The sequence below is a fragment of the Thermobia domestica genome, chromosome 3 (assembly GCF_964235325.1).
Source record: "Thermobia domestica chromosome 3, izTheDome1.hap1.1, whole genome shotgun sequence".
Taxonomy (NCBI): Eukaryota; Metazoa; Arthropoda; class Insecta; order Zygentoma; family Lepismatidae; genus Thermobia; species Thermobia domestica.
The window spans coordinates 157,833,360-157,969,617 of NC_137456.1; the positions used below are offsets into that span (position 1 = coordinate 157,833,360).

General features: G+C 35.5%; 2 protein-coding genes across 2 annotated transcripts; one reads left to right on the plus strand and one right to left on the minus strand.

The window, feature by feature from the left end:
* Positions 1 to 13,895: 13,895 nt before the first annotated feature.
* ZnT49B (solute carrier family 30 member 9) lies at positions 13,896 to 78,401 on the minus strand. Its single transcript, XM_081751925.1, has 13 exons — positions 78,258 to 78,401; positions 62,018 to 62,165; positions 56,107 to 56,310; positions 49,899 to 50,103; positions 47,749 to 47,831; positions 43,373 to 43,496; positions 31,492 to 31,630; positions 30,215 to 30,370; positions 28,562 to 28,673; positions 24,507 to 24,717; positions 22,698 to 22,890; positions 19,377 to 19,490; positions 13,896 to 14,666 (listed from the first exon to the last, which is right to left on the minus strand). The coding sequence occupies exons 2-13, from the start codon at positions 62,115 to 62,117 to the stop codon at positions 14,622 to 14,624; spliced, it is 1,686 nt and encodes a 561-aa protein (XP_081608051.1). The 5' UTR covers positions 62,118 to 62,165; positions 78,258 to 78,401; the 3' UTR covers positions 13,896 to 14,621.
* Positions 78,402 to 117,132: 38,731 nt separating this feature from the next.
* On the plus strand, positions 117,133 to 118,170 carry LOC145682005 (uncharacterized). The gene has a single exon (XM_081753608.1). It carries the CDS (start codon positions 117,133 to 117,135, stop codon positions 118,168 to 118,170), a length of 1,038 nt encoding a protein of 345 aa, XP_081609734.1.
* Positions 118,171 to 136,258: the final 18,088 nt, after the last annotated feature.

Below are 136,258 nucleotides of genomic sequence, written 5' to 3' on the forward strand. Positions count from 1 at the left end.
ACCTATATACTTACATAATATGTATATCCATGTTTCGCAAGTAATTTTCAAGCAATATACGAGCTTAAAATTTCAGCGTAATGAACGCATGATTAGTTTTCTCGAATAAAGATCACATGCAGCGCTGAGAAAAATGAAATGAAATCTTTGAGTTTTACGTCCCACGGTTATGCCGGTTAGGCTAAGGAGACGGTGATGATGAGTAATGAATGAAGAAAGTGGGAGGAAACGGGAGAACCCCGAGGAAATCCACGCACACGGTGTTTGTCCACCACAAAGTTAACTTGGCATTGATTGGGATCGAACCCAGGAACCCAAGCACCAGAGGTGAACGCTCTACCACTGAGCCACCGCGGCACCATGCACCGCTGAGAACTCAGGGATAAGCTTAGTCTATGTTAAGGCACTGGATATATGTTTATATAATACATTACGACCTTATAAACTTGTATAAGAAACAGAACGTACTTAAAGTGAGACGCGAACTATACGAAACATAAGACTTTGAATCTAACTTGTTTGGTGATCCAACCCGAGACCACAGATAGCAAAGATGAGTGCCGTAGCTCCCACCATAAGGTTAAGGAAGTGCCTGTTTTAAAGTGTCAATTAAACACTGAGATGTGAAACGGTAATAAAGTAATTGATCAATTTGAAACAAAATATATGGTAGTAATAATTTACTCTATTTGTTAAGATAATGAACGTTATATTCTGTTTTTAAAATGACAATCAAAGCAGCGTGTTTTGGATAATAAGTGAGAAATTGTAAAATTTCAATTTCGGCACGATTAAATACATTCGTGCTGTTATGTGTTGCGTTATCCGTTAGGAGGTATTGAACAATTCTGATTCAAAGGAAGTAAATAAACTACTGTGCAGTACTGGAGTTAATTTAATAGACTTTAATTGTATAGGCAGTACTGAGGCTATTTGAGATAAAGTCTATTGCTGAAAGTGAAATATGTGTTACTATTAGGGTTTTATCCCAGGTATGTTATACCCACTGATGATTGAACCCGGAACACACTCATGGAAAGCATTAACGCTAGCAAATTAGCTACAAAGAAGTACATCATACCATAACTCTGTCAAGAATGAAGGAAAAAAGTAAAAACCGGAAACGACAGACTGTACGATAATAATACTTTCACAATTTTAATTTCATACTATTTATTTCGAGACTTTCGAGACGAGACCCGAGACGAGACCGAGACTTGGCCTCCGAGACCGAGATCGAGACAAGCATCTGTTGACCGAGACGAGACCGAGACCGAGACGGCGATTTTTGACTCGAGACGAGATCGATACCGAGACCGCTACTTATCAACCGAGACGAGATCGAGACTTTACAAAGTCTCGTCTCGTCTCGTCTCGATACCATCCCTAAAATTAACTGAACTATTTGCTGCCGCGTAGTGCTTTCAAACGAGTCAGATCAGGCTTTCATGGGTCAGGGGTCGAGTCAAGCCTGCTTGAGACACAGGTCGGGTCAGGTCACCTACGCTAGGATCAGGGCTGCTCTAGCCCGGGTCGGCTCGGGTCAACTTTCTTATGCGCCGTTTCGGCTAAATCCTTCTCGGGTCGAATATATTTTAGCCGAATGACCCAAATAGGTTTTAGCCGAAACGACGCATAAGAAAGTTGACCCGAGCCGACCCGTAGCTAGAGCAGCCCTGACCCGACCTGTGACCCAAGGAGGTTCGACTCGAGCTCTGACCTGATGAAGCCTGACCTGACGCGTTTGAGAGCACTAGCTGCCGGCACTGGGCTCAGTAAGCCTTGGTGTAACTTCTAAAAGTGCTGAACACTTATGCTGTCAGTCAAATCAGTGTGTATATCGTGTAAATGCTAACTTCCCTTTAGTTATTTAAAGTTAATTTAAAATAAAAGTGTAGTAAAATGTAAAAATTATTTGTGATGTGCAAAGTAGGTATTCATATGAAAAGAGAAGTTGGGGCCAGCCGAGGAATGGGCGGACTACACTAGACGATAGACGATATCTAATCTTTCTGCGACATGAAGATATGATATTATGACTTACTTATGTCAAGGAAAATCTTACGTTTCGAAATCTATCGCAAATTTACCTCAAATCGCATTCTTTGTGTTGCATTGAAGCCACAAAGTTACAGCTTTTTCAAGTTCCCAACACTGACGCAATGTCTGTTGTCTCGCCTAACACGCTTTGGGGGAGGGGGAGTTGTCTGCTAAGAGCGGAGCGTACTTTCTCGAGATCATACAGCAATATTTAGACGAGTTTGTGTATGTGGGTTACATTTTCTTCTCGCCAAAAAGACAGGTACAGAGAGAGATTGCGGCACATTCGCGAGCAGACTCCCGACTGAAGTAAGTGGTATTTTTTACGTATCAAGGGGGAGGGGAGCCCCAGATCAGCTATGACAAAATACGGATCTCCGTTAAGTAGGGTGGTTGCAGGTTTGGTTACTTAAAAAAAAGTTTCAGATATGTTATTTTACATGAAAACGCAATAAAAATTGCCTCAAAATTAATTAACGTTTCCTAAATGTCTATATCTCCTCTACTGCTTTTTTTTTTTTTTTTTTTTTTTTTTTTTTAATCTGATGGCATTTTCTGAAACACTAGTCTTTATTTTGGGATTTCCAGCAGACATGGGTAAAATCATGTCAAAATTAACTAGTTTATAATTTTTAAAAATCTGTTGTTCATTCTCCGCCGGCCCTGAATAGGCTACATGCCCTTATTCCATTGAAAAACTTTTTCCGTCATGTGTAAATGGGGCTGTGCAACGATGAATCATCGTATTCCTGAACATAAATTTTAAAAATACTTAAGTAGTGAAATACAATTATCAAATTTCAATAACAATATATAAAGAACACGTATTGCTTTATTATTATTATTATTATTATTATTATTATTATTATTATTATTATTATTATTATTATTATTATTATTATTATTATTATTATTATTATTATTGCCCTGGTAAGTGATGGTTGCCTCAGTCTCGTAGAATAATATTTTAAATTAGTAGTTTCCGTGGCAGTGAACTCTGTATATTGACCTTAATTACTTCATTCCAGGTGATGATGTCTGTAAAATCAGTGTTGAAGATATGGGTTCCTGTGAAACTGAAAGTATCCTTTAAAGTCTAAAAATGTATTACCTATCCAGTCTGAATTTTTTTTTTCACGCCAATAACACCACATTTCCTAAATTTTACGGGCTTATGAGGCTAGGAAATATCAAATTGTTGAGTACAAGGGCAGATTATGACACTAAAATACAGTTTCCTTGAAATATTATCAAAAAAACATTAGTAGGAGATAAAAAAACAATAGAATCATTAATTTCAAGAAGAGAAAAAAAGTACAGAAAGGAAGCACCTGAGATCAAACCTACGACCCCTAATATAACTATCTCACACGTTAGCACTACACCATCATTGCAACTGCGAAAGTTGGTATTAAAACCTAACTTTAGAGAAATAAACATCTGCTGGTAGATGGCAGCACAAGTAGGTATGTGGATTTTCGGGCGTGAAAAGAAATTATGCATCCAGTCCATATTGAATAGTGCTTTAGTCAGGTCTGTGCAGGCGCAACTGCCCAGGCCTCAGAATATATATACAGTGTCTAGAAAATAGCGTACAAAAAGTATACCACCATGTAGGAGACATCAAAACAAGGAAAAAAGTCCTCTTTAACTTTCGTCAAATCCTACTAGTTTCGGAGATATAAGGCGCCGAAGCCGTGGGAAAATTAACTTTGGACCCCCATAGCTCCGCCACTATGAGTGGTACAGTGGATGTTCTTTGTCTCTTGTAACAAGTTGAATAAGGTCTATTCGAATTGCTATATTTTATAATTGTGCACTGACGCATAACGGAGATCTTAATGGTGGCGGCATTTGCTCACAAAGGCCTTTGTGGTTATATGCCGCTTCCGTTCGTATCTCTGTTATGTGTCAGTGCACAATTATCCTAATATTCAGTAGGTGCATTGTCTCGCGCATGTTCTAAATTTGGTAATGATAAATGCAACAGAATGTTGTAAAGTCGCAAAAGACTTTCTTGGGTTACTTCAAATGACAGCTACTTTCATCTGCGATTCATATAAAAGAATACAAGTGTGGATTAAGGACAATGAAGAAAACTCAACTGGTAGACAGCTACTTCGCCGATTACAAAAAATAAATCTGACAAGGTGGTGGAGTAAAGATCGAGCTCTAAAGAGTATCATTGATGATTTTTCGACACCTTTGCAAGATCGGAAGAGGTGCATGATGCTGCTTCAATGTCAACTCACTATTGCAAGTATGCGTGATTTTCAAGCAGAAGTCACATTTAAAGCCAAGTGTTTGGTTCAGAACTGGTGTAAATTTGAAAACATTCTTCTGGCTTTTGTTTTCAGCCAACTTTTTCACCTATGTACACCTACTTCGCAGTATTTGCAAAAATCTGGTTTGCAAATACGGCTCCTATGGACAGGCACGTAGCCAGGGGGTCCGGGGGGCCCGGACCCTCACCCCCTTCGAGACCAGAAATGAAAAAAATTAAGGATGAAACAAAATGAAATGAGAAAAAGAAGGATCAGCGTTAAAAATAAACTAAAGGAAGCTTTTGGTTACTCTTTCTTATGAGGAAACTTGTATTACTTGCAATACAAGGTTGCGAGGTGAGCGATATATCCTGGAAGAGTCAGGGAATTTGAAATTTCTAGAAACGTTGCGGAATTCTCAGAATTTCTGCTACTAGTCAGGGAGATTTCAAGCTTCCGAAAGCATAGTGCCGTTGTGTAACAGCGTGGACATTTTTTTATCATAATTTTTCGACATCGCATCCTTGCAATATCAAACATGTTATTTCAAAAAACAACTTTCTACTGCTCCTTTAACATGTCATTTGAAACAGACAGTAGTTGACGGAATAATAAAAACAAAAATATATGTGGAAAGAAAGTTCTGTTAACATTTGATTCAACAGAAAAAGGAACGCAGATATTGCAAAATATTTACAAGACATTATTGAGTATGTAATTTTTATAATAGTGAATATGTACTTTTTATAATAGTTGAGGTCATAATAAAAGGAAAATTGTTATATTTGAATAAACAGAGGAAGGATGTAAATATTGTATAATCTTTCTCAATAAGTTTTTTTTATTATTATTTTATTTTATTTTACTCGAGATTTCTTCATAGTTTATTAAACTACTTACCAACATATCCTCACAAACCAATATATGTTGCTGGTAGAGTAGTTTAGATTGATCGAGCTCTTGGGCCTTCAGAATTTCATGTAATCCCCTCCCCCCTTCGTTACAAAATCCTGGATAAACGAACCATATATGTTCCAGTAGAATTATTTAGAATGATCGAGCCCCTGGTTTGATCACCACAGTATTTCATGTCACGGACCCCCCCCCCTCCCTTCACGAAGTCCTGGCTACGTGCCTGCTATGGATAATACGTAGTGAAAATATGCTACTACGTAGTATGTCATGTAGTACAACACCTAGTGATGAGTTTGCTAACATTATTTCCTAATATTAATGCCCTTTTGCGCGTGTACACTTGCCATTTTATGTTACTTTAGAATCGCACATTTAGTCTCCAAAAACGGAATTAGTTCTCTTCTCAAGTATGGTGATAATCCATAAACCAAAGTGTAGCTATTTTGTCACGTTAAACCTGCGTTTTTTTTTTTTTTTTTTTTTTTTCGGCAATCTCGCTGCCTGGGAACATGAATATATCATAACAATTCTGCTTTTATAATGCTATCTTATAGTAAGAATCTCTGTAAACTACTTTGTTTTGTTCCCGAACTCGTACTCACTTGAATCGTAAAATCCACATTCCAGCACGCAATATCACCAAAAGCCTCTAAGTTCTGTACAGATGGGGTACAAATAGGATAACGCTCAAAATCAGAAGGTACCGGCTTGTTTCCTTGATTCACAAAGGCATAAGTGTCCCTAATATTGAAATGGACGCGGCCATCTGCACATGCATTTACCATTCATGTGACTTGTTACCGCTTGCCGTCCCATGTTACTCAGTGAAAAGACGCTCCTGCCAGTGTTACAGCGAGCAGAAAATTTATCATCTGGTACATCCCAAATCCATGATTTAAAAAAAAAATCTAACACCCAGGAAGGATTGAACTTGACTTTGGAATACAGATGATCAGAAAAATGGAAACACCTGTAGTTAGCAACATGTCAGATGTATGGGTTGGCAGTGTTGTCGTGGCGCCCACAGCGCCGGACCGCTGGTGGTGGTGTGTTAGGTCGGTCTCCATACTACGTCAGGCGCAGTGGAACAGCAGTGTCCAGTGGCTGCAGCAGACGGAGGTAGTGTAAAATGGGAGACCTCTCTGACTTTCAAAGAGGGCAAATTGTTGGTGCGCGGTTATGTGGAGTGAGTGTGACGGCAGTGGCTACTGTGTTAGGTGTGTCGCGTGGGACAGTCGAAGGTGATGACGGCCTACACAACACACGGGAAAACCACATCGGGGAAGCGGAACAGTGGGCGGAAGAAAATCATGAGTGACAGGTCACGCCGGATATTAAAGCGCATTGTCACGCAGAACCGTCGTGCCACTGCGGAGCAAGTGACGGAGGAACTCAATCAGCACCTCCCCCACCCTGTTTCGACAATCACAGTCCGCCGCGAATTACATGACATGAACTTACGGGGTCGTGTTGCACGGGCCAAACCGCTCATTAGGGACCATAACGCTTTCGCACGCCGCAAATGGTGGCGCGACCACGCAACTTCGACCGTTGAGGACTGGAAACGTGTGATATGGTCGGATGAGTCACCCTTCACCCTATTTGCAACCACGGGCCGAGTTTATGTGTGGAGAACGCCCAAAGAAGCTTATGATCTGCAGTGTCTCCGCCCAACTGTGAAACATGGCGGCGGCTCGGTGATGCTGTGGGCCGCCATATCATGGTTTTCATTGGGTCCTGTGGTCACACTTACCGGACGAATCACTGCCAACGATTATGTCGCAATTTTAGGAGACCACTTGCATCCTGTGGTCCGGATGTTGTTCCCGGACAATGACGCCATCTTCCAGGATGATAATGCACCCATTCACACAGCTGGCGTTGTTGCAGCGTGGTTTGAGGAACATCGGGATGAAGTTCAACACTTCCCCTGGCCCGCCCAATCCCCAGATCTCAACATAATTGAACATCAGTGGTCCGTCTTGGAAGCACGACTCCGGCGACGATTTCCACCTCCATCCTCTCTCACAGAACTGGCCGATGCCCTGCACGAGAAATGGTGTAAAATTCCACTTGCTACCATTCACGACATCTATGCCTCCATCCCACGCCGCATCAAGGCTGTTCTGAAGGCGAAAGGTGACTCGACACCATATTAATCTGGTAAGTTGCAATTTCGTTTAGGTGTTTCCATTTTTCTGATCACCATCTGTAGTTGGAAACTGACATGGTTGTTATCTGCACAGGAGTACTGAACACGGAATTACAACGAACACCAACCACCACAACCATACCTCTTCACTTTCGATCCTACCTGATCCTACCTTTGCAACTTGAATTACCATGCTAAACCAGCAGAAAGCTGTTACTATATATTTCCCCTCCTCCCCTCCCCTTCGCTTTTCGACCACCTTTATATACGATATGCTGTCGTTAATAACTTGTTGACGATTATATAAAGTATTTCTCTTCTGCTGCGTACAACTGCATCAAACCAACTTGCATTTGCTATTTCTTTTCCTTTTTAGAACAGATCCAGTTTGAGTGTCTTTTTTTTTCTTTTTAGACGTTTAAGCATTCTTGTTTCCAAGATAAGAAATCAAAATGCTGAGCTAAAACGTGTAGACAAAGAAATACAATCGCACGCTTAATATACAATAATAAAACGTATACATTCGTTCTCATTTTGCTACTTATTCATATGGAATTTCTTGTAATAATATCTTTACTACTTTGTATTAATTATTAGATTAGCACATTTGGATAGTTACAAAATTCTATTTTCCACCTACGAATGCTATCGTGAAAACAAACTAAATTTCCACACCATAAAGCGAGCAGAGAACAGCTCATTCCTGAGAAAAATAAAATCGTATTTTATTATATACATTTACACGGGTGAAAGAAGTCAACCATTGCAATTCGTAGTTTCACAATTTCTAAAGACGCTTTACAGTTATTGACAGACGAAACTAATTGCTTAGCATTTATATTTCACATTAAATGATTACTTTAACGTCCCAAAAACGAAATATTAATTACTTTGTTAATGATGTACGAAATGAAAAGTTTCAGTTTTACGTCCGACGTTTATGCCATTTAGGCTCAAGAAAACGATGATTATGAGAAATAATTGAAATGGTGGAATGAAGAAAGTGGGAGAAAACAGGAGAACCCCAAGAAAACCCATGCATATTGCGTTTGTACACCACGAAGTAAATTTGGTGCAAGCTGGAATCCAAGTAGGGACCCCGTGCACCAAAGATGAACGCTCTACCACTGAGCCACCGAATTTGTGTTTAAGTTAGTGTCAATATGCACATTATCTCTAACCCATAATCAGAAATATGATCGATCGCTTGGATCAGTTTCCTTCAATCACGTAACACGTGATAATGAACTACCTGCACGAACGAACCTGTTTGCTTCCCAAATTCCAAAACCTAAGGATATCGGAGAAAATAAAATATAGAACAACAAAGAAACATGATGGAGAACCCATTAACAACATTTTAGCTACAGCAAAGATATGAAGATGAGAACATTAAAACAGGAACTGCACATAATGAAACTTCGTTCATTCCACAGTGTACTAGAAACTTTTTTTTTTTTTTTTTTTTTTTTACGATTTGAACCGCAAATTCTGACCGTTCCGCTCTTTTCTTTCATTTCATAGAATTGTTAAATAAAGAAATATGTATTTATGTCTCTGTTACGTATTTATGGAGAGGGGCTCTAGCAAGAATGTCCCCAGGGGCATATCATCCAACCCCCAGAATAGTTTCCGTTCCCCCTCTAAAAGCTGTATTCCAGTTACAAAACATTTTTTACACATTTTGTCTGAAAAAAAAATCTTGTTCTATAAAATTCTGAACATTCCGTATTGGCACAGAAAAAGCATACAAAAATTTGGCTCAAAGAATGACTATATATAGAGATGTTAAAAGTTCATTTCAACTCATGTACACGTCTGTTCATAAAAACTTAGAATCTCTTTCAGAGACTGTCCAAAAAAGTGAGCCTAGATCCATCGCAATTCTCACAGATCTGTAGAGAGAATTGCATTTTCCCTCCGTTCTGTATATAAACACTAGCTGCAAGAAGTACTTATGCCGACGGTAGCCGAGCGTGATATGGCAATGAGTCTTCGTAAAGAACTTGTAAAACTTGAAGGTTTACATGGTTTTGCCACAACCTAACTGCTGTGCTTGGACAATCCACTGTCCATATTCAGAACATCATTGACAATTGTATTCTAATCTAGGTAAAAGAGCACTGATCTTAAGATAGAGGTCTGCACGGACTCGGGCCTACAAGGCATATATCACTTCGGGCCCGGGCCGTAAACTTTAAATATAGAAACATATTTCTCGGGCCTAACTTTGTAAATATACTGTACAACGATATATATTGCACGGTTCTTACTTTTCAAGTACAACTGCAAAATTAAACTTCTAGTTGCTGTAAATAAAAATACAATTTTGTGTTAATTATTAAGCTTCTGTAATTCGGGCTTATTTCCGGTTCATCTGATTATCACACAAGTTCGGCCTAAATGCTAAAACATATTTCGGACTCGGGTCGGGCCTCACATTGTAAATGCAGGGGCCGAGCCAGGCCAAAAATTCCGGCCCGTGGAGACCTCTATCTCAAGAGTGTGTATGGTTGTTGTGAGTGACAGACTCGGTAGTGTAGTGATTAAAGCATCGGCACGGCAACCTGTGGGTGACAGACTCGGTAGTGTAGTGATTAAAGCATCGGCACGGCAACCTGTGGGTGACAGACTCGGTAGCGTAGTGATTAAAGCATCGGCACGGCAACCTGTGGGTGACAGACTCGGTAGTGTAGTGATTAAAGCATCGGCACGGCAACCTGTGGGTGACAGCCTCGGTAGCGTAGTGATTAAAGCATCGGCACGGCAACCTGAAGATTCCGGGTTCGAGTGCCGTTCCAATCATCGACTTTTTCATTTTTTGTATACAAAGTATGTTGATCGTTCCAATAATAATGACTGACTGTTTTGCTGCAACAGATTCTTTATATATTTATGTAAGTATATGAAAAAAAAAAAACTGCTGTTAATTATGAACTTGTACCTTCTTCTAACGACACACATACTCATAACTGTTATGAACCTACTTCTTGTGAATAATCTAAAAGTGTAATGAGTTGATCGAAGTTTCCTCATATCTGAAAGTCAGTTGGTGGGTGAAAAAAGCTTACATAATCGCCTAGTGTATTCATATAATCACAGTGGTAATAAACTACAAATAAATTACAAGTAATTTCAGAATCTTCAAATACAAATCACAGTCTTACATAAACCTTCATACTAAACTACCCAACTAGGCAATAAAGGCCGAACTATGAAAATATGAGAAAAATTCGTAGTTTTTACTTTTAGCACGATGCCAGTTTTTCCTCAGCTGAAGCTAGATAACTATTTTTTTCTTTTTTCACAGACTCCCGTTGAAGAACCAAAACAGTCATCGTTTTGTTCAAATAGCATGGTCAGAACCAGGGTTGGTTGGTTTCAACCAAAACTAACTGGTTTAAACCAAAAAACGAAAAATGTTCGTAAAAATGTAAGTGTTCGTAAAATCTTGATGAAAACACATTTGTGGGTTATCACGTTTCACTCCCAAAAAAGCAACTTTTGTTCTCCTTATTAGTTTATGAATGTTTCTTTATATATATATATATATATACATCTAGTTTATTATTGTTATGCAGTTGCAATCAAAGAAAAATTCTAAATATTGTTTCGTTTTAATAATGTTTACTGTTGATAAACTACATCGAAGTGCCGTATCCTCTTTTGGGGGGGAGGGTCATACAAACCCAACGAGAGGCATTTATTGAAATCAGAAGTATCTTTGGTATCTATTTATGTATAAATGGGTCAGAACCAAAGTGGACTGAAATAATTCGTATCTTTATTTACTTTTCTTACTGATATGCAAATTAAGTCGTCGTATTTCTTTAACTTGGACTGTAAAAATCGTAGTGAACTAACTTGGACTAAATTAGTTCTTCTGTGTTCTGCAGTATTTTGAAATTGTTCATATGTATTTCTGTATAATGGTTTCATTTGTGCAACTGTTTATTTTTTTGTCCTTCTGAAATGACTCTTCACAATTATATTAACAAATATGTAAAGATCAGTACAACGTATATTTATCAGGAGTCTTCGTGAGTGAGTCGGCAGATGTATCGCATTTGTGGCTAATTAGTTCGTTTCGAGTTCAAATGGAGGACAATTTCTCTCGGATGTAAGCCGAGAAGCGGTTTGGATTCCGCTTTAAGCTTATGTGATCCCTTCCAGCACAACCCGGTTGATGTATAACAACACCAAGGCGATACAAGCTTATTTCTGTCCATATGTGATATAAATACATCGAGCAAATTATTTAAACCAAAAAAAAACTGTTTTTCTTTTGTTTTGTTTTTTTCAATAAAAACCATATTTTTTGCCAACCCTGGTCAGAACCTTTTTCAGTGAAAACATACACAAAACAATAAGAAACAATTCAAACTGTTGACACACGGGGCTTAATATTTTAATGTATTATACGAGCACGCAGGGCGAAAATGGGTTAATAGATTTCCACTACAGAGATCTAATTACACAACTTACTATATCCAAATCTTGTTTTTTATTAACTTACTAGCATCAATTACCCGCTTCGCTGGGTTAAATTAAGAAAAAATAGTAATATGTTCCAATAGTCAATCACTTTTTGCTGTTCTCTGATATCAGTCATTTTCGATGATTTTTATCTCTCTCCCCATTCTCTCCCCTATGTAGCGGGTTGCGGGGCACGACATAGAAAGTGTAACTGTTCATCTCAGCGATCCCGAAAATTATGGATTCGGCACTAATATCGGTCATTTTCGGTGGTTTCATGTATCTCCCCCTCCCTATGTTGCGAGGCACGGCATCGGGTGTCACTATTCATCTCAGTGACTCCGAAAACCATGGATTTGACACTGACAATGCTAATTTTCGATCATTTTTATATATCTCCTTACTCTCTTAAGTTGCGGCGCTGAATTTGGATTTAAACGGGATCGGAAGTGTCACTGTACATCTTAGCGTCCCCAAAAACTATGGATTCTACACTAATATTGGTCATTTTCGACCATTTTTATATATCTGCCCCTCCCCTCCCCCAGGCTGGAGGGCTGATTTTGAATTTAAACAGCGTCGGTAATTCCACTGTTCATCTCAGCGACCACGAAAACTATAGATTCAACACTAATATTGGTCATTTCTAAATATCTCTCCCCCTCCCCTAAGTTGCACCATCAAAGTAATGTCTCCCCCTCTAAAGTTGCACTGTCAAAGTGATATGACAAAAACCATATTAAGTTTTATTTCTTTTTATATATCTCCTCCTCTCCTCCCCCTTCCCTAACTTTTACCATCAAAATGATACATTAAAAACTACTCCACGCCCAAACCACATCTATGTTGAAAATTTGATAGAGATTGGTTGCGTGGTTCAAGAGTTAAGTTATATATATATACTCCTCCCGTAGGTTCTACCGTCAAAGTGAAATTATAAAAAGCTTTCCAGTCCAGAACCTCGCCTATGTTGAAAATTTGATTGAAATCGGTTGAGTGGTTCAAGACTTAAGTTAAAACCTAGTCACTTTTATTTTTATTTATATTGATTTTTGTATATCTCCCCTCCTCCTCCACCCCTACGTTGTTCACTCAAAGTGGAATGATAAAAAAAATGAAATGAAATCTTTGAGTTTTACGTCCCACGGTTATGCCGGTTAGGCTAAAGGAGACGGTGATGATGAGTGATGAATGAAATGGTGGAATGAAGGAAGTGGGAGGAAACGGGAGAACCCCGAGAAAACCCACGCACACGGTGTTTGTCCACCACAAAGTTCACTTGGCGGGGGCTGGGATCGAACCCGGAACCCCAAGCACCAGATGGAATGATAAAATACATCCCAGGCTTGAACCTCATCTATGTTAATAATTTGATCGAGATTGGAAGTTTAGTTCAAGAGCTATTAAGTTTTATTTTATTTTTATATCTTCCCCTCCCCTAAGATTTACTGTCAATTTGAAATGATAAAAACATTTGCAGTTCCGAATCTCATCTATGTTGAAAATTTAATCCAGATCGATCGAGTGGTTCAACAGATTAAGAGTCACCAACATAGTTACTCTCAATTTTATAATATAGACTTTGGCTAGTTTTATAATATAGATTATGCCGGTCAACAGTCCAAAGTTTAGTGAAGTAAATCATCTCTGCAATAAGATTCTCATTTATTTTACAAATGCTGTTTTTGAGTGCCGAAGTAGACGGAATTCTACTATAATTTCCACGAATGTCAAATATTACAAATGTGGTAACATAGAAATTAGTTACAGTAGTTCATATCCTGAGTATCCCTTAACATCAATGTGATGAAATTCGAACCGGCAAAATAACTCTGAAATGATGCCTATTTGTAATTTGTTTAATATATCTATTCGTAAAAGCTTTCACTTTCACGTCCCACGGTTAAGTCGGCTAGGCTAGGCTGATGATGAGAAATGAATGCAATGCTGGAATGAATAAAGTGGGAGGAAACGGGAGGATCCGAAGAAAACCCACGCATACGTTTTTTAATATAGTATAAATGCACTACGAAAATAAAAGTCTATGATGTTTGTTTATTGTTTTATGTTTAACTGAGATCTCATAGTGATACACATATTAATACTTCCAACAACTGCAACATAAATCTTTGAATTTCTTATTGCAAACTATATGTACACTTCACAGGTTTAAATACAATTATATTTTGCTGCTACCAAAGAATATTTCCAACAATATAATCAACCAAAGATGTTACGCTCTAGGAATGAACAGACAGTTATGAACAAATGTGTACAATTAAAACATATATTATACGTGATTGCTTCATAAAAAATAAATACAATTAATTAAGACACTGTCAATATTGCAAACATAACATATAGCTCGACTCTCCTATAAAAATCATGTATTCCCGTAAAACAATTATCGTCAATCACAACAAAAATTATGCAAAATGATAAAAATGACATCACATACTCTTTAACATATTTGTCTCGCTTCGACTTCCCTTATAAATGCTTTCGCACTCAATGTTTTGGCACACATTACATACACTCGCACGCAATCGTCTGCAAATACATTCTTCTTTGTTTTACATGCTTACAAAACAATAGCAAATTCTTTGATTTTATCATGTCATATACATCACTTAAAACACACTTTTCGGTACAGATAATTCTCTGGACCAACACAAACTTTATGAAAGGCAAGTTTAAAAAATAAATATGTATTTTATATACAGATATTACAATCTATTTACAAGGCTTATACGACTAAACACAGTCTTAATTCTTCACAGAATTTCAAGATCACAGTGCCGGATTTCTGGGTGAAGTTCCTGTACAAGAAAAGAGAAACAGAGATTATAAAATGTCATAGAAATATTAACTCGCATGTAAAAACGAATTAAATATTTATGAGTTTTCATTTTCTACAATAATTTGCAATTACTACACGGTAAAAATACGGTAAACTATATGAACAGTTTACATTTTATTAATAAAGCATGAGCAAATTCATGAAACGATTGTCACGAAGAAAATTCTTATAAAGTTTATTTCTTTCTACATGTTTAACATTATTTAAATACAATACCGAGGCTATGCGATGTGAATTTACAGATTTACCATGGAATCGGAACCCCAAATGTTCCAACCAGGAAACGAATCTGTCTTTCTCGCATGAAAAACGAACGCGCTAAATATACAGTCATGAGGAAACTCAGTTATGTGTTTAACAGCGAAGCAGCAACCAAAACACATAGCACGTATATTCATGGAATAAACAGACTGCTTTGAACAATTCAACCATATTCCCAACAAAAATCATTGGCCAAACAAAAAGAACTCCGTACATACATTGTAAGAAAACATATAGAACAACATACGAAAACGTCTAACGAGAGCCTTCACGAATTTATCATAACGTATTCTGTTTGTTACAAGGTCGAGAAACAACAATTGTGATAGTGAAGGGGACCGTCACCTGTTCAATGAATATATGAAGACGCCATGGCGCTTCGACTGGAGAATTCCTCTAACAAATGAACAAACTACGATTACAGTTGTAACTGCAGAATATATCAGGGCGGTTGATATTCATCAATAAATAATTACCAAATATGGAGAAGATTGTGGTGTAGTGAAAACAGTTCACAAGAATGAGCGCAGTTCCAGATGGGTCAAGAAAGCTTATCCGATGTTACATAGTGAAATACCATACTTATTAATAATTGAGTCGTATACAGGTAAAGTGGCCATCTTGAAAGATCCGGAAAAATGAACTTGCTACTCAGGGCGTTAAAACAAGCTGTAGAAAATATTTCTCTTATAGAATGCACTTGATGGGAAATAATTCTTTGACTGGGTGTTACTAAATTCTATTTTGGGTTTCACCACTTTTGCAGGACTTCTTGAATTTTTGTCCGATTCTGTAGACCTTGCCCTTCCAATTCTGCACAAATATACTCAGAGTTACTTTATTTTTCACTAAATAGTTCATGACAGTGGATGACACACATGCTGCACAATGTAGTTTCATCTCCGGACTGGTCAAAGAGAGTGCGCGTTTGATTCTCTATCGTGGATAGAAGTAACAAAACAAAAGGAGGCTGACAACAACCATTGAGAGGTTCACGGTAATAGAATATAATTAAAATATGTTTCTTGAACAAAATTAAAAAGCACAGAAAAAACAAAGACTCAAAGACACATTGTTGCTCTTCTGTTACTGGCTTACGGCAATATTCTTCTTTTTGTACTTTCTCTTCATCCACGGAAGAAAATTAATCTACGCATATTAGCAATTCCTAATTTTCCTACGAATACAGAAGTTGGTTTTGAGAGTGTTGAATCAATATTGAACTATCCCCTATGATTTTAAATATTCCTTGAGCCTCCCATTCTTCAACTTGTTATGGTTTGAAAATGACTTGCCATGCAATTGTACCAATATTTTAAGGAACTATTTCAATTGGTTTTGTAACTCGAATCTATACTACATTATAGAGGAGAGTAAACAGTCAAAAATCAGTTTGTAAAAAATATGGATATAATCTTACGTGGCTATTACAATAAATATAAAAACCTAATCTTGTACCGTTGTTCTGTAATCCGTCTTCCTTAGTGACAACATAGTATAGTGGGAAACAGTCTATTCTACGCAAAGTAATCTTGCACGATGGTATGTAAATCTGCCAACTGTACCGGATTTAAGTCCCACGTTCTAGCCCACGTAAATATGCCTTGAATTACCTCGGGTCCTTCATAACCTTGACACTGCATAACGAAGTAAATGAAGTCAATTAATAAAAGAAAGACATGTATGGACTTATTTTATCAACCATATTATATTGCAAACTTTCTAGTACCCGTGAAAAACTAACAGGATTTCAGAAAGTTTGTTACGAGTCAGAATCCATATAGTTATGCTGAAAATGTATATAGACAGTTACACACTCTGTAAATAATAACTTTAAAACTGCTCACAATGTGGATTTCCAAACCTATTACGAAAGTATAGTGACCAATTGTACTCAGTTTAATATAGAAAAGGAAATACTGCATATTGATTGGCTGTTCCCGAGTATAGTAGAGTTCCCACGTTATGTGAAAAAGAGAACACCGTATTTAATTAGGTTAACGTACAAGAAGAAAGGAGAGATATTGATGGAAATAAAACTATGTAAGTTAAAAAGATAAATGTGTAATACTAACATATTTTCAATAATTGAGAGAAACACGAATAACAAGTTACACTAAAATGCATACGAGTACTGCAGGAAGACGGTTTTGATGATAAGAAAGGAAAGTTTAAAAAAATTTTAAAAAACTTGTGATAAAATCGATTGTCAATACTTGAGGCATTCCATATTGATTGAGACTAACCTGATTGCGGCCGTAAGAAATAAGGCAAATGCTCACACTTCCTCCACGTACTCTCCGTTTACTTAGAAACATAGTTGCCATCGTTGTGAAAGTTTTTTTGATTGCCTGATTGAACCACATTTTCGGAGATGTATGGCACCACTCGCGGGCAAAGGTATATAAAGCGTCTGAATTGGGAAAGGACTGTCACCGCAGAGGCTGTTTCATTTTGTTAAAAAGTGCGTCATTCGAAGGGAAAACTAGGTGAATATTGTGGACGCTGTGAATTCCAATTCTCACTGTGAGTCTCATCTATGCGGATGTGTATGGTCTTACGTTATCATGTAACAGAAGCACGTGTTTAGCCTATTTCCTTGCTCATTGTTACTGAATTACTCGACGCAGTCGGCGGATGAGTTCACAGTATGTGTCACTTTATTCTGGCACGAGGTGGAAGCCAGTCAACGAGCAGAATTTTATCCTCATTCCAAACCACAAAAGCCTGTTGCTTTCCACATGACAATGATATGTTTTCTTAAGGCGTTGATTTACCGCACGCTTCCACTGCATCGCGTTTGTGTATATTTGTATATAAGTGAAAACAGACTCATCCTGCGTCACTAAACGAGCAAACCAAAAAAGAAGAAAAAAGCTATTCTGGATATGCAGCATATAATGTCAATAAAATAAATCTTTGCAACATTGCATGCGGCATCCAATGCGCGCACATATTTTCTTCATCTTCAGATTCTGTGACGCAATGTAATGGACTGTTATCCTCCTCAAACCTTTTGCATTCTGTAGATCATCTACAATCGTATGCCTATCACTCATTATGGAGTCGCTCACTTTTTGAATCATCGTTGGAGTTTGCCATTCACGGATTCCTCACGATCTATTTCCTTTCTTAGCATTCGCTGTTCCAGCTGTGAAACCAGCTACGCAGCAGAATACAGTCGCATGACTTGGAGCTATTGCACCACATACTGGTAGCAGGGGCTGATAAAGTGAACACTGCAAACTTTCCTTCCACAAGAACCACGTGATCCACTTTTGACCATCATTGTCATTTTTCATTTGGTTTTTCACAATGTATTCGAAAACTGCCTCACTTATCAACGAACACATCAACACTGCGTCAGACAAATATGTGCCTAGTGCCCCACTTGTGAGCAAAAATGTTAAATACGGCCGGCATGTAGTTCATCTCTTGTCAGGCACAGGTTTAGTTTCGTTCCTTGCAACATAAATGTTCTATACGGGATACAGTCTCAATCAATATGGAACGACCTAAATAGCTGATACAATGTTTTAAAAATAAGTTGCAAAACACAGATCATCATATTCTATACAGAAAATTGTTTGATCCATTACCCAAAAAATGCTTTTCTCGTGTCGAGTACGTAAAGCGTTCACGAGACTGATAACTGCTGATGAGCAAGTTGGTTACTTAGAACGTCTACTGTAAAGAAATAAATCACAGCCCAATAATGGGTGTCAACTATACTATGTTTTACTTTCCAAGTTTCTGAACACCGATCTCTTTCTGTATATATCTGGATTGGACAGGAACGAGGAATGACTAAAGACTACAGTGAACCACCTTCTGTTTGATATCAGTTTATACTTTTTCCCGTTGTCAACATGGTATCGATAGAATTGCACTGCTCAAACGCCTATTATATTAGTCAATCCAACTAATCAATCGATCTTATTTTTCTTCTTCCTTTAGCGTTATGCTCCGAAGCTAAGGGGAACAGTGATAATGAGGTGGATGATAATGGTGGAATAAAGAAACTTGGAGGAAGTAGAAGAACCCACGGACACGGTGTTTGTCCATCACAAAGCTCAATTGCAGGAAGCCGGAATGAAACTAAGAACTACATAAACCAGAGGTGAGTGTTCTACCACCGATCATAATGTCAATTACTAGGATAAAGATAGAAGATTAAGCTATCCCCTGTATCAAGACATTTGGTCGAAGGCCTTCCAATGACGACATTAGAACTTAATTACTGAATACAATAATATGAAAAATGTAACTTCACTTTTTTCTACGTGAAAAAATAAGGTAAGATACTTCTTTTTCTTATTAGAGTACTTAATTTGCACATTTTCTCCAAGACAATTTGGTTCTTAAGTGAAATGACAGAAATACTTAAACGTTACTTTTCTGCACTTACCCGTAACTTCATCTCTATCCTATCCACTTCTGCACCTAGTAAATCAACAATATTTTCGCCATGCTTCAAAAGAAAAGCTTCTAGTTCATCAATCGTTTTAAAACTGGCCACTTCCTGTAAAATAATAACAACATTAATAATAATAATAATAATAATAATAATAATAATAATAATAATAATAATAATAATAATAATAATATGTTCTGTAGGTTAAAGGAGACGGATGATTAAGGCAAGTGAATGATGGAAGAATTGATGGATGAAAATATAGGAACAAACGAGAGTACCCTGAGAACACTCCCGGACACGATGCTATCCACTACAAACCTTACATGTCCGGGAATCGAACCAGGGACCCCATGCACAGGAGGTAATCGTTCTCCCACTCAGCCAAAGTGCTTCCCTAAAGCTGATGATGATTCGTAGGTTGAATTAGAGTTTAACGTTCCTTTCAGCATCGAGGCTATATGAGACGTGGGCCTACTCCTTAACGTGGGATCCGAATTACATGAGCTCTTACCGGCAATCGAGCCCGGCTCTACATCATGTTACGCGCACCATACAGGGAGAAAGGAGCTCAAAAAGCCTTTCTACAGTCTAAAAGCAAATCAATTTTCAGTAATTTCAAATATTACCAGTTAGCACATGTACAAAGGAAGGACATACATTATTAGAAAACTTTTTATGTCGAGACATGTGTTAGTCAATTTATTTTCTCAATTTATTTCATATTGTATAACAATTCATGTTTTCAGCATTTTACTCACGTTTAAATTCCTTTTGAACGTAATTGCTTTAGTTACGTATACAGCCAATCACCTGAAAAACTTTTTAATCAATCCTTAATTTACTTAAGACAGGCGTTCTTTTCCCAATGCCTTGTGTATATATAGTCTTCAAGAATACACAAAATTATTTGGCTTTTATTTTATATTAATTATTTTTACAGAAACCTAAATTATAGATTCAAAGACTATGTATCCTATTGTTAGTTTAATTTCATATCACATGTTTCTATACACTAACAGTAATTAGAAAGCCAACATGAGAAATCATATCTGGTACCACTTGTATTAAGAGTCAAGTTTTCCTTTTTAACTCTTTATGAATCAATTTTGTCCATATTCAATGGAACTTTCAGAAGCAAATGTTAACCAACGGCTTTCAATTATGAACAGTCTTATATGAAAAACATATCAATGTGTAAAATCTATTTGTGATGAATAAGTACGAGCTTTCCAAAATTTATAAATGGAAAAAATATACTTTGCTAAGTTAATAAAGAACTTATCTTCTTCAGTATTTATATGTAATCTACCTAGGTATATTATTATATAAAACTTTTAACGATACTATACGTATATTTGGCAGCTGACTGCTCCAAAAATTGCAGGACCAATTTTTTCAATGAAACTACATCATTTCATAATGGTGTACATTATATATGACATCTTCACTCTAGAAAACTGAACAATAAAAAGGTGGATCTATATGTTAAGTAAAAAAAAAAAAAAAAATTATAACGGAATTATTACAAGAATAATTTTACTATTATTACGTGTTTCTTAGAACTGTTATACATAAAATCATGAAATTTAACGTATGAGATATTGTTGCTTCCGAAAATACGATTATTCACTACTGAGTACAAGGCACGACATTTAATACATGGGGGCTTCTTGATGTACAGCAGAGAAACATCACAATCATTTGCACAACATTTCCAAATTCGTCCGAAAAAAAAAATATCAAAAGGGGGAACTTAAGTATGCATTTCTTCAGAATCAGTAATATTAAATCACGATACTTGGATATATGAGTTTTTTTCTTAAATAAAACAACATATCATTCATTTTGAAATTAATTTTGAAAATTTCCCCCGAACGAATGTGAAAGACTGTAATTATAAGAGTAACACTACATGTTTTTTTTTTTTTTTTTTTTTTATTTGGGGAGTATTATTGAAACGGTAATAATATGTTATTTAATTTACATTTCTTCACAATTTGGTATATGGCTCGCTGTTTCCATCAGGTAGAAAAGAACGGATCTCGGTAAAGCGTTCTGCACACTATTGTTCGTTAACATATATTATTGTGTGTTCCTTTTTTAGTGTAGGACAAACACGAATTTTGGTAAATAATGGCTTTTGCCAATGATACACATGATACGACATTTTGTTTTCTTGTATGATTAAAAAAAAACTAAAGGGTGAAGGCGGAAGGGAAAACTACGTTATTAGCGTACAGTTTCTTTTAAAATATCGGACATAAATTTACGAAACTTGTCTCACGGGGTTTTCATAAACTAAATTCGGAAGTATCGTTTACTCACATGAATTTAGGACATTCTACTCCAAAATGGTGTGCACAACGGGGTGTAGATTTCAATATGATGTATGCAGGAAGATACTTTGTGAGCCACTGGATTGAGAGGCGAGTTTAGGATGAATTTCCGTAAGAACGCATTTCCGCAAGTGAAGAACGTATTCTTAAGCTAGTTGAAAAATACAGTAGTTATTTTGAACCATTCAAAGCTGTAATTAAATAATTTACTGTAGAAGTTGTTAACATTATATAAGAATACTACTTTGAATGTAAACGTAACTGAATTTTTACTTATTGCAACCAGTTTAATGCCTGGTACACTCACAACCACAATCAAAACAAACACTACAATACATATACCTTCGTTCTCTACGTATTAATGAAGAGTAAAGAAGAGAAATATGTACTTCCACTTCTGGTTGAGTGACTTAGCTATTCTCACACCAAAAAAGTTAAATCCATATTTGGAAGACTTCTAAGCAGAGCTTGGGCAATAGTAATTTAACTAAGCTAATGGAAAGAAGTACATGATCAAAACAAAAAGAAATTTATATTGTATACATATGTATTGAAAAATCGGGGCGGAAAGAATAACTCTTTAAGCTTGAGTGCATGACGTAAAATCTTTCCATGCGACGGAATTCAAGGCGCGGTAACGAATATTGTCATCTGCTGCAATATGGTTTGCGCATTCTAAACTTCATAAATTCTCACAAGACGGAATGTTATATTTTAACGGATTTGCCTACTTCTGCTACAAGCTAGTGGAAGATATTCCATTTGCTTCTTTGTTTCGTATGACATCTCACGATCAAAACAGACTATTGGGAACCGAATTATCGCTAAGAATTGAACAAGGAATCATACAAATTAAAGACAACTTTGCTTACAACTCGCCTACTCCAAATTATTTTCAATGGAGATTTCGGGTAATCAAAGTTGAATAACAGGTCTAGGAATAAATCTACAAACGAATAAAATCAGAAAATAATACCTGTAACATGAATTCAAGATCCTGTTTATCAAGATAGCTTCGTGTTAACTCCCTGCCATCGAAATCCACTTCAGCTTTGTATCGAACTAAATTGTTTCCCATATCAATACCTTTCACATCATGGATGGCACGAACCATTATATCTGATTCTAAAGCTGCATTGATTTTGTCAAGATTCTCTGTAGTAATGGACCTATTAAACAAAATAATGATAAAATCATTGTATAGTCAAAATAAGAATATTTAAAAAAATTCATAATTACAAGCAGGAGTTTTGACGATAGCTTTTATTTGAAATAAATAATTAAATAATAATGAAAGTTAATATTTATTAACCAATAGGTAATATTTCTAAAATCGCAAAAACATGGTATATTTTGGACTTAGCATATACAACTGTTAAATGTATGTGTACGCACTGACAAAAGTTGGTCTAAAATGTTTCACTTTATCTTAAAAAGTACGTAGATTTCAGATTTAAAAAAATAGTAAAAAAAAAAAAAAAAGATTAGTAGATTTAAAAAGTGAAAAGAATGAAAATCTTTATAGCGGAAAACAGAAACAGTACATAATTTATACAACGAAGATAATCATACTCATGTAGAAAGGAACAACTGTTTTACAAATAATACAATACATTGCTCGCATATCATATAAGTTACTTAAGCAAAAATTAACGAGAAAGTTTGGATTAGAGCCCTTTGGATCCACACTGATCGCCAAAATTTAGCTGAATAGGGAACTGACTGGGTAATATATAAACATTATTTAAAATAAATAAATAAAAAAAAAAAAAAAAAGTTTATTCTCTGAAATTAATGTGACAGACAATTTAATATTAATAATCTTTCTACTTATAAAATGACGGTCACTTGATCTTTCATCCATTTCAGAAGTCATTTCAGTTGTTAGTTTCAAACACATTCAAAAGGTAAAATTTAAACAAAGAGTGAACATTGTATAATACGAAGAGTCCAGTGGTGTTTCATTCTAAGTTTTTCTAATAGTGTCTTGCATTCCCTACAGCCTGAAAGTTACTAACTTGAAATATACGAATGAATTATGTTACAACGTTAGTGGAATTGTTAAGTTAGAGGAAATATAAGCTGCACAGAGGAACTCTCGTATATTGAATGTTACCCCTCGCAAGTGTTATTACGCATCCAATCAGAAATACAAGGCTATAATTGCTGCATCGAAAACATTTCTTATAAATGTACTTATAGTATTCTTAACCATAAGTTATATGCAAAACGTATTCCTGAGATACTACCATCGCCACTCACAAACCAAATGATAAACTTTTCTCGAATAAATCAACTTTGAACTTATTTACACTGTCGCTTAAATTAGTCACATCACCAGACCTCCCAATACGCAAACCCTGTCCTGTTGATGATGAGTCTTCCTTAGTTATGCGGGAGCTGAAGAAGTGGAGGGGGAGATCGATTCTTTTCCTACTTGAACTTCCTACTGAAACCTGTCCTGTTGGTAATGAGTCACCCTTAGTTATGCGGGAACTGAATGCGAGGGGGAGAGACGTAACTCAAAGTATTGTCTAATTGAACTTTCTCACAAGTGGTGCGCCCTATATTCGAGATTTACTTTTTCTATAATCTCGTGTCAAAAGTAGATGCTCGCATGCGATCTATATTCGCGCAAATATGGTATTTTTTTGGGAAGTTCATCATTAAATTATTACAAGAAATTTAACTCCACCTTGTATACAGATACTAATGAGTTAATTCTCTGCTATCCAGTGAATTCCACAGTTCACGAGTAAGACTTACAGTCTAAAATATAACTTGCCTGCCAACCAATGCTGCGACGTTTGTATAAATAATAAAAGAAGCTACAACACCAAGAAGACCTCCGACTAAGAGGGAACCAACGGCATCGTACACTGGGTTATTATAAAATGCCGTCAACCCCATACATGCTCCAGCAATTCCAACACCCAAAACTGCTGCCATATCTTCTAACATTACTACATTTACACTTGGATCACTACCACGAGTAACTGAAAATTTCAAAACAGACTAAATTATTAAAAATTACTATGTAATAGAATATAGATGGAAAAAATGGAACATCTAATCACACCAACAATTCATAATACAATATAGTGAGTACATTCAAGGTTAGTTACATGTTGGTTTTAATTTGGTGCTTTTGTTATTAGCAACCTAATTCTCATTTTGGTAAACTTGATAACTTATCGTTTGCAATATGAATTTCTTTGTAACATATTTTGAATATTGTAAGTTACATTTCTGAATATTAATATTGTAATAAAGCAATATTTAATATTACGAGTGGCAATGTTAAATTATGTACTACCAAAAGAATTTTGATGTCGACATATACGAGGTGCCGCAAAGAGCACTTTGTGGAACTGAAAACGAGACCATATGTGACTTCTAGATATTTGTTTAATTTCATACTTGTTGTCAGATACAAAGAAAAACAAGTAGACTGACAGCTATATTCATACATACACATGCTTGGAAGAAAGAAAAGATTATATACATATTGCTGTTTCAGGGAAACTAATTCAATGATTTCAAATTGATTTTTCCAAGTACATATACAGCTAGTAGTCGACTTACGGCGAACTGTCCGGTGTAAGTCGGTCAGGTGGTAGTCAGAAAAAAATACTATTTTGATCAATCGTCGATCGATGATTTAAACTTAAGTTAACTGATCAGAATTTGTACAAAATTTGGTCGTACGAACTCTCATGGATTAAATTACAGTGAAACCTGTCAACTTGGCCACCTCTCTAAGTTGGCCACCTGCTTATCTTGGCCTAGTTCGTCTTGAACCTGCATTTTCCCATAAGACGTTCGTTATTTACTACTCTATAAGTTGGCCACCTGTCTATCTTGGAAGTTGGCCACACTGAAGCAATGTTTACCCTATGATGATAATGATAAATTTACCTGCGTATCTTGGCCACGAAAAATACAATTTTGTTATTTTTCTTAACTCTTTCTAATTCCTATATGAGAGGCAGATGTTCTGTATTTGTGACTGGACACAAAGAAGCACAGATTCGCACGATTTGTTCTTGGAGGTCAATGGCCAGAACACTACCCTCATAAAAGGGTGGTGAAGGAAGTTGTGAATAAGAAACAGCACGTACAGGAATTTAGGAAATGGTTGTACGTATTTGTTTACCCTGTCTGTTTTGGTAAAACCATTAGCTATATCGGTTCCTTTCATCAGTGGGAAACTTTAGTAATTCCGGAAAATTCTCAAAGTTAAAGCTCAATTGTCATTTATTGGCACCTGACTGCATGTCGAAAGGTAGCGGAGGTTTTGAGATATGAATTCCCTCAAGATTTTCTCAAAACATCTTTTGCTCCGAGGGAAACACTTCTAGCTCATTAACAAGAGGTAGTTAATGTGCATATTAGAATGTGCATATCTGCCAAAAAGAATAAAACAAATATGTCTAGAATGAACCACTATCCAGTAACAACTGAAAAGAAGTCATATAAATTGCATATGAATTTCTCAATTTATAACTTAGCTTTTCTTCTTTTCAATCTGAATAACTCAGTGTGCTATAATATCAATTTCAATAAACAGCGTACATACACTTCTATTTCATGGTTGTTTGTGTTATTGTGTTTTCAATCCGAATAATCCAATGTACCAGACTAGTTTTCAGGAAGAGAAAGGTATGCATATATATATTAAACATACTATCAAGAGCGCCGATCCTGGGGGGGGGGACCGAGGGGACCTGGGCTCCCCAAAGCTCATGTGGTCCCAATTTTATTTATGAGTATTCAATATTTTGTATAATTTGAGTTCAATTTGTCTTAAAATCTTTATATATATACCTTCTGCATCTGAATGACCCCCCCCCCCCAAAATTAACAGAGAAATCGGCGATCTTACATACTATAGTAATATTTTCTAGCACTGTATATTTTTATGATTACTGTATATACATTATTTATAAGTAGCTGTCGTGCCACTGCTTATTAAAATTTTACAATCAAGTAATACAATCAAGTAATCCTATTTTAAAAATACACAAATCACACTTATTTTCTGTAAGTTGGCCACCTGTCTAAGTTGGCCACTTTTCGATGGAACCGATGGTGGCCAACATAGACAGGTTTCACTGTAATTGATATTGAAACACTAACCTTGAACTCCACTTCAGCACCCATCTTCATTAATTTAATAGTATATTTTTCGATGACTCCTTATCATCATTATCGTTACATGACTTAAGAATTTTTTACATTGGTTCGTGATCTCATATAATGGTGAACTTTTCAGTTCTTAGGGAAAAACATATTATACTTCCTTAACAGCTGTTAAAATTTCATCAATACTGACGTACTGATGATGATAAAGAGTTATCGAAGCGCAGACGGTAAATTAATAAAACATGTTTATATGGAGTTCAAGGTTGGTATTTCATTATTAAATATGCACCTTATCAGTTCATATAGTGATTTCAAATTAAATTATATTTATAGACATGGTTGCATTACCTTTGCCCTACTCGAATAAATAAAAGTCTATGAACAACATTTATTTAATTCAAGCGCGTTAGTGACAGTTTGCACGACTAAATTTTGTACGATTCTGTTCCAATGTAACCGCTACCTTACATATCATTTTCACTGGTAAACAAATGAGGGAACGGCCTTCAAATGACACCATAGTTAGTAGTTTTTAAGTATATTTCATTTATTTCTAAAATCACAATGTAGATATAAATAATGTTTTCATACACAAAAACTATTTCTATAATTTTAATAACTGTGGCTTTCCTATATTACTGATTGTAGGCACAGTGGTTCGGTGCTAGAGCGCTTACTCCTGGTGCGTAGGGTCTTTGGTTAGATCCTCAGCCAAGTAAGTTCATGGTGGACAACACTATCCGTGGGTTTTCTCGAGTACTTCCGTTTCCTCCCGTATTGCCATTCCACAGATTCTTCTATAATCATTCACTTGCTTTAATCACCTAAGATTTCATTTTAGTTTTTCTATATTCCTGATATATCTGTTATCACTACTACAGTGTCTTATTGCTATTATTATTATTATTATACTAATTCAGAACCACCACTTAACCTTGCGTTCTGTAATCACCAAACCTAACCATTACAGTAGATTGTAAGTGCTAGTAGTGGTCAGTCGACGACTAGCAGAACTATTAATTGACAGTTCCCCAACTAGCGGTCTGAGGCTACATGAGAAGACGAAAGAGAACAAAGTCTAACCCCAGTCACCACTTGAGAGTGGTACGCGTTTTGGCTAAGATCACTGCCATCATTTCCTCTGATTTATTCTTCTAGTCTTTCATTTTCAAAGGACCTCTATGTACACAAGATATTAGAGTGCATCACATGGATGTCCGTACTTCTGGGCTGTTATTCTAATACTTTTCATTTATATTGATTATTTGTTTAGAAACGTAACGCACCATAAATAAATCAAGTAGTAAAAATAAAGATTTCCAGAATTTTATACAATTATTTAACATAACAATAATGTAACTCTTAGTTACTAAGTTTCTCCAACACTGCCTGACTTCTGAATGAAGAAGTAATATATTCTTTGTAGTCCATTTTCCTCTGTATGCTAATAAATATTATGGCAAATACAAATAGATAATGGAAGTATAGTGGAATTATAAATATAGAAGAAAACTATACCAATAACGCTCATCAACTCAATAATCCACCTAGGATCAAATATTATGCCAGTACGCCTTCTCCAACTCACATTTCACTTCTTCAATGAAATAAATATACACATAGTACTGATACACTGAATCATGAATATTTGCAAAATACCTAGAAAGAAAAAGAAAGATTTTATGGTGAACTTACCGTATTGCATAAAAGTCATGCCTTGAGCTAGAGCACCTTTCCGTATAGAATTAACAGCAACCAAAAGTGTAGCACCTTCCGAGACTAGTGAACCACCCAAAATGAAGAAAGCCTACGTAAGAATAATTACATTACAAATGGCGCTTAGAACGTCATTATGAAACAAAATATGTATATGCAACTGTAAAAAAAGAAATGAGAAATAAAATAACTGCAAGAATACGTGAATTTATTATTTACACATAAGGCTATTTTATTTATTATTTACACATAAGCCTATTTTATTTATTATTTACACATAAGCCTATTTTAAGTTTAATTTACACACCCTACACTTTTTGTATTTTTAGAACACTATGAATTTAGAAAACTTAAATATTGTCTGACAACTCAAAATACTATTAATGGAATCAATTTTCTCTACTCCTCTTTGAGCAGGCAATATAGTAATACATGGTCCATCGAAGTATATAGATGTTTCTCTGTTTTCCCCTTTACTCTGGAGTTTGAAGGAAGTTTCTCACAATTCTCCGTATATCCAGTGCTGCACTTTTTTGTACCTTCTTTATGTTTTCCTTTAAAATCCAGTTTCTTCCAAATGAAGAGTTTTTTTTTTTTTTCTTTTACTACACAAAACTTATATTTTGTCCAATATAGCTTTCCAAATATTATACAGTCAATATAATAATACTTGTGTAACAGCTTCGGCAATGTAACATCGCCTTCACCAGACGCGTTATGAAATACAAATCCAAGAATAACAGCTTAAAATATGCACAGAAAGAGAAAGAAGGACACACTTCCCAGAAACCAATCAAGTTTTCCCTTCACTTTTCACGTCCATCTGTACAAAACGTTAATTCTTACTTAGGTACTTATCACATATTTTCCCCAACAATTCCCACCGCTGCGCTGTTCTGAATTTGAACACCTGCTCATCTCATGGCTATGACCTTCATAAGTTACAGCATCAGGGAGTTTTTATTACATTTTCATAGAGAATCTAAAATTTCCTTGTGGCTATATATTTAGAAATACCTGTGTCCGCAACTGCCAAAAAACTTTATCTATTTAAACGCCAATAATAATTTATATTATATATATATATATATATATATATATAAAAGTAGAAGTCGTGAGTGAGTGACTGATCAATGTTCAGGCCAAACTGCTTAAGCCACAAACTTTAAATTTGGACAATACACAGGATTTGTGACGTAAGGTGCCATTAAGGAAGGATTTTGTGAAAATTCGGCGTAAAAATGGGGAAATAGGGTTGGCAATTAAATATTAAATTGCCCATATCTCAGAATTTATTAAGGTTAGAGACATGAAAACTGGTATTTGGAAAATAATTAAAGACGTGTTTCAGTATTTTCTGACATTTCCCCTTGAAGGGAAAAAAGTGAGAGATGCAATTGGGATGGTCATATCTCGAAATCCCTTGTGTTTAAACTTTTCATTTAAAAAATTAAAGACGAGTTTCAGTTTTTTTTTGTATTTTCCTTAGGTGGGACGGGAAAGATAGGAAGAAGGTGAAAGTTGCAGTTGTTATAATTAGATGGTTATATCTCGAAATTCCTTAGAGTCAGTGACAAGAAATTTGATATTTAGACTTTTCATTTCAAATTAAATAATATGAATCTTTCATACCCAATAAAATGGTTCCATTGGCTCTGGATTTAGAAGACCTGTTATACCATGGTATAATGATAATCCTGTTCCAACGCAGAATATTCCTACACCAGATACTAATGACGACACATACCTCATATTTGTATAGCCATACGGATGATCAGGATCAGCTCTCTGGGAGAAAAAATCAGAAAATAGTAAAAACAATTCACACACAACAAAAAAATTAAATTTACACTAAAAAAACATTTATATAGGTACTACACTGCTAAATGCTTTGTCAGACATGACAGACGGAATGAGAAGGGGGGAAATAGGAAAATACAAACGAAAATTCGCCAAGTGGGTTTTGTAGTGGACAAACACAGTGTGCCTGGGTTTCGACGTTTTTTCGTTTCCTCCAGCTTCTTCATTTACTATTTCACTCATTCATCATCATCACTGTCTTCTTTAGCCTCAGTGCATAATCGTGGAGCGTTAAAACAAAATTAAATAAGTAACAAAATAACAGCTGTGAAATGTCCAGGTGGATCCGCCTTCTCCTGGTTTTCACTTGTTCTTCATTTTGACACTTATAAGCTTTTTCCCCTAATTATATGAACTGAATAAAAAACATGAAACAAATTAATATCTTTTCAGAATGTCTTTAACATTACGAGAAGAATAAAGTGAATTGCTTTCTTTAAATATAACAGCAGTTAATGCAACATTTGTCACTTAATATGTAAAATTAAAAAAAAAATAAAAAAAAATTGAAAAACTCATAATGCTACACTTATCTACTTGTACGACGTACAATCGTAGCTCTCAATTCCCGTAAGATGAAATGAAAAATATGCTGGTTCAGTTTATAAGGTTATATGTTCTTGGCTTAGAGCTTAACTGGAACTTTACTTCCTATTGATTCTTAAATGCTTTTTTAAAAAATTGCTACAACGTGCTTTCATTTAAATAGTTCACAAAATTTAAAATAATATTACTTCAAGGATGATGCAAATCATACACTTCGAACGGACACAACCTACGTCATTCAAAAACTAGGTATAAAAACAAATACAGAATTCTACAATGCTTGCTACCAAGCCAATTTTTCTAGTACAGAAAAAAAATACTAGAGATTAATGGCTCCTTAGGTCGCTATCAATGTCTCCACAACTTACAAACTGGCGAACTTAGGGAGTAGTAGTAGTAGCAAATGACTGCATCTTCATGGTTTTACAAATATGCGGCCAGACTACGAAATGATCAACTCACCAATCGCAGTGTGTTACTTACTCAAAAGTAGAAATACTAACCTGAGTAGATTTGTGAATCCCATATGCCAGAATCAACTGATTTATCGTGTCTGCTAATGAATGTATACACTCAGAAAACATGCTATGTGATCCAGTATACAACCACGCAAACAATTTAAACAGGAAATTGCTGCCATTTCTGGAAAAACAAATTATAGATATGCAGTTCGGCTGTGGAAACAAACATGAAAACAGTAAAGAACATGATTCAAGGTCTAACTGGTATGGCTCTACAGAATCTGTCATTAAAACACTAAAATAATCTTAATTCTCCGCAATACAGTCTACGAATGGCTAGTCAACCAAAACAGCATATTTACCTGCTATTACTTTTGAGTTTGTGCCCCTCATTGTCCCACAATGTCCGGTAACCGAAACATTTGTGCATACACAGCACATAGAACTTGTGTGAATGCGTAATAGAAGTATGCGCTCTAAACATTCTCCTACATAAGAGCACATGACTAAACCAATGGCACACTGGAACACTCACTCCTCTCTTATTAGAGCGAGCATAAGGCAAAGCAACACGGTAGCTGGAATGTATAGCGCTCACCTCTGGTGCGAGGGATCCTAGCTTCGATCCTACAACACGAGGTTTTGGCGAACAACAACGTGTCCGTGGATTTTCTCGAGATTCTAACATTTTCCTCACACATCCTCCTGACATTAATTCTTACATCATTCACATTCATTAATTATCTGTTTCCTTTAACCTACAGGACACATCCGTGGGACGATAAATAAAAATTCCATTCTTTCATTACTGCAAATTCTATGAGTCTCATAATAAAGGACTTAACTCAATCCCTGTCCTTTTATATATATATTGCGGTTATGCTATGAGTTATCTATGATCTACATAGAACGGGACGTATACAAGAGGTGTCATAGCAATAACCAAAACTTTCTTAATAATCTAGACATCGATAAGTTTGTACACCAATAAATTCGTCATTAATCATTTCAGTTGAAATAAAAGAATAGGATCTCTGGGGAATGTTTTTAATGTGTGTAATTTTGATCAGTAGTGTCTATTTGAAACTTCCCAAGCACTGACTCATGACTAGGCATTGACAAATATGAAACAGGTACATACCTTTTCTTATTGATGTCGTTTAGATGAATAATATGATCCACGCTAGTAACAAGGTGTTCCTCCTGATAGGTCTTCAAAGCTACTACTGCCCTGACTTTGGAAAAGCCCAGTAGTTTTGTTACTCGACTCGAGACGAGGTTATGGAACTTCCTGTACTCGTGGTGAAATATGTAAAGACGTGAACCTCTCAAATTCACTTCTGTTATCATATTTGTCAATGCATGGATCTTACATGTTGAATTGTGAAAGCTAGCTGCCTTCAGTGCTTGGCAACGATTTCAAAGACGGAATTACATAGCAGATTAGGTTAGGTTAGGTTTTCCATGCTACACTATTTCCTGTAAAGGAGCAAGAATAGTCAACTGAATGTCACGCATCCTTCGCAAACTGTAGAACGAAAGAACTGAGTTTTTACAACACTCGCAAATCAGATATCCGACAGTTATACGAGGAACAATAAGAATAATAAAAGGGTAAAACGTCGAAGATTATTAACAAACTTAACAATATATAAAAACAAACGCACGATTAAACTTAAAATCTATTCTATCAGGCCTTGTTTCCATTTTGTACTAAAACACAACACATTGAGCAAGGCTATGTGATAATATGTAAAAAAAAAAAAAAAAAAAAAAAAAAAAAAAAAAAAAAAAAATTTCACGTAACTGTTTTAACACAATAACTGTGTCTTCATCAGACTTCCACTCCTTTTGAGAGTTCCACTCCTTCTCAACATAGTGTTTTAACTTAAAATCGAATCTAAGTCTTAGTTTTATCGTGATTAATCAATACTCCAGCGGCGGCTGGTGCTGTAGATTGAACGGTCGTACAATCACATTTTTTTTTTACCAGCAGAGAATGTTTTTAAGTATGAAAGCAGTGTTTTAGTAAAAATAAACCTTCGCTTTTCAGTGCACATTAGTACTGATGCGCCTAAAAAACTTTAAAAAAAAAAAAAAAAAAAAAAAACAAGAGAGAGAGAGAGAGAGACGTTTACATTTCCAGTTGCAAGTTGCAATAAGTGTTGCCACTGGATCCAGTAAAATTACGCTTACGGCAGGAGCTCCTATTTCGTAACATGGGAAAGTGAATTTATACCTGCGTTGGTCCTATCTTCTCGTATTGTCCACCTGCAGTTCCGCAACAGCCAGTTAGCTCCTGTAATAGTTTCGAATTTCTCCACTTGGCAGCGCCTGACTCAATCGGTATGGCGAGTGAGTCGCGGGAGCTTGGAAGAGGAGGAAGCTGATTCACAAAACACAAACTCGCAAGGAACAAATATGCGTATAGTGGTAGCTGTGCTTCTTCCAGGCATAATTTCAGGGTACTTTGCTCCCATGGAGCTACGAAAATTAAATTGCTATTGCCAATATACCAATATAGTATCCCATATCGATTTTTTTTTTTTTTTAAGAAAAGCCTATTTAGAAGTGAGAAAAAATGTATTAGAGCAATGACCTGACGTTAGGACTTGCACTGCAGACAGGCTCGTTACGGCTTGTGGGCACAGATTCCGTTTTTTTCTGCTTGAAAGAGGACAGATTATATATTAACTGTGGTTTTGTAGGATAGCCATCAGTATTATAGGTAAAAGTATACAATAATTTCGTATTTTAATTTTGTGCTCAAATCGATGCAGTTTTTAAGAATGTTCATTGTCTCAAAAGCTGTCCAATATTGGCTCTCATTCATGCAAGATATTTTCTTTCTTTTAGTATTTTCATAGTACCTATCGTGAAATCAGGAGATTCCAACATGAAAACATGAAGTATTTCTAATTAAAAAAAAACTGACGTGAGTGATTCCATTTCAAATCGTCCAGGGTGGTCCACACGACTGTCTCAGATTTAGCTTATTTTTTAAAATAAGAAACTACATACAAAATTATTAGACCCATATTTTTTCTTTTTGCTGAAAAAAAAATTTTCTTCGATATACAGCCTTCCAAAATGGCCGCCCTCATCTCGGATTGCTCGAAAAACTGAAAAACATGTCAAATTAAAAGTTCTGTTGTACAGAAACGAATGTACTTAGTAACATAATCGCAATAGCAGGAAGAGTATAAAGTTGTATGTTTCGTTGGAGGGCCAAAATTCGTCTATTGGTCCAATAGCAATCGCGCAATTCACTCGCAATGTTGCCAACTTTGGTGAAATTTTTGCTAACTTCAAACACTTTTTTCTCTGTCCTCACGAGCAATATCAACCATCTGATTCTAGCATCGAAATCTACTCCATAAGGTCTCTTGACGATGTAAAGGACTTACGTTTCTGATTATTACATCCCACGATATAGCATGATGAAAAGCTGAAAATTTCATTAAGACGCCATGTTTGGACGCCATTTTCTCAAAAACCCCACCTTTTAAAAATCTGAATTTTTTTTATGTATTGGAGAAGTACCTAAGGATTTAATATCCGTTAACCGTTCATGCGGCTGCAGCCCCTAACATTCGCAATTAATTATTGAAATTTCGATTTTTGTACTTGAAATGTAAATATTTCCTATGGGCATTTAGGTCCTATACACAAGGCGATTTGAAAGGGAGTATGAAAATTTTGAGAGATGAATCCTGACGTCAAATCCAATAGAAAAGTTCCTATAAACATGAGTCGAATTCCGCTTCGTTTTCGAGTTACAGAGTTTCCAACTCGGGTGCCAAAATCGGTTCGGGACAATAGAAAATAAAATATAAATTTCGCGTTAAATCAGAAACTATGTGCTAAAGTTATGATAAAGTTCAGAAAGTTGATTTGTATTAACATGATGATTTTTACGTGCGTTGCAATTCGGTTGGCAGTGTTGCCAACTTGGTACAACTTTTATTTGTTTCTAAATGACACTACGTGGATTTTATGTGATATTTGGTATTCATTAATGATTGCAAACATCACATGAAGCACAATTTTCCCTAGATCACCGCAGTTTTCGAGAACTTACATGTATTTCATTAAAAGGTTTTATCTCATGCGTTTTTGATTGATTGTGTGATTCAGTGTCGTGAACATCGTCCTAGTGTTCTCTGGAACCATGAAAATTGTTTACACTGGTAGCATGACATTGTAGTGCACTAGTTAGGTGTTTGTGTGAATAACAATGGGGAAGTCCTATTACAGTAAGGACCGTATTAAATGTGTTGATGACTCTAAAAGGCATAAGATAATGTGTTGATTATGCTAAAAGCCGTAAGAGGATTGTGCACAGAAAGAATTCTAGCCAAAAACAATTATCTTGCGGTAAAATATACAGATTGCGTGCAGCGTGTCAGCCCAAAGGTACTATTAGGGGAGGATGATTATTTGTGTCCTGTACACAAGGCGATTTGAAAGGCAGTATGAAAAATTTTGAGAAGTGAATCCTTCACCGTAGTCTATGTTTCACCGATAACGGCCGTTTTCATGAGGACACATTAATGTTTAGTATGTTAACTGTCTGGTTAATGGTTTCCAAATCTACATTCAGAGGAACAAATTCTTTATCTTGCTGGTGCATAATTTCATATTTACATCTTCTTTCGTGGTCACCAATATCTCACATACATTCACGTTGTTCGCGGTAAATATTCAAAGTACCCTTTACACAAATAATCATCCTCTCCTAATACTACGTTTTGGCAGACGCGCTGTACGCAATACATATTTTATTTTACTTTTAAAATGTTTGTCAAGAATTCTTTCTGTACACAATTATCTTATGCCTTTTAGAATCAACACATTTAATACGATCCTTACTGTAATAGGACTTCTCCATTGTTATTCACACAGACAATGTAACTAGTGCACTACAATGTCATGTTACCAGTGAAAACGATTTTCATGGTTCCAAAGAACACTAGGACGATGGTCACGACACCGAATCTCGTAAGAAACTGTTTCGTGGTTGCAGCAGAACTTCTTGAACCAAGTTCGTACTTGATGCGTGGAGTTATGAGAGATTTTGCAATAATAAAAATATTATTATTATTATTATTATTATTATTATTATTATTATTATTATTATTACAACTTACACAGACGTAGTTTTTATTCGACATTTTGGTTTTACTAATGATGGCAAACATCAAGTGAAATTCACACTTAATGTTGCAACTATCAATAACACACAAGATATACCTTTTAATGAAATACATGTGTTTTCGAAAACTGTGCTGACATGGGGAAAATTGTGCTTCATGTGATGTTTGCAATCATTAATGAATACCAAATATCACATAAAATCCACGTAGTGTCATTTGGAAACAAATAAAAGTTGTACCAAGTTGGCAACACTGCCAACCGAATTGCAACGCACGTAAAAATCATCATGTTGATACAAATCAACTTTCTGAACTTCATCATAACTTTAGCACATAGTTCGGATTTAACACGAAATTTATATTTTATTTTCCATTGTCGCGAGCTGATTTTGGGTCCCGAGTTGGAAACCCTGTAATTCGAAAACGAAGCGGAATTCGACTCATGTTTATAGGAACTTTTCTACTGGATTTTATGTCAGGATTCATCTCTCAAAATTTTCATACTCCCTTTCAAATCGCCTTGTGTATAGGACCAAAGTGCCCATAGGAAATATTTACATTTCAAGTACAAAAATCGAAATTTCAATAATTAATTGCGAATGTTAGGGGCTGCAGCCGCATGAACGGTTAACGGATATTAAATCCTTAGGTACTTCTCCAATACATGAAAAAAATTCAGATTTTTAAAAGGTGGGGTTTTTGAGAAAATGGCGTCCAAACATGGCGTCTTAATGAAATTTTCAGCTTTTCATCATGCTATATCGTGGGATGTAATAATCAGAAACGTAAGTCCTTTACATCGTCAAGAGACCTTATGGAGTAGATTTCGATGCTAGAATCAGATGGTTGATATTGCTCGTGAGGACAGAGAAAAAAGTGTTTGAAGTTAGCAAAAATTTCACCAAAGTTGGCAACATTGCGAGTGAATTGCGCGATTGCTATTGGACCAATAGACGAATTTTGGCCCTCCAACGAAACATACAACTTTATACTCTTCCTGCTATTGCGATTATGTTACTAAGTACATTCGTTTCTCTACAACAGAACTTTTAATTTGACATGTTTTTCAGTTTTTCGAGCAATCCGAGATGAGGGCGGCCATTTTGGAAGGCTGTATATCGAAGGAAAAATTTTTTTCAGCAAAAAGAAAAAATATGGGTCTAATAATATTGCATGTAGATCCCATATTAAAAAAATAAATGAAATCTGAGACTATGATGGGGACCAATTGTGGCTTGCTTGGACGATTTGAAATGGAATCGGTCACGTGTAATTACAGTTAACGATAGGCAAAACTGTAATACATATAACATTTAGGAAACTCCTTTCCATTCCACAAGTTTAGTAATTTAAAATTAATATCTCATCAATATTTTTCATCTTCCAAGTAACTATTATAACATGAAATCTTTAAGTTTCATATTCCATGGTTACGCCGTGTAGGCAAAAGAAGACTATGAGGATGAAAGTGAATGAAATGGTGGAATGAAGAAAGTGAGAAGCTGGTGAATCCTGAGGAAAACCAAGCACACGGTGTTTGTCCACTACAAAGTCCGCTTGGCACGAGGTGAGATCGAACCAGAATCCCAAATGACTTTTAATCTAGGAAATAACTTGTAACAGTGAAAGAATGATACTATGGATTTTAATAATAATATTACCGTGTACAGAAGTCTACATGCTAATTTATGTTTAATTCGTGCCTTAATTCTGTTTTTATCAAATTGCCCGATTTAGAACATCGTTGCACTTTACGAATTGAGGTAAGTAAGACTCAACAGGCAAACATATATGTACCAATATGGTCTACAGAATGCAGAAATACTTAATACTTGCAATCGCGGTACGTGTTTTCCTTCCCACCTGGGAATACACTTCTACCATTTACAAAAATGAAATTCCTATATTTAAAGTAATTTCAGCATAAAATTTATAGTTTTCCAATTCTCATTGATTTGAAACTATAGATCACTCTAAATATTAATTTTTATTACATGATGCCTCAAAGTGAAAAAAAAAAAAAAAAAAAAATCATACGTCTTTACAGTACAGTAGCACACAAAAATACATGTCAACTGAAAATTGAATTTCTGTCCCATATATTCATTTAAAAATGTTAACAAAATGCCGATCGTCGGAAGAGAGGTGTTTCTCCATCCTAAAGAAAATCGACTTCCTTTGGAACACCACAACAAAAGAAATACCATCTGCCGTGGCGATGCTCTCTATTTACAGAGATTTAGATTTTAATCACCAGGCAACAGAAAAATTTGCAGCTCGAGCTTGAAGGGACTTCTCTGTTCACAATTCCTAAATATTGCTTGGCTAAGACTCAAGAGTGAAGGGGGAGGGAACATTCGCGCGTACGCACATCCTTTGATATTGCAACCCTGCTTTTGTAGATCACGATGCACTAACTGCATTACACTTCTCTATTTCTCATATACAATATATAATTCAATCTCAGAAGTGTTCTATAATGCGAGTTATGGTAAAGTCAATGTGATCTAAATAGCTGAGCAACGACTTCAAGAGGCATAGAATATATGACCGTTCAGGGAATGTGCTGAGTAGCGTGGTGGTTAACTTGACAGCACAGTAAGCTGAAAGATAAGAGAGAGATTCTCGATCCAGTCGTGTATTTTGCCAATTTTCGTTTACTTCTGTAACTGAAGGTCACTATCAGCTCCCTCCACGCTTATTGTATTTATGAAAATACTGTAAAAATTAAAGAATAATTTTAATTTGCATGCACCTATATATAAAAAGATTAAGCCAAATTGTAATAACACAGAAAATAATGATGTTTAACTGTAAAGTGCATGTAAATAATTGAACATGTGTATACGACGTATAACTGACAAAATATCGCATACACATGTTTAGTTTATATGTATACAAAAAGTGTTGAATTTATATTCCTTAAACAGACAGAATTCCAATAAATTGGTTAATACTGTATCGAATCACTCTCCCTCCCCCCTCTGTTTGCATGAAGTTTGGAACGCCCAGTCTTAACACTTCCGTAGTGGCATTTCGTGATCACGTGTACCCGTGCTGGTTCGGAATATGGCTAGTTTTAAAGTGGAACAAAGGATTAACATCAGGTTTCTTTATGAAACTTAAAGTTCCCCAACTGAAACATTCCGAATGGTGACCACCCAGATGTGCGGTGATATTTGTATTACGAGAGTACAGTGGCATAAAAGTTTCTCTAAGGCAGCGTTTCCCAACCTTTTTCAACTTGCGGCACACTTCAGGGTAACTTGAATTCTAGCGGCACACATATTATTATTATTATTATTATTATTTGAAAATATAAAATACTGTAGCATTTTTTTCTGATTAGTGATACCCTTCTCACAGAGAAGAAAGCTCCATCACTGGTTTTACCCCGTCGTAAATCATTATGCTTATTTTTCATTTTAATTTAAAAATAGAAAACAATTGCAATCAGATATAGGGCTCAAGTTGTTAAAAATACACTTTCTTTTTCGAAAACTGTATCCAACCTTTCATTGAGGAGGATCACTAAATAACGAACGAACAAACAAATCTTTTTTACTTTTAAAACACAAATGTAGGTAATTGGTATGCATGTTTACTTTGCCGGAAGGATTGAATAATATTTTAAAGTTTCAAGTTACGAAATAGTCTGCAACAATAAAGAAGCAATAATGGCAATAACAATGATCAAAAATACTTTTTTTCAAAATTAGAAATGTACAGAAAAATGTTCTACAGAAAATTAAAAATGTTCTACCGAAAAGTAACACAGTATGAAACGTTAAATTTTAGATTCATAGTAGTAATGTGAAATACAAATATACCTTTTTCTCTATGTCCTGCAACTTGATTGCTATAGAATTAATAATTTTGTTTCGATTTCCTCGCGGCACACCAGCGACCCATTCGCGGCACACCGGTTGGGAAACGCTGCTCTAAGGGAAGTAAAGTGTTGAGGACAAGATCGTTCAGGTAGGCTGCAATCTTCAGTTACTGACAGAACCATCAACAGAGTACGTACAAGTGACCGAAGGCTGAGTGTACACAAGGCTAAAATAATGAACTTGGACAAGGTATCAGTTCGGCAGATTCTCCTCACAGAAGAATTAAAACTCAGAAATATTTGATAGATCGAAAATCAACCAGACTTGTTGGAGTCTGTAATCACCTTCAATGAAACATGCATTTTTACCCACGACCCGGAGACAAAACAGCAATTCCTGTTATGAAAGTGCCTAGGTTCCCTCAGACCAGAAAAAGAGAGAAGATCATGCTCAAAACTTAAGACAATGCTGTATGAGTCCTTTGACATTCATTGAATTGCAATGTTTGAGTGGGTTCCTACTGGAGATGAGGAGGGAGAGGCAGTTGATCAGATTTATACTACATTAAGGTTTAGACAAGACTTCGCGAAAAAGTGAGGAGAGAGGTTTCAACTGGGGATTCTGCACCAATATAACACACCGGCTCATAAAGCTCTGTGTGTCAGGCAATTTTTGTCATGTTAACACATTACTATCATGAAACATGCCATTGCTCCCCACGTGCCTTTTCTTTCTTTTCTTAGCACTTAAGTTTGACCTCAACGGAACATGTTTTGTCTCAGTTAAGAAGCCAAGTTGGAAACGGCAGATGTCCCACCTGAACTCCACAAAGACTTCCTGTATTGTTACCAACAGTAGTAGCACCAAAGGTAGAAATGTGTGAATATCAACGGGAATTATTGGTTACTTCGAAGGAAACGACCACATCAAGCAATAATGTGATCCTAATTTATGAATGTAGTATGGTTTCTTGTATGTCATACCTTGTATCGCACGTTAACAAACTATTTTCGAACAAGATATTCGCCATAGTGCATTATCTCCAATACCAGCTGACAGCTAGTTAATCGGAGAAGGGTTAGGAAATACAGTACAAAAGATACTGACCGTGTCATAAATAGCTAAGTTTGTAATTAATCCATTTAGAATGCAGAAAATCAGGATTTATGCCTGTTAGTCTAGAAGTACGCACACCCGATTCTAGTCCCTCCCGTAGAGATAGGGAATGTCATGGCGATAAACGGGTGTCAGGACGTTAGCCTGATAATATTCCGAATTCACCTTCGTATTTTTGGCTACACGATGTATAGTTTGCTTGCCCTGGTACGAGTATCCAGCAATGATCATGAAACTTGTCCCAAAACTTTCCTTGCCTTCAGTGAACCATCTTTGAAAGTCCCTCGTACCCGTCGATCGATAAAAAAATTGCACGTGGCTTGTGACAGTCATCTAGTTAAACATACGCCTCGTCCAGTGTTACAACAAACTTCCACTTTTCACCGGCCAGGTATCGCTCATACACCTTTCGACAGTTCGTGTGACGTTCCTGGATGTTTTGGCAAGAGCTTATGAACACGTCCCTTCCGTCGCTTTACCAACCTCAAATCGCGGTGAATGTTGGTGTGCACTGTTTTCAGTGATGTCTGTAGCAGGTTCGCGATACTCCTCTATGTGGGTGGATTCTCCGTGGTGACCAGAGATCCGACTTCCCGAATTCTAGCTCTTGTGCGGCTAGTGGCATGCCGGGGATTGGCCTGTTTCTGACCCACAGGAATCACCCCACGCCTGGCCTTACCTGTCCCTTTCAACAGCCGTAATATGTCATTTTTGGACACAGTGAATCAACGCTTCTTGCACAGTTTGATAATGACACTATAAGTGCAGTTCACGTCGGAAAAGGCAGTTAAGTAGCCCTTCCAATAAACACTTACCACACCTGTCACGCACGGTCAATGGTCCAAGGTACCCATACGACTGGCAGCTTCCTTCTCTTTCCGCTTAGTGGTGCTGCACAAGGTGTATAATTTGGTCACCATGGATCGGAAACAACCTCTGCAGCACCGATTCTACAAAATAAACTCCGAGATTTCCAACGTATTTCATACTACGACCCTCTCTTATTACATTCTCTTGCCAGCAACCTCATAAGTATTTTCCGGTTTATAATAAATTTTCAATTATTGCTGCTTAAAGCTTACAGTTGTTTATGTAAGCCTTACACACATATATAAAACTTTGCAAAGAATATCAAAAAATTCCCAAATGAAACCAATCCGTTTCCAATTGTCAATAAGAACATTTCTCCACTGTTGATTTTTCAACACAACACAACAGAGCTATGACGAATTGGTGCTTAAACTTTGTAATTCCCTTGGCACAACAGAGAAAATAATCAATTATTTTGCTCATCATAGCAGGTGAAGCCGTACATTGCCGAACTAATACAATTACATGAGGTACAGGTTTCACAGTTACCTTCATTTTGAATTATATTTTAATACGCAAATCTTGTTATACAGTATTTAGTTCTCTCTCTCTCTTTCTTTATTTCTTTCTTTCTTTCTTCAACAAGCAGTTTTTCATCAGTTTCATTTCCCTTTTATTTCAACTGTCTTTTTAAACGATTCCTTATTTGTTAATTTCGTTTAATATTCTATGTTGTATTTGGAATAAGCATGCAAATGAAAATGATGTCTATCAAAATAAGAATCTAAAAATAATTTTTAATAAATGTATTCTTCCACTACTCGATCGAGTTACTCTCACTTCGCAACCCCCATGTATTTTTCTCGCAACTCCAAGGTTGAGAAACACCACATTAACTCACCAGATACGAGGGACTCGAAAATTAGACAAAGAAAATGTAGTCTGAAGGAAAAATCTTAAGCAATTAGCTTTTAGTCTAAATAAATATGAAATTTAGTGAAGTGTACTTACATAACAACGGCCGTGAGGACAACCCGACCGGATGAACCAAAAAGCCCAGATTGTGTTGAATCTATGGGAATAGTCCTTTGTTCCCGCCTATAGTCTTTCAATATTTGCTTGGCAGCAAATACATCTGTAAGACAAAGGTAGTGGTCATGCCTCCTACAAAAAATTATTGAAACCGCTAATCAATACACTGCGAGCAATCGCTGATCAACATATGTAAGCTTAATTGTAGCTAAAAATTGTCAGTAACACTGTATAAAAAAAGAAGTCAATCATAATTAATTAAAATACCTTCGCTCAAGAATTTTTACTACGCAAGAGATTAAGATAATATTCTGATTTTCAAATACTAAATCATTACATTAACTGTGAGTGAATGTTAAATATTTCAAGATGTTATTATTATGCGTCTATTTATCAAATATACATTCTTTTAAAAAAGTAATTAAAATCATTGTCCTTGTATTTTCTCTTATCGTTAATAATTACTATTTTAATATGTTTCACAAAATGTTGCAAAACTGTAACTTACACATAGACCTCACCACACTTCACGGTGAGTTAGCAAAATAAAAAAAACTACTGACACGTAGTAGCGATGAATATAATAAATTGATACAAATTTTAGCTGGTAATGAGCACTAGAAATACGAGGAAAGTAAATGGAATCGAGGACGTAGGAAAGCGACATAGTGTGTGAAACAATACTTCCGAGATCCATTTACTCCGAATCAGGTATGGGTACAACAGTTCTGACGTCAACTATGTAAATCAGGTTACGAGACCTGAGTTCTGTTGCACTTCCGAATCACGACAGCAATCTTGAAATCCGCCATATTGGATCAACGTCAATTGTTTCAAATGCAAAGAGAATGGAAGTAGCAAACAACATACTATACCGAGAAATGTAATACACTAATTTGTTCATATCTGGAACGGTATACAATTTACTGTATTTGGAAAATTAATAAATTCGTTGTTTGTAGCAGATAACAGATGCTAACAATGACAATGAACACGACTTCATAGATAGCATTCATATAGAACAACCTTACATCAATGCAAGAAATAAGAGTCATCAGCATTCATAAAATGTCCCAAAACAGAATTCTCTAGTACACCATGAGCACCTAATACAAAATGAAGTGTTAGAAATGTTACAAGTGTGCTTCTTTGGCACCTCGAGCCAATTAATCTGATCATCAATGTATCTTGATTTACAAAATGCATATCGATGTATTCTGTGAAGCGAGAACACAGAAACAGATGAAGAATAACAATGGTATGCCTTGTCATGGAGTTTTAAATGGAAATTTTCGTCCTTTATTGCACAGTCACATATGGTACGCAAATGTTTTGTGTTGTCGCAAAAAGAATCCCATCCGGAGCTGTTGTGTGTCGAACCTCTTGATTATTAAATGTTGTCTAGCCATCCACGATAAGAAAATTGATGCTACGTGCATCAGGCCGATAGCGATCACATACCATTCTCGCAATTCAAGAAATTCCATTTTACCGGACATTCCCAAAGTTCATATGTGGATTCCCAAGTTTCTGTCTGCACCGTTACAGGCATTATTTCCTTCTTTTTCCTGAAGAACAATGAACAGTTTATCAACTAATTCTCTCTAAGACTACCAAGGTTGTCTAGGAATATGTCATAAGAGTTATGCTCAGAGCGTAGGAATATTTCATAAGAGTTATGCTCAGAGCAATAGCCTCAGTTTTCTGTTTGCGTTTTATATCCAAAGTTCTCAGGCAATGCAATTTAAATAGAAAGCCACTTTAGTCAGATTTACAGACGAATCTGAATAATGAAGTCAAAGTTACTTAACATTTGTTTGATGCTGAAAAATAATTTTCAGCAGTTTGTGCTACGTGTGGCTGATGCTCATAATGAAGTCTTGTTTTAGACGTCACCTTCCGTAGTTTCTGAGGCTTTAAATTGTTCGTACTCAGTATCAGAATAGCGGGGCATGCCATTCGTTGCACATCACTGTCTGACCGTTTGCAGAAGTATTTCACATGATAATCTTTGATTTCTTTTCTTCTTCTTAAGAACACATTCATAGGTCCATTCATTAATACGAAATCGGTTACATATATTTTTGCCGTGGTTTAGATGTTGTGTCACGTAGTCAACAATTGGATTCGTCTTGTCAATTGATAGTGAAATGACTTTCTTGAGTTTTACTGATGCGTACGATGAACCCTTCGGACTGCTGGTACTATGTTAACATTGTCAAAATTTCTTCTGCTTTCACGCTCGCTTCTTGTTAATTACTTCCAGAATATACAGTGTGTGTTTTACGTTGAATTCCAGTTCTTTATTAACTAGACACCCAATTATCTGCTCATTATCATTATCTGCGACTGCTTTTTCCTGTTTTCTAGTATTCACTGCTTTTTGCTTGAACCGTAATGTCTACAACTGTTGCAAGAGTTATGCGGCAATCTTTTTATTATTTAAGGCCATTCCGAGTCGTTTTTCGTCTGTCTTTGTTGCTTGCATAGTACTAACTCAAATACACACTGGCACCTTATGGAATTACGTACATTGATCACACACACATTTCTTATCAGAGATTGTGCACGACTTTGGACCTTCTTTTATGTATATGAATATAAAAAAATCTCTCTGGAATGGTATACGTGTCACATCAGGCTTCAAACTAGTACGTTGATGCTACGACCAGAAATACTATTGGCAGCCAACATTTCAGTCTTCGCATCGTAGTGCCCATTACTACAAATAGTGCAAACGCACTGGTGAAGTGGCGAAGTCAGGACCATTTTATGAATGATAGTGACTTGAACTTCTCGCATTGTTGTAATTTTGTTCGGTAAGAATGCCATCTATGGAGCTATGTTCATTGTCAGTGCCAGCATCTGTTATATGCTACAAACAACGAATTTGTTAACTTTAAGGCATGTAAATTGTAAACAGTTTCAGGTATGAACAAACTAATTAATGCATCACATTTAGCGGAAAATTATTTGCTGTTTGATATCCCACTTGATCCCTTTTGCATTTTAAAACTTGATATCCCACATGATTCCTTTTGCATTTGAAAACATTGACATCGATCCAATATGACGGATTTCAAGATGGCGGCCATGATCCGGAAATGCTTCAAAACATATATCTTGTAACCTGATTTACATAGCTAACGTCAAAACTATTGTACTTCGTCAACTTCCGAAAAAATGAGTCTTGGAACTATTGCATCACACTGAACCTCGCTTTTTTACATTTATGATTCCATTCGCTTCTCTTATATTTTTAGTGCTCATTAGCAGCTAAAATTTGCATTAATATATTATATTCATCCCTACTATATCAGTCGTTGTTTTTTGTTCACTAACGGTGAAATGATCAGATCTATTTGTTACCTTTGATACTTTGATACAGCTGTAATGTAGGGAAAGAAAAGTTTGTAATTAACCCGTATACTACTGTGCCATTGAAACAGTAATTGGTATCAGACGACGAGCATTTTATTATTATCGACAAAAGCATAATTTTAATCCATTCATCAGAGCGTAACTAAGTGCCGATAACACCTGCACAGGTGTGCAACTTATTTTAGATTACCGGCTATAATTGTTTCTGCTGGTAAAAATGTTAATTACATTTGATATGGCTAACCTTACAGTGCCAATATATTTTGAGCGAAAATATTTTCGAAGGTCACTTCAGCTTTCATACTCAGTCACTCCAAATATGAAAAACGATGAACACATTAAACTCACATGTGTGGACCCTTACTTAACATCTAATAAAAAGTAATTACGAAATGTTGTCCGTTTATAACCGTATAACCAGAAAGCGTATACTGATTTATCTACGTAGATTTGTTTACCTAGCACAACATACCCTAGAGGATACTGATACCATAAGAAAACATTGTTTGAAAATTGGAAACTACGAATATGCGTTTATGATACAACATCATCCAAATGAAGACAAGTATCATGCCTAAAATCTTATATGGATTATTCTGAACAATCCTATTAACCTACATTCAAATCAGCACAGCGATTAGTGAAATATTGCTACCAGGCCAATACTTCTAGACAGAATCTATTTTGATTCATACCGCTTGAAAAGTAACCGCAGTGGACACTAGACTATATTCACTGCCATCTTCGTAGAAAAAAAAAACTTATCTGTTCCCAACATATACAAACAAAACCACATTGTCAATAATAAATTTCGAAATGTCATATTCATGTTATATGCACCAATGAAATTATATTTGAAGTAAATTGAATGTTAAAACGTATAATATAATTATGAACCATCAAATTATACTAAAAAAATATATACAGAATGTACATTTTACATGCATATATGCAAAACTATTTAGAAACCTTACTTTGACGATAGCGCCTCCTTTCTACTTCACGTTTGGCTATTTCTCGCTGTAAAGCCTCCTTACTTCCCCAAACTTCAACAGCTCTGAAAAACAATATAACAGCATTAAGTTCTGAATTCGTATGTATTAAAAACTGTGAAAATGACAATGTTCATTTTAAAATTTTGACTGTCAGAACAAAAAATAATTTTTAAAAAAATGAGTGCATTGTCGTTATTCTACTTCCCTTCAAAATCAAATAGCTGAATTAGGTATTTATTTTCAAGATACTTTGTATAATAGGTAAATCCTTTAGCAAATTCGTTAACAGCATTATCAGTAAGTCTTGCGTACACAAAACAAACCCAAAGACTTTTATTTTCCTGAAAACAAATATTAATGAATGTTTCAAACGCAACTAAACAACAACCGCTAATTTCGAATAATTCATCTTGGAAGAAATCTTAAAAGGCGTTTAAATAGCCAACCAACCAACTAGGAAAATTTAGGAGGAAGACTCTACTTAGTTACTGGAAAGAGAGAGACAGGCACTGCTATGAGATCTGGTATACCTCAAATTCTGCTTATATGAATAAACTTGTTTTTTCTTTGAGAAGAGTAGTGTAGTTTTATTTTCTTGGAACATCATTAATTCCGTCTAATAGGAACTCTACTCAGTTCTCGTACAACCAACTGATAACTGTAGATCCCAAATGAAGTGCGTTTGTTGTGTACATCGTGCCAATGGATTTTCTCAAGTTTCTCCCGTTTCCTCTTACATTTCCATTCCACCAAAATCCTTCACTTTTGTTAATCCGTATCCTTTTATGGATGCTTCTGCAGGTGTTTCTCCTATTTCAAATGGTTCAATTTCCACTAGGATTTAAATGGGATCTTCACGAGCAAGATGAGAGTGCGGGCAATTTTGCTGAATCTCCTTCATGTAATTCATTATTTTTAACTTGGTAATTGTTTTAAAAGACTGAAGTACCAACAATGTCGTATGCATCCTCGAGTTATGAGCAAAAGAGTAACTTTAGTCATTCACAATACAAGACCATATGGTGGATGACGTACATGGGGACTTCGACAGTAGTGATATTTTACTGCGCGAGAAATATACATAAACCATCACCGAGACCGCTTAAGCTTGTCTCACGAATGCATTGTAAGATAAGAAAGGCTTCTTTGGACATAAAGTACCTTCGTTACGATGCTTTATTGGAATACTACACATACAACTCATTTGACCAAACTCCTTGGATAGTGACTCTGCTATAAATGTCTATCGCAGCAGTTCCTTTTTCAGTGTACTTGACGAAGTTAGTTGGGAACTTCATTGACAATATGCAATAATCACGGGTGGCTTTGAAATTAGTTTTGCAGTTAATACACGTAAAACCACGGTAGTGATCCTTGTTGATGTGAATGTTCTTTCGACTACCAATTTTAGGTCGTCGTTGCGAGTTTGACGGCGAGATACTCCAATCTTTCTACACCATTGTGCAGTAAGCTCTCCCACATGAATAGGAGCTGCGGTGGCTCAGTGGTAGAGCGTTCACTCCTGGTGTATGGGGTCCTTGGTTCTATCCCAGCTCGCACCGTGAGCTTTGTGGTGGACAAACACCGTGTGCATGGGTTTTCTCGGGATTCTCCCGTTTCCTCCCACTTTCTTCATTCCACCATTCATTCATTTATCATCATCACCGTCTCCTTTAGCTTAGCCGGCATAAACGTGGGACGTAAAACTTAAGATTCGTTTTACTAATAAATTGAGCAACTTTATAATTCAGTTACCTCCACTATAATTCACATTGTAGGCAGATATATATATACACATTACACACCAACAATGTACGTGTTGCTCTAATCTCTAGCAGAGGTTGGTACTAATAATCGCTCACTATGATGTTAAAAGTCGGAAAATGAAGACTCTCGAGGAAACTACTAATTATTTTGTCCTCTGAGCTTATGAACTTCCAGAATCAACTGTGGTGGTTGTTGATTTCGTGGACAGTTTGTTTCCTTTGTTACTGTCTTCCACGAAGATGCATTTCATCGTGATAGTAGACTGACCTTTAACTAACTAACTATAAAAACTTTTTATTCCGAATAGTAAGCTTTATGTTACATAATACTACAAATTAAAAATAATAAAACATCAAACTTACTTCTGTTCAACATCTTTTCTCCAATACACTGTAATTGGTGGTTCGTTTTCATACGGCGATCGTCGTTTGGTTTTCCGCAATCCTTCAAGGTCACTTGGCTTCAGAAGAAAATCGGACATCGCTCGCACAGGAGTTATAAAATTTCTTTCTAGACTTGTTTTGGCCTCAGTCTCGATAGTAACTCTTCTACGAGTAGCCTTCGAACCTGTAATTGCATTAATTAGTTAAACCTACGAGAAATTTTAAATGTTACATTTGGTACATCTGGATTGAAATTTCAAAAACTTATTACCAAAGTTCACATAATTAAAAACTGTAAAATATCATTACAGAAATTGTTAATTACATATACTACAACAGACATAGAAAAATAGGCAAAGCTTATCAAATTTCTGGTGATGTAACAACATTGAAAACGGATTGCTATAAATCGAGGACGCTGATTCCGAATCTGGTGACTGTTTGTCCATAGTTCTATTCATTCTCGACACACTGGGTGTTAGAGGGCAAAATGATAGTCAGATGGAAGTGAAAGTACAAACGGTTTATTTTCAAGCCGCTAAAAACACAAAGCAGAAAGAAGTGCGAGAGCACACTATTTTTATCAAAACACGAACTACGCAGCAAATTTTGTGAATTCTTACACCAATCAGTATATTTCATCAAACAGTCCCACGGAATTCCCTTCATGATTGGTATTATTATTAGGTATTCACTTATTTTGTCATATTCTTTTCTAATACTGAAGTTAAGAAAAGGTGGCAGCCATATTTTTTCACTTCGGTAGTTGGTCACGTCACAATGAATTCTATATGCTGGAGAAAGTTGAAAATGACAATTAAAAATTCTTTATTTAGCAGTATACACTTCGTTTATACCAGTGCACTGAAAGGATTTTAAATTTACTTCAAAAAGTTACGCACTTCTGCAAAAATATGCATATCATGTCTTGTTAACTTCGTATACATTTTGTCAGGCAGAAGCAGGAAGAAGAGTTGGTAGACAGAGAGAGGGAGAGAGAAAAAGCTGACGCGGAGGGAGGACTGAGTGCCCTTTTCCTTCCTTCTAGATGACTCAGATACTTAGCTTCCATCTTTTTCTTCATATACACCCTTACCAACTTAACGTTTCTAATCTTACATAAAGCGTCAAAGAACTGTCACATTTTATGGAGATAGCATACGCTGAAAACTAATAATACTGCACTTAAAGATCTTCAAAACTCGAAGAGAAAATTGTCTTTTCGCTATTACCGACACTTCAACTGCAATCGATATTTTAATTAACTGGAACTGAATATTCCTTTTCAGTATCGAGAATATATTAGGCATGATCTACTACTTAAAGCGAGATCCGAATGCGGGCCACTCGTGCTTGTATTCGAGACAGCTTTCGGATCCGCGAAAACGCATTTTAGTTAACTTGACCATGAAGAAACACGTTCCTATTTCCAATATTTTTACACGAAACAATCTCGTAGCCTATATAGTTAAAATAATTTAAAAATGAATAAAGTCAATATTATTATCGAACTATCATTATAATGTAATACCAAGGAACTTCGTTTAGTTTACTTTTTTAAACGCAACTCACAATATGCTCTTCTGATTGAATAATTAAGAGCTCGTAGAAGAGACTGTTTGGCAACTGATGTATGTACTTTTAGTAATTTTATTTCTATTCCTACTTATTTCTATGTAGCAATCAATATCTACTTACTTCAATGGTTTTCATTATCTGTAAGTTTGAAATTACACAACTCATGAAACTCAGCAGGTAAGATATGTAATTTTTTAGGCACTGATACGGAAGTTAAGAATCTCAAACAGCATTAGCGATATGTTAAGCTGAATAAATTAAGGTTAGGGCAGCGGTGGTTCACTGATGGAGCGCTTAACACTGGTGTGTAGAATTCATTCTTCGATCTCAGCTTCCTCAAAGTGGACTTTGTGTGGAGAAACATTGTGTGCGAGTGTTCTCCCGTTTCCTCGTCGAACGTTCAACTCAAAACAAAACTTAATATTGCAGATGAAACAACCATTGTCACTTTAAAAACCGATATGCTAGCCAATTCTGATTAATGCTAGAAGAGAATAAGAATGAACGAACAAAGGAAAGAAAGAAAGAAGAAGGGAAGAACAAATCAAATGAACAAACGAAAGAACATTTGTTTTTATCTTCTCCATTGAATTCATATCTGCCGGTATTTATAGGGTATTTTGTGATTTTATAGTCACAAATTGGTATGACGAAAAGAAATATTGGCAAAGAATCAAAATTTATGGAGTTAAAGAGTACCTCTTAGTATCTAGGTTACAGCAGTGGAACCTTCTGGAGGATACAGTTAGGGTATCAACTCTACGCGATCGTCAAAAAGATGTTGCAAAATATTTCTGCTGCACCGATGAGTTAGTATTTTGCAATGATGTTCCAGGTCTGATGCAGAAACTGAAGATTCCGTACAAAGTATAAGATCCGAGACTGTTTATAGATGCCTTCAAAACAAGCCTTAAGGCTGTGCTCCTGTACAACAGTAAGGGGATACCAGCATCAATCCCTGTTGCTTAGCACCCGTAGATAAAGAAAGTTATCCCATGTTGGAACGCGTTTTGGATCTTATAAAATATCGTGAACACAAGTGGTTAGTTTGTGGTAATTTTAAGGGGATCGCAATTTTGCTTGGTCTACAGGGTGGCTAAACAAAGTACAGTTGTTACATATGTGAGTGGGATAATCGTGCAAAGAATCTTCATTACACTCAAAAAGAATGGCCGCGACGAACAGCTTTGTTGCGAAAAAAAAAAAATCAAATGTCCCTCTCGTGAACTCACAAAGCATTGTGCTACCACCATTGCACATCAAACTTGGACTCATGAATGCATTTGTGAAGGCCATGAACAGGAATTAACGTGCATTGGAATACTTGTGTCAAAAATTTCCGCTTCTAAGTACAGAAAGGATTACGCAGGGAGTCTTTATTGGGCCGCAAATACGCAAGATATTGCAAGAAGGTGTTTGAATCTATTCTCAGTGCTGATGATGAACTTCATGCGTGGCAGTGCTTCCGCAATGTTTGTACCAGATTATTGGGCAACCACCGAGCCGAAAATTACAAAGAATTAGTAGAATTGCTATCTGCTTACGAGAAACTTGGAAATGAAATGAAATTAAATAGTACACTGCGTTTCTTTCCGCTCGAGGCCGAAAGTATGGCGCACAAACATAGGCAAGTAATATAGCATTTGAGCATTTAACTGCCAGCAAGTTTGGGTCCGTAAGCAGATGGATTGTACAACAAAGTGAATAGCTTTAAGTATTCCTGTTTCCATAATCTATTAACGTTTTTAGTTAATACGAAAATCGATTTAGCTATTTAGTACTACATTTTTAGTAATTTAGTTAGCTAGTCCTCGAAACTAGAATACATAAATAATTTTAATAATAATAATGTAATTAGGATTTCTTGTAATTAAAAGTGAATGAAAATCAAAGTTCTTATTTCCTTCATGCTGTCAACCGAGAGAGACGACCAGTCATTATCGATGCACGTAAAGCTTGAGTATGCGATAAAGGATATATTCGCACTCCCTGATCGAAGTACGCAGTAACAGAGTGAGATGCAATACGCTTGGGAATGATTCAAATGTTGTTGTGAGTCAAGTATTTCGAATGCAACTGCGATGCATTATCTCCTAATATGTCAGTGTAGGCATTGTACAATGTATAAATCAATTGCCAATACAATAGAAAAAGCTATACATTAAGGTGTATTAATTCATTAACTCTAATTTTAATTAAGAAAGGTATTTTATGTATGCTAGTTCTAATGTTATATTTTGCTAATTTCAACCAGGTTTCTTCCTCAGCCAACTCCTGCACCACTGGCTGATAAGGCGCAGGATTCCGGTCTCGAGCGGACAGAAACGCACAATATTAGAAAAAATAGAGCTCTACGGCTAATCAGTTGCAAAGAGTTTTGGTCTAGAAAACTGACCTCCCGAATCAGGAACCTTTGCACCATTGAGCACTGCACAACTAAAATGTTCAACATAAGATATTTGCATTTATTGAATCTGTTGTTCTTCCCTATTATAACTGTTAAATTCATTAACTGAAATGGTCTCGGAAGTTAATCCATACTTTAATTACTCTATATTTTAAGTACTTCATACAATAAAACCTAATAAGACAAGCACGCGCAAATAAACATAACGAAAAGAAAAATCACTTCGTGCACGAAAGCTACAGATGTACTCCTTCCACCTCAGCTGACAAAACAATTCTGAATATGTGTTACAAGGCGGCAATATTGTAATGTTACTGTCTCTTTCAACAGAACTCTCCACTTGTAACTATTACCATGACGTTTATGATAGCCCCTCTCTGTGATCTTAATAATTCCGCGACGTAGAATTCCCTACTCACCACAACATTTAATGTGAGTCTGAACTGCCAATTCGTTTCTACGTTTGGTATATGTATATTGTGGAACTTCGGTGAAAATTCTGTAGATGGCAAACAATCTATAAATGGTATTTCGATGTTACGGAAAACGGTTGCACCTCTAATATAACACCATACGGCTTTCAATTAGTAAGCGCTGAAACAGTGGAGCGGTGTCCGTGCAACTTTCACACGAAGTTCATAGAAATAAGTAGTCAGATTTAAGAAAGAAAGAATATCATCCCGCAGCTAGCGTGGAAGGTTCTGCGGAAACGTTGGCATTTTTATCCTTACCAATTGCAATTGCTATAAATTCTGTAATCTGCCGACAAAGCAAAGCGATTCTCTTTCTACAATAGGATGCAACTTCTAACGAAAACCGATCGTATCATGGACTCATTGCTGTTTAGTTGCGAAGCTATCTTTTAGGTAGATGAAAAGTAAGTAATCTCCTTGGAAGATTAACTTCGTGCAGAAGAACAATTAACCATCAACAAAGACAAATTAAATGCAGAGACTGAAACGGATCACAGCCAGAGTTGCCACGGACTTGCAAGGTTTCAGATTAGTGATGAAACTCGTTATGTCCTGTGGGCTAAGGTGACATGTAATAAATAAAAGTTAATGATACTGAATAAAATGAGATAAAAGAAAACGGGAGATTCACTAGGAACGTGGTTTGTCCATCATAACCTAATATGGCTTAAGATTTTACCAGGAACAATTCGAACTAGAGATAAGCATTATATCATTCATCCACCACCCTCAGATTTGATTGCTCGGTATTTAAAATGTCAAAAAAAAGAGCTTTTTATTAAGTTACAACAGCACTTAATAGTTTATAGTATATAGTTTAAGTATATAGTTATAGCACTTCATAGTATATCAGGGCTCATAGTGGTCTGGTCTCTTGTAAATAGTTCAAAAGTGACCAAAAGCAAACGAAAAAGTGACCAAAATCTCATCATGCCCCTTTTTCCTTTGTCAATTTCTCCACCACCTCTCTTTTTGTTTGTTGTTGTTTTGTTTCATTTTTCTTCTTTACTTCTTCTTTCTGAGCTTCCTCCTTTCTTAGGTTTTCTAAGTATGCTTTGTACTTGCGGTAAGCAGACTTAGCAGATGTAAGAAGCTTCTGAGTAAGTGGAACCAGTTCTGGCCTATTTCCGAATTTCTTTATCCCAGACATTATATTTAACTTAGCATTGAGAGTTATCAAAGCCATGAAATATTCAAATTCATCACCTACTCTTAAGAAGAACATACAAGCATAGCACAAGACGAACATGATGAACCACACAAATAACGTTGACCGGAGCGTTAACTATTACGAGAGAAAACTAAAAGACTATTATGATAGAAGAAAGAATAGACATAGAAGGGTTCTCAACCCCACCTTGAGAGCTTAAGCATCCACTGTACTTTAGAAAGAATAAAAGCTGAAGCGAGAATAAAACTGACTGTTTCACATGTGGCAGCAAGTACTGAAGCTTTCAGAAGAGTAATGAATAACAAGTTTCTGCCTTTCCCATTTATTTTTATATTTTTCTTACAAAACTGCCAATGCAAAACATAAATCACATGAGAAAGTCACTTTAACCCCCTATTTGTAACTTTTAGTAACAAATTTGAAAAAAAAAAAAAAAAAGTAACTTTTAGTGACCAACTTGAAAAAAAGTAACTTTTAGTTAAAAAGTGACTCGCTATGAGCCCTGGTGTATAGTTTAAGTTACCAGTTTACACTACAATGAAAAATAAAATTACGAACCCTCAACCTTTGATCCTTTTGGTGTTTGTTCAGTTGGTTCCTCCTTTTGCAACGGAGCACATCCCAGAATTTTCGACCAGGCAATAGATCTTTTAATTGCGAGAAATACAGCATTTTTCTTATATCCGAAATAGTTATTACTAAAAATTTCCACTCGTTTGCTTTCACTTATATGCTCTACCCTCAGTGATCGTTTTGAACAACCTGAAAAGAGAGCACATGTCTTTCAGAAAATAACACTTTCATGTAAACTATTTAGCAGAATAAATGTGGCGAATACTGACTTAACGACTTATATACTTCGCGCACGCGCACACACACACACACACACACACACATATATATATATATATATATATATATATATATATTAGGGATAGCCAAAATTTTCCGGAATCCGGATTCCGGAAATTTTGTTTTCCGGAATAGGAAAATTTACTTTCCGGAATTCAGAAAAAATCCGTAATTCGGAAAAAAACGGATTTTTTCCGATTTTACTTTCCGGATAGTAAAAATTCTGGAATTGGCCATCCCTAGCTAGTAGCTGTTAAAAGAAAAACACAATAATGAATATATATACTTGTATTAGTTTCTTGTAGTTGGATATGTCATTATCACTTACGTAGACAATTGCTACTGCAATTATTTACTGCTTTATGAGGAAGGTCTTATTTTCACACACAAAAAAGTCGCCGGCATGTCTCAAACATTATCGTGTTCCCACCTGCAGCTGCTCCAAAGCACTGCAAACTACTTTTTAACCAGACGAAAGGCAGTGAAGGAAAAGAAATCTCAACAAATATTCTAATAACATTCGCTTATTGTCAACATACCTATGTACAGTAAATACAAATTTATAATTTTTGACTTTACGAATTATACAATGTAACTGTTCAATAATTAACATAAGCAGGTATTCATTAATTTATATTAATATAATAATTAATAAATTAATAAGCGGGTGATTGATGACTCAGTGGTAGAGTTTTCATCTATGGTATTCTAACCCAGGACATGTGGGTTTTCGATGGCTAATTTTGTGTTCGAAAATTTTCCCGGTGGTATTCTTGGTTCCCTTTCTTGTATTTGTTCCATCATCACTCATTAACGAATTTAGTTTATCAAAACTCTATAGCCATATATTCATTCTGTCCGTCAGTGAAACAAACAGTCTCAAGAACTATCTGATGGATTATCATCAATTTTGGCCATGATGTACAGAGTCAATAGTTAAGAATCGAGTTCCTGATGAATATAATATTCAAACCGGAAGCGGTACAAATCAACCATTTCCGGTTTTAACGTTAATCATTATAAATATGGTAATAGATAGCGAGAAGCGGTTTCCAGTAATCGACATATATAACATTCATGTAGATAGAATGTTATCCAATTTGTGCATCTGCTGAAAATAATGAGCTTAGGTATTTAGAGAGCATTTTCCGCTTTAGAAAATATGTGCTTGGCAAAGAATGTAGAGAATTGGCTGAGTCAGGCACGTAGCTAGAATATGGTAATAGGAAGGGGGGGGGGGGGTCTGTCACGAAATACTGTTATTTACCAGGGGCTCAATCATTCTAAACTATTTTATTGGCAACATATATTGGTTCGTTTAGCCAAGATTTCTAATGGGGGGGATGATATGAAATACTGTGGTTAACACCAGGAGCTCGATCAATCTAAATATTTTACTGACAACATACCCATATTGATTGGTTAGGACAATAAAATGAGGATATGTTAGTAAGTATTTTAATAAGAAGCTATGAAGAAATCTCGAGTAAAAGAATATAAAAAAGTATTGAAAAAGATATAGTCTTCCGAGGTCATTCGAACGGTGTCGAGAATTTTGCGCCTGGGAAATTTTCGCCCTACCTCAAGAACAGGGAAAATTGCGCCTGCGATGTACCTCTACCGGGAAGTTTGTGCCCTGCGAAATAAAAGAACCTATTCGAGCTTACGCATTTGCTCGGAGGGGCTGACATTACAGCATAAACAATCCTCCCCCCACAGCCATGCCATTTATGATTTATTTTCATTGTGGCTATATAAGGGGAGAATAAACTTCAATATAAGCCAAAAGAACACAACGGATCAACGCAATCACTGCTTCTTCCAGAGATGATTTTGGGGGAACACTGGCCTCCCCAGAGCTCTCAGAGTGCCCCCTCGGAGGAGACCAAAATAATGCGTCTATAATATAATAATAAATAGAATAGTACCAGCAGTGCTCCCCCTCCGGAATACTAAGTGTGCCCCCCAGAACATTTTTTTCTGAAAGAACAACTGAACGCAATTGTGTGTTTGAAGTGTAATTCCAGCAAGTAAACACATTGTACATAGTTTTCTTGATAATATTACTGAACTGATTTTACATTCACTTTACATTTTCTTTTCTATATTTTGTGTCCTGAAAAGCCAAATAACTCGCACGGATTGTGAACAGAGATATCTGGGTAGAGCCAAACAGCCTTTTGTAGATTAAATTATACTCTTTGATTATATTAATAAATAATTATATATCAGTCATTTATACTTTTATTGTAAATTTTGTAGTATAATGAAAAAAATGTATTTGTATGGATTGCCCTTTAGTGAACTAAAATGGTATTTTTTTCATTTGTTCGGAATATTATAACGGATGGAGTAACTCACTGAGACGATGAGAGGCAAGCCTAGTTCAAGTGTGAGTGGAAGTTACTTTACACAATACAAAAATAAGTTGAATTGTAGGGCGCAAACACCCCAGTGCAAATATATAACCGGCGCATTTTTCCCTCTTTTTGGGGTAGGGCGCAAACATCCCAGTGCAAATATATTGCGGGCGCATTTGTCCCTAATTTTGTGGTTGGGCGTAAAATTCTCGCATTCAAGGAAAATATAATGTCCGTGAAGTTGACAAGCCACTTACGTCAGACCCCAATTTCGATTTTAAACGTCGTTAGTGCTACGTTAGTGTTCGATAGTGACGCAAATCGTTAGTACTCCACAGATAACGTGTGCTTTTTAAATGGATATAGGTCTTCTAACTGCAACCGTTAGAGCAAGTAAGTGCTCATCAGTGCCATTAATATTAACGTTAATGCCTCCATCGTACGGCCCTTGGAGTAATAATATGACTTTAACAACTTTATACATCAGGCTCACCTTATTAAAATTAGCGAAACGAACATTCTAACACCACGCTCTTTGCTAGAGTCTCAATGCGTCTCTATATTCTCGCGAACATAATGCGCAATATGGATGTCGCCTGACGTGCCCAAGTTAGTTACTTTTTTTTTATTTTTTTATTTATTTATTTATTTATATATATATTTTTTTGCACTATTGTTTATCTGTTATTTATTGCTAGTCTGCAGAGTAGTCCTTACATTAATATACCATTGTCCTTGATAATCATTGCGTATTTACAAGCAGTTTGTTATTACTGTTAGAAGATATCAAAAAACAACAGATAAAATCTACTACTTAACGGTTCATATTTTTCTTTCACAGTACATAAACGATTAATAATAATAATAATAATATTCCAGCATAAAAGTTATCAATTGCATCACATTGGCAACAAGAGAGGCATATTTTAACTTCATAAAAATTCGTTTCTCACGATTTTCTGGAAAACTACGTATGATAACATCTTCATTATGTCAAGTTGTTTATCTCAGTGTGATCTGTGTCTTACCTCTGGACAATATCACAGTAAAACAAAAATTAAATATAAGGAGTACATCGTACTTTTGGACTACATCTCATTACCCATGGAAAGATTGAGTAGTGTATACTTTAGGATGTAAGTTTCAGCTTAACTTGCATCATACATTCTTAGGATTACACAAAGGAAATTTGTTCGTTTGCATTTGAACAAAATTCTTAGGATTACAAAAAGAAAAAATAATTTTTCCGAATGCCGAATTTTTCCTGAATTCCAGAATTTTCCGAAATCCGGATTTTTTTCAAATTCCGGAATTTTCCGATTTTACTTTCCGGATTTCGGAAAGTACAAATTCCGGAATTGGATATCCCTAATATATATATATATATAAAATATTGTAAGACATATTTGAGAAAACAAAAAATATCTGAAACGAAACTTATTTTGTATTATTAGCTATACTTACACAAAAGCCTGAAATATTAAAATACTACAAATTATAAATACACTGATGTATTAATGATGGCTACTATCAAAAGGAAAATGTATATATTGTATATATTGCACCAAAATACATATCATGAATTTTCTTGCACCAAAAATTCCAGTAATGAGAGCTACACATGCTATTTCCGAATCTTTTTCCCCTCCTTTTTTTTTTTCAGGGGGAAGAATCTGGATTTCTTCATTTTTAAAAAAAAAATAAATAGTAAAAATCAAAATAAGAAACTTCTCATTTCCTCTCCATATTTACTTGTTTGAAAATGTTATTTTGGTCAATAGTTGTCGCAACGCTTCTCACAATCAAAAAGTCTTCAAACTCTTTAGATGCATTTGCTTAAGCAATAAATTACTCAACCATAAACATCGTTTTCAATTACGTTACTTCTGATTATACGATATTACTTTTATTGGACTCTCTACAACAATTAGGTCTGGAGCAATGACGCATTAAGATGTTTTCTCCAACTTTCGAGTCTCGCCTACGAAATACTAGTTTCGTAAAATTTGAGATAGTTGCGCCGAAAACTTCAGTTTTATTTTTAGACTTCACATGACATAGCTCACATGTACTATTAGAAACAAGACTCGTATGAAAAGTACATAAGGCTTTATATTACGCCATATAAAAATGTTCTAAAAATGCTAACTCTTGCACGGCTGGAACAAAGAAATCCAAGATGGGAATAAACTGAAATAAAATTTCATAGTAGTCTCAAAGTTTAATTTATACTTTTAACCGAAATGTACGTAAGATTTTACATTCCGCGAAATGATCAAGATTTACTAATTACTGAAACATGTAATTTGTAACAACTTACTTTTGAAACTATAGAATTTAAAATGGCGACGCTGTAACAATGGTATAATTTTGTGTATAAAACTGTTGATTAAGACCTTTACAAGATTTCAGTGCCCATGTAGACTTGGTATACCACAATCAACAGGAAAATATAAAAATTATAAGTGAACGAGAATATCACTTAAATAGCAACCTATATTAAAAAAGATGAAAGGGTGACAATATATATTTGGATCTAGGATGCATATTCCAAAAAAAACAAATTGTTATGCTGCACCTCGTCCTCCGTTCCTATCTATTTTCACGATATACTTCACTCTATTCTGCGACCATTACTATTCTACTGGTTAGTCAATCAAGCACTTATATTACTCATCGTGTATATTAGCTTATACCACAGAAGCTTGGAATGAATAAGGAAATACAAAATAAAAATGCTTCCTTAAAAAAAAAAAAAATTCTAAACATTTTTGTTACCTAATTCAAAATAAAAGTAGACTATTAGACTTAAATATTAGTTATAATTCTCCGAATTATTTGCTGATAATAATAATAATAATAATAATAATAATAATTATTATTATTATTATTATTATTATTATTATTATTATTATTATTATTATTATTATTGTATGAAATTTTCAGACAAAACGGATCTTTTTCGAGAAAACTCAGAAAAAAATCCATTATAACTACCTTCAGCAAATCTCACTTTCATATTTTAGCATTTTATCTTCTAACGACACTATTATAAGTCATCCTAAATTTTATTGAGAGTAAGACAAAATATTTGGACTTTTGCGAAAATGGAAATAAATGTTTTTACCACAATAAGATTTACACAAGCTAGCCGAATTAAACCCTAGTTTCATTATAGCTAAGCATTTAACGTTCGTATTTTTTAACTTCATTTACATGCTAAATTGCTTTGTAGTAACGTAAGACTGAATACTTACAACAACGTGGAAAGAAGACACTTTCCACAAGTGATTTCTGCTGCTGCCTTGCAGCATTCTGAACAAGCACTTTTACACAGAATAATGACCTAGGCAGCATTTTCCTTTAAGATGGTGGTCTTTTTAATACATATTCACATTACGAAATCTGAAAAGAGAAAGGAAAAAAAAAGTTAATCAAGCCGTTCAACACTTTTGTACTTTTCCATCTTGCTAGGGTTATTCAACTACCCTACAAAGTAACAACATAATTTCTAGCAAAGACTTATACTAAAGATAATGGGAACCAAATTCTCCTGTTGTATTTACAAAGTAACTTGTTCTCACTACTCTTGTCAAGAGGCAAACACATCTCTCATCAAGAACTCATCTATAATGTCCTACAAATTGGTAAAAAGCTACGAACAGTCTCATCGATCCACTGTATACTTCCTCAGTGGGACTGAAAATTCAAGTTTTGACCACACCTAGGTAGAATATGCGCCCAACATCTTTAAGCAATTTTTTAAAACATGTCTCCCCTTTTCTTCGCCACAGGGCGTGGTGAATGGAATAAGCTCAGTTCTGACAAGTAAGCATTCCGCTCCACGTTAGCCTTGGAGGATCGATTCTCGGTGGGAGATCATCGAATGCAGTAGTGGTTCGGATCCCATCTTAAATTGTAGGTTTCATCTCGGAGCTGATAAAGGTCGTAAACACAAATTAATTAAAAAAACATCAAAAGTCATAACTTTTAATTTTACAAGTTGGTGTTTGCTAATGTTTTGCGTTTCTTTCCAGCTACGATGCTATATTAGACATGGACCTACAGTGAAGGCGAAATCTGAATCAACGTAATTCGTACAACTTTTTTATACTCTCTTACTTGAAACTGAAAGGGAGTATTATGATGGCAGTAGAAAATAAGAATGGGAAGGTAGTCAGCGAGAGAAATGAGGTCATAGGAAGGTGGAAAGAATACGTTGAAGACTTATATGAGAGTAGGGATAGACCGTGTAGCCTAAATGTTGAAGTGGAAAATGAAGTAGGCGAGGATGATAAAGGATTTAGTTTTCTTCGGGATGAGTTTGAAAAGGCTATATCCGAGATTAGAAATGGAAAGGCAACAGGTATAGATAACATACCAATCGAATTCATTAAAAATATAGGAGACAAGGGAAAGAAAGAATTGTGGCGACTATGCAATGAAATATATGAAACAGGAGAATGGCCAAGAGACTTTCTGAAAACGATCATGATACCGATGGCTAAGAAATTGAACCCAAAGAGATGTGAGGATTATAGAACTATTAGTCTCATATCTCATGCAGCTAAAATTCTGCTCCGAATACTGAACAGAAGGTTATACGGAAGAACAAATAAAGACGTTGAGGAAGAGCAGTTCGGGTTCAGAAGAGGCAAGGACACAAGAGATGCTATTGGATTATTAAGGGTGATCGGTGAAAGATTTATAGAAAAAGGAAAAGAGGTGTATGTTGTTTTATTGATCTAGAAAAGGCTTTTGACCGCGTGAATTGGGAATTGTTGTTGGGAGTTCTAACAAAGATAGGGCTGGAATGGAAAGATAGAAGACTCATAAGAAACATACATGAACCAACAAGTAAGTGTTAGGATAGGGGAAGAACTGACGGAAGAGAATGCAATTGGAAGGGGAGTTCGACAAGGATGCTGCCTCTCGCCAACACTATTTAATGTCTATCTAGAAGAGATAGTGAAAAAGAGCCTACATGATGATGATGGCATTTCGGTAGGAGGTAGAATGATTAGATGCATAAGATTTGCAGACGATATGGCGCTTGTTGCAGAATCTGAAAAGAAAATCAATAAAATGTTAGAAAAAATGAGAAAGGGCTTTGAAGAATATGGGATGAAAATAAATGTTAGAAAGACAAAAGCAATGGTGATTGGAACGAAGGGGTCTGTGTCAAATATAAAAATAGGAGGTGAGAAAATAGAACGAGTGAATAGTTTTCGATACCTGGGTAGTATTCTTAGTAATGACATGAAATGCGAACGTGAAATAAAAGCAAGGATAGGAATGGCGAAAGAAGCCTTTAAAAGAAAGAAAAGTCTGTTTTGTGGGACCTTGAGCAAAGAGTTGAGAAAAAGACTCATAAAATGCTTCGTGTGGAGTGTTGTACTGTATGGGGCGGAAACGTGGACATTACGTAAAGGTGACGAAAATCGACTGGAAGCCTTCGAAATGTGGCTTCCTATTTCTGTGACCTATTCGAAATTCGGTATTCGAAATGTGGACCTATGATGATGACTTGAAACTGAAACCGGGACAATCGGTTTTTACTTCATATACATCACTTAACGAGAACCGGTCTGTGAGGAATTTTTCCAATGTCTTTTGGGGTTTGAAGCAAAGTTTTCGTGGTATTTTTTAAAGCAAGATTTAAAGAAACTTCAAGTTAGAGGAAGTTAGACGCAGAGAAACTCATTCTGAGTTTCCCCTTCTATTGTAAAGTTCTCTGACATAAAAATCTTTGGGGCACTTTTGAAGGGTGACCCAACTGTAACTATTGTTGTTTCAAGATTGGAAGATGAACTCATTTCCATTGTATAATTCATCCTGCGTAGAAACAAATTTGTACGTACTTAGAAACATGATGATCTAAATATTAACGTCATTGGATTATAATGTGTAGATTTTTTTTATTATTACATACATATATGTTGTTTGCAGTAAGTTTTTTTTTTTCAAATAGTAGAAGTAAGATCATTTTACCTACAAAAAGCAGTCCAAAAATTAATAACTTTTCCTGTTTGTGTGCACAACCACGACATTTAATTCAGAACTTCTCTCCTGTGCGAAGGAATTGCAGTTGCTCATGTATTGGAAGAAAATTAAAAGAAGAGAAAGAAAAGAAATTCACTTACAGTATGAATTTGTGAGACGTAATGGAAAACATGATGGAAATAAAACAGGAGAGGGAGGAAGCGATTGCAAGTGAATGGATGATGCTATTATACGATAAACAGGAAAGTGACTTTACTCTCACCGTGTGCTCTGTACTGGCGGATTTAATGAAATTCAAAGAGTAAGAATGTGCAACTACACTGAAAATTGAACAAGGCTTCTGGCTTCTACTATGCTATCCAGTCCGCTTCTCGATCATACATATTTTTACTGTTGACGACTGAAGTTTTACGCGTTGACAAATAATACAGTTCGAATTAAATAGTAAAGTCGTACACTTTAAAACGTACTGCTCATAAAATTTTAAAAAGCACTGCGTTAGAAAACAGGAGGAAAAGCTATAAGCAATATGGAAAGAAGATAACGCACAAAATTAATATGGATTGGGATAAAAGGGACGGTAATATTTCACTATACTGGTGTGTCTATTCTGGCATATGTAGAGACCCCGTTACCTTTGTGCTATATGTATCAATGGTAGGTATCTAATGAAAATAAAATTAACAGTGAACCTCTATCTATCGAGAAGTGACTACGAAGCGTGTATAGTGTTAACAAACGGACTGGGTCAAATACTGACATTTGAAGCGGAGAGAAAGAGTACAAGTAATTATCTGTCCGTGCCTAGTACTCTACATTCCATGAGTGTTAACATGGAACAAAGATGGAATAGCGGAAGAAGCATAGAGGGAAGAGCTTTGTAGGAGGTACTTGAACCAAGACTTAAGAAAAAGCCACGCAAATGATGCAATACACTGAATTAGATCATATGCAATATATTGTATTGGATGGAAACACACACACACAACAGCGAAAAAATTGTATAAAATGACTGAATAAATAATAATTAAAAAATATTTTTAAAAAATCTATTGAGGAATTATTTGCTAATGGACGATATAGGATACATATCAACTGCATAAATAAATAGTATGCACAAATCTTGTATTCAAAAATGATTATTTCTTCCATAAATAATATCAGCCCACTCTGGGGCCTTCCTAAATAACGTTACCTCTAATTACTCTTCTCTCTTTGCATAGTCATTCTCAAAAAGAGGATTTTCCTGAAATACTTGAAGAGCACAGGATTATTCAAATAGCCTTTAAATTTGAAATATCATTTCCACTTCCACACTTTCAGAAATCTGTCCTTGAATATTAAACTTTAAATTATGAACACCGTTCACAGTTTAGAAAACTATTACAAATGGTTGAAAAAAATATGTTTTTCAAGCCCAGCGACGTGTCGTGAGTCGTATTTACAAAATAAAAACATTTCTACACCTTTCTACCTTAACTTTTTCCATCAGTTGTAAATAGTGCTCATAATTTAAACATTTAATATTTAAGGACAGATTACTGTAAGTGGGGAAATGTGGGATCTAACAAGTGATACTATGAATTTAAGGTGTTCTTCAAAGATTTCAGGAAAACCCTCTTCGAGGATGAATATGCGAGAAAAGAGCAACTCGAGCTAACGCTGCTTAGGTAGGCCCCAGAAGGGGTCGAAGCTACATAAAAAAGAATTAATAATTTTTGTATACAAAGCAAAACTGAGGGTGTAATAACAGAAGAGGAACATTATTGGAAGTAACTAAAATAGAGGAAAGAAGACTTGTACAGACATTGTTAGAGACGGACCAATGTTCGAAGGATATGTGAACGAACATATAAACTCATGGTAAATTTGTCCATTTTTTACCACCCTGTACTCTGAAATTGCAGTGGGTACAGCGTTAAAATTTGGTGCATGATAATTTCTCATAGGGGCCTACATGTACACCAAGTTTCATCAAATTTTGAGGCGAGGTTTTTTTTCCCCTGAAAATCTGGTTGATTTCACATGGAATGATTCGTGTTAATATTTCTTCATACCACTTAGGTAGAGAGTTTTTCCGAAACGTTGACTCATTTGGAGGACTTAAGTTCGTATATTTGGTAAGAAAATTTCTGAGCTCGGGATTGTTTACCCTATACAGGGGCATGTTAGCAGAAACGAACGCTTTACATAAATCTTAATAGTATTGTGTATTTGAAAAAATGAAATGAAATCTTTGAGTTTTACGTCCCACGGTTATGCCAAAGGAGGCGGTGAGTATGAGAAATGAATGAAATGGTGGAATGAAGAAAGTGGGAGGAAACGGGAGAACCCCGAGAAAACCCAAGAGCACGATGTTTGTCCACCACCAAGTCCACACGGCGCGAGCTGGGATCGAACGAGGGACCCCAAGCACCGGAGGTGAACGCTCTACCACTGAGCCACCGCGCCCCCCAGTATTGTGTATTTGTTGTGAGGCTGGAAGATGAGAGTGCAGTACGTTCTCCGATGAGAGCTTGCTGCGATGAAACACGTCACGCACCAACGATATGTTTACTACCTGACAAGTGTTGCAGTACCTGGGAACATAGATCTGCACTAACACGTTTCGAACACGGTTGACAATATAAGATTTTACCGTAGGTGGTAAAAATGTTTTTAAATTCCTGTACGTAGTTTTCTAAACGTTCACGCACACTGGATTTCACTTTGGGCATCGTTAATCCACAGATCCAAAAATATGAACTTCATCACTGTACGACAATGATTCAATTAACAAGAGTTCCACAACTTGGTTCTGTATATAAGGTACTGGAGTCAAATGTCTAGACTGAAACGCGATGTTACGAAGGAAAGACACGTTTGGCACCAAAAAGCTTCTGGTAAATAAGCGACAATCAGGGTGGGATTCTCAAGCCGGACTGACAAATCACGTGGTGATAAAGATAATGACAACGCATTGTAACGAAACCCTTCTCCCTCTTTAATAAAATATAGTACTGTGCCTCCGATTATCCCCCCTTCAACTACGGTCACTCGTCCTCCCCTCAGGTTTGTCTTCAAAGTACAAAGCGCTTCTTTAGGAGCTCTTTGTTTGACACAGTTACTCCAGCGCTGATACGCAGAATTTATGACGACGCTGTTTCTGCAGATGGGAAATTGCTGATTTATGTAGCCTATTCTTTTCCCGATGTTAATTTCTTTCGAGAGAAAGAAAAAACAATTCGTGTGAAATTTAGAATAAAATAACGGAAAATTATTTAAAATATGCATTTATTACAAAGATGTCCAAAATATTTATTTACATAACTATTTTTTAGAAACTATGTATTTTTATGGGAAATAGAATCTGTAATTTACACTTGTAGACTCTTAATTGGGATAATAAACTTCGTTTTGGGTTTGTACGTGTTTGAAAAAAAAAATGTTTTTACACACAAATCCGGGCCTTAGTGATGCGTAAGTTTTGTATAATCCTATCCATTTCCCAGTAAATTTCGATATTTGTGTAAGCCACCTGCGGAACTTAACCCGGTACGACTGAAGAACAAATTACATATTTTAATTATATGCAATTATACAAGTGGTCGCAAAGTAGTTTAGACATTTGGAGATGGGTGAGCGAGGCCTTTTAATCCGCTAACATTCTTTCTGATATCGAGAAAGGGGCTCTGAGTGAAAACGTGACACAACTGATGTCGGTTAAATACGTTCACAACACTATGCCGAAGTATGCCTATTAAGAATACTAAAAGACCCGAAAATAATACTTAAGAATAGCAATTAAGAAATTATATAGGGGAGGCGGGGGTAATAAGAGACAAAAAAATATTCTTGCACTTGCATTGATTTCTTGAGGAACTAGAAAAAATATATGTGATTGTACTAGAAAAAATGAAACCTGCTGATGTAATAACACATTTTTCCAGTTGCTTTTTCACACACAAAGAAAAAAAAATCACGAAAAATTTTGTAAAAGTCAGTTTTCTTCATACCTCTAAGGCAGGGATGCAAATAAGCAACAAAATTTTAATCGCCCAAGAAAAAAAAACTACTAACCCACATCCCACAATAGAAATCATTTACTTACCTTCGGTACGAAATTTGAATTCTCGCTCGCACCAATGAACCACTCGCCCCGGGAGAGTGAGCGAGCGGTTGTTTGCATTCCTGCTCTAAGGGGTAATAAGAGACAGGTCTCTCAGTACTCATACACATAGAATAGAAAATGAGTAGTGGTTTAAGGAAAAATCTTCAGACAATTCTGAACAATTTACTTTTTTCAGATCTGAAATATATACATATGTTCCCGAAATATCAAGATTTAAAAAATTAAATTCAATAGTTCGTTCGGAAAATTGATTTGCCTGAGTATTAAATATCAAAAACTATCGAAACAAAGTATAGTTGCGTTTTACGGAATCCAGATACATCATGGATAAAACTCACACTACCAAATAAAAAAGAATACTGACAAGAGAATTTCTGAAGAATATTGAAAATGAACTTAAAAAGTGCCTAAATTCTCAAATGAAGAAAAAACACCGTATTTGAAAAATAGTTTTAGCTAACTTAAATGGATTGAAAGACCTATTAAATTGTAATCATACACGAAAAGAACATTGAAAAATGTAAATCTATTGTTGTCCAAATTTTATATAAAATGTAGCCTATGTAAAACTACATTTTCGAAAAATATGTAAGATAAATATTAATCCTTTTACGATGTACAGTCGAACTATCATATGAAAAATGTACAAAAGAGTTTGGAAATTTTATGCTAGCCTATGTAAACTGCAAGTTAACATTTAAAAATCTCATAAATCTAATTTAAACTTTAGTGTAATATAATTATAGTAGATAGGCCTTATTAATTATCTTAAGCTGGACCACTTAAACAAACAGAAATAAAGTATAGGTCAAAATGCACTGTTGACACAAATATTAAGAATAGTCCTACAAACACCTAGGCCTACCAAAAGAAGAGGAGTCATATTTAATCTTTCTGTTTTGGTTTCAAGCGTCCTCTTTCACTTTGCTAAAAACACAATGAATTCTTTTGGAACTATCCTCTGGAAATCTGGAATTTTCTAATTCTATCCAGTTTGATAGGTCCATAAAACACAAATTTGGATGTCACTGTTTGAATGTCATCATAGGCAGGCCAATTCAAACCACTTAGTTCTTTTTCCAAAAATTTAACCTTGCACGGTCCTTCAACCTGGGAAAGCAATAACCCTCCCAATATACTAGTCAAGATCGTAGTACATGGCGTAATACATTTCTAAGCAAGATTCTGCTCTGGTTGGATCAATTTCTCCTGACAAATTTTTACCAGTTGATGATGAAATTAGTTGATCCAAAGCATATTCTCCACTGTCACTATCTATGCACAGATTGATTTAAATGCCAGAGTAGGAATTTTCCTATTTACTTTCTATATACAAAAAATAGCAGGTTATACTCATCACATGCGCTAAATAAAGTTGAACTGGGGTAATAAGAGACAGCTGTCTCGTATTACTCCTTCAAAATTTCTAAAAGGGGTAATAAGAAACATGCCCTAAATTGACCTGAAATGCAAAGTTTCATCATTTTTCAAAATTTCACATCAATCTTCATAATCTTAGTCACAAAGTTACATAGCAGTCATTTCCACATTTGTAACTCACTTTTCACAATAAAATTTTATTCTAAAACAGTCACGAACTTCTATGGTAAGTTCAAAGTGAAAGTATTTTTTCATAGCGTGACAATATAAGAACTCATATTAGCTCATAAGTGCAAGTGGGGTAGGAAAGGAAAGGTATTGACGTTGCCATTACTTATTTTCTTCATAATTTTGATTTGATATTTACGGTATTTTTTTGGCCGTGTCTCTTATTACCCCAGCCTCCCCTATATTAACATAATCATAGTTACATAGGAATGTTACGTACGAAAACCGTGCTACGTCTAGTCAAGGGGGCCCAGAAATACGTAACAAAATATAAGATTTACAGGAGAAATGAGTTGAAGTAAGGGAATTGTAATTGATTTCTATGTCATTTAAGAATGAAATCGTACTGACACGCTGACAAGCCTGCTCCCTACGGACGCACCCCTCGTTGCCGCTCGGGGCCCCCCTGCTGCGCTCTTGGCCTGACTAGATTAGACAGCATTCGTGCTTTTTAGTGACTACCTTGTATAAGTTGGTTCGTGTTTTCTGCATTACAGTTTCCATGCCATACGTCCACACTGTATTTATAATCATAAGGATTAAGTTCCAAAGTTGGTTGTCCGTTTCTAACGAAGTTTTGAAAATTTACCGGGAAGAAATGAATAATTTGCTTGTTTGTGTGCTTGATAAGGTATAAGGAGAACGAAAGTTGTGTTTACTTTCTTGTACAGGATGGTAGGAAACTTCACTGACAAAATTCGGGAGGTGATTCCCGACACCGGAACAAAAAAAAAAGTCCTTTTGCACTTTTCTCTAGGACACACAGTTTCGGAGCTACATGATGCCGAAAACGGGGCAAAATACACTTTAGAGCGCTATATCTTCTCTATTTCGAATGATAGAGGCAAGGCGGAATGGTCACCTCAAAGGAACGAAACCTCCTCTATTCAAAGATGGGTATGTCGCAATCGTGAAATCAGTGCACAAGGGATTCTTCGAAGGAGTGTAGGGACTCTCGGATAAACTGTCAGGTAAAGATACGTCAAAATAGGCGTGAATGGATAGGTTTCCCACCTGGTAACCATAATTAGTTGTAACCATGTTGAGATCTCAAACAGAGAAGAATTGATGGACGCGTCATATTTGGTATGTGTGGTTGCATAACCACCAGGTACTGATGGTGACCAACAATGAAGTTGTGGATATGAAGTGTGGGTGAATATACTTCGGGATATGACTCCCCAACTGGAAACAAGGAAACAAGTCATGAACAGAAGTCGAAAGACGCGGCGTGTTCCAGCAGGAACCGAGCAAAAGATCGCCCACACACCGTGGGTAAAGTAGAATATCTCCCGAACGAATTGAGATAGTTCTTCGTTCTTCGGCATGCACAGTGCGTTCCTCACGTAGTCTTCCCATATCATACATGGCAGGGTGAAACGTTCCGGTCTCACACAAACGACGAAACAGCGTTGCAAATGTTGTATGATGCGGTTGGGTTCTATTGGGATATCGATCGTTGTATAATCGGGCTGCCTGTCTACCATTTCCATGTGCTTCTCCATTCACAAAAATCATCTCGGCCTGTTCCTGATTGGTGTAATGGGCAATTGTTACAACACACTACACTATGAACGTGATTCACAACACACAACGTAGTAGTTACCCACTTCAACTTCACGGATGACTTTGACAGACAAGGTGTCTGTTGGTTGTGCACTCAGTGTTTCTTCAGTGCAAACTCCTTGCGCATCGGAATGACCTGGACTGACAACTTGGGGGTCCTTTCGAGGCAAATCAACGAAGTACGTATGTAGTGTGGTTTAGCCGTATGGTAGCTATGGCCCTCTGTTTGTGACCGTGCAATGTTCCCGACAATAATCAATGTTTTGCTGTCAGCAGTGTTCAAATAAACGAGGGGGTGCATGGGAAATCACCCCATGTAAAAGCTTATCCCCGGCTTATATCATGAAAATAACATAGTACCCCTGGCAGGAATAATTGATATCACTGCATTGTTGGTTACCATCAGTATCTGGTGGTTATGGATCTTCACCACAGCGAAATGAAACTACAGCTAATTTTAAAGTTTTTTTTATATATATATATATCTTGAAAACAAATAACATTATTGGAAAAACAAAAACATAGTGCACTAGATAATATTCTGCATGTGATACAGTTATCACAACTCACCTACCTTCTTTGGGTGTACCGCTATTTACACAACCCGCAAAAAATGCTAAATCTTTCGGCAGTTGCAAATGGAAAGCAGATACGTGAGTTGTGATGACGGTATCACATGCAGAATCATAATATCTAGCGCACTATGTTTTTGCTTTCCCAATATTTGTATTTATTTTGAACATATTACTAAAAAACCATAAAATTAGCGGTAGTTTAATTTTCGCTGTGGTGAAAACCATTATGCAACCACACATAGCGAATTCAACATGTCCACCATTTCGTCTGTTTGAGATCTCGACATGGTACAACTAATTATGGTTACCAGGTGGGAAACCTATCCACTATTTTGACGTATCTTTACCTGACATTTTATCTGGGAGTCCCTACGCTCCTTTGGGGAATCCCTTGTGCACTGATTTCACGATTGCGACATACCCATCTTAGAATAGAGGAGGTTTCGTTTCTTTGAGGTGACCATGCCGTCTTGCCTCTATCTTTCGAAATAGAGAAGATATAGTGCCCTAAAGTGTATTTTGCCCAGTTTTCGGCATCAAGTAGCTCCGAAACAGTGTGTCCTAGAGAAAAGTGCAAAAGGACTTTTTTTCTTGTTTCGGTGTCGGGAATCACCTCCCGAATCTTGTCGGTGGAGTTTCCTACCACCCTGTATAATCGGGTGTAAACATGGAACCATTTGGCAAGCGGAGGGAACTACTTGGCGAAAGGTTACTACATGGTAGGATTGTGGAAATATAATAAGCATTTGTTTTGTAAACATGGCTGCAGTTATACAGACCCTCAGCCCTGGATATGAGGTAACATTATTACAGTTTGTAAAACAAGAAGGCGATAATCAGGAAAATCTATTAAAAGTAAGTAAAAATCAAGGCTTAATAAATCTAAAAATAATTGTAGAAAAAGTGCTAAGCAAAAAACTGTACAGAAACGTGGAGACAGTTATACTTTTCAATATTGCGGCAAGTAACTTAACCAACCTGGCGGCAAAGTTTGAGAACACAGGTTTCCCTTTCCATTTAACCATAACAAAGACAGAAAACAACGTGCACTGCGTGGCTTTAACACGCCTTCACCCGCTAACGCTCGCACGGAAATACTATGTGAATTAAATATTAAACTTTGATACAGAAAGGTACCAATTATTACGCTTTTAGCCAAAAACTAGGCGCACGACCAACTTCGGGATAAATGCCCAGCATAATTAAAAATAATGAACCGGGCCTTTGTATAGCGATGGGAGACCAGCTTAGGTGAGATAAGGTTAGGTTAGGTTAGACTTCTTCCTGTTAATCATCCTGTTTTTGGCTAGTTTTGGCGGTAATTGTTTAGTATTGGAGGCTGGGTTTGAAAAAACCCGGGTATTTTTGAAAAAACCCAACCCACCTGGGTCCATGTGGGTTTTTTCGGGTTTAATTGGGTTTTTTCGAAATATTTCAATGTCTTTGGGGTAAAAATGTTAAAATATGATTTACATTTCAAGATTGTCATTGTCACAACTTGCAACATTTTTCTATTCTCTGCTGTTTTGAAAAAATGGCCGCCATTTTGAAATTTTTTATTGGATAGCCGAAAAAATCCATACAGCAAATTTAGAATGTCTCGTGCTTCTACCCTCAAAATTTGAACTTAAAAAGTCCGAAAATTGTACCCTGTAGCATGGATACACGCTATTTTGAATAATGGCCACCATTTCGAAATTTTATGCCGCCAAAATATATACAGCTAATTTAGTCTCTCGTGCTTTTACTCTGAAAATTTCAACTTGAAAGACCGAAAACTGCCCTTTGTAGCGTGGATATCCGCTTCTTTTGTTAAAGAGCCATTTTGTAATTTTACGTTCGTATGCCGCCAAAATCTATGCAGAAAATTTAGTGTCTCCAGTTTGTATCCTGAAAATTTAAAAGACCGAAAGTTGAACACTGTGTAGTACAGGCAGACAAACGAACAAATGTAGACCGTCCCAGGTCCCAGGAGCCTGAGTGACGTTCGGCAAATATGAATACCAAATAGCTATATTAATTTGAAACAAAGACATAATTCATCAAAATGTCTTATATGAAATTAATATTTTTCAACGTAAAATAAATGATTTTATTGTTGAAGTTCACTTTCGATGCTTTGTGCGTTCAATTACGGGAATTTCCCGAGCACTTGTTACAAGACGGTTCTTTTCTAGTGTTTGCCAACTATGGAAAGTAGAAAAACCGCACCCCCGCAAAACTCCCTATGATATAGGTCAAAGTGTAACGTATCTCTGTTTGGACTCCCTCCCCCATGGGAAGGAAAATACTATCATAGTGAACAAAAGTACATTAGCACCTGTATTCTGCATATCCTTAGTACATTCAATAATAAGCTTAATGCTATAAATTAGGAATGGCTAAATTCCGGAAATTTCACTTTCCGGATTTCGGAAAATTCCAGAATTCAGAAATTTTTCCGAATTCCAGAATTTGCCATCCTTACTATAAATGAGAAACTGAAATCGGCATTGATCTTTTTTTATTATTATTATTATTATTATTATTTATCACCACTTCTTTAAAATTATCTAAACAAATTAATAAATTAATCTTTACTTGACAATTTTGGATTTGGAAAATGAAACTTACACTTCAACTACAAGAAATTGCTTTTAAGAAGTTTTAACTCTCAATAAATGTATAAAGTTCCTTACAAATAAATTTCAAATTTTCCGTGATACAGTCGCTGTCATCTCTTTAAAATTATGCAAGCAGATGGCAGATGAACAAAATATATTAATCGTTGATAGATGGTGAAAGGTGAGTTTCGGATTTACAGAATGAAAGTTACTTTTTAAATCTAACTTTGAACTAGATAAAAGTTTGAAAAAACCTTTCATAAATAGGCTGGTAAGAAGTTTGCACGGACCACCGGCTTTAATCAAAATAACAGCAATATTTCCGGCCAGGCAGGTGAAAAACCAACCCTATTCTTTTCCGAAAATTAATTTAAAACAATTAACAAAGATAGGCCTATAATTCATTATAAAGTAAATGTTTCAAAATGTAATAAATGAAATTAAATATCTTCCAGCGTAAAATAAATAGTTTTATTGTTGAAGTATTCACTTCCGATGCTTTGCGCATTCAATTGCGGGAATTTCCCGAACACTTCTTTCATGACAGGTTTTCTCTGAAAATGCAGCTTGCTTTACTGTACACCGAAACTTCAATTAATACTGAAGTTTGAATTCAGCACTTGAAATAATAAGCGTTACGTAGTCTTGGGAGCTCCGAGCATTAAGCTTGTTAATTTTGACAAGAATTTTTATGCTATTGCTGGTGTTGATTCTACAGAATGCTTATTTGAAGGGTAGCAACAAATTACTGTTGTTGGAAAACCAAATTGTTGTTGTTGAAAAACCAAATTTTACTGAATACTTTTGTTACTACCAAAGGTAAGAAATAATACTAATAGTTTTACTAATGTATTTACATATTTACTGTTAGTACCGGCACCTATGACCTTAAATCCGTCAACATATGAGGGATAACGTCTCTCGGCGGCGCCGAGTCAGGAAGCACACTATTGACGGAAAGTATTTTTCTAAAATATAGAATTGCTTATTTTACTTCAAATAGGCTATAAGGATAATCCACACATTAATTTGTTCTATAATTATCTCAAGCTAAGAAAAGTTTTTTTTTTTTTATTATTATTATTATTCATTCATTCAGTTTATTCAAAACTTTATAAAGGTCTTATGTTGAATATTGTTGTCTACCTTAAAGTGAAATCATCTAATTCGCCCAAAGAAAGTTCAAAATCTGATAAAAATTACTTTCAATGTGATAACCTTAGCTGTACCAAAAATATACTAACAAAAACCTCAAAAACCCAGGCGGGTCCAACCCGAAAAAACCCGCTGGGTTTTTTCGGGCTGGGCTCACTTGGGCAAACCCTGATTGGAGGGGGGGGGGGAAGTGGAAATATATGTATGATTTACAGGAGAAATGAGTTGATACTGATGTTCAAGTGGTCAAGAAAATATCGTACACATTTTTTCAAAGACAGTAGGGATCTGTACAAACCGTAAATGGAAGTGGAAGTGATTGCCCATTTTATATCGAGAGCAGAACCTAACGAACCCCTGCCGGGATTCTGACCCGTTCCTATTGCTACTACTCCTACTCCTACTTAGGCATTACTGCTGTATCGCCGGACCAATTTGAAAATCGAAAAAAGTACCAAAATGTACTGCATTCGGTTATATTTGGTTGGATTACATTACGTTACGTTAGATTACGTTACTAGGCGTGTAGTATTAATATACGGATCCATAATATAAGTAGTAGTAGTAGAACGGGTTAGAAGCCCGCAGGGTTAGTTGGGTTCTGAACCCGAAATTAAAGACTTACCCAAATTTTTCTTGCCCCTTTCACAATCTATGGATCCGCAGAGTAAAACAAGTGTACCTTTCCGCGAAATAGTCCATCCGCCTCCACATCCAGTGCCACTTGTAACATCAAAAACAACCATTTTCTTAACTTTTACTATTCCCCTTACGTGGCTTTCACTCATTCTTCCTCACTAACTGAAATAAATTCTCCAATTGACCCGGTAAATTTCCTAAAATTGGTCCGGCGATATAGCAGTTAATTCCCTACTTATACTATTGATTCTAACTTAATATATGAAACCAAAAAAACGACCGAATCGAAATAGAATATCGATAAAAAAAAAAAACTAAAATAAGGTAAAAAGCTGAGCCTCCAATGCTAAACAATAGCCGTTTTGGCTCCCGATCTTTAAACTATTACTACGAACTATGATCCCTAGTGGATATAGTATACATGAAGCTGCATCAGTTCCCGAAGGAGCAGGACGCTCATACTTTTAGGGATTATTCATTGAGTATGTACAAACTTACAAAGGGGGTAACAAAGCGACTTTTATTTACTTATCGACTGATACGAAAATAAAGAAGAACGTACCTGTACTTTATATCTGCATGTGTAGTGCCCTTGTACTTTATCTATAACTATGTCTGTGGGGAGGGGGGGATTTAACGCATATCGCATGTCTTCTGCGCATGGATACTTTTTAGTATTGCACTACGTAGAAAGTTTATGGTATTTCATGTAGAAGTAGTAATAGAACACAGAAGAAACGCATATCAGGGGGTTCTCATGTATACTATTACCCACTACTAAGTGAACTAGTCACTAACAAGTGATTTGGGGAAGAAACTAAATAATACTCCGGAATTTAACTATTTTTTCGAAAGTAAGGCTGGGCTCCTAGAACAAAACATAAGCCACATGATATTAATTTTCCAACTTTTCGCCCGCCATCTGCGGAACCTTCGACGGTATTTTAACTGTGACCCTCTGCCCAAAACATGCTGCATGTTCAATTGATAATTTAACGCTCAGATATTAGCATTTAAAAAAAAAAAAAATATTATTATTATTTCGAAGGCACGTCTATAATAAATACATCGACCTATGGTAAATCATGCATTCTGCCGAGATTTGTTGCTTAAAAAAAGTTTCATTTTCCATCTCAAAGAAAGGGAGCATTGAAACTTGTATCTATGACTTTTATTGTTATTGAAACCAATTACTATTATTAATCTAGTGATTGGTTATTTTCCTATAATCACTTACCTTCCTACTAAATGAATTACAAAGTCCTCACAGGACAACTTATTTCCCTATAAGTTAAATATCTCCTGCCACCACCATCACAAATGGAATTCTTCCATTACAATTTTTCTCTTTCTCTATTCTTCTTCATCTTCTATGAAATAAGTAATGAACATAATTAACGACCACTGTCTTAGATAACAGCAAACGAATATAATGTATTGATTTGATTAGTGGGAAAGAAGTAATAAGAATAGGGAAAAGTAATGGAAAATATACAAATTAATAATTACGATAAGGCAAAAGAACGTGAAGCGTAAATGCCACAATCGGTAAAAAACGTCAAAGTCGAGAAAGAAATTTAGACAATGAAAGGAGGCCTAACAGTCCATAGTACAGTCAATCCAAGTGGAAAAAAAAAACGCTAAACATCAAACTAATTGTAAAAGATATAAAGTAAAGTTTTCAGACTTCGAATAATATCCCCAACAAAGGGCGCTCATGTTGTGGTTTCCAAGGGAGGGCAAGTATAAGCAACATTTCAAATTTTGCTGTAACTAATGTAAAAATTCTATTGGGTATCCGATATTCCCAAGTATAATTTCCTCTTAGGAGGGCGAGTGCCCCACCTTGCCCCCCCTGAAGGGCGACCTTGTTCCCAACAACATTATTTTTTAAAAAGTCTTTAAAATCTAGATCAATCCAAGCATGGGAAAGGGGCTATATTAGCCGTCATCTTGGATTTACTATCCAAATCTATAAAATGCAATTATCATAACATGTAAATGCAAGACAGCTTGCAGTACTTCAAGGTGCTCATACAGAAAGCACGGTTTGAAATGTTCATCAGCTTGCAGTGAATGTTATGATATACTCTGCAGAAAATTCAATACAGAACAAATTGTATACAACGATGATATTTCTGATGGAGAGTGATAATGTTGAAAATGAGAGCAGGGTTTAACTTGTGTTTTGTTAGTATTTTTAAAGAGTGTTTAGTAATTGAAACGAGTCTGTACAAGTTTGACCGAATTTAGGACATAATGGCAGGAGGACATAATGGCAGAAAATAAAGGCAGTAGAACAAAATGGCAGCGGGCGAAATGGCAGGAAGTTAATTTTGCAAAAATTATAACTCTTAGGGCTCGTATTTTTAGGTTTCACCTATTGTGTTTGTTAGTAGGTAACGGTTCACGATGTAATGTTCAAAGCATATAAATACGGCTAAATTGAATCAAGAGCGTAAAAGAGGGTAAATATATGTTACTCAAATCTTAACTTTGTTCTTATTTCTTTGTAACCATCTTCCAATTGATATCTTGGTCTTATAACAATTCTAAGTATAAGAAAATATAGATTGAAAGCAAACAATATGAAAATAATTTGTTCAAAGTGAATCTGTCCTCTTGTCGGTATACATACATCCAAAAGCAACCTTACCTTCTGTTTCATGGAAAGGATTTATGATGAAAAATTAATCCAAAAAGAACTTGCGAACCCGGGTGAAAAGTTGCAAGAATAAGAATGTTTAATATTTTTTTCTAAACATGTTCAATACGTTGCATAATTGAGGCATTGAATGTAAAAAGGGGTCAAGTCATCAAAACAAAATTTTGAGAAAAACTGGATAACTTGGGTAGTTCTTGACACTTTTTTTAAAAAAAAACTTTCAACTGTACATATAGTTGGATGATACAAATTTGTTGACGATAAAAAAAAACATATCGTTTATATAGAAACTTGGTAAATGAAATTTGAAAATTTCGACATGTCCCCTCTTAGCATTCAATACAATCTGGAACCTTGTTTTCACTACAGTATGGACGTTCCTGTGATAACAGTACTAGGACTTGAATACAAGAATACTTTGTGTGTATTCAGAAACACATTTTAATGCTACTTAATTGTTACAAGATTAAATATCTACTCAGAATCCCATGCTTCACTCTCTGACTCATCGTCCTCCGTTGCCCTGGTGCTGGTGCTGGTTCTGTTATTTTTTTCATTTTTTTTTACAATATTGTATAAATACGGGAAGAACTTCACTGGTATTATGTCCAGCATCTTAAAGACATCATCAACTTTTGCTATCTTAAGGCCCAAAGGTGCAAATAAGCTGAGGCACATTTGAGAGGGTTGGTATAGCTTTCGGTTTGAAAGAGGAAAGGTTTGCCGTAATATTCCACTAGCAAATTTAGAGACTTCGACTGATTTTGATGTGGCGGAATAGTGAAACATTTTGTATGAAGTAACACTCCACGTTTCTCCATGAACAGTTACTGATTTCTTGTAAAATTTATCCAGATGTGCCTTGTAGTCCCAAAAAACATTTTGTTTACACAGTACTATTTTCATGTTCTTCGCCTTTTTCTTTAAAACGTCCACCGTTGTTCTGGTATGTACACACGATCTTCTTTACGTTTTGCAAGTTCTAAGATCGCAAAATCGCGATCACATGCCAAATAAGAATGACCTCCTGTAGGAAACATGTGATGATTGTTGTGGAACCTTCCCGTTTGAGAAAGAGCATGCTTCTGTGTGGTTTCTATTTTGTCCTGTGCAAGCATCAGGAAAAGAAAAGCATATAGTTTTCACTGTAGGTGGAATGTTCTGAATAATAAAACGCACCAAAAGTGATACTACTGCGTTAGGTCTTTTCTTCGCTGTCAACTGATCATACATGTAAATGAAGAGCTTGCCATCTGAAAATCGATGGATTCCAAAAGCAAAATCAGGTAGTATACTATTCTCCATGAACTTCCTTGTCTCTGATAACATTACGTCTCCACTTACTGGGATCTCGTTTGCATTTTTGAACAACAAATTCACCAGCTGAAACATCCGAGCTACTGCCAGTATCCGCCATTTTTACTCACTACATCAAACAACAGCTGTATATGTTTGTTTATATACTATTTGAATTCAAAAAGGGATGAAATTGAAATATTTATACCGTCCCTCTCGAGACAAAGAGGCGTATTTCATTTTCTTATTTTTTCCAGGAGATAACTTTAAACCTTCTTTCATTATTTTTTAATATCATCTTCTTTTAAAATTTCGTTTGATAACCTTCGTTCAGGTATATAACGTACGAGATCAAACTAAACATTAAAAGAAGACGATAGAATAAACAATGAGAAGATTAAAGTCCGGGAAAAGTTAAGAAAATGAGACACGCCCCTTTGTCTCCAGAGGGACGATATGGTCTAAGATTTCCCTTTAAACATAAGAGAGAATTAATGTTTCAAACTTAGAGAAATGTAATCTGCCCATTTACTTCTGCCATAGGTTTCATTGTCTCAATTCGTACATAGAGCATCCTTGTAGCTATGTGGATAACCTACGCGCCTTTCGTGTGGGAGTCCTGAGTTCAATAGAGATTAAATTAAATAAAATTAGATTTAAATATATAGATTTAATAATCTTTTACCGTAAATATCTTTGATGAGCGAAAGGGAATTTAATACGTTGTTAATACAAAAATTTAGTGACTTTTGTATTGTTACTTGGCTATGTTCAAGCCTACAGAGATTATTACAAATATTATGAGAAACACAGTTGCAGGATGGCAATAATGAACAAGATAGTGTGGACGAATTGGAATGGATTTCAGTTAAGCGTCCCGTTCAGCAGCAGACTACATGAAACATGTACCTATAACTTAACATGGAATCTAAACCACGAAATAAGCCTATTAAAAGAAAAAAATGACCACACTTTCTCCCGAAGGTCCGGGTCCCCTTTTATCGGCATTGCTACCCCTCACTTATCCCTGATAATATGGCTAAATTCAATGTTGGCTACACATTCGAACTCACAAAAATTGTACGTCACATTCTATCGATTTTCAAAACGTATTTGGGAAGTTTCGAAACACACAAATGATTACCTCGAATGCTTGAAGTCACCTTGAATAAATTTAACTATGATGTGTACAGTCGATAGCGCAGTAACCCAATAACGTGCTTGGAGACGTTTGTATTGTATGTATTTTGTTTATAAATATAATAGATTTGATTGTTACAATATTGTCATCGGCAATCCTCAGCTTATGAGTCTATTTTGTATAGATCTTAACGATTATGATATAAGATAAATCAGAGACGACAATACGGTGGCAAACAACACGTAATCTACATATACGTGTTGCGTGTTCATGGCTGTAGAATATTTTTTCTTTTAATTTATATGGCACGCCTATTGACTACTGTAGCGGGCAGTAGCATAGACTGCATAGCTTTCCCAATCACGTTGCCAGTACCTGTAAAATTTTCGGAAAGCCCACTACGTTTCCAAATGCAGTCTATGCTACTACGTGTTGTGTTTAAGGTATAATCTGCGTTTGCATTTTATTATTTTTAGTTTCTATATTTTCCCTTGCAACACTGTGCTTAGAATTTTACTTTTGCACTTTATTTTTTTGCATATTTTGTTTATCTTGTAGTTTGATTCTTTGCATTTTCATTTTCAGTTTTGTATTTTTGTTTCTTAACTTGTACTTTTAAATTCTACTTTTTGTATTTGAAACTCAATATTTTGTTTTAAAAATTTTACTTGTGTGTTTTAATTTTTAGAGTGCATGATTGTTTTTAACTTGTACTTTTAAAATTTCTTTTTGTGTTTTAGTTTGCAACATTATGTTTTTAAAATTTTACTTATGCATTTTTTAAATTTTTAGTTTACATGTTTGTTTGTTAACTTGTACTTTTAAATTTACTTTTGTATTTTAGTTTGCAACAATGTTTTTAAACTTTTTACTTTCTGCAATTTCATTTTCCGTTTTTCATTATTATTTTTAATTTGTATTTTTACATTTTACTTTTGTATTTTAGTTTGAAACTGTTCTAATTTTTTCTTTCTTCATTTTCATTTTCCGTTTTACATTATTGTTTCTTAACTTGCATTTTTACATTTTATTTTTGTATTTTAGTTTGCGACTATGTTTTAATTTTTCTTTCACCATTTTCATTTTCAGTTTCACAGCTTTTTGTTTAACTTGTAATTTACATTTTTGTATTTCAGTTGCAACACTGGTTTTAAACTTTATACTTTCTGCATTTTCATTTTGAGTTTCACATTTTTTGTTTAACTTGTACTTTTACATATTTACTTTCTGTATTTCAGTTGCAACACTGTTTTAATTTTTTCTTTCTGCATTTTCATTTTTTTTCGTTTTACATTGTTGTTTCTTAACTTGTACTTTTACATATATATTTTCTGTATTTTAGTTTGCAACATTGTTTTAAATTTTTATTTTCTGTTTATTTTCGTTTTCTGCTTTGCACTTTTTAAGTTGTACTTTTACATTTTACTTTTTGAATTTTAGTTTGCAACATTGTGTTTTAAATTTTTTACTTTCTGCAATTACATTTTCAGTTTTACGTTATTGTTTCTTAACTTGTAGTTTTAAGTTTTACTTTTTGTATTTTAGTTTGCAACACTGTATTTTAAATTTTACTTTCTGCATTTTCATTTTCAGTTTTTAAAACTTTTACTCTCTGCTTTTTCGTTTTCAGTTTTACAATTTTCTTTCTTAACTTGTAGTTTTACATTTTACTTTGTATTTTAGTTTGCAACATTGTGTTTTAAATTTTTTCTTTCTGCATTTTCATTTTGAGTTTTACGTTATTGTTTCTTAACTTGTAGTTTTTATATTTTACTTTTTCGTATTTTTTAGTTTTATAAACTTACATTCGCAATATTAAGTTTCATATAATGAAATAAGATAACAGATCAGAACTATTTTTAACAACCAACTCTTTAGTAGGATCATACATGTTAATATTTTCGAAACAATTTTCTCTTTATGAGAAGATAAAAAGGTGCGAATCAATAAATAATTAACAACTAGTTTCTATTAGAAAACGTTACGGAAAAGATATGAAGCGATCCGTCAAATACCATTTATAAGATCACATTCAAAGATTGTTTAGAGTTTCAATATGAAGCGTGATGATTAAAATTGTGAAAGTGTTGCAAGATATTTATAAGTTATGTAATGATCATGAAATTATTTTGTGTTTGTTATAATGTAATATAATTAACACTGTCCGTAATATTACTAATACTAATTTAGAAAAATCATGTACATTTCAAAGTATCTGTGTACGAAACACAGCTGAATCGCAAATTACGTATGTATATAAGTACTTTTGGTAATGGACGTATGTATACGTGTTATTGCTGATATGTGGACAGCAATATATGTGCATGCATATTATGTTTTGTACCTATGTAAGTGTTTTATAGTCACCTTTCAGGCAATGTGTGGTTGCATAGTTTCTTCTTTGGTGGTATGCTAGGTTGCATAACATCTTCCTTTGGACTTCATTGTAGCCTTATATATATAAGACTTTTTATGCATGTACCCTTATCTTCAACGTAATGTAATGTTCTTTGATGGTATGCTAGGTGAATGCAAACACCTGAAGTGTTTGTATTGTATTAATATTGATTTATATTGTAGACTTAAATATAATGACTCTTTACGTATGTAAGTGTTTTAATCTTACCTTTAACGTATTGTTGGGTTCCATAAGCTCTACTATTGGTATAATGTTGGTTGCATAGCTTCTACTTTAATGGTTGTACTGTAGCCATATATTGTGCCTTATTATACATGTAACCTTACCTTGACACGATTGTTAGGACCTCTTATGATGATTTTAATGCTGTCTTGCATAACCTTAACCTTTGTTTGTTTTGTATGGTTATATATTGTGATGCCTGACCTATGTAACTGATTTAACCATGTCTTAAATGTATAGTTGAAATATATATTATGACTTTTTACGTATGTAAGTGCTTGTTAGACATATTTGTTGTATTTCAACCACATACACATACCAGACACAATGTTCTAAAGCCAATGTTTAATTGAAGTTTTAACTGAAGTCTAACTTTGCAAATAATTTATTTGTGCGTCCTTGTAGAACACATTATGATGTCATCAAGGTTTGCAGTACATATTGATTTATTGTATGCTGTCACATAAATAACCTTATATGAACCATACGTATTCCTTCTTTATCTTATATACAATATCATATTTATTTATGATACCAATATTTTGTATAAAGGTCTGAGCGTCACATAAAGTATTATTAAAATATGTAAAAGTGATCGGTAAATACTTGATATGAGGCTGTATATATATTTTTCCTTTATCTTATACAGAATACACATACTTCTTGATATGATACCTATTATTGGATGTATAAAAATAAAACATGGATTTGAAGTTGGTGTTATTTGTTTATTAGCATTAATTCTTGTTTTACAGTGGCACGTTATGTTATTGATTAAAGATATTATTTACATATATTTAGGTGCTTGATATATTTATAAGTATTCAATATAATAAATAATTATGTTTTTACAATTATGATATTTTGAATTGTATATTTCCTATAATTGTTGTTTTCTATTTCCGTTTTTACATTATTGATATTGTTAATTGTATATTTTCAGTATTGATGTATATTTTCAATATTCATATACCAATATTAATTGTATATTTTCGATATTCATATACCTATATTATTTATATATTTACATATTTACAACGTACTATTTAAATATTTACATTATTTACAATATACTATTTACATATTTACATTATTTACAATATACTATTTACATATTTACAATATTTACAATATTTACATATTTACATTATTTACAATAACAATATACTATTTACATATTCACATATATACACGTAGGGAACTGTCAATTGACGAGTGGTGTGAAAATATTTATGAAATTTGTCTCTGTACGAGAATATCATGACTATGTCACTATGTTAGGACATTTAACATAACATATATACAAATATTTATCGAACATTCATACTAATAATGCTAATCATTCGACACGCATATTACTTTGATACCCGTACGGCAATGTTCTAAAGTCGGTCATACTGTGAGGATCTAGTCGTCGTCTTTTATTTTCAACCTTTTGATGTGTCTTAGTTTCAGGCCTGGACACAATGACAAACCCTGGCTTTCGAACAATCCTCCCTGGATTGTTTAACTGTTTATTGTCAACTTTATTGCGAATTAGATTATAAAAGTGTTCAAAATTAATTTCTTCCCGCGTACGATGATTTAAAGTTATACCCCTAATTTTAAATACATAATCTACATTGTCCGTCCCAACCTCTTTTAAACGGTACGCATAATTCTTTGGCCCTATTCCTATCAATGCATTAATTTCCCATCCATCTGGAACTTCGCTAGTTAGTTCACCCAGGTAGGAACCCAAAGAAAGCGGAAGTCTCTCATTACGTGGCTGTACAAACATAATACTGTAAGTATCACAGTAAAGTGCTCGTTCAGGTCCTACAGCAGTCAAAAGGTCATAAAGCTTTAAACGTGCCCACGAAGTGATAAAGGCGGCAAGGACAACATTTGAGAACTTCCACGGTTTGTTTTTGTTCTCAATGTTTTTATACGTTACAATGAGATGCCGCTCTCCAATAGGTAATACAGTTTGCACTTCATATTGTGGCGCCCATAGATAAGTAAAAAATTTTTCCGGAGTATCGACAATTACCGATTGCGATAAATCCGTTCGATGTCCCCATTTTCCATATAGCGAATTGAGGAATATTTTAGAAATATACCTCAATCCCGGGTTTTTCCTTATATTATCATAATTTAATTTAATGCCTTCATGGGCATAATAGTCAGCAATATATTTTTGCTGGTCTTCGGTTTTGCAAGAAGCAGGAAATCCTGAAGATTCCTGCTTCATTTGAAGAAAGGAATTCACATAGTCTTCAAATAGACCATCTGAATCCTCTTCTTCAGGGTCCATGAGTTCGAACTCCCAGATTTCAATTACTTGCAGAATTTTGTATCCCAGCTGTAAACCTACATGGAGTTCAGGGGTACAGTATGTGGCTGTTAAGGCACGCTCGGAACCGCTATGCAGGCAATTGTCAATACTTTTTTCCATACACGTACGGCACAACCCAAACAAAAGATGCCCATTACAAGCATATGGTAACACCGGAAATACAAATCATTTGGGGGTAAAACAGTGCATTTTACTAACCCATGAATACTTTCCACGTTTGGAAAGTCTGGCACCTTGTATATTTTTGGCTTACCTACAGGCATTGGTTTACGTGCCATCACCCAAGGGTATAACGATGTTACATCATAATATGCCACGGTTTCCTCGCTGGTACATTCGTACAAAGCATTAAAGCATTCTGTACGACCACCATGGAAACTATCTTTTGGTATTAAATGATCAACAAGATCCTTACAGTGAGTTTGAATAAACTCCTGCATGGTCTTATCAGTCATCACCCAATGATCCCATTCGCATTCCCACATTTGAACATTAAGATTTAATTTTTTTAGGAATGCTATTTTCGTGGCGGTTCTTTCATATCGGTCTTGTAAGGATATACCTTACTTAGAAGTGGAATCCAAAGACACGTGTCGAAGTGTAGGATAGCAGGTTAAACACCCGTGGAAAAAACACCCATGAAATTCGAAAATTATATTCGTTCGAGGTTCAAACCCATCGACCTTATACCTCCCAAATCGTTTTACCAAGCCATTCCCGGAATGTTGGATTTTATTACCCCTGGTAAATTCTAAATACCGTCACCAGTACATTGCCTTAAGGCTTTGTCGGTCACGATGGTCGAACCCATAGGGTGGAATAATTGGAATAATTTCTTTAGGCAAATATAAGGTACAATAGGTCAGTATGGCCAAACTAGCAATAGTAGGCGCGACGATAAAACATTGAATGCCATTCGTTTTTTCCTCAATTAAGTTTGAAAATTTAATTACAGACTCTGCTAAAATTTTGACATCATTTTGACAATACTCCACCATCTCCTTTTGGAGATCATACTCCTCGCCGCTAGCAGCACGTTCTTGGTGCCAGGCGATTAGTTGTTGTCTTTCTTCCGTGTTTCGCGAGTCAGGATCAAAATATTCAAGAGCGGGAACCGGACGTACATAATTTTGATTTTCCAAAGTGTTAAATAGATATGGGAAATCTCCCTTTTTCAAATTTCCAGATAGACCTAAAGTTGTAGGTAGTTTTGATAATTTTACTCCCATATACAAATATGTGTCACGGAAGTAAATCTTTTGTCCTAAACGCATTTCAACAATTTTTTGCCCTGACATTATTACTTCAGGTGTATGATGATGGCTCGTTATGAAAGTTTTAGCACAGAATTGCATATCATAATTATTCCCATTATGGGAAAGTACAATGATTTTTTTAAACATTGGTCGAGTTATTAATACATGATTAACAAATCCATCAATGTCTTGGAAATCAAACGAACGAATACCATTTTTATCTCCGCATACAAAGCAAGGATCATCCAGCTTTGCGTCCTTACACTTGTAACAGGCATGAATACAATTTACGAAATTCACGTAATGTTCTTGTTCTCCCTGTTCATTTTTAAGAAGTAACATCGTTTCTACATCAAAGATGATGTATAAAAAGGCCTCTACATGTTGCAAAGTAGCAGCCTGAAGAAAACAAATGTGGTCGTCGTTCACATACGTATAACACGTTTTACAATAACGTTCACCGCATTCGTGTTCAGACTTACGACCTCGCATGTCAAACATATCACCACATTGGACACAAGTTTTCTTCGTTTCGCATAAAGTCTTTCCCCGAGCAATCACCGTTTTATGATTGGCAAAACATTCTTCTGAAGAAAACAGTCTGCGACAATCATTACATTCGCGTTTAATATCATTATTAGCATTAGAAACATCGTGCTACTTCTCGCACATCCTACATTTGAAGTTACACTTATGATCTTCTGTATGATAATATCCTTCCAAACAATACTGACAATACCCATTTTTGTTCAATAGAGTTCTAATGTTTGTAATTAATTCATAGTGTCCTTCAGTATACAAAATGAATTTTTTTTTATGCATATATTCCAGGATAAATTACAGTGTAGTCTCGAGTCGATCGGTTCTTTTCGTAAATAACAATTTGGTAATGAGGCGTTAGCTTATTTTGGAACTTTTTCCCATCATCAATAGTACATCCATCACGGATTTCAATGTCAACTTTAGCATTGACACACAAATCCTTTGCCTGATTTAACAATCGTTTAGGATGATTTTTTAACTTGTAAACTTGGATATGACGATGATCAGCCCTAGCCATCCCAAGGACAATGCTCTTGGGAAGACAATACACATCCTTTTCCATTGGGATAGTACACTGTTCCAGATGTGTTACAAGACTGCTATATTTTGCTGAACCCATAGATCGACCCCTACCTTTACGTGAATCAACAATATGAATTTTGAAAGTTACTTTGTCCCCAAATAAATAATTTTCATTACTATTTAAAACATTTTCAATACTCTGAAACAAAACCTCAGGACTTAATTGCAACTTTTGACGCCACGATATGTATATTGGCTTCTTGATCGTGCAAGCAGAACTTTCTATTGTCATGCCAACGTACATGTGATCGTCGACCTCGTTTAACGTGTGCTCCTTTACAAATTCAAATAATGAATGAATGTATTTTTCCGGGTCTTAAATCCCATTGGTGCGCATACGTTCAATGGTAACTTCCTTTCCTGTTAGTCCGAAATAAGTATAATGTTTGGTTGTACTATTAACAATACGAAAATATTCATCCGTTCCACCACCATGCATTACAGGTTTTCGTGCAAAATTATTGCTACGCTCAGGAAGAATACCGAGGAACTCACTGGACTCATCTGCAGTTAAACCAGATGTTTTCCCTGAAGACACAAGTTCCATAAACTTTTCACGAGCTAAATTCTTCACATTGTCTTGGCGAAAGAAACCTACATGATATAAATCAATAATATCTTTTGCAGACTTACATTTCTCCAAAACAACATGAGGATTACAGCCAAAATGCATGAACAACGCTTGCAATAGCTTGGAATAAGAATCATTGCTTACCCTTACACCCGTAGCATGACATTGCGTCAACACTTCCCATGTAAATAAAACGTCGTTTGTATTTTCGTATCCACGCGCTTCTTGTGCTGCCAGCATGGTACAAATCACATTACGGCCATCCATTGTATCACTGTTTAAGTAAAATACTCACGTTTTAGTTTTCAATTACTATTTGTTAGAACACTATAATTACTTCTTATTTATCAAAGGTGCACTTAAAAGTTTTTGAAATTACAATGTCACCAAAGGTTTAACTCCTCTTGAAAATGATAATGTCCCGCAACTTTTACAGTATAACGACGATCCAGCTGAAAGTTTATCGGCAATTGCATTAATACTTTCCGATAACTATATTGATAAAATTCCCGTAACTTTTTCAATTCAGCGTAGATGTTCTTCTAAGATTATTAGTAAATCCTTAACTACTTTCCAGTAATTGTAATTTACAATCTAGTGTATAAATTTTCTTCAAGTTAATTGTCCACGTTACGTAAAACCAGGGAACGTCTTTAGCATACAACTTCTTCTTTTATACTAATTTGCGACGCTCCTGTTATATACATGCAGACTATTTGATATATTCCACTACGTTTTTTTCTCAAAAATGACAAACTCTTGTAACCTTTTCAGTACAGAGATGATGTAGTTAAAAGTTTATTGACAAATCTTGCAGTACTATCCGATAACTATTAATCTCAATGTTCCGTAATTTTATCTAGCTGTTGTATGTTTACAATTACAACTCGTAGTGTACAATCAGGAACGTCTTCACTGCAGCAATGCTTCTTCTAAAGTGAAGCAGCGCCGATTTTGCACGCCTTATATAGATGCGAAACGTACTCTCGTCCCCAGACTTATTTACTTTGTAATACCCCACCCAGACGCATTCAGTTTGTAATCTCGTACCCAGGCTCATTTATTTTGTAGTTTCGTACACAGATACTTTGAAATGTACATGATTTTTTTCTAAATTAGTATTAGTAATATTACGGACAGTGTTAATTATATTACATTATAACAAACACAAAATAATTTCATGATCATTAGATAACTTATAAATATCTTGCAACACTTTCACAATTTTAATCGGCACGCTTCATATTGAAACTCTAAACAATCTTTGAATGTGATCTTATAAATGGTATTTGACGGATCGCTTCATATCTTTTCCGTAACATTTTCTAATAGAAACTAGTTGTTAATTATTTATTGATTCGCACTTTTTTATCTTCTCATAAAGAGAAAATTGTTTCGAAAATATTAACATGTAAGATCCTACTAAAGAGTTGGTTGTTAAAAATAGTTCTGATCTGTTATCTTATTTCATTATATGAAACTTAATATTGCGAATGTAAGTTTATAAAACTAAAAAATACGAAAAAGTAAAATATAAAAAATACAAGTTAAGAAACAATAACGTAAAACTCAAAATGAAAATGCAGAAAGAAAAAATTTAAAACACAATGTTGCAAACTAAAATACAAAGTAAAATGTAAAACTACAAGTTAAGAAAGAAAATTGTAAAACTGAAAACGAAAAAGCAGAGAGTAAAAGTTTTAAAAACTGAAAATGAAAATGCAGAAAGTAAAATTTAAAATACATTTTTGCAAACTAAAATACAAAAAGTAAAACTTAAAACTACAAGTTAAGAAACAATAACGTAAAACTGAAAACGTAATTGCAGAAAGTAAAAAATTTAAAACACAATGTTGCAAACTAAAATTCAAAAAGTAAAATGTAAAAGTACAACTTAAAAAGTGCAAAGCTGAAAACGAAAAAAACAGAAAATAAAAATTTAAAACAATGTTGCAAACTAAAATACAGAAAATATATATGTAAAAGTACAAGTTAAGAAACAATAATGTAAAACGAAAAAATGAAAATGCAGAAAGAAAAAATTAAAACAGTGTTGCAACTGAAATACAGAAAGTGAATATGTAAAAGTACAAGTTAAACGAAAAATGTGAAACTGAAAATGAAAATGCAGAAAGTAAAAAGCTTAATACCAGTGTTGCAACTGAAATACAAAAATGTAAAAGTACAAGTTAAACAAAAAGCTGTGAAACTGAAAATGAAAATGGTGAAAGAAAAATTAAAACATAGTCGCAAACTAAAATACAAAAGTAAAATGTAAAAATGCAAGTTAAGAAACAATAATGTAAAACGGAAAATGAAAATGAAGAAAGAAAAAATTAAAATTGTTTCAAACTAAAATACAAAAGTAAAATGTAAAATTACAAATTAAAAATAATAATGTAAAACGGAAAATGAAATTGCAGAAAGTAAAAAGTTTAAAAACATTGTTGCAAACTAAAATACAAAAGTAAATTTAAAAGTACAAGTTAACAAACAAACATGTAAACTAAAAATTTAAAAAATGCATAAGTAAAATTTTAAAAACATAATGTTGCAAACTAAAACACAAAAAGAAATTTTAAAAGTACAAGTTAAAACAATCATGCACTCTAAAATTAAAACACACAAGTAAAATTTTTAAAACAAAATATTGAGTTTCAAATACAAAAAGTAGAATTTAAAAGTACAAGTTAAGAAACAAAAATACAGAACTGAAAATGAAAATGCAAAGAATCAAACTACAAGATAAACAAAATAAGCAAACTAAAAAAAATAAAGTGCAAAAGTAAAATTCTAAGCACAGTGTTGCAAGGGAAAATATAGAAACTAAAAATAATAAAATGCAAACGCAGATTATACCTTAAACACAACACGTAGTAGCATAGACTGCATTTGGAAACGTAGTGGGCTTTCCCAAAATTTTACAGGTACTGGCAACGTGATTGGGAAAGCTATGCAGTCTATGCTACTGCGGGCAAGACTGCATTTCGAAGCCGCATCTGACTATTTACCTGAAGTGACTGTTTACACATTCGCAGCACGTTTTTCAAATGATTTGATGTTATGACAACAGTTTGCAGGGCCTAAAATTGAGTGGAGTACTCCACACTTTGTGGAACTGTAGGAAGGGAGTGTGGAACTGTAATTCTTAAAGTGTGGAGTGGTGTTAATGTGAGTACCTTATTTTTCTCGGATTATGTATTTAAACGCGTTTAGTGTGTCAAACTATGTCTTACTGATTCAATACATTCATTATGCAATGGGTTACTCAATTCCATATAACTGGCAGTATAGACATTAAGCCAGAGTTAATACGTATAGGTGTCTCCTAGATGGTAGAGAAAACCATTGCCAATTTTGAGGTGAAGGAACTTTTTAATTATATTTAGTTTTCAAACGTTTTCGGTTGCATTCATATAGTTTTAAAATATGGAACTAACTGTACGTTTATCTGCTGTTTCAATAAGACATTACACTTTTCCGATATAATGAAATGTGTTGTTTTGTAGATAAAAATTACACGATTCTTTGAACCCGTTATAGAAATATGTACTACCAGAGATAACATACATCAATAACCGCCAAAAATTTAGCCGAAGTACAGCGTTACGAAAATCAGTACAAAGAGTAATGTTTTTCCAGAGTGACTTCGATAGTTACTGATAGTGAAAACATGAATACAGGAGAACACAAAGGAATGTGGAAATTGTTAACTAATGAAAGAGTTGCTTCAGGTGAAACGTTACCTCTGTTGAAAATTTGGTGTGCTGCCCATCGCATTAATTTGGCATGGAAAGATGTCACCAAGAATGTCCAAGAAGTTTCATCTCTCATATAAGCAGCATCTGGACTGTGTGCTTTCTATCACTCTTCAGGGCAGCGAACGAAAAGTTTAACGATGGTAGCTTCAGAAAATAACTTAGCAGTTTTGCACTACCCAAAATATGTTGACGTCAGGTGGACAAAATTTTCATTCAGTATTCTCACTACTCTCCTAAAAAATTGGTATCCACGCTGCCTTTACTTGTAAACGGAAAGCCATGTATGTAATGAAGCCAATGGTCATCTGCGTAAATGGATAGAAGTAGATCGTCTTCGTCTTCTGTGTCTGTGTCTATATGTTTTCAAGAACTGCCGGCAGAAGTTTGAGAGTGATGAAATGTTTCTTTTAAACATAATAACAAATGAAAATAGAACTATAGCACAATTGGAGAGTATGAAAGAGAAACCTCTGTTAGGCGGGTGGGGAAAAAACGTTTTTAAACGAACGTGTGCAAGGAAACGTCAACGGAGAAATATATTTAGTACTCATTACATGGCATTCAACTTCATCGTAACACACGTCGCATAAAAATCCCATAACAAATATGTCAGTGAGAAAAGAGATTTTAATGTAGTACGCTACGAAGTCCTGGATTCCATAATTAACTTTGTTAGTCAGCGTTTGCTGTATGAAGACAGTATTGTTGCTTTGGAGCCTTTGCATGTTTTGCAAGAGGATGTAACTGATGATGCCCTAAGAGAATGCCACAAAGTTATTTGTCTTGATACAGATCTTTTGCAGTTCGCAATGCAATATAGACAGGCATCATCGTGCAGTATGTTGAAAGGTCTGGACGCTAAAAGATTTCTCATGAAAATCTGTGGAAATCAGTCATTTCATGCTCTGTCAACAAGTCTAGCCCGAGTTGTTGCTTCGAAACCATCTTCTTCCGATGTTGAAAGACTTATAAGTGACTACAACATATTGAAAACAGACAAGAGACTGTCTTTAGCTCCCACTACTTTGAACAATTACCTTCACGTTAATATAAATATGGGTCCGTTGCAAGATTTTAGCTCAACCCCTGCTGTTATGAAAAGGCTGACCAGAAAGGAAAGGCGTTTTGAAGTTGATAGGAAGTCAAAGGAACAGCCCTGGTATAACGGTGTATTTGCCGCGGCAGAAAACGGACTGAGACAGCATGATGATCACGGAAAAATGACAGTGAAATTTTTATGTAAGTGACTTTTTTCTTCCAGTGTGACTATTTTTCTTACCGGTTTGTTTCCTGTATTTTATGGTTTAATACAATACAATTAAATATGTATCCTAATGTGCCTTTAATTTTGTTTGCTCTGGATGCCAAAATTTTCCTAAATAATAATAATAATAATAATAATAATAATAATAATAATATTTATATTTTTTGGTCGCAGGTAAACATGATGTACTGGACAGAACACTGATATAATGTCTAAACAAATGCTGACTAAACTAGTTTTTCTATACTATATAAAATTTTTACCAGTGTGGAGCTGTGATTTCGTTGAATTTTAGGCCCTGACAGTTTGAGAAAAGTTCCCTTTATGGAACTTGGCAAAGAGCAGAGCAGTGAAAGGGATAACATAACAGCATCATCTTTCGGGAGAACGGGTCTAAAGCTGCATGATCGACAGAGTATTCTACATCGTTTGCAGCCGGTCTCGACATACCTGTCAACCGTTTGTGACATTCCATGAAAATCGGCTTTTTAGTTGTCAACTTAATTTGACACTTTTTGTTAATGTTTCATAATGCATGTTTTGGAGAATTACATACAGGGGCGGATCCAGGACAGACTTCTGGGGGGTGGTTGTAATACTGCTACTTAAGCTACTTTTAAGAGTTCCAAGCTCTGGGATGCGTTTTATTTATATATAAAATAAGAAAGTTACCTCTTCTGGGAGGGGGGCGATCTCTCCCCTGAAACCGCCCCTGATTATATAGGGCGGTATTCAGAGAGAATGAGTTAATCGTTTGTTTGTCGCGTACTAGTTAATGGCATACTATATCTTTACTAAGGAAGGTGCAGTTTTTTGGTATTCAGAGTCTACTTTGAGCACAACTAAAACGTTGATTTGGGTATGATTAACTTACACAACCAGAATGTATTGGTGAAAAAATAAATGTGGCAACTACGGAAAAGTAGATGAGCGCATGCGTAGTCTTTAAAAATGAAATAGATGAATTACGAAATCCGAAATGTTGTGTCGCACGCTAAACCGTAGTTAAAAAATTAACTTCTGCTCTAGATTAATTAGTCACATGTGATTAACTTCGTCAAATACGACGTCCTAATCAGAGAATCTGAATATAATTTTTATAACCATCCGTTAGTCAACCTCGTAATATGGCTTTAATCAGACGTTAAAACGACTCTGCATAAGGCCCATAAAGTCTAGTTTTGTAATCACATAGGGCCTTATGCAGAGTCGTTCTGACATGATTAATGGCATACTAAATAGTTCGACTCCAAAACCACACCAGAGGAACGTAACTCCAAAAATGATGTTTCGTTTTCTTCATGTTTAGACATAATTTTGAAAGCTCCACATGGTGTAAATGGAACGTAACGCCATCTGTTCTCCTTATCGATCATCTGTTAATGTATCTCAATTACCAACTTATTAAAAACACATATTTCTAAGAAAATAATAATTTTGTCCTTTCGCCTGTAAACCTACGAAAATGGAGTTACGTTCCTCTGGTTCTCATGCGACGATATGTTTCCTGCAGTAGTCAGGCCTTAAATATGACGCTAATCATACGTCAAAACGACTCTGCATAAGGCCCATAGAGTCTATTTTCGTTGCATGGTTTTCGCGCAATGTGGAACTTCCCCGTTGTGTTTCTCTGCCAGGAATTATTTTCTACTCGTGGTCATTCCCCGAAAATCATGAGACCAAATCTATTATATAAATATCATAGACAGGCGTTCGACCAACCAGAGACAGGATTTCTTCACATTTTCCAGTTTTGGAAAATCACAAACAAGCATTTGTTTATATCTCTCATGTGTGTCTACTATTTATCCTAATAACTGCCCTTCCACTTTCATATAAATGATCCTTATATTTGAGTTTACATCTTAGTTACTGGAGAGAAATATTTCTTATATATTTTATTGTATTAAATGGTTATTGAAAATAAGTTAAAAATTATCAATAATAAATATATTTTTCTGGCTACACCACTACAATGAGGATTAGTATTATGCAGTAGAAAAAGTATCCACTGCATTGTCCTGTGATTTTGTGCCTCTGAACAAAAACCAGTTCTTTTAGGGGAAAAGCCATGACAATATTCTCCTTTCGAGGAAAGCCCACGAAATCCACGTGTGCACAATCACCACTTTGGAGAATAATCATTAAGCCTGTATTTTATTTTTCTTAGCTTAGTTTGAAAGTATGATTTTTTTAATTTAAAAAATTATTTTCTTTGATATATTTACATATAGGCTACCTAGGCAGTGGGGTCCTAGATGTAGAACATTTTTTTGTTTCTAGTTTAGAAGACACAGTCGACAATCTTCTGACGTACTTTTTTTTACTATGAGTTTGATTTCGTTTAGTAATTCAATAATACAAGTTACATACGATAGGCTTAATTATATACAATAATTACAGATTTATTTTCCGATTCGGATATCAGTCTTTCGACTATCGTAATGGTGAAGGATTTCTCTCGTAACTCGCAACTGATTTCATTTGCCTGATGTAACTGTTTAAGATTATCCACAGACTGTTTTTCAAATTATTTTGTGTGAATAATTATTAGATTGAATTGTCAAATTATTTTTATGCATATTGGCAACGTATGGAATGATGTAGTGGATAATACAGATACTTGAAAGTTCAATTCTAGTGTTCATCAATCATAAGATTTTTTAAAACCACATAATCCTTTATCTTATCAAGGAAGTACCAAAATTATATCGAATAATAAAGCTATTATTGATTTCTATCTTCTCTCGCAGTCTTAAATGCAGTTAATGAGGAATAACAATGATCAAGTTATTACCTTTAATATAGAAATTTTGTAGAAAAGAAAAAAATCTGCACTTAACACTAAATGGAGTGTTTTGTTCCATGATCAGTCTAACCTTCAATGAAAATTGGCAACAATCCTTTTCTGAATATAAATTCCCTTTAACTCGTTTTCGGCCAAACAGGAATTCCTGATTCGCCGAACATGGCCATCTGACTAATTGTGCGATAATTTACTAGCCAAAGGAATTCGGCGAAATTGGAAGACAAGTAGTAGGCCTATATCTGAATAAATTCAAGCACAGAATCCCTTGTCATGTAACGCAGATCATCCATCCTTAACGACCTTGGCATTACAGAGGAAAGAAAAATGAAATGAAATCTTTGAGTTTTACGCCCCACGGTTATGCGGTTAGGCTAAAGGAGACGGTGATTATGAGAAATGAGTGAAATGGTGGAATGAAGAAAGTGGGAGGAAACGGGACAACCCCGAGAAAACCCACGCACACGGTGTTTGTCCACCACAAAGTTCACTTGGCGGGGGCTGGGATCGAACCCGGGACCCCAAGCACCAGAGGTGAACGCTCTACCACTGAGCCACCACGGCCCCTTACAGAGGAAAGAGTCACGGAATTTCTTCCGCTGTCGTGATTAGCGGACCTAAATATATAAAACAACCAATTTGTATGAACGAGCATATACACGATAAACTTGCATGAAGCACGGCAAAACCATCATGCAAGTTTACAGAAGACTTTGAAAACTTTCAACATGCATGAACGAGGCCATACACGATCAACCTGCCTGTGGTTTTACCATTTTTCGTGCAAGGTGGACGGTTTCTTCACACATTTGTGTGCATGTATGGGCGTCCTAATGAATATTTGGGAATTTAGTGCATTTCTAACATGACTCCACGTAAATTCATAATACATAGAATTATTACGTGTCAGTTCTTAAGACTTCATTCAGTGAAACTTGTTCCTGGAAGGAAGAACTTTGAGATCACTTAGTTTAAAAGTTTATATTAGTTCTTTATCAATTGAAATGTCTACACGGAATTTCCGAAGTTACGTAATAGGGTAAAGGGAGGGTGAAACATATGTTGATATCAGACAGGGCTTGTTACCTATTCTTCAACAAATAGGACTTATTTGAAAAGTAGTAATATTATTTAGCCAATCAGTAAAGGTAGTTGACAAAATTGGTTTGTTGTATGTCCCATTGTATTCGAGATCAGGGTGTCACAACTGAAATCTTCTAAGTTGTTGTTTCTCAAACAGGAGATTTCAACAGCCACAAACTTTTCCCATCGCTTTAGGCACTTGCAGAGACCTTCTTTGTAGAAGTCCGCTAGGTATTCCAAAAACCATAACTTGAGCCTAGGGTGGAAATTCTATCCCATCAAAAATTATTTCATAGTTGAGAAGAGGAAAATGTCAGATGATGGAAGATCAGGAAGGTACGGGGTATGAGGAAGGGTTTCATGCCTACTGGACTGTGCTTCTCTCTGGGCAACATGCAAGTTGGAAGCTCAGGCGTTATCTCGAATGATAAGAACACCTTTGGTCAGCATTCAACCAGTGGCTTTCTTACGTTGACGCGATTAGCTCGAAGAGTCACTCAATTTCTGAAAAGAATGAAGTTTTTTACATATGTTTTTAAACTGTGAACTGTTACGGATTTAAATAATATGGTATCTTTCATATGGATAACTATGATCGCAGGGGACATCGTTCTTTTTCTTCAGATCTATCAGGCAGGTGTTTCTTCCAGCTCAAGTCAGCTCCGCCCACCTTTCCTTAGCAGCATCTCTGATCTTACCTAATCTTGGCCAGGTGTAAGACTAACACGTTCCGATCTCAGAGGGACATCATATTCAATACATGAAATTCAGTAAGATCATAATATGAAACGTAAAATTATATTAAGAAAGTATGTGCATTTTTGCGGGGTTTGGTAAAAATATTCCCGAATAAAGTGACCTCGAAAAATGGAGCTGTGGTTGTACCAAGGGACATGGGCCTTGATCGAGTGATGAGTGACTCACTTGTACTCTTTCATATAATGATATCAATTTTCAGTTATTGTTATGCCATCGAATACTCATTATATAAAATCAATCATTCCCATTGTAAAATCTTAATTACTGGTACCACTGATTCTTCCAGATCCGAATGATGACTCGACCTTTCCAAGTATATGATAAGCGATTAATTTCAGGTATTGTGCTGAGCTTGGTAGTTGAAGGGTTAGAAATGGTTGTCATAGTAAGAACAATAATGTGAGTCATAACTTCGTAGATCTGGCGATACTTCACTTTGGACGCCATTGCAAAGACTTCTGCGTATTGAAAAATCAATGTTTGAGGTTTATTTCTCGCCATTACCGTAAGTCAAATGCCAAAATTGTCGTTTAGACATTATATATAAATATAGCCTTTCTAGCTACTTTGTCGTTTGTTAATCATTATATTATACGAGGACCAGTCAAAAAGTTCCCAGAATTTAATTGTAGCGCTTTATTATCACAATATAATTGCATATTTACTTTATCACCTTCAAAGTATGTACCTTTGGAACAAATATACACTTCGTTCACCGCTCCCGCCATTGCTGGAAATATAGACAAAAGTCCTCTTTCGGCCTCTTCCGAAGTTCAGGTGTCGCGTTGATTTGATGTCTTCTACAGTGACGAAACGGGTACCGATGCTGTTTTCCTTAAAGTATTGTCACCGTAAACTGACTTTAAAGTTATTAAAGTAAGTATCTGAAGCAGATTTTCCCAAAACTTGTTATAGCCCGTGCTCACGGGTTTCTTTATCCCTTCCTATTGCTCAACAAATTTATGATACAGTCCCACGACGGGCCATGGATATGCGCCGCGAAACTGTAGGCCCATGGTCGCCATAGATGTGTGTCCTCTAAATATGATAACGCATCCGATATTGCAACCATTCCTTGAATATTAGAGAGGCATAAGTATATCACAACGCACGGTGGTGAGATCTTAAACATGACGAAATTGGAATCAGACCTTAATAGTGACCTGGTAATATAAAACAAATTACAAGTACATATTACAGAAATTTAAATTTAAATACGAGTAAATTGTCCAGAGAATTTTGAAACAGAATATTGTATTAAATCCAAAATAAATTGCACTAACAACATATAACATTCAGATCCAACAACATACGTATATGACAAATCAATAATTCCAATTAACCATTTATTGGATTGAATTCTATACATTCCGATACAGTACAGACTCCATCTTAGAAGGAAGAAATCTTGTGTCTGTGGTTATACAATTCAATATTCCAATTCTCGTAAAACAAAAGAAAATTCCAATGGTAATAGTTTAAGGTAGATTATGTTGTTTTATCTTTAGTAGTAGATGTAACTGTATTCAGTAGACTTAGTACTTCCCATAATAGATTAGGCTGCTTATATGTATTTTTTATTAGTTGGCTTTTCTTTGCATCTTAGTTGTAAAGACATATGGGTTTATTATCATACATAACTTTATCATCATATATACTTTGTACACTTTTAGCTAAGTCAATAATCCGTGTGCCTAAATTCAAAGTATGTATAGATTTGTTAATTCAGAGTTAAGTATATTTCAGAGCAAGTAAAATGATGGAAGTAAATAATCATAACTGTAAACAATAGATGTATGTTAGATAGAAGCGTAGCTTAATGATAAGATCGTCGTACTTCATCTTAACAAAAGTATAGTAATATATTAGTATTTGTTTATTACAAGATGGCAGCGGAACGAATGATCCTTGAAACTAATTAAATGTAACCAGATAAATTAAATTGCTTATATTCTGTATTGTGCGTAGCATTATTTACTTTTAATAACATTCATAATCGTTTCGTATGAATTATTTCACCATCACTCATCTTCATTAATAATAACAATAATTAACACACTTTAAAAAAATCGTCCCACTGGATTTTACTTTCGAAGAACTACATTTTTTCTATAGGTAGATATTAATTCTAGTTTCTTTAGTTTCACGTTATCATGCGTCAGCTGTTCCAGAAATGACGTACCAAATCATCGTACCTTACTTATATACATCTAACAACATTAAAAACTTCCATTGTAATAAGAGTACTTTGCTCTTTGTTCTCATTTATTAAGAACTTCGCATACTTTACTTCTTAATTTGTTACTATAGTGTTACAATAAATTTTCTTATTGTGTAAGAAGTATGAAGTTTCACTGGACCAACTAGTTGACACTGTAATCACAAAATGGAAAGTCAGCGAAACAAGCAGCTCACTTGAATTTACCGTTAATTTTTACATTTAAATGCAAATTAAAATGTTACATGAATTTGGTGTTTTGTCGTTGTCCCGGATTATTGGAGAAAGGAGAAAGGGGGTGGAGCCCCTAAACTTACTTTAACAGACTCATAATCTGCTGATCTTTTCTCTCCGTCATGAAATTAATAGAATAATATACACAATTATATCACAGGAAGTTCTTACGTAACTACTATTAAAAATACTTGTTTGCCCTGTTCTTAAAGATCTAGTAAATTTTCTTCAAAACAATCTATGATTATTATTGTGCAAAGATTATGTGTTTTCTTCTATCAGCAATGATTTCTGTTGTAGTCCAGACCATATTGACAGTTCCCTTAACAGGTTGATTGCTAAGATGATTTGAGGGTACTGGTCCCAGGAGACCATACAATTTCTTCTTTCCTTTGGCTCGATTATGGATAGTTATATAACATTTTTGTCGCAATACTTTGTTTCTCCCGAAAATGTACCAATGGGAGCTAAGCACTATATGTGATGCTCATGGCCTCTCACAGTAATTTGTGACAATGGGCATCATATCTGATGCTCAAGAACCTAGATAGGTTGGTAATTTGTGATATCAAACATGAGCATCATCTATGGTGCTCATGGCCCCACAGAGCACCACCTGTGATGCTAATGGCAGTCAACCTGTTAACGCAGTTTCTGTAACTCGATTGAAAACAAAGGTATCTTCAACGAAATTAACATTAACTTCATTAAACATTTCAGAATAATAACAAGATTGTAATGTCAATACCGAAAGGGGCATTCCAAACAAAATGTTTACGTCTTGCTTGAACTGTGACAATGCACCAACTGATTAACACATACTGCTCTGTTTAGATACACTATGACCTGTTCACACTTGCCTAAGGACCTGTTCACACTTGCCTTAGGTAAACTGACTGCTATGACCTGTTCACACTTGCCTAAGGGCCTTACTATACACGATTCATTGTAATTGCATCACAAATGCCAAAACTACAACATCCCGGGAACTTTTTGACTTACCCTCGTATTTTCTATACGAAGAGATCTTAACGTGTGTTTTAATGAATGTTTAAAAATTCGGGAAATTCTTGCGGCCCGACTGCAGTCTGTAAAAAATCGGGACGGGACTTGAAAAGAAAGGACTGCTCCGGCTAAATCGGGACATCTGGTAGCCTTAGCAATACCATTTATTTGAATTGAAAATTAAACATTAGAAATAAAATTTTGAGAATTTTGAAGCTTATTGCCATTATTGAAATAAAAGAATTTATAAGTTAACAATGACCAATTTTTAAATTTAAAAATCAAGAATCAAACAGTTACTAAGAATTGAGCTTGTTGTATTATTGTGGATGTTAGTGTGGTTGACTGGATTCACGTAAGTAGAACTCCCCAATTTTTTTTCTAGTAGCGTTGAGATTAAAAACGTTACTAGCAATGAGAATAAGCTGCTATATTAGGACTAGAATGAATTTACGTAATATTCTAGCTTATAACTTGGCTGTTAAGATTACTTAGAGGCAACAGAGGGAAGGGGAACAGCGCCCTGGAAGAAGCCCCTCTATGAAAAGGAAGCTTTGACGGTTGTTTACCTTAATGGTATCTTCCTCAGGTTCCTTTCCTCTTTGTAATTTGCAGGCCATGGGCGCTGAGGGCCTATATAAAATCAATTGGCATCTTCTCAGGCCCGGTAAATTCCCGAAAGATGCCTGAATGGTTATTAAAAATATGTTCAGTGATAAATCCTGTTTCTTAAACTAAACATTTACCTTCACATTTTTCAAATATTATTCTAAAAGGTTTAGCTACTCTTTAGCTACACTGAGTGCTTTATTTTATAATAATAATAATAATAATAATAATAATAATAATAATAATAATAATAATAATAATAATAATAATAATAATAATAATAATAATAATAATAATGTATGCGAATCTTATAATACGTGATTCTTGCTTATATAATATAATAAGCGTACATACTATACATCATGGATTTCCTTAAATATAGATCTTATTGAATTTAATCCTTTTCATATAGGCACCTTTCAACCCTTCTTAAAAATATTCGAAAAGCTGAATTAGTTACACACAAATTAGTGAAATCATTTTATACGAGTGGAAGGTAAGTCAGTGTAATTTTAAAATTGAATACCAACTTGACTCACAAGCTTCCTTGACAGAAACTTATTTTTTTGCGCTGAGTGCAATTCACTTGTAATGCTTGTATATTTTAACGACAATTTAATATACAGGATGGCCCAAAAGTAGGTATACAGTCCCATACTGATCAACTCCTTGCTTTTGATATAATTCCTTACTGTTATCTATCAGGTAGACTTAGTTTCTTTATTATTTGTTCTTAATGTCTTTTCACTTATAACATAAGCTCCGAACACCAGAAGCAAAGAAAACTTTAAACTGGATAGAAAACTTTAAATACAGGTGCGCGAAGGAACTAAATACTCTCCATTTTTTCTTCTTCACGGATACGAAGCTCGAATGAAGATTGATCATATGCTTGATCTACCGTGCAGTCACCAAGAAAATGAAGAAAGATTCATGGCTCTAAAGGACGCCCGTGATATTGCATACAGGAATCTGCAAAAACAATACAAACATCAAAGACGTTATATTGAGAAAAAAAAATAGTCAAGAACATTTTGCTCCAGGCCAAAAAGTATTAATCAAAGAAATTGGACAGAAACCTGGAATGCCAGCTTGTTTTTTCAAATAAGTACAAACTAATTGGTGAAATATTAGAAAAAGTAAATGACAACTTAAACAAAATTAGATTTAAATGAGAAAAAACAAGCTAAAATTGATACTTTTGATATTAGAAGATTAAAGTTGTATAACGAAACATCAGAAGACTAAGTCATTAGAAATATTAATTACCGTATGGTATTATTGTTTTATTTGCCCTAGCAAGTCGGTGCGTAGGGTTGAGTTTTCTTCTCAGAAATATAACACTTTTCTTTGGGCATCCAGGAAATGGAATGTCTTGGAAAACAATATAGCGCCATCGGTAGTTTAATATTTCACCCTAAAAAGAGAGCATTAGTTTGAGAACAACAATTCAGAAAATGACAAACAAATAATAAAGTTTGTTTTCTAATTATTCAAAAAAAAAACTTTGGATGAGGTTCACATATAATGGATGAAACACATACAACTATAAAACCATACATAAATGGTCGAAGAAGCATTCACAAACAATTCGGTTTGTTTGTTTAATATTTAAGAATTCGATTCCATGACAATTTCTTTTCATAAGGCACAGCAATTTAGTTTTCTCAAATTTAATTAAATATATCAAATTGAGGGAAATTTGGTAAAGTACTTACCGACAGTTTGATCTTGATGAATGAAAACTTGAAGATTAAAATATTCTTGGCAACTATCAATTCGTAATCAACAGTGTTCACTGTATGTTGGAAAACATTAAATGTTAATAAATCTTCCTTGGCGCTCAATAAGTATCGGAAATTTTCACCGATGTTATGAACAAGCGCAATTTATTTTAGCTTAAAAGGTATCAAAATCAACAATTTACAAAAGAGAGGATTTCTGATCCTCAGTGTAATGACAACGAATAGTTGTACACATACATTGACGTGTTAAATATAAGCAAAATAGGTAGAAAATGATTCAATATTTGAACAAAAATAAAATTTTGGTACTCACCTATGAAGTGTTTCCTTCTATGTAAATTGTAAATATCTTGGCCATCATATTATTTCGTCGCTTATTTCCATTAGTTCTGATACGCGAATTTACAACATTTTCATCAGTCTTCTGTCACTTATTCCGTAGAAAACTAGGATTTATTGTGACTTAGTTAGGTTTTCCATATAGCTTAACAATAAATTGTTCTACGTATAGCTTTTTATAATATAATTAAATGTTTTAAGTATTTGTATAATTCGGAAAATAACATATACGAATTTGATGATAACTTGGCTCATTCTTTCATAGAAATTTTTATATTATGTAATAATGTGATGTGTTCTAATAAATATTTAGTCTAAATGGTAGTCAGTTCGTGGCTGTAACGGATTTCATTGTTCACAAGTAAGCCAAAATCAAGATATTATGTGCTGTAATGTATTATGTGATGTATTGTAATGCCCATATTCAGTACGTTGTTGTACTGAATATTATTGTTTACAAATAGTCCTAACTCAAGTCATAATGATACTAAAAGAAAACAAAAAGAGGAAAATAAAATAAATAAAATGATTAAAAAAATACCTGAAATATCTGATAATTAATCAATTAAATCAATAGATTGATTAACTCTAGATTAATCAATAAGTTATTTAATATTTAATTATGATGAATATTTATCTATGGCTAAAATATATGCAAACCATATTGTTAGTTGCCATTCAAAATGTAAAAGAAATTGTAATAATAAATAGTTTAAAAAGTCGATAAAAATAATCGATTTTAGTTGCTGTATAAGTATGATTTATAAACAAAGAATACTTAAACATTCATAATACCTATGAATTAAAATACCGTTTAGTATATATTGTGTTATCAGTTATTATTTTGAGTTTTAATTCAATATTTCACGAGCTACTGTATATGGAGCCTAGAACCTAAGCCTAATTATTTAACTTTAGATAATTTTGGTTAATTAATTTATTAAATATTTAGACTAATATATTTTAGTTACGCTGAGTTTTACATGTTTCATTACAGAACATGCATACTTATGAAATCATTTTTATCGCGACGCTTGCATCAGCTGCTTCCATAGTTCTTAAAATAATTAGAATTGAAGTATGCAAGAATAGATGAACTATGACAGCAAAAAGAGCTAATAAGAATAAATTTCACGATCAACGCAATTTGTCGAGCATATATGCCATCAATGGACAAGTTTCTGACAATAATTTTAACCCAACTTCCACTAATGAACATATAGCGATAACACTTATGCCTCAGCATAATTCACTTCAAACATTAAAGCACTCTTGTGCCACACAAACTAATTCACTTTTAGACGTACAATGCCAGGCACTTTCAAGGGTAAACAACACCAAACACTTTTCTTCATCACACCAGAACATCAACACTGACACAGCAAACACTAATTATTCTAACGAAGCTTTTTCCACTGAAACACCAGTACAAAATCTAGAACCCACCCCTTACAAAGAATTTCCTTTAACCGACTTTGAAACCCTTCTCCACAAACACCCAATTTTCTATGGCCAAAATATAATGATCCACCGAACACGAAGAATAATCACCTCGAACCGCAATATACCCAACAAACGAATTAGAATGTAAAGAATAACAAGCTCCTTGTTCCTTGTAAGTGTTCAATATTAAGTTAGGATTAAATAAACTCAAGAGGATATATTATTTCACGCATAATGATGGACACTTACCACAATAAGCGATTTAAATAAAAAATTTTAATAAAGACCAGCGCGGACCCGTCGTCCCAACATCATAAAAATCAGGGTGGAAAAAATCATGATTTTTTAAAAAAAATCATTTTTGTCATTTTTTTAAATCGATTTTTTTTATTTAAATCAAATCATTCTCCTCGTATAATACAAGTCGCGAACTGAAGAAAAAGGTTTAGGAATTAGTATTAAATGCTAATTATGCCATTTAAGTGAAAAATAATATTCCCCAAATACCCCAAATTCCTGTATAAAACAGGATCTCAGGTAACAGTTTCCTGAGACATCCCTATTTATCCTAGGAGGATAGTACGTACATCATTTTCTTCAGAATAGAACAGCCTTTCAAACAGTACCATTCATATGTCTCCATCCGAGGCGGGAAAATCACGAAAAAAGCCATTTTTTGTTAAAAATATCATTTTTAAAAACATTTTTGCCCCTCTGGACCCCCTGTTTCCACGCAGAGATGTAAAAAACATCTGAAAATTATTAAGGGGTGCACTGAACGAGTGTGCAAAATTTCAGTCTTCTGAATACAAAATGCAACCCGCCAAATAATAATAATAATAATAATAATAATAATAATAATAATAATAATAATAATAATAATAATAATAATAATAATACGCATAACAAAAAATATCTTTTTAGATTTATGACGTCACGTTATGTTAAATTTGAAAAGAAATACTTCGGCAAGATAGAAGTAAACTTAAAAGGTGAACAGGGGTTAAAATTACCATTCCATTTTGGAACTTCGAACTTAACACATCGCTTTAAACGAAAATGATTTCTGAAAGTATTGATAATAGTTTGTACGATACATTAGTTTCAAACGCTAGTGCTGATGTTTATCCAACAAATACTCCGGCACATTTTCTTAAACAGTTAAAAAATAATATACGATTATCAGAATCCGATTGGTACGTACGATTATCTGAAGTAATGTTCCATTAGCATGTTATAATCTTACCGAAGGTGAAAATGTTATATGGTACAAATTTAAATGAGGACCCTATGTAAAGTAAACTTGTTATTGGATATTATCCAAGCATTAACCATTTATAGATGAATTAAATACAGTATCAAGATTTATAAGATTTAGTTTTACAAATATCTTACATGTTGAATGTGATTAACGTGTAGAATCAGTTACATAGTCACCTACATTACCTATACTATTAAAAGATCACGCAGGGCGAAATTTGCCATTTCGTTCTGGGACACGGACTGCATCATTACATATTAAACGTTTTCTTGCATCTGTTAAATAATATTAATAAAAATGAGATCGAGCCGCGTTTCTTATCACCGTGGGCGTGGAATAACATATATTTTCAGTATCTGTATATCAAAGGAGATACGGTATAGGTAGTTTCTTTAAAAGATTATTTCGTTTTGCAATACCGTTTCTTAAACAAGGTGAAAAAACTGTATGGCGTCAAGCATTGCAAACGGGCATACAAGTTACGAGTGATGTTTTAGAAAATCGTCCATTTAAAGAATCTGTTCGTGCGCGTGTAAAAGCAGCTGGTGATAATTTAAAGACAAAAGCCACTAATAAAGTCAAACAGTTGCTAACTCGTAGCGATAAGAGACGATCACGCAAAAGGAAGGTTCCTGCAAATTGTAAAGTATGGACCACCAGCAAAGCGTAAACATATAAACGATATCTTTTCATAATGGCGCTCCTAAATTCAAATAGTTTCGAATATTGTACTAACTTCGAACAATGTGTTTTCTTTTCCTTACCAATGATACAAACAGCTATTGAAGCAACTACAAATGCTGAATATTGTCCGATTTATACATTAACCTCAGAAGGACCTATTGAATTTGTCATTTCTGGAGACACAGGAGAATTTACAAGGTCTGTATGATAAGTAATGAGACTCGCCGCGCCGCGGCGCGCGTGTCGCTGAAGCGGGTTTGTCGGTGATGGAGGATGTAGGGGGGGGGGGTCCGAGCAAAGCAACGCACCGCGCGTCAGTTGGCTCCGAGCCTTAGTGGAGCGCGGACAAGCCTTGGACAAAGCCCTTGTGAACATTCTTGTCACGGCGGAAAATCAACAAACATGGAGGGTTCCATCGAACAGCGTTATGCGATCAAATTTTGCGTTCGCCTGGGGAAAACGGCTACTCAGACGCTTTCTCTCATCACGGAGGCCTACAAAGAGGAAGCCCTATCCAAAGCCCAGGTGTTTCGTTGGCACAGTGCGTTCCGGAACGGCCGGGAAAGCGTTGAGGATCTGGAGAGGGCTGGACGCCCGACAACAGTGACTACGGACGAAACTGTGGCAAAAGTGAGGGATCTCCTGAACTCAGACCGTCGATTATCGTTGAGATTGATTGCTGATGAACTCGATATGAACCACACAACAGTGCACAAGATTGTGACGGAACAATTGGGAATGAGAAAAATCTGTGCGAAACTGGTGCCGCGAGTGTTGACTGACGAACAAAAGCAACGACGTGTTGATTGTTGTCAGGAACTGTTGAACCTCATGAACAGTGACCCTAACTTTGAAGATGACGTCATAACAGGTGACGAGTCGTGGGTGTTCCAGTACGACCCTGAAACGAAACGTCAAAGCGCGGAGTGGCACACTCCTGCGTCCCCGCGCCCCAAGAAGGCCAGAATGTCGAAGTCAAAGGTGAAAACAATGTTGATTGTTTTTTTTGACAATGTGGGGGTGGTCCACAAGGAGTTTGTACCCCAAGGACAAGCCGTCAACGCCGCCTTCTACAAACAAGTCCTTGAGAGACTGCACAGGAGCGTCAAGCGGAAAAGACCGGCGATCGCTAGCCGGTGGAAGTTGCATCACGACAATGCCCCTGCCCACACCGCCTTCTTAGTGACCTCCTTTTTGACCCGGATTGGGGTGGAAGTCCTTCCACAACCACCCTACAGCCCAGATGTGAGCCCGGCCGACTTCTTCCTCTTCCCGAAGCTGAAGCCACGCTTGAAAGGAACCCGTTTTGCAGACGTCACAGCCATCCAAGCAGCCGTGACCACATTTCTAAAGGACATGCCGGCTGCTGACTTCCAGGGGGCGTTTGCAGCGTGGAAACATCGATTGCAGAAGTGCATCGACGCAAGAGGAGAGTACTTCGAAAGCTTTTAAGTCCCTGTACAGATCAGATCAATAAAACAATGTTTCCAGACCTGGTCTCATTACTTATCATACAAACCCTGTATTCATCCCGCATATCTCTATCTTTATGTACGTTCTAAAATTAGAAAACCTGATGGTACAAATTTAGCTGAAGATGATACTGTTGCATCAGTAAATAATTTCTTACATTCATTATTTAGTCAAATTGATATTTCATTAAATACGAGCTTTTCTGTTTGTTAGAAGGAAAGAGAGCTGGCAATGTTTTTTCATGGTATGCATGTTTCTACCATTTTGTAGTCCTAAAGAGATTACCGATACAATGATGAAATGTGTTAAGTTTGAAATATATGTAAATTTTATATTATAAACTATGCGTGATCAACCTCATTCACACATCAGATAAAAATAGATTTGTTCTTAAATACCTATTACCACGAGAGCAGTTCGGAAAGTACAGGGTTTGTCTGGTAAGTAGTAGGACTGATTTTTTCTCGCCAAAACGTGATGAAGGAGGGGGACATTCCTGTGCTGGTTGGGTGGTGGTGGATCTTAGCTACCAGCACAGACTCGCCAATCGTCTCCAAGCCTTCCCGAAGTATAATTCGTCTTTAAGGTGCCTTATCATTTCCACAATGAATCGGTTGTTAGAGTAGCGTTACGAGGTTAAGTTTTGCGTGAAACTGGGTAAAACTGCGAGTGAGGCTTATGACATTATCAAGACTGCTTATGGGAGAGATGTTATGGGTCGATCAAGTGTTTCTGAGTGGCACAAATTGTTCGGGAGGGAAGAGAGCAAGTTGAAGATGAAATTGATGGTGATAATCGTTTTTGACTGCAAAGGAGTGGTTCACAGAGAGTTTGTACTGCCTGCACAGACTGTGAATGCTGCATTCTACGTGGAAGTACTTGAAAGACTCAGAAAAGAGTCGCCCGCGTGCGTCCAGGAATCTCTGGATCATGGAGTCTTCATCACGATAATGCGCCTACCCACACTGCATTTACTGCCATGGATTTACTAACCAAACATGGCATCACACAGCTTCCCCAGCTAACCTACAGCCCAGATGTCGCTCCTGCAGACTTCTTTCTCTTCCCCTGACTGAAAAGGGTCATGAAAGGACGGCACCACAACTCGATCCAGGCCATTCAAGTGGCTGTAATGAGGGAGCTGAAGAGCATTTCAGTTTCTGTGTGCCAGGGAGCCTTCAGTGTTTTTCAGAGTCGCTGGAAACACTGTGTTGATGTAAAAGGGGCATATTTTGAAAACTATTGTGTGGATGTATACAAATTGTGAATAAATTTAAAAAGTCAATCCTACTACTTAGAAATTCCGCCAGCCTAAAAATCTTCCACCTGTGCCTTGAGCCAGCATGTGACCGCATCTTTCAGCTCTTCATCATCACCAAAGCGTTGAGATTCAGGCCACTTCTTTACGTGTATGAAGAAATGATAATCGCTCGGGGCTAAATGTGGGATGGACAATTTTTCCATCAATTTTCTGAACTAGTTCATTGGTGACCACTGATGACCTGCCACTCTTCTCTTAGTCATGTTCGTCCACTTTTAAATGAAGGTCCACTCATCACACTTGGTCCATACACAGAACAAAATTCCCGATGGATAGCTACTGCCGAATATTGTTTTGCCGTAGGAAAACGTATAACAGTTCGCACATCGCACTTGGTAGGGTTTTCTATTACAACACATATTTTGAAACGCTACAAAAAATGGAACTAGTGATCAGACAACCTTCACTCTACAATGGCTGGATACAGACAGATGGTAGTGCTGAACCCACTATTTCACGCACAGTGACCAATCGGACATTACTTTCCGAATGCGCCTCGTACATTGGAGATTCGAAAAAAAAATTTAAAAAATATTTCAGTTTTATGTCGTGGAATGAAGCAATTAGGGGGAAACGAGAAAAGACACGCACGTGGTATTTGTCCACCACAAAGATCACTTGTCGAAAACTGGGATCGAACCAGAGATCCTAGGTACAAGAAATGAATGCTTTCCATTGAGCCGCCATGGTCCCTACAAACATTCGAAATAAATAAGATAGATAATTAAATAATAACTAATAACATGTATTTGAGGTTGTCTTTGAACAAATTCTACACATAGGTAACTAGTTTACTTACCTCTTCGTGTAATGCGAAATGAAATTAGTTTAACGTCCCACTGTTACGTCCTCTAGGCCAAATGAGATGGATCGTTGCAGAAAGTGAATAATGATTAAATTAAATTTTTCTGGTTTCCCATCGGGAATCGAACTCGGGAACACGAGCATTAAAGTCACACATGCTAGCTACTAGACCAGTGATGAGGAGGGCATACCTGCTTCTCTTTCAGTTCAATTCATTCTCTCTCATTATGAGAGGTTTTTGATGTGAGTAAGGAAGTTAATACACATATTATTAGTACTCTTCGCACTTTCTCCCTTTATTTAAATTTCGCGTGTTGCGATGGATGTTTTTCCCTATCTAGGTGTAGTATGTTCTCTGGAATATCGTATAAAGATATAATTAAGCAGTTTCGCATACTATCTATACTGAGCAGAGTCAAATATGACCTTCAGGAGCATCTATAACGCAGACCCGCGGACCCATAAAATTTCCATTTGTTCAAGAGAATTCGGACGGTAATTGTGTCCATATCTCCGAACGTTGATAAGTGTTTGAAGTAATATTTTAAGGGACACTTTATGTCAATGTTTTACATTTATTTGTGAATTGAAATATTAAATCCGTTCTTTAGGGGAATCCCCATTATAACTGATGTGCCGTTTTCGCAAACTAAATCGCAACTCGAAGTTTGTGATTAGTTTGAGATAATTACCAAAGCAGTTGTAATAATTTTTTGCATTTTTTTTTTTTTTTTTTGCGTTACGTTTCCTTGCTGAAGGATGTATTTTGCGAAGATTGATACATAATGACACCCTCAGACCCGAAAATCCATATTTTATAACATATACGTTAAGGGTAATAAATTTGAGACCAGAGAGAATCGAATCCAGAGAAACGACTTTATTCTGTACCAGCCTTTTCAAAAATTGCTCAGTGGAACGCAATGTAAAACGTGCAAAATTTGAATATAATTATATTATTGCAAACTAAAGTAGAGATTTTTCGTTGCGTTGGTTGATGTAGAATGGAACATTGAGAACAGAGAATCCGAGTCTATTACGAACTCGATTACATCATTCTCGGTAGACACTATCGGCACTATGAATGTAGTGCAAATGATGCCAACTCACGGGAAAAATCCCATTTTGCAGGAGTTTTGACAATTTCTTGAAAAGGGATAAAGGGAATTTTCATTGGAATTGGCACTAAATTTGGGATATTTCATCGATAGCAACCAAATTCTCTGAGAGGGAAACAGACCAATAACTTGTAAATAATATTGAAATCAATGCTAATTATCTAATTTTATTACCGGAAAATGCATGCTAGTGCGAAGGTAACTTCTAATTCTCAAAAATGAAGCTCCAAGAAGTGTAAATTGTGCTAATGTTTTTTTTTTTTTTTAAATACAAATAACATAATTAATGAAAAATGAATCACGGTTATGCTGGTTAGGCTAAAGGAGGTGGTGATGATGAGAAATGAATGAAATGGTGGAATGAAGAAAGTGAGTGGAAACGGGAGTAATTCGAGGAAACCCACACACACGGTGTTTGTCTACCACAAAGTTCACTTGGTGCGAGCTGGGATCGAACCAGGGACCCCATGTACCAGAGGTGAACGCTCTACCACTGAGCAACCGTGGCCTCCCAATATAATTAATGAAAAAAATGTAAATGAGAAACAACCATCTTTGAAAACGTTCTATATAAAACGACAGGAGAGTAAAGTTCTACATCCTTACATTCATTTCAATATGGTTACACGAAAGAATTATGTAAATGCTTAATTCTGAGGACAAAATGTACTTGTTTTCGCCAATATCTTCAACTGTTTCTTCCAGTTAAGTAAAATAGTTATTCATCAATTACTTGATAAACGTAGGGCATCGAATTTAACTGAACCACAGACAAACTATTTGCTGAGCAAAACAATATGTTTACATAAAAGACTACATATATGTTACAGTTTCGCCAACTAACAATATGGCTTCTTCCAGGGCCGTGCCCTGGGGGGCGACGGGGCGAATGGCGATGGCTGCTGATTTTCCACGGCATGGCACTGCCTTCATCGGACACTATCAAGATAGTGTCTGATGAAGTCAAAGCGTTAGTTGGCGAAACTGTAACACGCATGTAGTTTTTAATGTGAATAAATTGTTTTGCTCAGCACAAAGTAAAGCTTCTACTTTTGGAAGAAATTAACTGGTAGCTTATTCATATATTGAAGAAAATGTGTGACATACAACAGTATAATTTTTCATGTTCTTCTTTTTATTAGGTATTATTATTTTAATTGTGTAATCAGTATGACGTGGAAAATTTTGTACCGATATGGGAATTTCTGTCTCTCGACATGGGATTTTATGTTTGAGGTTGGCATCACTGATGTAGAAGAGAGGTGAAGGTGAACCAGTGATGCCAGTTGGCGGGAAATTTCCCGTAAAACGGGAAATTCTAAGCTCTGCCGGGAATGCGGGAATTTTTCTTTAAAATGGGCTGAAAACGGGAAATTCTGACATCCTCAACTTTTCTGGTATGTTTTATCATTAATTCATTTTTTTCTTTTGCTCTTCTCTCTCTCACATGAACAATTCCTTCACTGACTTATCTCAATGTTGACCAACTAACCAGGCATATAGCCAGCACAAACGACTAGTAAAGACAAAATGAAACAAAAAGGGTCTGGTACTATGGACTCCTGCTGCGAACTGACCGTGAGTAAATACCTGATCTTTTCGCCGTGCTACCCTTCCCCTCGCACACGTGAGATTGGTTTATTGTTTCCAAAACAAATGGGGTATAGTTGTCTGGTGTGTGTTTCTGTGTTTTGGCACGCACACAGGTGTCACTGCTATGTTTGGATAATGAAAGGAAATATCAAACCCATCTGATACATATGATCGGAAAAAGCGAACAGAGGGAGACAAAAGTTTCCCGCGTGGGGCCATTGTAAAGGATAAATCTTTTGATAATGTCATGTAGATGCTCTTAGACCATTCCAACCTGTCCTTATCACTTTTCAGCAGAAGCATATGTAGGATGTCTCAAATGATGAGTAAACTCCTTAAGAACATCAACTGATATTAATAAACAAGAAAGAAAACAATACTTCACACTGTTATCATCTTTATGAAGTTATTTTCCATAGAAGCATAGCCCTATTTTCGAAATAGTTCCTTCGTGTCACAGAAGAGTCTAATTTAATCTTGTTTCGTGCTAGGAGAAGAGAGAGAAATAGGGAATTTGTTTCGCGGTAATTTTTTTATTTTTTAAAGATGAGAGAGAGTAAGAAGCGAGATAAAACTAAGAAATCTAACAAGGAGTGGCTTTCGGATCAACAATTTAACAGGGATTACAGTCCGTGTCGTGAATCGATACTAAAGCTGGGTATAAGACCAGGGGCGTCATTTCAGACTTCGCTTGGGGGGCGGCAAGAGCACTTCCGACATAAGGTTTTCACGTTTTGTAGTAGTATATTAGTACGTAGACAATCGATTAAAGTATATGCATTCCTCAAACTCTTGGGGGGGGGGCATTGCCCCCTCCTTCCCCCCTAAATGACGCCCCTGTATAAGACCTGTAACATCGAGCTCTTTTGTAGTAAAAGTGAGCTTGAGTATCACACAAAAAACTTTAAGCATCTAGTTAATGTAATGCAATAGCAAACTATCTTGTCTATTGTTACAGTTTTTTTTTTTCTTAGCAAGGAACAAGTAATGTGCAACAACACAAAAATCTTGTTAAGACCAGAAAAGTGTATTGTGTTTCTTTGCCGAACACAACATTCCTTTCCAAGCCATAAAGAAAAACACGATGTTCGTTAAAGAAAAAAAGTTCACAGTGTTCTTGATTTTTTTTTTTTTTTTAATATTGTGTCAGCATCTTTGTTATATTATCATGCATAACCGTAAATAGTGGCTTCTACGTTACGAGAATGAGTTCAACTGCACGTTATAGGCCCACTAAACTGATATTTTTCAAAATTATTTATCACTAGGTGTTATAAATTGTATCTATTTTAGTTGGCGGGAAATTTTGCGTCTAATCGGGAAATTTCAAGGCTTCGGACGGGAAATTCGCTGTTACAAAACTGGCATTACTGAGGTGAACCCGCTGCCCGCCATTGTATGTTTATGTTTGTTGTTCTATGTGTGATGCCGGGTAAAAATTTGAACTTTTATCATAGACTACGAAACAAGTTTTTTTTTATTTAAAAAATAAAAATACAGTAAACGACAAACTGTGAGTTAGTGTGTTGTCTGTGGTAAGAGTAGGCTGCAAGTGCAAAATGAGAGCTGTCAGTGACGTTGTATCTGACTATCAAAAAGCGATGAAAATCGTAATGCCAATACCAGAGATATGTCGTGGCCGGTTTCTAGGAAGAGAAGGAGAACCAAATCGAGCATTTTTCATAATGTTAATCACAAACCGTAATCTTTTTGAAAACTTCCTAAGAGATTGTGGTCTTATACAGAGTCAATTTGTATGTGAAGTGTGTGCAGAAGCAATGGAATTGGTAGAAAATCAGAGTGTTCAAGACGGTAAGAGATGGGAGTGTGGGAATGAAACTGCTGTAGAAGAAAACGGTAAACGAATGAAAGTGGAATGTGGAAATGTTAAGTCTTTAAGACATGATTCGTGGTTTGCTCAGGGTAATCTCAGTATGGAAGAAATCATGCTTTTAACTTACGAGATTGTAATGAAAACTCCTCCAGCACATATAGCAGCAGAGTATGACTTCCCGTTGTCAGTCATAGAAGAATGGATTCGTTTTATGCAACAAATTATGGCAGAATGTGTGCGGAAACATGTACAAAAAATTGGTGGTGTGGGAAAGATCGTTGAAGTTGACGAAAACAATTTTGGTGAAAATAGTGAATATCAGGAACAATGGGTTATAGGTGGTGTTGAGCGAGATAGTGGTAAAATATTTCTGATGCCAATTGACAATAGATCGGAAGAAACAGCAATAAATGCTATTAAAATGTGGGTGGAACCAGGAACAACTATTATCACTAATAATTTGGGCACTTATCGAAGATTGCAAAAGGAAGGATATAACCACTTAGTTGTTGGCGAAAATGTACGTTTTGTAGATGAGAATACTGGAGCTCATATGAACACAGTCAGGTCAACTTGGAGGCATGTTAAAGTATCTTTTCCACAGTGTAAAAAGCAAGATAACTTGAAGTATTGTTTAGCGGATTTCATGTTTAGAAAACAGGCTCAAAATAATGCTGAGAATATTATGGTGAAATTTTTGGAATTAGTCAGAGAAATAGACTGGAGTGAAAAATGGGACTGGTGTGGAATTAGAATGGAATAATAAGTTTAAATGGCGCTGTAAACGTTTGAATTTTACCCATTTCAGTCTTTACCGTACACAGTGTGTCTAAATTGAAATAACGGTATGAGCACATCTTGGGTAAAATATTCTTTTGTGGAGGCTAGCAAAACAAATTTTGCTGGAATTGGCTCTTAGAGCTTATAATTTTGTTCGTGCTTGTTTAAGTTTACTCCTGTTTGAACAACGTAAATTTGCGGGACTGTTCGTTAAGCAGTCTGTGTAAAGTATTCTGATTTGATTACATGTAACGTTGGTTCGATGAATTTCAAATCCTAATCTACTTATTACTTGATATGTAATTGAAGCCCATGGAAGTTTCGTAACTTCACCTGATGTATTATTTTAGAAACTGACGATTCTGATTTTTCCTTTTCAACTGAAATGCCTTTTATAGTAGTTGGTACTCGTGTTCGAATTTATTTAGATCGCTGTTAAAATTTGTATTTTGCTCTATGTTATGAATTGCAGAAATGTTTAATTTTGTTTATTTTTCTACGATGACGTTCTGGTATGACCCACAATCACATAAATATGTATATCTTTTCAAATAGTAAGACCAGCGACATGTAGTTCTAAGTGTGAACTCAATAAATTATTCTAGTGACATAGTAGTTCAATTCGCAATATGTGTTTAATGTAGAATTGGTACTTATTATTGAAATCGTATTCTGATCCTGCAACAAATCATTTACGGTAGGTGAGATTGGAACGTTTCCACACTCATTTATTTATTTATTGGATTAATGAGTTCACTCGAGCATACGGTTCTATACATAGAAAATTTATAGCTAAAGTACAATGTGAAAACACTTTTCGTGGAGGAATAAGAGTGTGAGTATAAGTAATTAATGTCAGTGCACAGCATATTGAGACTAATATTTCAAAGTATTGTATGTGTAACTATACCTCAGTATCGCTAGGGCCTCCTGCTGCGATTCTGCCCTGATTCGGAGCATTCGTCCTTTTTAGTGACCACCTGGCACAAGTTGGTTCCTGTTTTATGCTATATGTCCACACTCTTTCTACCAGGGTGGATAAAATTATGATTTTTTAAAAAATCATTTTTGTTGATTTTATAAATTTAAATCTTTTTATTATTATTATTATTTAAATCAAATTTTTCTCGTAGTATAATGCAAGTCGCGAACTGAAGAAAAAGCATTAGGGATTAGTATTAAATACTAGTTACGCCATTTAAGTGAAAGTATTGGGGTTGAATTTTGAATCATCCCCAATCGTAAACCTATATCAATCCCAAACATCAAAGCGTTTCTTAACCCTTTTAAATTATGGCTCTTTTTAAAGGTAAATTATAGACTTTCAGTCAAGCATATACAGCATCATCCCTATTTATCCTAGGATCATGATACATACATCACTCTCTTTAGAATAAAACAGCTTTTAAAACGACAACATTCACGTTTCCCTATTGTGTCCTGAAGCGGGGAATTTTGAGAGTAATTGTCATTTTTTTTTTTTTTTTTCAAATTTTGATCCCCTCGGGATTCCCCTGTGTTAACGCACACATCAACTGGGAAATACTAAGGGGTGTACAAAATTTCAAGCTTCTATCTTGAGTAGTAAGCCTGAGGAAACTATTTAACAATGAGCTAAGAACATTCCCACAATGCCCCAGATGACCCGGATATAATATAAAAATTTCCTCAGACATCCCTATTTATCCTAGAATCAAGATATACATTATTCTCTTAAGGATAAAACAAATTTTTAAACGCCACCTTTCAAATGTCTCTATCATCATCTGGGGCGGGTAAATCACGAAAAAAGGATTTTTTTAAAAAAAAATTTACCTCTGTGGACCCCTCCCCCTGTTTTTTATGGCAGAGATCTGAAAAATATTGAGGGGAGGTTTGCACTGAGTAAATGTGCAAAATTTCAATCTTGTAGGTGCAAAAGTAAGCCCGCGAAAAGTAATATTACCCAAATACCCCAGTTTCCGTTATAAAACAGGATCTCAGGTAACAGTTTCTTGAGACATCCCTATTTATCCTAGGAGCATAGTACGTACATCATTTTCTTCAGGATAGAACAGCCTTTCAAACGGTACCATTCATATATCTCCATCTGAGGCGGGAAAAAAAACGAAAAAAGCTATTTTTGTTAAAAATGTCCTTTTTAAAACATTTTTGCCCCTCGACCCCGCTGTGTCCACGCAGAGATCTGAAAATTATTAAGGGGTGCACTGAACGAGTGTGCAAAATTTCAATCTTCTGAATGCAAAATGTAACCCGCCAAATAATAATAATAATACGCAATAACGAAAAATATCTTTTTAAATTTATGACGTCATCACACACTGTGTGTCAACGCAGAAAGGCGTGAAAGCATATGAAACGTGTTCTAAAATTCCTCCAGTCTTGAAGAAAACGTAGTAAGAAGCCTTATTGGTACTTTTTTAATCGAATAATGAAGATTATACCCTATCACCTAAAAATGGGTGATATAATTTAAAAGGTTAAGCATTAAGGAAAAAGTACAGCAACGTTTATCAAAATGACACTTTTTTTCACAAAAGTTACTGATATTTGGCAGGGCCTATTTTTAAAAACTAAGAACTAGCTTGCGGCATGAAATACATAAATTTCATCTCAAGTTATAAAATTAACAAAAAAAAAAAAAAAAAAAAAAAAAAAAAAGGAGGGGGGGATAGGACCTCTTTAAATAGCCCTATTATCTAGGAACAAACAAACAGACACGCACAAAGAGGAGATTTCGTCGTCTTAAATGTCGATGGTGATTTCCCCGTCGGAATAGTTAACGATTTTAAAACCCAAACCCAATGTTACGAAAAGAAGAAAGCAGGATTGCTCCGTTACCTATTCAAAACGGGGTTTTCTCTAATCACCCTCTACATGACACTTGTTCTCTACTATACTGTATATTTGAGTGTCATTGTATTATGATTATTAACTTCCACAACCGAAATAACAGAGCAGAAACGGGATTGTAGTTATTTTCACTTTAAATTAATTTATTCGATTTAAATCAACGATTTTTATTTAAAAAATCAAGTGATTTAAATCAATCCACTCTGCTTTCTACTGAGCTCTCCTAAAATGAATCTGCAAGTAGACCTATTAATGGAGCTCCTCATTTAGTGCCTGCTCTGCTAAAAGAAGTACAAAGCTCTAACCTATCCTGAAAATCTAACAAATGTGTCAAAATTTTGTAGAACCGTCTGCTTTAGTAATGCCAGATTAATATTGGAAACTGTAAATTTCGGTACGAGGTGTCGTGCTAAAACAACTAAAATTTCAAACGGCTATCTGAATAGTGAAACAGCGGTGAACTTATTTTTCTAACAGGTGACCTACAGTCTGTGAACCGTGAGCCATTATCAAAAGCAAAGAAGTTTTTAAACATATCCGTATTAAACTACACGACAAACAGCAGTGCATAAATAGTAAAGAAAACAGAGAAATTATACATCTATAGCATACATATTTTTCTACATCTATAGCATATAATTATTGGCCGCATGATGACCTACTACAGATAAATTTCCATACCAAACACAACACAGGAATGTACTGATGTGGCCCTGAAGAGGTCGTATCATGTCTGTTGGTCGTCATTGAAGTTTAACCATATGTTAAAAAAGCAGTTCAAGAGATCCTGTTCGGCATCTGTCTATTGAAGCAGGCCAATTTCACATTTGTTAATAGTGTTAATTTTACTATTATAGTCCCAATAACAACAGTGATAGCCATCCCTGTTTTTCATTCACACAAACACTGTCCTGATATCCTACAATGTGGCCAGAAATTTATTCCCATTGTTGACAGTTCACTACCACAATTCGGCAAGGTGACGAGACAGCATCGCGGGTGTTGTTCCTTTATGATAGTCCTCTTCAGGGACACATCAATACATTCTTCTGTGCCGTGTTTGGTCTCGAAATTCATTTGCAGTAGGTCACCATGCGACGACCAATAATAATCATATATACGGTAGATGTAGAAAAGTAAGTACGTATAATTTCTTTACATTTTTATGTATTGCTGCTTAGCAAATGACTGATTTCTTTCACTAGTTGTTTTTACCGAAGGAGGGGGATTACGAGAATCCGAGTGGTGAGTCACTCTAATGTAAGGAACCAAAATCACATAGTTCATGCTCATGAAAGAAGACGAATGTAAGGTAGACCACCTATTGTTGTAGATACCTAGAGGAAAGTAGGTCACCGGTTGGAAGAATACCGATTTATTTATATTTCTGAAGGAAATTCGTCAAAATTAAAAGTAAGTAGGAAATAAGTCTATAAATAGAAACTAATTAATTGTACGTAGCTCAATGCAAAATGTAACACTGCAATGTAACTCTTCTTAGTTTCATTTTCATTGATCTTTTTCCAAAAATTCAATTAAAATATCACTATTTGAATATCCAAATAATCAATTTCATCTCATACATGTTAGAATAAAACAACAAAAGCATTAAAAAAACAACTCACAAGATTAGAATCTCGACATCCGTCAAACAGCAAAAGAAAACCACGTGCTAACGATATTCTGTGACAACTCACACAACCATCACAAAGACAATATGGCACATCAGATAACAGCATCACGTCATCAACCGATCACAGTGCTTTAAAGCCATAAATCATCATACAAGAGTTACCACCATCATCCTGGGAAATATCATTTCTTGGAAACAATATTTGGACTAAAGGATGCAGATGGTCTTCTACAATGGCGACATAATTACGGGAAATGATACGATCGGTAAGTATCAGCACAAGATCCACTGAAACACAGAATATTGCAGTCCGCATCAGCACAGTGCAACCTCCGCCATGTTTCACATTTAGGAGAAACATTGCGGATCATACACATTTTGGATGACCGCTCCACAAACCAGGGCTTGTGGTTGGGAACAAGACAAACGATGACTCATTCGACCATATCACACATTCCCTGTCATTAGTGTCCATGTTGCTTGTTCGCGGTACCACTGGCGTCGTGCTAAATCGTGGTCCTCCTCGACCCCGTATGTCCACATCATGCAACTCGCGGCGGACTGTGATTCTCATCATAGCCTTGGGAGTTTCTGCTTTGTCGCACAACGGTTCTGAGTGACAACCCGGTTTAATGCTCAGCGGGACCTGTCACTGGGCGTTGTCTTCGGGCCACAGTTTCTCTTCGCTAATGTGGTTGTGGCGCGAGTGTTGTAGTCATCATTACCTTGGATACTATTCCTCGCGACGCACCCAATGCTCTTGGTATTGTATTTTTGTCATGCACGCACCATATAACCGTGTGCCAACAGTTTGCCCTCTTTCGAAATCAGAGAGATTACTCATTTTACACTTACCACCTCCTGCTCAGTTTATTGCATTTCGCCATTCTACTGCTTATATATTACAGAGTTTGCCATATCACCGCTTTCAACAGCCCAGTGCCTGGCCGTTGCCAACCCGGACATCTGATGTGTTCCTATTGAATTGATAAGTATATCTATTTGCGTACGCTTTGGTGTATTTATTATTTAAAGGTTTTTTTTTTTTTCTCGGAATTTTAAACAAAATTCTCCTTTATTGGATGCGAGTGAATACAAAACGTAATCATTGTAAGTTCGATATGCTGCATATTTCTTTGGAACCCACTGGAAACACATATACTTTACAGTGGTTCTTAACAAGGTTGGCTGGTTTAAATCAAGGTGGTTTAAATCAAAAAACGAAAAATGTTCGTAAAAGTGTAAGTGTTTGTAAAATCTTGATGAACACACATTTGTGGGTTACAGGGTTTGCCCAAGTGGGCCCAACCCGAAAAAAACCGGTGGGTTTTTTCGGGTTGGACCCACCTGAAAAAACCCACCTGGGTTTTTGACCTATTTGTTAGTATATTATTGGTACAACTAAGGTGATAACATTGTAAGTGATTTTTATCAGATTTTAGACTTTTCCTTGGGCGAATTAGAGGCTTTCACGTTAAGGTATACAACAACATTCAACATGAAACCTTTATAAAGTTCTGAATGCACTAAATGAATTTTTAAAAAATGACCTTAGCTTGAGATAGTTACAGAACAAATTAATGTATGGATTATGCTTATAGCTTGTTTGAAGTAAAATAAGAAATTTTGTACTTTAGAAAATATTTTCCGTGAATACTATGCTCATCGACTTGGTGACACCGAAGGACATTATCACTCATACGTTTGAGGGTTTAAGGTCATAGGTGCCGGTACTAATAGTACATATGTAAATACATTAGTAAAACTATTAGTATTATTTCTTACCTTTGATGTAAAACAGAAGTTTCTTCAACTAAAATTTGGTTTTCCAACAATAACAGTTTAGTTCAGTCATTTGTTGCTACTCTTCAAACAAGCATTCTGTAGAAACAACACCAGCAATAGCGTAAAAAATTTTGTCAAATTTAAGAAGCTTAATTGCTCTGGGTCCTGAAGACTATGTAACGCTTACTATTTCAAGTGCAGAGTTCAAATTTCCGTACTAGTGGAAGTTTTGATGTATACGCCGTGAAAGAAGTGCTCGGGAAATTCCCGAATTAAACGCAGAAGAATCGGAAATGAATACTTCAACAATAAAACTATTTATTTTACGCTTAAGCCTGCCATACGTCCCGTAAAAAACGGGACAATCCCGTTTTTGGGCCCGAGTGTCCCGCATCCCCATAAATTTATTCAGGACAGGGAAATGTCCCGTATTTTAACTCCGTTCCATTCCTGCTATCAATATCAGCTTATTCGAAAAGTGAAAAACAAAAAAATTCGGACATTGGCTGGGAATCCTGTAATTAGTGAATGAACAGTACGCTGTTGCAGGTAACAGTTTCGAGGAAGTTACTACACCACCCTGTTCGACTTGATAGCGAGCGAAATTTGCAATGCTACTTTTTCCATTGCACTTGATGGAAACTCGGATACTCTCCGGAACATTAAAAAAAAAATGGCTTTAAGTGTTTCTACATTTACAAACACAGTGAAGATGACTGACCTTTTCTCCAGCAAGACATTAGATAAGTTAGCAAGAATTATAATCTTTTTCAGAGGCTAGGGGCACAGAATTGTGCTTTGGTCCAGGTCTTAGAAAAATGTAAATCTGGTCCTGACAATTACACATGACACAAGGAGAAAATTCAGCTTTTCATCAGATTAAACTGACGAACGTAATTTTGGCAGATACAGCCATGTAAATAAGTATTGCTAAACGCGCGAAAACATTGAAAGTATATTGTACCACTGATTTAAATAATTTCTATATTGTTTTCCTGTAAAGCATTTTTATAGCACATCTTAAGTTTTTAAGCATCTTCAGTCTGTACAATTAATTGCAGGGTACGAACAGAGAAAAGCAGCTGCTGCTTAGTGAACTTTCGCCTATTATATTCTTGAAAAAAAAAATTAAATATAATGAAATCTTTTAGTCTCACGGTTATGCCTGCTATGCTCAAGGTGACGGTGATGATGAAAAATGAATGAAATGACGGAATGAAGAAAGTGGGAGGAAACGTGAGAATCCCGAGAAAACCCACGCACAAGGTGTTTGTCCACCACAAAGCTCACTTGCGCGAGCTGGGATCGAACAAAGAACCCCATGCACTAGAGATGAACGCTCTATCACTGAGCCACCGCGGCCTATTATACTTTTGTTCATAATCAGACTACAGTTCATTGTATTGTGTTGGAAATTTGAGGGGGGGGGGGCGATTCTGAGGTGTCCCGTATTCTCATGGAGAAAATATGGCAGGTTTATTTATCCTGGAAGATGTTAATTTCATATAAGACATTTTAAAACATTTATTTATTTCATACAACATGAATTATATCTTTGTTTTAAATTAATAGACTCCTTTTGGTATTCATATTTGGCGAACGTCAGTCAGGCTTCTGGATGACTTGATCTACATTTGTTCGTTTGTCTGCCGAGTTTCTTAATGGCTATGCGGTTAGTGTACGCGTCTTCGGCGTGAGACCCGGGTTTGCTTCCCGGAGGGAGCTTATGTGGTTCGGATTCCACGTTAATCAGTAGATCGCGTCTCATATAGTCTCGCTGCTGAAAGGGACGTTAAACAAAATCAACTCAACTCTTTACACACTACAGGGTACAACTTTCGGCCTTTTAAGTTAAAATTTTCAGAGTACATGCATGAGACACTGTAAATTTCTTGTATATATTTTGGCGGCATACCAACGTAAAATATCAAAATGGCGGCCACTTTTTCAAACCAGCGAGTATCCACTCTACGAAGCACAATTTTCAGTCTTTTAAGTTGAAATTTTGACGATGGAAGCACGAGATATGCTAAATTTGCTGTTTAGATTTTCTAAGCGATCGAATGTAAGATTTCAACATGGCGGCCATTTTTTTTCAAAACAGCAGTGAGTAGAAAATTGTTGCAAGTTGTCACAATGACAATCTTGAAATATAAATCACATTTGACCACTTTTACCCCAAAGACGTTGAAATATTTCGAAAAAATCCATATGGGCCCAGGTGGGTTGGGCTCTTTCAAAAAAGCCCGGGTTTTTTCAAACCCTAGTGGGTTATCACGTTTCACTCCCGTATATTATTCGTATCATATTCAGACCTAAATTCCCCAATTATTACTCAAAAAGATTATATTACAAATGCCCCCTTTTTTTATACAGTAGAGCGTCGATTATCCGAAGTAATTGGGGGACATGGGTGTTCGGAAAACTGGTTTGTTCAGATAATCGAACTGTACATGTTTATTTGCCAAAAAGAAGTACTCTACAGTAAATTTATTCATAAAAAGAAGTGTGCTGATTGTTGAAACACAGCGACTGGCGGCTTGGCCGGTCAGCAGCGCCTTATGAAGGCCCCATTAGAAGCAATGTTCCGCCAGCGGTGGCTCAGTGCGGCGACTACTGTGGGAAACTTGGTTTGGGAGTGAGGGAAATGATGGACGGTAGGGTGGGAGAGTAACAGGTGCGAGCGAGTACACAGTTCGGTTAAGCGGTCGTTCGGTTGACCGACGTTCGGATAATCGACGCTCTACTGTATATAAGTTTATAAACGTTTGTTTTGTGATTTTTTGTAGTTGTTGTTATTGTTATGCAGTTGCAATCAAAGAAAAATTCTAAATATTGTTTCGTTTCAATGTTTACTATTGATAAAATACATCGAAATGCCGTACTTTTTTTGTGTGTGTGGGGTCATACAGACCCCACGAGAGGCATTTAATGAAATGAGAAGTATCTTTGGTATCTATTTATGTATAAATGAGTCTGAGCCAAAGTGGACTCAAATAATTCGTATCTTTATTCACTTTTCTTACTGATATGCAAACTAAGTCGTCGTATTTCGTTAACTTGGGCTGTAAAAATCGTTGTTAACTAACTTGAACTAAATTAGTTCTTCTGTACTCCGTAGTACTTTGAAATTGTCCATATGTAATTCTGTATAATGGTTTCACTTGTGCAACTGTTTATCTTTTTGTCCTTCTGAAATGACTCTTGACAGTTATATTAAGAAGCATGTAAAGATTAGTACAACGTATTTTTATCAGGATTCCTTCGTGAGTGAGTTGGCACTGGCAGACGTATCGCATTTATGGCCAATTAATCCTGGTTCCGAGTTCAAATGGAGGACAGTTTCTCTGGGATGTAACTCGAGAATCAGTTTTTATTCCGCTTTAAGCTTATGTGACCCCTTCCAGCATAACCCGGTTGTTGCATAACATCAAGATGAAACAAATTTATTTCTGTCCATATATGATATGAATATATAAAGCAAATTATTTAAACAAAAAAAAAAAAACTAGTTTAAACAAAAATAAAGTTTTTTTTTTTTTTTTTTTTCAATAAAAACCATTCAGAAATCGACACAGGCTAATAAAAATAACTCGTTGTGAAGAGAGTGGCAAGTGATGAGACATAGACAAAATACATATTTTCTACTATTGAAACAGAAGGGGATGGGGGAAAAAGCCATAAAAATGTAGCAGTGGAAGAACCAAAATACCAGTTAATTTGCAGTTTTGTACGATGTCCTGATAGCTACAACCTATATTTGCAAAGTAGACCACTTGCCCAAAACTGAAGAATGTGTTTAAATTTAATGTAAGATACAACTTATTGTAGATATTCCCGAGCTGCGGACGTAATATGCATATTTAATTACGTAAATACTGTATTTGATAGAGGAAATAGCAATTTTATTTAGTATGCCATATCCTTTACAAGTACGTATTCAGTTCCGTGCAAGAGTAAGAAATAGATGGCTGATTCGGGGAATTGAACCCTGATCTTTGGCTTACCGTGCTCTTACGTTAACCACTACGGTACCCAGTCCATTTCCATGTCAGCTACTCACCCTTGCAATAGGTACTTACTCAATCAGTTCACATTTGTAACTGCTATACCGATATTATGTATGGAAATTGTCTCATTTTTGACTAGCGAATTACTCACAAACTTGTTTTTGATAAGTTTAACTAGTTTAGGGTGACTTTCAGATTATATATGTGTAATGGATGGAAGTATGCAACTGGGTCGAGATCAAACCCGGGTTATAGGTTAAAAAACTGTATGTTGAACATGGAATAGTCCCTTATTTTATGCCTGGGGCTACAGCTTCCTGTGCCGATGCGCTAGCTGCTACGCACTCAGTTTGACCAGAAAGCAACCACGTTTTATTCGTAACCCTTTATTTGGCATTGATGCTCTCAAGCAACATCGCATTCTATTGCGTTATTCGCACGGATTATAACTTCAGTGATCATTTGATTGACATTATTGTTTTCATCAATATTCAGATACATGATTTGCGGGTCTCTTGTTTAGTTATTTCTAATCTTCGTCAACAGGGAACAGTCAAATTTTGTATTGTAGAAATTTTATCTCCTACGTTACGCGAAAGTTTTTTTTTTTTAATTTTTATTTGTGGTTTCACTCTGTAGGAAGATATTTTAACGAAACTGAAGCTAATTACTGAAAATATTCTGTATGAAAGATATTTGACCATAATAGGGCAATGCTGCTCAGTAGCAACACATAAGACCTATTTTATGGCAATGTTGCATTGAAATAAACATTCTGTATTTTGTAACCAAAGTACAAAAATACTTTAAAAATTACGAAATTATGATCAGGTAGATATGGTTCAACTATAAAAGCAAACTAAATATTTTAGTAGTAAATGCTATCAATGCTTTGCCAATTAAAGGGTTAAAGTTGGCACTCAATCATTGAGATATTAATATAGTAGAAGAAAAGTCCAATGTTATCTCAGCTGTCTAGTTCAACCCTAATAGGTGTTCAATAATATACTGATCGTGATAGTTCAGTTGAACTGTGAGAAACGTGTGGCTGTCTGGGGAAAGGGGAGGAGCTTCAGTAGTAGAGCGCTTGCCTCTGATGAGTGGGATCCTTGGTTCAATCCCAGATCTCTCCATATGGGCTCTGGCCACACACCGTTTACTCGGGGTTCTTCCGTTTCCTCCCACTTTTTTATTACGCCCTTATCATCCGTCTCACCATCGCTGTTTCCTTTAGCCTCGCTACGTAATCGTGGAACGTTAAAAATAAACTGCGTAGTGATTAATGCTCCAGCTCAACTTCGGATCGAACAAACTGCCGTTGTCACTAAGTGAACGTTTTGTGAAAAGATATAATCAGTTATCTAAGATACAAGGAGTGACACAACTTGTTTACTTTTCATAATGTGTATACTTGAGAGAATCTGTCAGCACAAATTCAAAGTTGTGGTACCAATTACTGAGCTCAATGTAAAGGAATTGTATGCTACTACTTATAGACTTGCGGGAAACGCGTTAGAAAGTCAGGAATCATTCCATGTCAAATCAACAAGGGAAGCGCTCGATCAAAAGTTACCTTGCTAGTGACGTGCTGAGAAACATTATCACTTTCTTTCTTCATCTGCCGCGCGTGAAAATAAAGGTTTCCAGTTATGAAAGATACGCCGCTTCACGGTTATTACGAAAGATAAAAAGTTGCGGTTTCTACTACCTTAAAGCAGAAATTAATCTTTCATAAAACATACGTTTTCGTAATAATAATAATAATAATAAAAAAAAAGATTTTCAATAACGAATACAACCATCATAAGTGCTTGCAATCACAGAGGTTTTCTGCACAAGAACTATGGCTGGAAGAGTTTTCAGAAATGGTGAAATAGAAGTTGAGTAGCAAGTCATTAATGCCAATTTTTGGCTCCGAAAATTTTAAATTTCCAGGTAAAATTTCTTAAAAGAGGGAACAGGAAGAAATTTGTGCCCTAGATAATCCTACTGGTTCTGAATAGAAACGGTAGATTTCATTTTGTACTTTGTACTGGTGCATGATTAACAGAGAGTCTGTTAATCATGCACCAGTACAAAGCACAAAATGAAAATCCAATGTGAAAAAATGCAAATGAAATATATCAATTACCTTACCAATGTACAGTGAGCGACAAAAGTTCTTTCCGGTTGGAAAATTTGTTTTGAGAATAATAGTGTTAAGTCCAGAAAATTACATAACTTTTTCATTTATTGAAAACTGTACTCAAATTGTCCTTCCATTTTGAAGTTATTTATCAGACTAATTTCATCAAACGGAAAGCACGTTTGTCGCTGATTGTACAACATTTCATTTTAAACATAGTCATTCACAGCTGTTTGATTAACACTATTGGGTCAATCCATACGAAGTGTTCCAGAGCAGGTTGCTCGACTATCCGAAAATTATAGAAATTGCAGTGTGATGAACCTTGTGTATGAGAAGGTCAATAACACTATTCACGTTGACATGTGTACAATTGTTTCTGAATGGCGGCCATCTTTATTGTCGGTGGAGTGTCATTTTTTTGCATTTGCAAGCGTTTACGAAAACTACAGTTGCTCAGAACGTACGCATCACACGAACTCCAAACAAAAACGAAAGTTTAGGGAAGAGACTGAGGTACACGGAAAACATGTATTCGTGTTTCTAAATAAATGTGCAGGGTTGCAAACCAATGCATGAAATTACAAAAAAAAAAAAAAAAAAAAAGAAAGAAAGAAAATTACACTTTTTAAAGAGGCTGTATTTTGGAATGGCATAAACTGAGAGGTTCATAAGTTTTGTGCTGAATACTATTGCATGTAAAGAATCTGCAGAAATATCCACAGCTATGATACTACTGGTACCGTAGATTTATGGGGGTCCGAAAGTTGAAGTTTGTGATTTTGATGCCATGTTCTGGGCGTAATATCTCAGGAGGGCAAAGTGCTAAAAATTGCTGTTTAGGCCACAAAGTAATTCTGTATGTGCATAAACTATAGAAAAAAAAAATACTACATGGAGAAAAAAGTGAGGACATGGTAAAAATAGACATGGTAAAAAAAGCACGCGCGTCACGATGATCGTAGCCCGGAAAAATTTAAATATTTTGATACTAGATCTCAAAAGCTACGCATGGATCAACAATTAATTATGCTGTTGTTTGTGTTCAGTTGTGCAAAAGCTTGCAAGTGGCCTTTATTCCATCATTGTCGCATGATAATTGCCACGTCTACAGAGTGAGTAATTTATTTTGACCATCCGTTGTAACGGTCAAACCAAAGGAGAGAGAAAAGCGAAACTTTGCACGAAGCAACAAGAAGTGGGGCATCTTTGTATGTATTTGACAGAAAGACTTAACATACAGTGTTGCCAACCCAATATAAAGTTACATTTTTTCAAATGGCACTACGTCATATTATATATTTTTAATTAACGTGTCAAACGTAAAATAGCATATATTATCCAGTGTTGCAAATTAAGGATGTTATCACAAACATCCTAAGTTCGGAAGCCTTTATCGCAAATGCAGCATAACGGAGACGCACAACATAATGCACATCGAAAGTATCAATGTTAAATACCATCGTCATGGTATGACTTGTTTCGAATTAATAGAAACGAAGTTACGAGGGCGTGAAAATTTTAATTTCTTTTGAAAGCATTTACTGATGGATATTTGAAGGCATGCACATACATTCAGTACATCCAATTCTGCTTATTTAGTTCTTTTACAGGAGTGACACAAGGAAAGTGAGGAAAATGGGATCAAATTTCCAAAGTTGAACCATTGCGGTTGGATCGTATTTTTTGATTGAAAGTTCGATTTCTTTCTGGGCATACATCGTGCAATTAAAATTTCGGAGATTAGATTGAATATCCAGTGAAAAGTTTCAGACTAGATCGAGAATCCATCACGAGTTTCTGACTTACTGAACCGGTGCACTAACAGCTATGCTACCCATTCCACTCTATGATCAGCCGAATATTTCTACTGTTGACGTTTCCACTAACACTTATAGAGGATATGCTCTGACTTCCATTCACCATGTGATGCGTAATGGTGTTTATTGGAAACCTTGCAGTCAAAGGTAAAAATAATGCGAGTGCAGTCCTGGAATATATGAAGGATTTTTGACATTAATTGGAAGAGAAATTAGTTTTTACTAGTAGTAAGTTTTTTTCAAAATTTATTAGGGTCACAGAAATGTAGTGCTGTGATTTTACTAATCATGTCTTCAAATTATTTTGACATCTTTTACTTTGTGAAAATTAAATTGTATGATATATACAGTTTATCTGCTAAGTTTCGATACTAGTGGTATAACAAAGAAGTAAAAGACAAAATGACAGTAACCACATATTCCACATCCCTCCTCTTTCGATACAAGTAGTAACACGGGGTAGAAGTGTAAGATCTTGTCTGAAAGTCTTGTTGTGTGACCCTGTTCAGTTGAGTGGTAACAGCCTGCTGGATATCAGAAATAGAGTCAAACCTCTCCCCTTCTCTTTGTATTTAATCTTGGGGGAAAAAACGAAGTCTACTGGGGATAGGTCAGGAGAATAAGAGGGTGGTGATAGTCAACTTGTTTCTTGGCCAAAAGCTGCTCAGCAAGAATTACCTTATGACAAGACGCATTGTAATGAGGAGGTGCTACTCGTAAGAATCAAGAACTTCTCGACTCACACGTCGAAGTCTCTTCAACAACCGATCGATGTTGTATACTGCTGCTCTGATTGTGTAATCTTGCAGGTGTAAGTTTTGTGAACTACACCTCTACAGTCGAAAGTGATTACCAACATAATCTTCACTTGTGGGTTCCGAAGGCGCGTTTTCTTCGGCTGCGGAGACCCTTTACCAACCCAACCTGTTGATTGGCCCTTCTCCCTTATCTCCCAGTCTAGCCACACCAGACGTCGTTCTGTTCCTTAAAGTTAAATCCTACCTGAAGGGGCACAGGTTTGAGTCCATTTCTGATATCCAGCAGGCTGTTACCAGTGAAGTGAACAAGATCATACAACAAGACTTCCAGAAGGGAATTTTACAACTCTACATCCATGCCACTCCTTATATTGAAAGAGGAGAGATGTATGTGAAATAATAAGATGTAGTTACTGTTATTTTGTCTTTTATTTCTTTTTGCCATTAGTCTCGAAATTTACTAGACAGACTTGGTATATAGAAAGAGTCTGACATCTTTTTTAAGCTCAATATGATTCACTTTATAAGTGTGTTCAGTGCACTTATCGTTTTTCGAATATAGACCGACTGATGAAAGCAGCAACGACTTTCAAAAATATATAATGCCATTGTAAGGTTGATTATATCATTTTGTATGATATATAATTTTTTAATATTTATACAAAGCAAGGAACATTTTAAAAGTCTAAAAAGAAATCAGGAAAAATAAAACCTAATTTTAGAGAGAAAAAGAGGAATACATTTCCCTATAAATGGGTTGAAAAAGAAAGATACTGTTGGTATTCAACAACGAACAATAATAAAGTTTGGAACCTCGTTTTGTGGTAGTAACCGATAAATCTAAATCCTGTACTCTATTCATATTTTACTAACGTTATTTTTATATATTATACTGAGGAACTTAATTAACGTTATTCTAAAATATACACATATTAAAATATCTAAATATATATTTAGGAATGCATAAATTTCCTCCAAACATAATTTTGAATACAAATGCGTTGACACAGATGTTCTTTAATTTAAAGATTTTTTATAGAGAAGCTTATAATGTTCAGACCATGGAATATGTGCTGGGACCATAGACCCCAATTTTTCAATGTGTTTGAGAATTTAATAAAATGGCATAAACGACGATCCACTTATTTGGAATGAAGTAATACTTTTGATTGAGCTGAAATGTGTGAGATTGATGTAGTTAATTTGCTTTTAGTATTATACGCTTCTTGGATTAATAAAGTTGTTTCTGTATAGCTATGATGTACATTCCGTATGGACTCAGATTACATTATGGTGCTAAGTCGTCGCAATTAAAGAACTGTAGGGTTATTATTATTTTGTATATACAGGTAGAAGTTTATAATTAATTTGTGAAAACTAAAAGTAACGAATTTCTGATATGCAGGTATAACTATTCGTTTGATGTAAAACGTTACTGAAATAAAACTATCTTATAAAAGAACTTGTCAATTTGATTACAGTACATAGAATAATACAAATCCCATTACAGTAGCTTCATTAGCACTATCACACTATCAACATATCTCTGTTTTTACTGCTAACTATATAGTGTACTTTCTTTTTCCATATGTTGTTATAATTCAAACATTTCTATCCTTAAATAATTTGAAAGTGTACAATTAGATAATTTCAATTAATCTTTAAAAATTTATATAGATACGATTTTTTTTGGAAAACGACATGTCAGAAAAACCAAGTTTTGAGAAAAATGAGAAAAACTATACTAAACACTATAGTTTCTCCAAAAAATGTACCGAGTGTAGGCAACAACTTGACAGGTGCAGGTATCTCACAAAACATATATCTACACGTAGCAAACACAATATTGTCCTTAACTTCGTGTCTGACAAAACTTGACATGTGCCGTTTTCAAAAAAACATATATAAAGGTAACCAAAAAGTTTTTACCGTTCATGATTGTCAGAAATAGACAAACTTACAGCACATGGTACTCAGAGTTAGGTCTCGAAATAATCTTTATCAGCATTCAGCATCCTTTGCCAACGTTTCTGCAGTTGCGTAATGTCCTGGCGATAAAACTCAAAGGTCTTGGACTCAAATAAGTCCCTATGTGCGTGTTGCAGGTCTGCCTTATTGTCGAAGGATTCCCCAAGGAGCTGGTTGTTACGGAATGGAACAGGTAGTAATTTGGTGGTAGTAGTCTGGTGAGTGTTACTACCGTTATATTTTTAGCATTATTTATTCATCTTCAATGTGACATTGTAGTGATCTTTTGTAGTTTATAAGTTCAGTTTGCAACACTTGCCGGAAATGGTTTGGAAATCAAGCATTTCTCAAAACCTATCTTCATGGAGAAAAATAGACTTATTGAACCATGTGTGAGAATAGTATATTCCAGATTTTCTCAGGTGGTGGTTTCAATGAAATAAGTCACAACGCCCACTACATGACTAATTAACCAATCTAGTTCATAATTTCAGTCAGAGAAACCACGCTATTTCCTTTATCCTCCGCGACGCGATCAGTTGCGTGCCTATCTCGCATTCGAAATAGTATTCGTTTATTAAGCGAAGTAAGAAAGGCAGTAACAGGCCAATTCCCACGTTATCGCAATAAGTACAATTTTCATACATTTTGTCTAACAAATTTCTTGGAGAAGTATTTACAAAAGTTTGGAAGCAGAACTATTTCTTGTGCATTTGTGGGTACGTCATTGTTTAGGCTATTTCCAGGAGTTTAGACTATTTTCGTCAATGCACAGTACGAAATATTCACCCGTGGAATGAAATATTATTGAGCACGTCATCTCGTAGCACCAATAAAAAGAAGCTGAAAAATGAATCGTAAATAAATATATATAAAATCGGCCACAATCTATAATCGCGTATTGTAAGTGTGAGGAATACATTTGCATTACAATGAACTTGCAATTCTGAATTAAACAACCGGCAAGATAACATTCTTTTTATTATTATATTTCAATCCAAAGAATTTAAGATGTTTTGATTAGATGTAGTAGTTTGAATTCGCTTTTCGAATAATATTAAAATCAAACTACATTGTAATTAGATATTTTCTTTCAACCGTTTTCGCCGCAGATATTTT

Coding starts and splice junctions, on each gene's coding strand:
- LOC145682005 (XM_081753608.1), top strand. CDS start 117,133: ATGAGAGCTGTCAGTGACGTTGTATCTGACTATCAAAAAGCGATGAAA.
- ZnT49B (XM_081751925.1), bottom strand. CDS start 62,117: ATGCTGCCTAGGTCATTATTCTGTGTAAAAGTGCTTGTTCAGAATGCT. Junction 56,311..62,017: donor TGTCTTCTTTCCACGTTGTT/GTAAGTATTCAG, acceptor CTCTCTTTTCAG/GTTGTTCAAAACGATCACTG. Junction 22,891..24,506: donor GTCGCAGCATTGGTTGGCAG/GCAAGTTATATT, acceptor TTTGTTTAATAG/GTCCATTACTACAGAGAATC.